This window comes from Sarcophilus harrisii, chromosome 3 (genome assembly GCF_902635505.1).
Source record: "Sarcophilus harrisii chromosome 3, mSarHar1.11, whole genome shotgun sequence".
NCBI classification, from domain to species: Eukaryota; Metazoa; Chordata; class Mammalia; order Dasyuromorphia; family Dasyuridae; genus Sarcophilus; species Sarcophilus harrisii.
In genome coordinates this window covers 203,661,544-203,783,439 of record NC_045428.1, presented here as the reverse complement: position 1 = coordinate 203,783,439, position 121,896 = coordinate 203,661,544, and the positions used below count along the sequence as shown (strand labels likewise).

At 34.1% G+C, this 121,896-nt stretch overlaps 1 protein-coding gene across 2 annotated transcripts; it reads left to right on the top strand.

The window, feature by feature from the left end:
• Positions 1–313: 313 nt before the first annotated feature.
• Positions 314–106,120, top strand: CLCN4 (chloride voltage-gated channel 4). 2 transcript variants are annotated; one of them, XM_003765589.3, is made up of 13 exons: positions 314–598; positions 4,099–4,410; positions 32,318–32,472; positions 34,119–34,218; positions 38,785–38,972; positions 42,058–42,180; positions 54,623–54,829; positions 54,925–55,005; positions 56,621–57,166; positions 62,009–62,195; positions 66,483–66,881; positions 85,840–86,056; positions 105,017–106,120. In XM_003765589.3, the coding sequence occupies exons 3-13, from the start codon at positions 32,329–32,331 to the stop codon at positions 105,105–105,107; spliced, it is 2,283 nt and encodes a 760-aa protein (XP_003765637.1). In that variant the 5' UTR covers positions 314–598; positions 4,099–4,410; positions 32,318–32,328; the 3' UTR covers positions 105,108–106,120. The 2 variants fall into 2 exon arrangements, with proteins under 2 accessions (XP_003765637.1, XP_031814867.1); XM_031959007.1 differs by lacking the exons at positions 314–598; positions 4,099–4,410 and adding an exon at positions 4,429–4,663.
• Positions 106,121–121,896: the final 15,776 nt, after the last annotated feature.

The following is a 121,896-nucleotide window of genomic DNA, read 5'->3' as shown; positions in this document are numbered from 1 at the left end:
CCTGTCTGACTCTGTGACCCCATTTGGGGTTTTTTTGGCAAAGATACGGGAGTGGTTTGCCACTTCCTTCTCTGGAATAAAAAAAAATATAGCTTGATTAATTTTTTCCAGTTACATATGCATATATATTTACAGTCATCATCAACATTTTCTTTTGTGAATAGCAGCTGCAGCATTTTGTGCACAACCAAGCCTTGCCTGGGCACCTCAGATTAATTACTGAAAATCATTCCTGATTGGATGCAGTTTTTGTGTCCTCTGTCTTAGAATCTGGTAGCAACAGCCACAATTCAAGAAACAGCTGATAAAAAGAAAGGGAGCTAGCTGCTTTCTCCTAGGACTGCTTGTGGGTGTAGGAAGCTGTGACTGAGCTGGGTTTGGAAAGAGGGATTACCAGCCAGTCCAAGACATGTGATGACTTGACTGTTTACCCTCCGGGGCATTCTGGGTACATTAAAGATATAGTCTATATTTAACTCAGCCTCTGAAATCGCACTGGGGGACTTTTCAGTCCTTCTCAGTCATGCTCTTAGTTCAAAATTGAAGTGGATTTCCTTCACATTTTCTACATTATGTCCTGGGAGTCATAAACAAGAAGGTAAGCTATTTAAATAATATGCAATAAAATTCAGGAAAACAAATTTTAGATGGGTGTAATGCAAAATAAAATAGCTTATTTTCAGTTTGGCTTTGCAAACAGCTGCAATAGCTGTGTAAACTACAAGGATCATAGGTGTTTCTGAGATCAGACTACTGTAGGCCAAAAAAGAAAATAGATTGGTTTGGAGAAAAAGTTGAAAAGAGTAAATAAGGAAGAAAAACAAATGCCAACTTGCTTTAGGAAAACATCATGTTATTTCCCAAAACTGCAACTATTTTGTAATTCTTTAGGAGGGGGGTAAGAATTTCTTACCTTCTCTATTGGTGGAGGAGGTGAGAGTGACAGAATTTAGGAGTGAAAAAAATTGGATTGAAAAATCAATCAATTTTTAAAAAAGAATAGGGAAGAGAAGAATACTAACATAGTTTAAACTAGAGTGAAATGAAGCTCTTAAAAGGCTACTGCTGCATTTGAACTTGTGTATTTTGAAAGCATTTATTTCTAACAACTGTATTTGAGATAAAAATTCCACCTATTTACATCATAAAGTCTGCCCCTCGTTTTTTTTTAAGCTGCTCTAAATAAAACTGTGATCACAAATAGATAATTTTTTTCCTAGTCAGTCTGAATTAAAGTGGTGAATGGGATCTGTTGACATTGTACATATTTTTTGACTCACTTCTTAGTAAAACTATGACAAAGTGCGTTATCTCAGTAATTACCAGAAGTTTGTTCTTAGAAAATCACCATATTAAAATTCCTTGCTTTAAAAGTAAACATATATATGCACATAATTATAAATCAGTTGTCAGTATAAGTATTTATTTATTCAAGATCTCTAATTACTTAATTTGAATCCCTCTCGTTTGTGTTCGAATACTATATTATGTCAGAATTGGTTTTTTTTTTTTATCAATAAGCATTTCTATTTAAGCATATAATAAGCACATATACACATATTTGTATAAACAGTATTTTAAGTTACAAATCAATAGCTACTATAAATCTTTGACATTTTTTATACGAGAGATGTGGTAGCTGTGAGAGATACCTATATTTATATATCTTCTATCACAGATAGCATAGTTACCTGTCCTCTATCTGTCAGATAGGAGATAACATATCTGTGATATCTCTTATTTATACAGCATCTATCTTTATAGAGGAGATCTATATCATATCCTAGATATAGGCGATATTACAAATAAGATAATATATCCTAAATGTGAGATAGCATCTCTGTGCTATACCCTATAATATATTCAGCAGTTCCTGTCCAATATTTGGAAGATATTATATATATCATATATCTCCTGTATATAGGTCATATCACAGCCTGTCCTGTGTATAGGAGATAGAATATATGATATATTCATAGGAAATTTCATAGATCGGTTAGTACTTGTCCTACCTAAAGGAGCTCATATAAATGTGCTAACTCATATATATGTGCACATATATACATATACCCCTATCCTACATATAGGAGATTGTATTTATATGTGTGTATGTATATACCTGTCCTCCCTAAAGGAGCTCATATAAATGTGCTAACTCATATATATGTGCACATATATACATATACTCCTATCCTACATATAGGAGATTGTATTTATATGTGTGTATGTATATACCTGTCCTACCTAAAGGAGCTCATATAAATGTGCTAACTCATATATATGTGCACATATATACATATACCCCTATCCTACCTATAGGAGATTGTATTTATATGTGTGTATGTATATACCTGTCCTACCTAAAGGAGCTCATATAAATGTGCTAACTCATATATATGTGCACATATATACATATACCCCTATCCTACCTATAGGAGATTGTATTTATATGTGTGTATGTATATACCTGTCCTACCTAAAGGAGCTCATATAAATGTGCTAACTCATATAGATGTGCACATATATACATATACCCCTATCCTACCTATAGGAGATTGTATTTATATGTGTGTATGTATATACCTGTCCTACCTAAAGGAGCTCATATAAATGTGCTAACTCATATATATGTGCACATATATACATATACCCCTATCCTACATATAGGAGATTGTATTTATATGTGTGTATGTATATACCTGTCCTACCTAAAGGAGCTCATATAAATGTGCTAACTCATATATATGTGCACATATATACATATACCCCTATCCTACCTATAGGAGATTGTATTTATATGTGTGTATGTATATACCTGTCCTACCTAAAGGAGCTCATATAAATGTGCTAACTCATATATATGTGCACATATATACATATACCCCTATCCTACCTATAGGAGATTGTATTTATATGTGTGTATGTATATACCTGTCCTACCTAAAGGAGCTCATATAAATGTGCTAACTCATATATATGTGCACATATATACATATACCCCTATCCTACCTATAGGAGATTGTATTTATATGTGTGTATGTATATACCTGTCCTACCTAAAGGAGCTCATATAAATGTGCTAACTCATATAGATGTGCACATATATACATATACCCCTATCCTACCTATAGGAGATTGTATTTATATGTGTGTATGTATATACCTGTCCTACCTAAAGGAGCTCATATAAATGTACTAACTCATATATATGTGCACATATATACATATACCCCTATCCTACCTATAGGAGATTGTATTTATATGTGTGTATGTATATACCTGTCCTACCTAAAGGAGTTCATATAAATGTGCTAACTCATATATATGTGCACATATATACATATACCCCTATCCTACCTATAGGAGATTGTATTTATATGTGTGTATGTATATATATATATATATATATATATATATATATATCATATCCTATATACAGAAAATATTATACCTGTTCTATTTAGAAATGTAATATGTATCATGTCCTATATATAGAAGGTATTATAATACTTGTCATATTTATGGAATATATAGGATATATTACAGTACCTGTTTTATAAAGAGAGAGTATATCAATAGAATATACATTATTACAGACAGGACAGCATCTGTGCTATACATAGGTTATCACACCCACATATCATAGATTTACATCATACATACTGATTTGTAACTTAAAATTAAGATAAAACTGTATTATATGTATGTGTATTTTTATCATGCGCTTACAAACTTATTTACTGTTGAAAGAATTATTCTATTATAATTAATGCAGTATTGCAACAGGAATGGGCTTCAGATGAAGATATCAGGGATCTAAAAAGTTGAATGAATGCACGCTCACCATATCTTTGGTTTCATATGAAACCACATTTAATAGGAATATGAAAACTGATTAACATACCCTTTTTTCTCCAAAATAAGGCATTTCATTTTGTTTGTCTTTACCTTTCTTTTTGCAGTCCTCCATAAATGCATGTTGACTTGAGAAGTAACGCTTTCACCTGCTTCACTTAAAAAGCATATTTTGACCTGAGAATTTAAATTTTCAGGCTCAACAATAATTGCTTTTTTTCCCCTTCTTTTTGCAAATTATAGCAAACAGTGGATTGCAAAAAGAGTGATCCAGATCAGCCTAACAGCCCGAGGAAGGCTTAGTGAGAGGAAAAAAAGAAACAAGCACATCAAAAACCAAAATCAAAACAAGGAGCCCCTTTTATGGCTACTTCTGATTGACCTGGGAAGCGTGTCAGTCTCGGCGCATCTCCTAGAGACCCTGGAAGGAAGACTGGGTCACGTGACGCTCCCCGCCCCCTCCCCATGACGTCACTCCCGCGTTGGCAGCCGTAGCCCGGGAGAAAGGATGCTCTCTCTGTCGGTGGGGCTGGGCTAAGCGATGTTGCATTGCAGGTAAGAGGCCTCGTTTCCAAAACCTCGGTGCGTTTTGGCTTTTGCTGGGTTCCCACGTCCGCCGCCTCTCTTTCCGAGGTGTTGTGCACGCTTGGGGAAGAACTGGGTCTTGCCACCTTGTGCAGGGTTTAGGAACAGAGGGCATGCAGGTGTCCCTGGAGGTCTGCTGGCTGGGCAGGAATCTCCCGCCTGGCGCCCCCAGCAGAGCTTTGGCCACATGGAGCCGGGGGCCTGATGAAGACCCATTGTTCAGGTATCTTGGGGTGGGGGTAGCAGTGGGGGGCGGGGATAGCTTATGCATTCATTCCCTTCCTGGAAAAAAAACTCCTTTCCTTGGCAGTGCAAAAGATAGGCAGGCAAGGAGAGCTGGGTTATATAGCTTTTGATGTCTTGGCTCACTTCCTAAAAAAAAAAAAAAAAAAAAAAAAAAATAGAAGAAGGAAAGGCCTTCTTCATTGAGAAATGAAAAGATTGCAATTACAAGGACAAAAATGGGGAACAGACCCGGTCTGTTCTGCTAGCATGTAAGATATTTCCAGGCTGGTTTAGAGTGCTTAAAAATGAGCAACTGAACAAAATGCTATTGCTATTTTTTTTTTTTTTCTCCTTAAATCAGCTTTTAGCTCCCCAAATTTCATCTAGGCCAAGATTTGCAGAAGCATGGAAACTTCCTGTTGGTTAACCCTTTATAGCCCTTTTTTCATTCTGTAGTTTTTTTTGAAACCTGATTTTTCTTGCACGATTTTTTAGTTTAGCGGGAGCTACTTTAGAATAAAAATGTTCCTCCTGGATCAGGGTTGGTTTGTTTGATTGATAAAATAGCTGAGTTTTAGAAATGTAGTTTCTCAGAATAAATCCCCCAAATTGTAGGAACTTTGGGCTTCTGATTATGGGAGGGAGAACAGTGGCAGCATTTCTAAGATTAAACTGGTTTTTATTGGGAGGAAAACCACAGAATTGATTAATAAAATACTCTAGCTCTCTCTTCTTTTTTTTTTTTTTAAGGACTGAATGGAAGCTAGGGTGAGAGTGGGGGGATTGCCAGAGAAAGAAGGGGCTATGACTCAGCTGCCAATGTAAGGGTGGGGGTGGGGTCAGGTGACTTCACTTAGCATGACAGGAGGTGATGTTAAAAATATACTTTCAGAGCTTTAGCTTTTGTTTAAAATTCTGTGTCTGTTTCTTCATCAAGGCAGCTGAAAAATAACTATTTGCCTGTGAAAAGTCTAATTAGGGAAATTCAATACAGTGTTTTACATTGCTATATGGAATGTGTCTACTGGGTTTAATAAAGCAGCCCTTCAGAAATGCCCACAGTCTTAAACATTTATAAAGAGATGAGTATGTCTGTACAACTCAAAATGATTTTTGCTCCCATTGCTTTCATTTCAAATCTACTGAAGTGGAAAGATGCTTTCTTTTTAGAAGGAGTAAATTGAATTAGGATTTGCGACATTTTTACTTATTTCCTAATTTGGGACTATCCTGAAAGATTGAAATTGTTGCCAGGCTGACCACCACCTGAAGAAACAGGTGTAAACTATGTATGAAAATCTATAATTGCATAAAGATTAAATTCCACTTTGCAGAAGGATTCATCTTTAAATAGACCGATCCCAGATTTTCTTGTGTTTTGAACATGTGCTTGAAATGGCTTGGACAAATTTGATTTACACAAACATACGTTTTGAGAAATTAATCTATTCTATCAAGGGAGGTAAACATTTTAAGAATTACAAAGCACTTCCTAAGAACTCAGTGAAATAAATAGGACAAGTATTATTATCTCTTTTTACTGTGCAGGAACCTGAGATAAAGTGAGTGAGATCACAGAGCTAAAAAGAGTCAGGGCCAGAATATGATCCTAAAAATATTATCCTTTTAAACAATATAATATTGCACAGTATTGAAAAAAAGTTTTATTCATGCCTTTATTATGGGTCCTATACACTTAAATATTATGCCATATGGTTCAGTAGTTTTTGAAGACATTATTGGGGAAAAGCAGAATATATTAGTACTCTTAATAGACCATTGTAATAAATTGCACATATTTGAGGGGCAGTAGCTAAGGTGTGAAATGGCTAGAGACAGGAAACCCATAGTTCAAATTCAGTCTCAGACACTCATTAGCTCTGTGACTCTGGCCAAGTTTTTTAACTCTGTTTTTAGAGTTACAAAACTTGTCCAGTCACCCATCCATTAAATGAGCTGGACAAAGAAATAGCAAACCACTCTGTATCTTTGCCAAGAAAACTCCAAAAGGGGTCATGAAAAGTTGGACACACAATTGAAATGACTCAACAACAAAAGCAACAAGAAATGTGGTAGGTACCATCCTAGATCATAGAGATAACAGACAGTTTCTGCCCTCTAGGAACTATTAGGGCATGTGTGTGAATGTTCATTTATATGTAAAAGAGGCAGGTACCCATGTATTTTAGCAGCTCAGTGGATAGAGCTGGGGTCCTGAAGTGGAGAAGATCTGAATTCAAATTCAGCCTCAGTCATTTAGCTATGTGACCCTGGGAAAGACAGCCTCTATTTGGTTTAACCCCCTTGAGAAGGAAACAGCAAGCCACCCTAGTATTTTTGCCAAGAAAACCTGATGGACAGATAGTGTATTTCATGGGTCATGATGGATTGAAGACAAATGAACTGCAATATATATAGTAAATGAAAAAATACACACAAATACATTTTGTGTAGGGCCAACTGAGGGAAATTAGAAAAGGGTCTTCATCTAGAAGATGATACTTGTCATGCTGGGGGTGTCATTAGGGATTCTAAGAGGGGGACATGAAGGGAAAAGGTGTATCTCTGTATGGGAACCAACCTATGAAAAGTATGAAGATAGGAGATTGCAAAAATAAAGGGCTACTCATGAGGAATTCAGCAAGAAGATAATTTGCTGGGATTGTAGTGTGCAGGAAGGGGAAGTAATGTGAGTTGTCAGGAGAGAGTTAAATTATGTTCTGACTGAGCTCTAAGAGGGAACATTCCCAACAAAAAAAAAGGTAAAAGTAGTGTGCAAAATTATCTGGAAGATTATTAGGAATTATCTGGAAGAATCTCTTATCTAGAATTTCCAATTCCCTTATAGTGCTAAGAGTTAGGAACTGGGCCTCTGGTTTCATTGTTAGAAAGAACGAGGAAACTTCCCTCCAGTGATTCTCTGATAAATGAGGCTTGTGAGAAAAGGCTAGAGTAGTATGATCTTGGGCAATTCTGCTGGGCCTGCTTTACAAATTCTCACAATTAAACTTTTAAGTATATACTAACAAATTAGAAACTGAAAAAGATTACTTTTACAAAATAAAACAAAACAGAATAAAAATAAAAAATCCCGTTTCTTTTTGAACTTAAACACCAAAAAAAGATCATTTAATATACACACAGAACACACACACACACCCACAAACTTTATGAGACCATGAATCATAATTGTATACCATTTGCTTCCCCCCATATTTATTGTTAGAAAGAATGAGGAAACTTCCCTCCAGTGATTCCCTGATAAATGAGGCTTGTGAGAAAAAGGCTAGCAGTGTGATCTTGGGCAATTCTGCTGGGCCTGCTTTACAAATTATCACAATTAAAACTTTTAAGTATATGCTAACAAATTAGAAGCTGAAAAAGATTATTTTTACTAAACAAAACAAAACAGAATAAAAATTAAAAACCCTAAGTTTCTTTTGGAACTTAAACACCAAAAAAAGATCATTTCATATACACACAGAACACACACACACAAACTTTATGAAAGCATGAATCATAATTGTATGCCATTTGCTTCCCCCCGTATTTAAATTTTTTATACCATTTGTTTTTTAAAGAAAAGTATACAGTGGATTCTAACATTATTGAAAAGAGTATATTTCAGAAGAACAATAAGTAATATTAACTTTAAATTCTTCTGGTTAAATCCCTATAAAAGAACACATATGCTTTAGAATACATTTTTCATCAAATACTAATTTTTCTAATCTCAGAAAAAATTAGTGTTTTTAATAAGTGTTTTCCTTACAGTCTTTTTTTCTCCATTGGTACATTAATACTATTGGGAAATTATCATTTTTCCATTGACTACTTTGAGGGTACCAGAGTACTTTTCAATTCTAAGCTGACAAACACAATTATCATTAATTGAATGATTTAAGTTGCATTGACTACTCAATTACTCCAGTTGATCTGCCTTCCTGAGCTTATCTGTGTGGATATTCTCCTCAAAGGATGCTAATCACAAACCATTTTTGCTTATGGATCCTTTATGAGTCTTTTTTATTTCATCCTAGGGAACTTCTTTTCAGATTTTCTATTCAATTGTCTATTATAATATGAACAGCAGACATTTTTCATCAACTTGACTCTATCTTGATTGAGTGAAACTTTTTTTTTTAATTGATTATGGAACTCTTCTAAGATATTTAAGTGTTCAGGGGCAGTTAGGAGGCCGGATAGAGTACTGGAACTGGAGTAACACGAATTCAAATTCAGCCTCAGGCACTTAACGTTTTGAGTCTGAGCAAGTAACTTAATCTGTTTATTTCAGTTTCCTCATGTGTAAAATAGGGGTAATAATAGCATCTGTCTCCCAGGGTTGTTGCCAACCTCAGATGAGATAATAATTGTAAAAGTGTTAAGCATAATTGCTTGACACATAGTAGGTACCTATATAAATGTTAATCATTTATTATTATTGTTATAGGCATTGATGCACAACATAATTTCATGCATAAACAGAAACATCTGGAGGATCTGACCTCTGCACAAAGAATCCTTTTATTTTTTATTAACTTGGAATTTGCTTCAAGCCATTTATATGCCTAAGTAATATGATTAAATTTACTTTAAATAACAATATTTCAAAGATTTATGGTTTTTGTCAGTGAGACTAGTCCTTCCACTGACATGGTTCATACCCTTACTTGATGTACTTTAGTGAAACGTTTTTGAGAATTGCTATAGTTGAAAGATGCTCCACTCTGGAGCAAACCATTGATTAGTGACCAGCCTCTCTGAATTTATTTAGGCTGGTTCTCTGACAACACATGTGTGGTCCATTGCCAGGCTTATGGGCAAAGTCTTTGCAGTTATAGGTAACATTGGCTTTGTCTTTGGGAAGCCAGGTTCTCCAAGCCATATTAAGGTGGGTAAGGAGAACTTAAAGGAGGAGGGCTTAGGACTTAGTAATTTCTTTCTTTTCTTTTTTCTTTCTTTTTTCAGAGGTTGAACTTGAATCTAGAGTTTCCTGATGCCTATCATTGATACTGATTTATGAAATAAATACATCAGTATTGTTTGTTTTGTAAACAAGACTTAAATGTCATTCATTCATTCAGTAAACAGTTATTAAGCACTTGTTAAGTGCCAGGTAACATGCTAAGCACTGGAGATACAAATAGAGTTTTAAAAAAATAAAACAAAAAAAAAATCAGCATTCTTGCCTTCAAGAAACTTACTATCTATCTGGGGAGATCACATACAAACAAATAAAAACAAAGCAAACCTTTGTCCATCCAGAATTTCTGAAGAGGACCAATGATATCATAATATTGTGACCATTTGTGATTAATTTGACCAATATGAACTCAAAAGGCTCGACTACCTAGAACCGGCACAAATAGTCAAATAAAAAATTGGAGTGGCGATGCCTCTAAATTTGTGATTCAATCTATTGCAATTCTGCTTTGCTGATACTGCATAACACATGTCTCTGAAGTCTCACAGTTGATACCAAAATTCTTTTTTTTTTACATTTTTTTTTATTATAGCTTTTTATATACAAAACATATGCAGGGATAATTTTTCAACATTGACCTTAGCAAAAACTTATGTTTCAATTTTTCCCCTCCTTCCCTCTACCCTCTGCCCTAGATGATAGGTGGTCCCATACATGTTAAATATGTTAAAGTATATGTTAAGTACAAAATATGTATACATATACAGTTATTTTGCTGCACAAGAAAGATCAGATTTAGAAAGAAGGTAAAAATAACCTGAGAAGAAAAAACAAAAATGCAAGCAAACAATAATAGAAAGAGTGGAAATGCTATGTTGTGGTCCACACTCATTTCCTAGCGTTCTTTCTCTGGATACCAAAATTCTTTAGAGAACCTTTGAGAGTGTCCTTGGATCCCTTTTTCTGACAACCAGGTGGGAATGCTGGTTTGTGTGGGTTTTCCATAAAACAGGCTTTTAGGCAAATATGTTTGATATTTAAACAGCATGGCAGCCAGCCCATTGGAGTTGTGCTCTTTACTGTAGAGTTTAAATTCTTGACAGATTAGCTTAGAAAGGACCTCAGTGTTTGGTACCTAATTTTTTTCACATGATCTGAATCTTCCTAACAGAATTCAAACAGAAGTAGTTTACTTTCCTGGCAGGAAGCTGATATGTGCTGGTTTAAATAGGAATTTATTAAAAGAGGGCAAGCACATTTACATATGTCCAGCCCTTAGCACAACACCTGACACATAATGCACGTTTAATAAATAGGGATTGACATACCCAAGAGTTAACTCCATTTTTCTTGGAAATTGACTTCTATGGCTTATGTTTCCCCTTTTACTTTTTAATTTTCTTCCATTTGTTTGACACAGTAGGAAAAATCTGTATTTCCTTTATTAACTTATAGAAGAATTGGTTGGTTAGTCTTTAGAAACAAGAGTGTGTGTATAGAAGTATGTTTCTTCTGAGAGCAGTTATGTTTTTTTGAAGTAGCTTTTGAAACTAATAACTTAACTGATGAGATACAGAATTTACCATTTTTTACCTTGTTTGAATGGGCAGTTGAGCCAAACTCTATCTGAGTGACTATGAGTCCAGGAAGTTCTAAAATATTCTACCACCTAGACACATTATAAGATATGTTTCCAGTCCTGCTGATTTCAGTCTGATTCTTGTTCTTTTTCTTTTTTTTTTCTCAGTATTTTATTTTCCCAAATATATGTAAAGATAGTTTTCAACATTCATTCTTATAAGACTTTGTGTTTCAAACTTTTCTCCCTTTTTACCTTATTTCCCCCCTCTCAATACAAGTATTATCTCATTAGGATAATCTCATTTATCCCTAGCTAATTATTTGTTTGAGTGTGGAAATGAGTGGCAGTTCAGGAGAAGCAATACAAGGACACTCTCAAGGTCTCTCTGAAGAACTTTAGAATTGATTGCATGATGTGGTATGACCCTCATTAGAAAAGGTGCTGTGCTCTATGACCAAAGCAGAATTGAATTAGCTCAAAGAAACTCAAGATGCACAAAGTTAAAGAATCCACCCCAAATGTTCCTTGGGACTCTTTGTGCCTGATCTGTGGTAGAACATTCTGAACTTGTTGTATATACTGTAACTTAACTCTAAAATAATGATATCATTTTGATCCTCTTTCTGAATTAAGGTCAACAACCAACAAACAGCTGATAATAACAACATGTGTGTACATATATTATAGCCATGCATAGGAACACACTTGTACACATAGAGAATCATACATACACATGCACATTCACATATATACACATATATGCCATAGCTTTAATAATAGCTCTTATATAATGTATTGGTACAAAGAGTCAATTATCATAGCATTGTGGATGTGATATGCACAGAAACAGTCATACATGCACACATTTGTGCACACACACATATATATGTAGGTACATCTATATGTATGTATAAGTACACAATTTGCATATAGATGCATGCGTGCTGTCACTATTACATATATGTGTTTGCACACATATGCTATCACTTCAAGGTTTGCAAATCTCCAAAGGAACTTGCAAGCATATATAAATAGGCATTATCTCATTTGATACTCTTAACAGCCCTGTGAGCAAGATGCAGTTATTCCCATTTGATAAATGAAGAAAATGGATTTCAGAGAAAATCGAACAACTTGCCCATGGTTATAAAGCTATCAAATTTTGGAGGCAGGATTTGAATCTAGGCTCCGTTTTCTCTCTCAATACAAATAGTCTCTCCCTTTCCCCCCCATCCCTAAATATCGTCTTTCCTCCCATCCATCCATCAATCTTCCCTGAAAAGTGTGTTTGTAAAGAATTCATTTTCCTATCAAAACCCAACCAAGAAGGAGGATTCTGGGAAGATGGCCGAGTAGGTCGGTAAATTTCCCTCACAAGCAGAACAAATTTGTGCCTCAGGGTAAACTAGATTGAAAAATGAAAGAAGACTTGGGGCAGAACAGGGGTACTTCTTCTACAACCCAACAAAATCAGAAGAAAGGCTAGCTCCACAGAAACGCCAAGTTGGGACTCCTGGGGCTAGCTGAGTTTGGCTGCCTCTTGCCGGGCCTGGGTGCACAGTTGGGGGTCTCCATCTGGGAAGACTGAAGGAACCAAGGCTAGGCTCAACTGTGCAACAGAGACACAGCTCTGGGCAAGAAGGAACCAGCCCCTGGTGAGTGCAGAGGCAGTGGGTCAGGGATGCTGAGGGCACCTGCAGGAGGGGGGAGTTTGGGGTTCCTGGTCAAAGGGGACAGCTGAAGGGAAGCCAGAGGCACTATCCTCCACCCCATGATTAGAGATGATTATACTAATACTTCTAATTAAAAAAAAAAAAAAAAAAAAAGAAACAAATCCAACCAGCAAAGAAGAAAGAACTGAACTATAGAAATTTACCATGGGAATAGGGAATACTGGAATTCATCTTCAGAGGAGGACAGTGAAGTAAAAAAAAAAACCTTCTACCTCAAAGAGTAATGTTAAATGGCTCCCTGTCCAGAGAGAATTTATAGAACTAAAAAAATAAAATAAAATAAAAATCAAATAAGAGATATTGAGGAAAAACAAAACACACACACACACAATCCAAAAAAAAAAAAAACAAAACAAGATTATGAAAAAAAATTAAAACCAACTAGAAAAGTCTCAAAGATGAAAATTAGTATTGGATAGGGGGAAGCCAGTGAAGCTATAAGAGACCAAGAAATAACAAAACAGAATGTAAAGAATGAAAAAAATAGAACAGGATGTGAAACTTCTTGTTAAAAAACAACAGATCTAGAGAACAGATCAAGAAAAGAATATAAAAGAATAATTGTACTGCTTGAAAGTTGTGAACAAAAAAAGAACTTTGACACAATAATATAAAAAATAATCCAAGAAAATTGTTTTGGAGTGATAGAACATGAGGAGAAAATACAAATAGAAAATAATTCACCAGTTACCCTCTCAAAGAAATCTTTTGTGGAAAACACATTGGAATATTATTGCTAAAATTTGAAACTCCCGCAGATTAAAGAGAAAATTTTGCAAGAAACAAGGGAAAAAAAATTAAGCTATATTGGAGCTACAATTAGAATTATTCAGGGTTTATCAGCAGCTATAATAAAAGACTGCAGGTCCTGGAATCATATATACCAGCAATCAAAAATACCAGGTCTGTGGCCAAGAAGATCATATCCACCAAAATTATTCATATTATAGGATGAGAAAAAATGGATATTCAACAAACTTGTAGATTTTCAGGACTTTCTAGCAACACACTCAAAGATCAATTTTATGAAACTTAAACACTGACAAGTTCTTTTTTTTTACATGAAAATGCATACCATATATTTAAAATTGACATCAGCAATTGGGTAGCTCAAAAGAAAGATTGGGGCAGAATAAAGGTAAAAATAGTAATTATGTTATACAAATGACGTGCAGAGGAAGAATAGACATAGGGGCTAATGAGTGGGTAGGGGGACTCATAGTTCTAAAAACTTACATTGGGAATGGGTTAAATAGGCAACAGTACATATATACCATGAAGGATATATCACCTTCCAAAATCTATAAAAAAAAAAGGGGTGGGGGAAGGGATGGGCAGAAGGGGAAGCAAAATGTGGAGGTAGAAGACAAGAGAGGGCTCCGTGGGTGGGGAGAGATTAAGTAATGGCAAGGCAAGTTAAAGAGCAGAATTAAAACAATGACTTAGCAGAGATAGGAAAGATATGTGTGTGGAGGTGGATTTGTGTGTGTCTGTATATATATATGTATACATAAATATATTCTTGCCTGCTTGGGGAAAAGTAGGGGGTTGAAAGGGAAAAAATAGAGTAAAGTAAAAAAAAAGTATGCAACAGAAAACAAAAGAGCAGTCTACAAGGAAGTAAAGAAAAGATAGACACTCATGAATATAATTTCTTCTACTATTATATATCCTTTCTTCAGCTGATAATTTTTTGTTGTATATTTTGAATACTCTGCAATGTTCTGTTAGGCACATGACAATGTTCTGTTTTGTTTTTGTATTCCTTTTCTGTTTTTCTTATTCTGTTTTTTTTTTTTTGAACAAAATAAATTAAAATAAAAAAACCATAACCAAACAGCTGTTGAGTAATCAACAAAGTTATTTAATTCCTAGGGTAGCTGAATTGATGTGATAATGGAGCTTGAGTTTGGGATACTTATACTGAATCAAAGATTTAGGGCTAGAAGGGAACTTAGAGGTCATCTCCTCCTTCATTATCTGGGTGAAGAAACTGGGGTCCAGTAAGCATAAATGCTTTGCCAAGTATCATATAGGTATGATATATAAGAGGTGGGATTTGAATCCTGTTCTTCTGACTCCAGAGTGGTACAGTAGATAGAGCAGTGGGTCTAGGGCCAGGAATATTTATCTTCCCGAGTTCAAATTCTGAGCTGGATGATCTTGATTGGGCAAGTCACATAACATAACTCCATTTGCCCCAGTGTCCTTATCCCTAAAATTATCTAGAGAAGGAAATGATAAATCACACCAATATCTTTGCTAAGAAAACCCCAAATGGGAGTCACCAAGAGTTAGACACGACTGAAAGTGATTCCAAATATGTAATTTTTTTTTCACTGTGCCACTTGACCTATGTCAGGATCCAGATTTGAACATAGATCTCCTTCTAGGTCCCAGAGAATCCCTGTAAAACACAGGAGAAAGAAGAAAGAAAAGAGGAGAAGCCAGTTCCTTCTTTTTCATTGATTAAGTGGGGTTTATAAATAGGGGACTTTCGTGCATCATTTATTTATTTATTTTTGCTGAGGCAATTAGGGTTAAGTGAATTGCCCAAGATCACACAGCTAGGAAGGGTTAAGTGTCTGAGGCAATAGTTGAACTCAGGTCCTCCTGAATTCAGGGCTGGTGCTCTATCCACTGCACCACCTAGCTGCCTTGCATGTATCATTTTATCATGTATTATTTTAAATTTCATTTGGGTGAATCAGAATCACTTGGGCACTCATAGGCTGTCTAATCCAAAACATTAATTAGGAAACATTTATTCAATACTTGTTCTGTGCCAGGTATTGTATTAAGCCTCTAAAGACTGTAATGAAACAGAAAGGTGCTTAGATCCAATCAGGAAAGACAAATATAAGGCAATTTCATGGGGACCCATTATCAGCTGGGAGAGGGGATAAGGAAAGACCTTAAGTAGAAAGTATTGTTTGAATTGAGCTTTGAAAGAAACTAGGAATTCTAAGAAGCAAAGGTCAAGAAGATATGCGTTCTTTTTCATGAGTAATCAAAATGGGAGGTAAGGTGCAAAAATATAAAGAACAATAAGGATTCCAATTTGACTAGATCAAAGAGTACATGAAGAATAGTAATATATAGTAGCCTGGTTGTAAAGGCCTGTAACCTCAAAACAGGTGAGTTTGTATTTGATCCTTGGGAGTCGAAGGAAACCTCAGAAGTTTATTGAAAGTGGAGTGATCTGGTCAGACCTGTTTGTTGGACTTTGACTTTGGAACTAATCCAGGAATTTTGAAAACAATCTTGAATTATGCCCAAAGAATTTTTAAACTGCCTATACCCTTTGGCCCAGCAATACCACTATTGGTCTATTTGCAGAGATAATTAGGAAGAAGGAAGAGAACTTCTGTTCTAAAATATGTATAGCAACTCTCTTTGTGATGGGATGCCTGTCAGTTGGGGAATGCCTGAATAAGTTGTGGTATATAATGGAGTACTACTGTGCTATAATGATGAGCTTGATCATCTTAGAAAAACATGGATAAACTTGCACTAAATAATGAAAAAAAATGAACAGAACCGAGAGAATGTTATATACATACAGTATTACAATATTTTTTTAGCAAGTAATTTTGACTGTTATAAATATTCAAATTACTTATAAAGGATCTATGAAGGTAGATGCTTTCTGCATCCAGAGAATGAACAGATAAAGAGAAGTATGTATAGAGTGAAGTATATATAGAGAATAAATTCTATGTAATAACTTTATAGTTTCATGTATAACCATATATATATATATATATATATATATATACACACCATATATTTTTAATTTGACAACTGTGTGAAAGATGGATTGGAGAAAGGGAGGGGGAATTAGAAGGGATGGGCTTAATCAAAGGGTCTGTTGGAAAAGTCCAAGAGAGAGGCAATGGAAGCCTTAATTAGTGTGGTGGCTGTATGAAAGAAGGGGACAGATGTGAGAGATGTGGAGATAGAATGGATAAAACTTGGCCATGATGAGAAAGAAGGTAGGAAGATGATTTCAAGGTTGTTAACCTAGAAAATTGGAAAAGGTTAGTGATTAATGTGGACTTAACTCTCTTCCCCATCAGAGAAGAAGCTCATCTGGCTTTATCAGGTATAACCAATTCCCAGATTATCTCCTTGAGGATGGAATTCTTTATCAACCTCCATTGTCTATCCCTCAAGCCTCTGAGCATCTTTAAACAGCCTTTGAGATATTGGTTAATGTTATCTTTTAGACAGGTCTGAGACCTGATATCCTGGTATTCCATTTAATTATCCCCTCTGATGTACCATATTCTTCCCTGGTCTTGAGAAACCCCCAAAGCTGTATTTTCCCTACAAAAGATCTAAGCCCATTATGAGGTTCTGTCTCTTGCCTGTCTGTCTGTCTGTCTCTTTCTTTCCTTCGCCTCCCGTCATAGTGCTTTTCCTTTAATGGCGTCTTACTATATCTAACAGAGGATTTAACCTGCCAATCAATGGTGTATTTTCACCTCATGACATATTCCTCCAGTGGATTTTTCCAAACTCCTTTTCTTGGTCCACTTTTTGGTAACCTTAATCCTCTTCCAATTCTATTTCATATTTGCCACTCCTGATGTCTAATTTTACCTCTTATTTTGTCTGTAACCTCTTCTCCTAAATAAACCTATTTTTTGCCAAAGAGAATGGCCATCGTGAATTTGTAAAATATTTATTGCGAACTAGGAATTACTACCCTGACTTCATCAGTGACCTTGACAAATAAGGAAATTCAGAATAGGGGTAAGGTGAAGGAGACAGATAATGAACTCAGTTTTAGATATGTGGAGTTTTGAGATGTCCATGGAACTCAACAAATAGTTTTAATATTAGAGCAATTAGGTGGCACAGTGGATAAGAGTGCTGAGCCTGAAAGTCATAAAGACTTCTTGAGTTCAAATACAGCATCAGATACTTTCTAGTGTCCGGGCAAGTCATTTAATTATTCTTCAGTTTCCTCATCTCTAAAATGAACTGAAGAAGGAAATAACAAACCATTCCAATATTTTTGCCAGGAAAACCCCAAATGGGGTCAACCAAGACTGAAAAATGATTAAACAAGAAATTTATAATGCAGGTTTGGATTTCAGGAGAGAGAATAGAATTGAATATATAGAATTAGAATTTTTTGGCTAGAGATGGTTATTGAATCCATGAAATTTGTTGAATCCATGAGAGCTAATGAGATTAACAGATTAAAGAGCCTAGGAATAATACCTGGGACAGCACCCCTAGTTAGTGGACTTGATAATGATGATCCAACAAAGACAACAGAGGAGGATTGGCTAGAGAGGCAGAGAATCCAGAGTGTTTGTGTCACAATAACTTAAAGAGAAGAGAAGATTGTATTGAGAAGTAAGTAGGTATCAAATACTGTGAGAATGAAGATGGAGGAAAGGCCATCAGATAAGACAATTAAGAGATCACTGGTAACCTAAAGAATAGTTTTCCTTGAGATGAGATTTAAAACCAATTTACAAGAGCTTAGAAATGAGTAAAATGAAAGTAGAGATGATGAGTATAGATGTGTTTATTTATATAGACAAATAAAGTATGAGTTTAGTGTAGAAAGGAAAGATTGAGTTTGAAGGGATAAGTGAAGGGATGGAGGAGACACTCAAAGGAAGCTGGTTGTTTTTGACAGCAACATTGACCCGTTTTAAGGTTTTAAATCTCCTCCCCTCAGATTTGAGGCTCTTCTTTCACATTATCACCTCCCTTCTTGCCTCAATCCTATGACTTGCCAGCTTTTAGTTTTTTATTAACATACTATTAACATTCATTTTTATTTTGAGAACAGTGCCATCCTTAAAGGTAGTAATGGAATTTAGAATTCCATTAGAATGTCATTTAATATGCTATTCTATTATTTTTAACATAATTAGAATGACAGTTCTAATATTTTAATATAATTACACTAATATTCTATATCATGTTTGTATTGACCATTCACAAATTTCCATAGATTTTAATAAATATTTTAAGTGTCATTTAAAATACTAAATCCTATCTTTTTCTTGATTTCTAAAAACTTGAATTGGGAATATTGTAGCAGGGAGAGAATGAAAACTGGGGTGGGAGTGGATATAATCCAAATGGTTGGAGGATTTGGAAGGGCTTAGTATCAGTTATACAAGTGGAAACTTTAAGTTTGATGAAGAGAAGGGTTACCTTTTCATCAGAAACTGGTAGATGTTAGATGATTGATGGGCAGCTAAATCAGTCCCTAAACAGCTTCCTCTTTTTATCAAGCTCAGAATTATTTGCGTTTGAGGGCATTATAAGCTGGCTTCCCCTAAAGAGTCTTTTCCTTCCTGTTCTTTTTCAAATTTTTTTTTTGAAATTCACTATTTCTAAAGTCTCTTGTACATATCAGACTGAGCCTGGAATTCCCCTTTTTTTATTTATCATGAAATGTGAGATATTATGATCATTTTCTTTTAAGGTTTCCATGATTGGTAAAGAGATTCTCTTTCTTGATCAGAATCAGATTTCAAATAGTAATTAGTTGTCTTTACTGTTTTTTCAATGTTCCTGAAATTTGAAATGAATAGTAAGGCAGGTTCCAAATATATCAGTTATAATTCTTTTAAGGACAAAAATTAATCTCTAGTAAATATCTCCTTAAATTTTTTTGCTCTATCTACACCTCTCTTTTGCCCATAAAATATTTTTTATCTTTGTTCATATTTACTTGTGTATGGGCCATATCTTATCTGTTAGATTTAACTTCCTGGCGGGTAGGAACAGTGTCATTTTTCATTTTTATATCAACATTAGGGTAGTTAGGTAGGTAAGTAGGTAGAGTGCTGGACGTGCAGTCTGGAAGTCTCATCTTTTCTAATTCAAATCTGGTCGTAGACACTTACTAGCTGTATGACTGGATAAATCACTTAACTCTTCCTCATTTGTAAAATGAGCTGGAATAGGAAATGACAAACCACTCTTATATCTTTGCCAAGAAAATTCCCAAAAGTCATTCTGATCACCTGTAGAGGTGAAATAGAAGGACAACAAATAGACTCCAAATGGTTCTCATTTGCTATCATTTTTAATATCAGTCTTTTATAATTATCAGTGATACTATTTTTGGATACTATACCTCAGTAGGAAAGATACTTAGGAAGGTGAAGTTATTGTATGGCATAATATAATAAATGAATAATATAATAAGTAAATAAAGAATTAGATTCTTTGGAATCAGGAAGATCTGTTTACTTCTTGTCTCTACTTTCTTGTCTCCACAAAAATCTTTATAAGTATGTAAACAATGCCCCAAAAGTGTTAATCTAGTTTTAAGTTAGTAAACTTATTGTGCAAACTTTAAAAATACATTTGATGAAAAACATGAAGGAAAGCTTTTTTCATGTTATTTTCTAAGGAAGACTATGTCCTCAGAGTAACACATTGACCAAAAGATAGAGACGTAAACTAGCTAGCTTACTTTGGGCAAAACTCTTAACTTCTCAGTGGTCCAAGCAGTGTCTAAATTGCAAAACAGTTTTCAATCTGGATTGATAAAGGAATTTCCTTTCAGGAAATCCTTTCACCAATAAAATCATAAGTCTTGTCTAAAAAAAGGAAAAAAAAAGGTTAAAAAAAGGAGTAAGTTGGGAGGAGTGGCTGCTTCCACCAAATATATACATAAATTTTTCCTGGAAGTACTAAAATAGACATTTATTTTTTAAAAAAATGAAAATTTTATTTTCAAAATTATACTTTTCCTGTCCTCCTTCCTCCAAGTTGAAAAAGGAAAAAAAATAAAACCCCTGTTAGAAATATGTATAGTCAAACAAGACAAATTTAGTGATTTATTTTAACAATATCTAATAATATCTAATTTGACAATATCTAATAGAATAAAATTTCAAAAGAAAGGGAAGACTCATACATATCATTATCACATATGCAAAAAGCAGTTCAGGAGATTGTCTCTTCTTTCTCATTTCCACAAAATCTTTATAAGTATGTAAACAATGTCCCCAAAGTCTTAATCTTACTTAAGTTAGGAAAGCTTATTATGCAAACTTTAAAAATACATTTGATGAAAAACATGAAGGAAAGATTTTTTCATGTTATTTTCTAAGGAAGACCATGTCCTCAGAGTAACACATTGACCGAAAGATATAGAGAATATGAGATCTTATTTTTTGTTTGTTTGTTAATAATAAATAAGATACTTGAATCAACTTTTCTCTATTATTGTTACCTCAACATTCATTGGAAGGAATCTTGGAGTTTACATAGTATAAGTTTTTTTTTTTTTGGGGGGGGGGGGATGTTGTGGATCCCTTTGGCAATCTGGGAAAAGTTTTCTGTGAAAGTAAAGGTGAAATTTTTTTCTTATCTAATTTCATGAGCTCCCTGAAATCTGTCCACAGATCTTATGAATAGATATGTCTCAGGGTAAGAAATTACTAATCTAGTTCATCTTATGCCTATGCAGGCATTCCCTTTGTAACATGTCTGACAAGTTATCAGTCTAGCCTTTTCCTGAAGCCTTCTAGGGAAGGCAAATAATCTATTACTTCCTATAGAAGACTATTCTGTTTTTGGACAGTACTGATTTCTTTTCTTCAAACTGAAATCTACTTTTCTGCAAATGCTACCCATTATTCTTCATTCCATTCTCTGGGACCACTGGCTGTCAGTTTTCCACATTAAACTGTCGTGTCAATTATTAATGACACATCTTTGTAATCTTCTCTTCTGGGGAGACTAAAGCTGGTAGATTGCTTGAGCTAGGGAATTCTAATCTATTATAGGTGGAAAAATGGTTTGGAGATCTTTGAGGGTCTTCAGAGAATCCTTTCAGGGGTTGATTAAAGTCAAAACTTTTTATAGTAATGCTGTTTTAATTTCTAATATTGTAAATATCAATAGGTATAACTCACATAGACAGAAGTTCTTTGGAGATGTCCTTAAATCATTTTTAACATTAAGGGGGTGAGACCAAAAAGGTTGAGAACCACTGTTCTAAATCTTCTCCAATGTGACCATCTCCAGTTCTTTCAAACAATTCTCATATTATAGCATGGTCTCAAGTTCTCAAGTATTCCAGGTAGGATCTTAGAGGATAGATAATGCCAGGAACTCTGAAAGGCCTAAGTTCAAATTCAGTCTTAGACACTTTGTTTGCTTCAGTTTCCTCATCCAGTAAATGAGTCTAAGAAGGAAATGACCACTCCAGTGTCTTTGCCAAGATTGTGACAGAATTGACTAGGACAGCCTATGGCCTCCCTCATTCTGAATGCTACAACTCTCACTGAATATTCTATCTCTTTAAATCTAATTATTGATCTTGCATTCCGTTAAAATGTTATATTTTATATTTTTTTCACACAAACTGTTTTCTACCTAAATTATTTTTGAAATAGTTTTGTAGAATTTATATTTCACTAGATTCATTATGCTAGCTTGTCATTATCTTTTTTGAATCCTGAACCTTCTTTTTAAAGTATTAATTATCCTATCTTAGAGGACCCTAGGTGATTTAGTAGGTAGAGCAATGGGCTTGGAGCCAGGAAGATCTGCCCTGACACTTAACTAGCTGTTTGATCCTGGGAAAGTCATTTTTATCTCTACCGTAGTTTTTAAAATTGTAAAATGGGAATAGTAAATACTAGCATCTCCCAGAGTTGTTGTGAAGATCAAATGGGAAATGCACTATACCTGGCATATAGTAGGTACTTAATACATGTTTCCTCCCTCTCCCCTTTTTCTTTCCTTCTTTCCCTGAATCTTCCCTCTCTACTTTTCTTCCTCTGCACCTTGCTAGCTTCGTGCAATCTGAAAATCTAAGAATGTCATTTATGCCTTTATCCAAGTTTTTGATAAGAATGTCTACCTATTTTTAAGAAAACAAAATTTTACCCAGCAAAGGGCCTCTTGGTATTTGCTCTGCTAATGTCCCCCAGAAAGAGTGACCTTTGGGACCTCTTTTCCAGATAATTTCTAGAAATTATCTGTGACACTTTGCCCTGGAACTTGACTCTCCTGATTATGGGGCAAATCAGTAAAAATTCCTAAAACCTACTATATATATCTTTATATATATAGAGAGATATATCTATATCTATATCTATATCTATCTATCTATCTATCTATCTATCTATAGCCAGCTCGAGGCCATGTTTCTTATCTCATTAAATAATCTACCAAGAACTATGGACTTAATAAGCATCTTACTCTTTGTCTTGTTGCCGTTCTTGTATTTTTTCCACTCCACTGACCCTTCCTTTTTCTTCTTGTTTTATGATCATGGCAGGTAAGGACCTAGGGCACCATTTTGTACTTCTTGTGATTTTCCAGAGTAAAACTCCTTTCTCTAGCTTCTGCTTCCCTAAATGTGTTGTTTCCCTCTATTAGAATGTAAGCTCCTTGTAGTGAGGGACTTTTATATTTGTTTCTCCAATAATAGCATAGTTATTATTCACTCATCCGTTGAATAACCTAAGATCAAAGGGGATTTATCCCCTGTAGAACTTTCCTTCCAAATCGACTTTAGCCTCTTAAGGATTTCTTTTTGGGTCCAGTCATTCAACCTAACCGTATTATTGTTTAGCCCCCATCTGTCTATTTTTCATAATGATAGTACTAAAAACATTATCAGGTGTTTTGCTGAAATCCAGGTATACTAGACCTATGACATTCCATTTATCAGTTAACCTGTTGACCCTGCCAGGAATGGTAATCTGGATAGTCTGACTGGACTTGTTTTTGATAGAGCCCAGTGGCTCTTAAGGAGCATTGATTTCCTTTCTAAATACTCACAAATCAACTTTCTAGACTTTTTTTTCCAGGAGTCAAGCTTATTAGCTTGATTTCCATTTTTTAAAAATTGGCATTATATTTGCTGATCTAAAGACCTGCAGGATCTCTTTAATTGTTATAACTTATAAAATAGTATTGGTAATAGCTCAGGAATCATATTTGCCAGTTCTTTCAGCACTTTGGCTCTCTCTTTTCTTTCCTCTCTTCCCTCTCCTATTTCCGTCCCTCTTCTCCCTCTCCCTCCCCACCTCTTATTTAACTACAATGAATTACAAAGTGAGATGGTTTCTTCCTTCCTAGGTTCCCGTATTTTCTACTTTAGCTACCAACTTCTCCTTTTTTGTGAAAATGAGATTGAGAATTGAAAATTTTCCCTTGTTAGTTCCTCTACTTTGAAAGAATGAAATTATCTTTAAAGCAGAATAAGAATATCAGCTTCTCTGCTTTAAAGAGTCAGAACTCCAGCATAGTTGAAGTGCCCTATCACCACTCCATTATGTTTCTGTATCAGGTTTGTGATAGTCATGCTGAATTTCTTCTCTTTCCAAGTCATCTTTCTCCTAAAGTATTGCTGCGTCTCCTTCCACTGAATTTCACCCAAATGTTCTGTGCCTTGCTTTTCTACTCAGATTTGTGGATTTCCTTATAGAAATTATTATTCTTATAAGGATATATTCTTACATAATGTATTATATATAATATAACATTTTTATATTATTGTTATTTGCTAATAATAGCAAATTATCCAATTGCTTTTGGATTGCTCCTTTATCTAGTCTTTCCATATATTCAGAAACACTTCTTTAAAGTGTTCCTACTAAGTCTCAATTTTTGAGATCAAATTTGCCTCCCTTTAGAAAATATTTAATTTACCTTGTCTTTTTACTCATATTTTATGTTTGTATGTGGATCGTTGAGGCCATATATATATTTATTGCCAATTCTTTTTTTCTCAATATTTTTTTTATTTTCTCAAATATGTGTAAAGATAGTTTAATAGTATTTTATATTTCCAAAGAAATGCAAAGATAGTTTTCAACATTTACCTTTGCAAAACCTGTTTCAAATTTTTCTTCCTCTCTCATCTCCCCTTTCTCCAAGTTAGCAAGCAATCTGATATAGGTTAAACATGAAAATAATTTTTAACATTCATTTTTGTAAGTCTTTGTGTTCCAAATTTTTTTCCTTTCTTCCCTTACTTCTTCCTTCTCTAAGGCTACAAGAGATCTGATATATGTTAAACATGTTCTTTTATTGGATATTGTTTCCCATCAATTATTGCTCTTTCTTTATTACACTTGGTGCTTTTTGTAGTTCATCCTTCATTCTTGAAGAGGACCAGTGAGATCCCAAGGGTGATGTCTTGACTTGCATGTGAATTGGATTTAGGAGAGATCCAGTCAAAACTGGTGATGCCCTAGGATACAGTAGGTGACTTTGGCCTTTTCTAATTAAGATCTTTCCTAGATTTCAGTTTGTTTTAGGCCACATCCATTTATGACTGAGGGCTGGGGAAGAATTGAGGCAAAATATCGTTCAATTTATTATCACATTTTGTATCATCTGGTTTTACTGATATATATGGGTGTTTTCTCCTTTTTCCTTCATGAAGCCCTCATGATCAGAATTGCAAGACTCTAGGAAAAAATATTTTTTTTCCCCTTATTAAGTGCACTTTTGGGGTGTTTTCTGTGCCTGTATAAGATTCCCCAGTAGATTCTACAGCAAAGATGACTTTTCAAACTGTTTTCTGAGAAAGATTTTCAAATGTAACATGATGGATGATATCGGAAGTAAAGTTTAAGTAGGACAGGATTACCTTTCATATGATGAAATTCTCCAGATGTTCCTTTTTATGGGTGACATTATATTGATGACACTGAGCCCCAGAATACTACAGAGCCTTTTAAAACCTTCAGTGTCACTGGAAAGAAAATGGCCTCATTGGAAAGTTAGGAGTTAGAAAATTACAATTGTGGTTTTACATTCCACTGTCATGTTTCTGTATAACATTTTATCTTATAAAATATTCAGAGTCCATTGATTTATTAGTATAATAAAACTCTGCTTTTAAAAGAGCTTCTAAGTCTTTTATATCATTTTACCAGATGAGAAAAATAAGTAAGGAATTATTATTTTAGAGAAGCAGGAAATTAACCATAAGGTAGATAGGTCTCTTGTCTTTATCTAGTGCCTTCCCCAACATACCACATTCTACATTTATTTTATTCTCTGCCAAGTATACCCATCACTGGGGTCCAAATGGACATATGAGTGTATTAAATGATAGAAGATACTGAAGATAGAAGATACTGAAGCTGGAAGATCTCTTAAACTTGGAAATTTTTTGTTTTTGTGTTTTTACTTAAAAGAGTACCATGTACGAAGTAGAGATTTACTGTTGAATTGAATTAGTCACTGACCACATCTGTGCAAAAATCAGCTGTGCAAAATGTAATGAAATTTAACATTTTATTTTTTCTCCAATTAAATGCTGTCCTGTATTAAGATATTGAGCTCATGCAAGTTCCCTAAGATAGAACCAACCAGGCAAAATTGGAAACTGAGCACGTTAAAGCTCTGCCTGATTGATGATCAGTAGTGTGATTGGACACTTCCATCTTGGACTGAAATAGGAAGACCTATTCTTTTAAAAAAAAATCTAGCCTAGTGGAATGGAAGCTCCTTGAGGGCAGGACAATTTTGTTTTTGTTTTTGTACTTAGAAGAGTAACTTGTGCAAAGTAAAGATTTACTGTTGAATTGAATTAAATAGTCACTGACCACATTTGTGCAAAATGTAATGTATGCTTTGTAGTTGGTGAAAAAAATGTTTTAATCTTTAATCATATTGGAGTAGACAGAGACAGAGGGAGAGAGAGGAGAGAAACACAGAGACACAGAGACAAACAGGCAGAGAGACAGAGAGAGAGGGAGAAAAAGAGAGAGGGGAGAAGGAAATACTGAAAAAAAAGGATGAAGATAAAGAATTGAATTTTAGCAAGGAAATTAATTAAAGAATAATCCATTATAGTGCAGGGGATAAGGTGGGATTCCCAGAATTTCCAAAGAGGTTGATTAAGTTCTTACCCATTGTTCTTTTCTTCATTTATAACCAGGGAAATTATTATTATTTTTTTTAATATGGAAAAATAATTGCAACTGCATGTATCCTTATAACCCAATCTCTCAATGTCTTGGAAAGAAAGCAGACATTCAGCAGCCTGGACATTGCCCGCCACCCTCTTGTGGCCTTTTGATGCCATAGCAGTCTTTTCTGTGATACTTTCAGTAAAGCACAAGGAGAGCCTGTGTTACAGTATTTTATATAACTGGAATGGATGATTATCTTATCTGGTATTTCCCAGACTGTTCTGTAAAACCCTGGTTCTTTGTGTGATATGAATAAGTCTTGCATGGGAGGGGAATGCTGACACTTAGTTATATATTATATTATTTGCATTTTAATTTATATTTTTCCTTACAAAATATATGCATGAAATTGATTATTAAATGTACTTATCACATTTGGCAATTTTTTTTTATTTTGAAAATAAAGTCTTTTAAAGTGTTCCTAATTGCCCCTCATACTAAATAGCTTTCTCTTTATTTCCCCTTGTACCAGATATCAGGAGTTTCTCCAATTCCCTCATTTATCAGTTATCTTTTCTCCACATTTTTGAACTTCCATAATTGTGGGAAAATTCTGAGCTAATCTATATCTTCACTCTACAGATGAGGATATCAGATAAATAACATGTAAAAATAAAACATTATATAAGTGCTCTTATATAATGAGGCTCAGAGAAACAAAAGAGATTTGCTTCTTAATAGTACCAGGCAGGCCTGGTATTTGAACACAACTTTCTTAAGCTCTGTCTAGTGTCTTTCTTTTACATCTTGCTGATTTTTAAAAAGATTAAAATTTAAGAATGGGGGGATGCTGGCGGTGCAGTGGATAGAGTAGGAACTCTGGAGTTAGGAGGATCTATGTTCAGATCCAGCTTTAGATACTTACTAGCTGTTCGACCCTTTAATTGTCACTTTAATTATATGTAATAATTATAGTTATATAAATTATATGTAATAATTAAATATATTTAGTTAATATGGCATTTTAATTACCACTTCACCCTCCCTTTCCATTGACCTCCCGAAAAAGAATGGTTCAAAGGATCAAACTATGTCAATTATACAGTGCATTTTTTTTTTAACTCCATAAGGTAAAGAAAGAAGAGATAGTAGGATGAATATTTTTTCAAAATAAAATTATATCTGCTTGTAGTTATTTGTACTTGAAGTATACTTACTTAAATGGGAGTAATTATAGTAAATTATAGTAAACTAAAAAAAATAGTATGTCAATTGATGCATCTGGTTTTTCCAGTGTTTAGTAATCAGTCTCTGATTATGTAGATAATAAAATGTTAAACAAATCTACACCCAATTCATGGTAAGTTAAGAAAAAAAGAGATTTCTGGAAAATAATTATATTTAACCCTTGTGGGTTAGGAATCTTTTCTTCATTGCCTGGAAACAAGAAATAGTCTTGTTTTTGATTTTTTTTTTTAAAGCTATTATGTAATACATTTCATTATGCTTGCGATAATTTGCCTTTTAACTTTGGTTCAGAATAATCATTATTGTAACCACTTGACCACTTTTAGGAGTAGCTAATATTTCAAGTGATCATATTTTATTGATTAAGAATATCTGAAATTTTAGACTATTAACATAGTACAGTAAATTCTTTTCTTCATAATTAACATTTTAATGAATGAGAAATTACAGGACCACAACCTTTCTGTGACAGAAGCTACTTTTATTTACCTAAATTCTTCAGATTATAGTGAGATGTGGAATTGGAAGTGGGAAAAATAATGGCAATAAGTCTTGAGCTGATTGTTTGTCTTGTGTGCTTAGAAATTCCAGAGAGCCACAAAGAGACTGGACCTCTGTGATGGTTTCTAGCCACACTCCCCTGAAATGCTCACATATCGGGTAGAGACACAACAATAATTATGACTCCATGATGAAAGACATTGAACTCCTTTTTAAATACCTTTTTTTTTTTTTCTGGGGGAAAATTTTTCCTAGTTCAGCCAGTAGGGATTTCCTGAAACAGGATTTCCATTTCCTTACTCCTTCCTCATCAATGTGAGAGGATTGCCAATGAAATACTAGAGATTAACCTATGATTATGAAGTGAGACTATTTTATCCAGATGGCAGGATGGGAAAATTCCCTTGGTTATGAGATAGAGCTTTGAAGGTTGTAGGTCACTTTTCCTTTATTTTTTTTTCTTCTTATAGTTTGGAGATATTCAAGACATGATGGAGATAAATACCTTATTGTTCTTTAATTAATTAAAACCTTACTCTAGACTTCCCTGGAATCCTATGCAGGACTGGAGAGGAATTGATCACTACCTCCTTTTGGCTCATATTATGTGGTGATTCTCCTTTTCCCTCCCCTTACATTTTTTTTTTTTTTAATCCAAATCCATGGCTTTATTTGGATAGCTAAATGGTACAGTGGACAAGGTACCAGACCTGGAGTCGAGAAGACCTGAGTTCGGATGTGACTAGAAATACTTAGTAACAGTGTGACTCTGGGAAAGTTACTTAACCCTGTTTGCCTCAGTTTCCTGAACTGCAAAAATGAGCTGCTGAAGGAAATAGAAAATGATTCTAGTACCTCTGCTAAGAAAACCCGAAAGGAGGTCATGACAACAATATGGCTTCATAAACCACAAGATGGAAACTCCCCTCTATGGATAAAAATCAACAATTCATCTGTCACTTTTAGTCTTGGCTAGCATGCTGAGACAATAAGCAGCATGCATATAATCATACTGCTAATGTGTGTGTGTCAGATTTAGGACTTGAAAACAGGTCATTCTTATCCACTATAACATAAACCAAGATACTTTACTTTTCTGGTATGCTTCCTAACTTTTTTAGTGTCTTTAAGAGCATATTTTAAAACATTTTATTGGTATCTTTTTTATATCACTGCCATTTTTGAATATATCCCATCTGAAAATATCTCTCCCTGAAGAGTTCTATCCTTGCAACAAAACTTTAATAAAAAAAGGGGGGGGAAAGAAATTCAGCAAATTCAACCAGCACATTCACTATCTGTGAGTGATACCCAAATTGTGATAGCCTCCTTTTTTATTTTGCTGAGGCAATTGGGGTTAAGTGACTTGCCCAGGTTATTGCCTGAGGTCAGATTTGAACTCAGGTCCTCCTGACTTCAGGGTTGGTGCTCTATCTACTGTGCTATCCAGCTGTCCCTTATGGTCCCCTGGTCTCCTACTTTTGCCAAGAAGGCAAGATGTGTACTTTCTTAGGGCTTTTCTGGGGTCAAGCTTTGCCTATTATTATTATACAGCATTTCATTTAATTTCTTTTGTCTTTTTCTTTACATTATGGTAGTCAATTTGTGTTTTATTGTCATTGTTCTGTTTATTTCTGGAGTTCATTCAAGTCTGATGTTGCTTCTCTGAATTTATCAAAACAGAATATTTTTACTTTTGCATTTATATCCCTAGTACCACTAAAGTGCTTGGTACATAGTAAGCATTTAATAAATATTTTTTCATTTATTTACCACAATCTATTTATCTATTCCTTATTCAGTTGTGGGTGTATTAGTATTTTGGTGTGCATGAGATTTTTCTTTGTCATTTTAGCTTCTTGTCTCTCTCACTCCATCATTAACTCAAATATGGTATGCATCATACCATAAAGGCTTCTTAAATTGTGGGACCACAGGGAGTCATGTAACTGAATGTGGGAGTTCTGAAAAATTTGGCAGCAGTAAAAGGTATCATATTCCACCAAGATTCAATTCTTTATGTAAAAATAAACAAGCATATCCATCTCATTAGCATGCAAATTTGCTTTTGTCTTTAATAAATGGTAAAATTATATGTATACCAAAGAATTGTTTTAAAATAAATTTCTTTTTATTATTTATTTATTATCAGTAAATGTTTGATTTACATATCTGTGTCTTTTATATGCTTTATATATATATGTACATATATATATATATATAAATATAAAATAAAATAAATGTTATATATTTTATGTACCTGTGTATTCAGGGATAACTCTGGTAAAAATTTCTTGCGTAAAAAGGTATCCTGAGTGGAAAAAATTTAAGAAGTCCTTGTATAGATGGAGTCATCTATTTTGTTTTCTGCTTTCCATTGGCTTTTGTTCGAATACTGATTCTAATGCATATCCTGCTTTTTTCTGCCAAAGCTTTCCCTTTCTCTCAATCCTCAAGTCTAGAGGTTCTTAGCCTGTGTGTGTGTATGTGTAATTAGCCATAAAGCCCCCCTCACAGCCTTCTTGGAATAATGTAGAAAATAAAATGCATAGGATTACAAAGGTAACCAATTATATCACTTACAGAGTTATCAAAATATTTGAAAAATTTATAATAATAGCTATGATAAAGCTAGTATTTATATAGTGCCTACTGTGTTCCAGGCATGGTGCTAAGTATTTTTACAATTATTATTTCGTTTGGTTTTTATAACAACCCTGGGAAGTAGGTCATTCTCCCCATTTTACAGATGAGGAAACAGAGGCAGCCAGCCAGAGATTGAGGCTTATATAATATACCGTAGCAACAAAATAAAACACAGTTAAAACAACAACCTCAGAATAGAGATTAAAGTCATGGCCTATATTTCAAAGAAAGCCTTTTCTTTTAGTCTTGATTATAAAGGAATAGCCAACTGGCTACACACCTGTTAAATCTTAGTAACATGAAAAATTTATTTTTTGCTCTGAATATCAATTCTTTTCCATTCTTTATGCTTTTTTCCTTATGCTGATATACTTTTCTAATAAATGCAATCCTTTTTTGGTTAACTGACTTGTCTGGATTTAAAGCTCTGCTTATTCAGTTCATCAGAGATTTCCCTTAACACTATATAATGATAGGAGATTGCACATTATATTTGTAGAAATGAAAACAAAATTTTCTTATTTTATTCCTTTGTTTCTCTAATATCACTGGTTGCTACCGTCTTGGACTATATGATACTTCCCCAAGGGCCCACAAATGGGTACGATTTTTGGCTTGGCACTTGGTTCAGACTTCAAACTGTAAAAGGCCTCTTAAAGTTTTAAAGTGGCTGCATTACACTGTAGGTCAATAAATCAATCAGTGTAACCTCTTTATGACTTGTAAGGTGACTAGCCCCATGTTGACCATAGTTACTTTTCAATTTGATTAAAATGTAGTTTAATCTGCCAGTGGTTGTTCTTTCTGTTGCAGAAATACTTAAAGGCACCGAGAAAATCCACACTCAATATTTCTGCAACCACATTTCAGTTCTTTAATTGTCTACTTCTGTGGTTCATCCTCTGTAATTTTAATTTACTTGACTCTTTGCCATGTTCTTTATAAAAACCCATTGACTTGGTGCTAGGTTATTAGTTTTCCTTCTAACTGTAGATGTGATGATGGGGAAGTTGGAAACCGTTCCATGATTATTCTATCTTTGAAGGAAAAAATAGTGGGTCTGTATTATTCTTCTGGGAAGTCAAGCTGACTGGAAATAAAGCTTAGATTTGAAACTATCCTTGTTCTCTTCCAGGTGTTATTAATATGGTTAATGCAGGAGAGATGAATGGGTCTGGTAACCTGATGGATTTCCTTGATGAACCTTTTCCTGATGTTGGAACCTATGAGGACTTTCACACTATTGACTGGTTAAGGGAAAAATCACGTGACACAGATAGACATAGGAAGGTATGTAAGTGAATCATTGAATTAATGAAGGAATGGAAAACATTTATTATGTCCCAATTATTTGCAAACCATCTAATTACTGGGGATACAAATACAAGAGTAATATAGTCCCCATCCTCACGCAAGAAGGAGACAAGTTCTAAAAAGTTTTAATGAATTTTAAGGTATTAAAACTTTGCATCTGTTGCTTTTTTTTTCTAATAAATACCTTCCCTTGAGATTTAACTCTTGTTTGGATTTAAAATTCCACATATTTAGTCCATAAGATATTTCCCTTACCACTTACAATAATAGGAGATTGTATACTATATTTGTAGAAATGAAAACAAAATACTTGGCTTTTTGATTTTTATTCCTGTGTTTGCCTAGTATCTTTGGTTACTACTTTATTAGATTTATTAAAGCTTAAAACTGCACTAAGACTTTTGGAACATTTTAAATAAGAGTGTGATGGCCTTGGAAGGATGTTTTAGTTTAGGTATCTATGGGGATACTGAGTGAGGCTGTAGGAGAGTTAATTGACATAGTCTTTGTAAAAGTAATGGGAGTATTGATTTGATTACTATTTCCAGACAAAGACATAGAAAAGGAGAGGACAGGACTATGGAGCAGAGTGGTAAAGCGATGTATAGTTGGACTGATTATCAAGCATTGTCTATAATGGGCCATGTGGTGTTACATTGATTACCTTACCATGCAGGACAGCCTAATCCTATGGAAGTAGTTCTAAAAATAAGTGGATTGTCATCCTGATATACATTCAAAACATTCAGTGGCCTGATAGGAGCAGCTGCAGGGTAATTGGTGGATGATTATATGGAATGGGAATCACAAGCACAAACATACATTTATTAGTTTTATTAACCCCAAGTCCAGAGTTCTTTCCTCTGTTCAATGATGTTGCCAATAAGTCTACTAACTAAAATATTTAATTAAAAAGAAAATTCCATTCCCTAAACATGGTGGATAACAGTTTACTCTAATTGGGTCTTTGGAAGTAGGGTACAAAGCATAGTGGATAGAGGGCCAACTTTTAAGCTAGAAAGACCAGGATTTAAGTCCTGCCTGTGATATATATTGATGGTGTGACCCTGTGCTCTAGGAAAATGATATTAAACTAAAATAGAAGTGGAGGTATGGGTTAGGCACTAAACCATATATAAAGATCCATATGGATCATATCGATTTAGAAAACCACATACTTTTATAAATGTATTTTTTCTTTAAAAATAAATTTTTATTAACTTATTTTATTAGTATTTATTATAATTATGTATTATATTATTGGCATATTGTTATTTATTATTTTTATCACTATATCAGTACATTAAAATCAAAGAGGAACTACATTTTAATCTGGCTCAGGACACACTCAGGGGTGCTATGGATTCCATGTGGCCATGAGTTGCAGGTTTGAAACCTCTGAAAGTATAAATTGAAAAGAAGATGCCAACTTGCTCTGGCAAAGGAAATTTTCTCATGAAAGAGTTCTGTAAATCAGTGAAATCACAAGTCTAGTCCTATACCTGATACACTTCACTCACTTATTTTATGAAATTAAAAAAATGAATAAAGTAAAATACTATTCTGAGGTATGCCCACAGCAACTGTTAACAAAATATCATACACTTTCTCCTTGTTTTCAGATAACTAGCAAAAGCAGAGAATCCATATGGGAGTTCATCAAAAGCTTGTTGGATGCTTGGTCAGGATGGGTCGTGATGCTTCTCATTGGTCTTTTGGCAGGTATGTTAATGATGATTAATCATTAAAGAATTAAACATATAACATAAAATGAAATTTATCATTGGAAAGAGAGAATGTCTTTGATTACATCCAAGAGAGTTTAATTAAATAACAAAATGAAGGAATTAAATGGCTCACTTATAATTCATATTCATAGTATAAACCCCAAAAGTAGTGTTTCAAAGAGGGTCTTGTGTAATTGTAATATTGGTAAGACTTTTTTTTTTTTTTTTTTTTTTGGCTAATGCATAGCTTTCCCCAATGTTGTAATTATTTTGTTGTACACTTTTCTACCTCCCATCCTGTTTGTGTATACTACAAGCTATATGATTTGTGGAAATATCATGGACAAAATAATACCTTTTAGGATGGGCTTTTTGACCCTATGAAAGAAACATAAAACATCCTGAGTCTCTGAACATTCACAAGGTTGCTTAGTCAAACTTCTGAGTGGAACTATGAGGAAGTCACCAAACCAGTCTGAGTTCCAGTTTTATGGATCTATGTATTATTACTCTATGATCCAAGTTTTTTTCTTTTTGAGTAAAATTATGCCTTTTAATGAGAAACTTGAAAGAAAAATTAATAGCTCAAAACAAGCTGGAATGTTTTAACAAGACAGTGAACAAAACTTTGATAAAATGTGATCCAAGATTTTGTAATTGCAACGTCCTGTGAATCAATTATTTGATACTATGATTCAGTATCTGCTTTCTTATCAAAATCTTGATAGTGTATTGGCTATGTGTGTGTATATATCTATATCTATATCTATAGATATATATTTTTTTTATTTTTGAGGATTGAGAGGTTTTTTTCATCAGGTTAGGGAGATTCCATTAAGGAAACAACCTGATATGGTTCTGCCAATTATATTATTTTGACTCTCCCCAACCAGTGGTTCTCAACCCTTAGCTGTCATTGTATAAATGACAAATTCCTGTTTCTTATTGCTATTTTCTTATTCTCCTATTCCACCTTTATCTTATCCCTACATTTCACTCCATTATGTTCTCTGACTTCCTTCTCTATAATTAACAAATTTGCTTTCATTTCACTCTTTATATTTTCTGACATTCACTGAGATCTACTTCCTTCCTGATGACATTGCCTCCCCAGACACCTTTTATAGTACCAGTTGTACTTTCATTTAAACCTCTTCCTGATTTATTGGTTGTCATGAGGGAATTAAAATATTTCTTGAACTCCATTGCTCAAGATTCTACTTTTGCCACAATCACTTAGTAACTTTTCTCCCTTTGAGGTTCATTCAGTCTTTATTTACTGTTCAAACCAGATTCTTAGAGCTATAATCTGTTGACCCCCAAGAAACTTTTATTTTCTAAATGAGTTAAGTAACTAGTTCATGGTCTTTCTCTCCTTCCCATCTTCTGTCTTTAATACTAGGGCCCAGATTCTTGAACTGTGGTTTCCAATACCATATGGGGCCTCATAATTGAATGTGGGAGTTATGAAGTTATAATTTATTATCAATAAATTTTTGATTTATATATTTATTTTATATACCTGTTATATACATGTAAAACTTTCTCAGGCAAAAAGAGGTTGTGAGTAGAAATGTTTAAGAAGTCTGGTACTGGAGAACTTTAATATACATAATGATAATCTTTCAAACATCATAATGTTCCAGTGCCTCAATGTATTCATTTCTCATGATCTGTTCCCTCATTCTAATTCTCCCCATTAAAATCCATCTTCCATTTAACTGTGAAAATGACCTTAAAGCACAGGTCTGACCATATCATACCTTCTTACCATTTAATAAACTCCAGTTTATTGAATTCTTTACCTCTAGGATACAATGGAAAATCCTCTATTTGGCTTTTCAAATTTTTTATAACCTTCTCTCTTCCTATCCTTCCAGCATTCTTACAATCTATTCCCCTCCATGGATCTCACAGTCCTGTAACATTGACCTTCTTGTTCTTTCTTGTACATAAAACTCCCATCTTCTACCTTTTCACTATCTGTTTTTCATACTTAGAATTTTCCCTCCTCTTTTCTAACTCTTGACTTCCTTGTTTTTCTCTAATTCTCAATTTAAATCCCTCCTTCTGCAGGGTCTTTCCTGGTCCTTCTCAATATTAATTCCCTTTTTTGGAGATTATCTCCAAAATTATGATGTACATATTTTGTTATATAGGTATATATGTATAACTCGTTCATTAGATTATATACTCTTTGAGGACAGGAACTATCTCTTGCCTCTTTTTGTATTCCTAGTGCTTAGTACAATGCTTGGCACATAGTAGGCACTTAATAAATATTTATTGACCTAAGTGTGCAGTAGTCTACTATACCTGTTGCCAAGATTTCAGAACTTCAATCATAAAATGAGAGTCAGTGGAAAAAAAAGGAGTTAAATATATGAATTTTAAGATCTTTTCAACCAGCCTTGTCAGCATGCAACCATCTAGAAACAAGAAAGAAGTTTGAGTTACAATTAATGGGGAGTTGTAGTATAGAACAAGAATCAATTTATTTGTATTTTATGTATCTATGAGTTTGCATATATGCACATATATATTCTTGTTTGTTTTATAGATTTATAGAATCTAGCAGAATATGTTTCTTGGCCTAGGAGAGAGAGATATAATTTTGGAAATTAAAAAAATTGACTCTGGATTCTCCTAAACTCCAACCTGACATGATTCTGGATCTCTAGTTTACTTTGCAACTACTAGGGTCTATGATTTCATTCAATAAGCATTTTATCAAATGGGTGCTAGATATCGGGAAACTTTATTATGTGCTTTTGTTAGATAATGTGTAATATGCTAGACAAAGAACTAGCTCAAGTGTTATCTCCTACAAAACATTTTTCTGACTCCCCCATTTGTTTCTGTCCATCCCCACCCCCCAATCACTCTATTTAACTCACTATTCATTTTAAATATGCTATTCCTTCCCCCAGTAGACTACAAAGTCCTTGAAAACAGAAGCTGTTTATATTTGTCTTTCTAGTCCCATTATCTAGCATAGTGTTTGATAAATGCTGCTCCCCTTCCTTCTCCCTCCCTACCTCCTCTTTCTTTTCTTCCTCTTTTTCCTCCTCCTTTTCTTCCTTTTCCTTCTCTTTCTTGTTCTCTGATTTTTTTTTTTGCTATCTCTCCTGCACAATTTTTCTCAATATGTTGCAATCTGCTCATACCATAACCTTAATTCCTCTGAAACTTGTATTTCAGGAGGTGCAACCATACAGCTCTGAGTCTGAAGACTATTTTTTCATTCCAGTAGTTTGTTACATGGCACATTCTACATACCAATTCTTTGATAAAAAGGAATTTTGTTCCTTCTTGTCAGAGTCTAACATTTCAACAAGATTTAAAGAGTAAATCTAGAAGATCTAGGTAATTAACTATGAATTGGAAAATAAATGTGATGGAAATGTTTTATGCAAAGTGAAAAACAGTGATTTTTTTCCCCTATCCTCCTGGATGGATGGGCAGGTTTGGAAACCCAGGCAGAAAGATAATCCATCAGCTTGGTCCTTTCCCCAGGTAGCATTCCTTGTGGGCGCTCAATGACATTCCATTTGGAGCTGAATAATGGAACGTAGTAAGCTCCTTGAGAGGTAGGGCTGTTTTGTCTTTGTATCTGTCTGGTACGGAGCTCTTAAAAGATGCTTGTTGATAATTTAACAGCATTTCTATTCAAGCCTACTTTTGAATGGGTTTCCTCATGATTCTCAGGCAAGATGTGAGGAAAACTACCCACTAGATGTCACCGTTGTGCTACAAAAGAGCTGATAATTGTACTTTTCTAACAGTAAGGAAGAAATTTCAGTGAAATTGTGGCTCAGGGTACCGAATGCTGAAAAGTTGAGCAGAAACATTCGGTGTAATAGAAATAGGAAAACTTCATTAGCGTGATGATGCTTGTGTAGATCTGAAGTAATACATTAGGGAAAGAGCATCTGAATAATTAAATCAAATTGACAAAATTAGCTTCTTTCAGGTTGCTGCTCACTTTCTAAAAAGGTTTTTTCCCCCAATTCCCCTGAATTCTAATGCTTCCTCTTTTGACTGTCTCCAAATTATCCCTGTATAAAGCTTTTTGGTACATAGTTGTTTGTGCATTATATTGCATTTTGTACATATTGTTTGCATATATATGTATGTAAGTATGCATGTGCATATATTTCTATACGTGCACACATGTATACACATATGTACAAAGAGGGGTACATACATATGTATATGTGTATGTGCACACACACACACAGAATCAGGTAGCTCCTGAGCTACCTTTTGCCTCTTTCTTCATTCCCAGCTTTTGTCTGGCACAGTAAGTGCTTTAATAAATTTTTTTTTAATTGACTGCTATATGACATTTCTTTATCAATTTAAGGTTTAGAAATCACTTTGTATACATATTTTACTTGAGAAGGGTACCAAAGGATCTTTCCTGATTCCCCACTAATGCTCAGCTTGTTGTAGTCCAAACTAATATCCTGGTTGTGTTTTCCTATTCAGTGATGTTAGAAACTAAGTTTTCTTGACCTCAGGCAACTCCTTTTGGAAAAAATGATTTTTGTTTCTTCAGGTACTTTGGCGGGAGTCATAGATTTAGCTGTGGACTGGATGACAGATCTAAAAGAGGGAGTTTGTCTATCTGCATTTTGGTACAGTCATGAACAGTGTTGCTGGACATCCAACGAGACCACTTTTGAGGACAGGGACAAGTGTCCATTATGGCAGAAATGGTCTGAGCTTCTGGTAAATCAATCAGAGGTATGTGCCTGAGTGAGATTTCTGGTTAAAAGCCAAAAGACCCATTTAGAGCTTCTTCTTTAGATTGAGATAAAGCACCTTCATGTGTTGGTTTCCAGCTTAGTCCAGGACCTTCCTTATTTAATATTCAGGCTACATGTTTTTGGTTTTTTTCTTTCCCTTATCTATGTGAATATCTTTGATGATATAAGCCAGATTTTAGTTGGAAATCCCTTCAGGAATACCTTATTTATGTGGGCATATGTGGGGATGTGTAATCATAACTATATATTTAATATATACATGTATATATGTATGTGGATCACTAATACCTAAAATGCATCTCTATCTCTTCTTATCTTTGTTATATCTATTTCTACCTTCATAAAAAGGATTCCTGATTTCATTTGTGAAAGTCTTCTTTCTATCCATTTAGCAACCCTTTTATCCTTTACTAAACTGACTTTGTGAGTTGCTTTGATTAAAACAAAACCATTAACTTTAGCTAGACTGGTTCTTGAATAATGGACAATCAGTCCCTCTCCATGCCCAGTTTGATAGGACTTGCTAGAATTTGCCTTCAAAAGCGTCCTATCCCTTCATCTTAGCATAATGTGCTAAGATGAAGCAATGGACTAGAACTTACTAGGACACTCATTTAGAAATCTGTATAATTAACATGTATAAACATTTGTTTATAAACATGGGAATACATATATATATATATATATATATAATTGAATACATACAAATATGTAGTATACCAATGTATATGCAATACTCTGTACAGATAATTCCTATAGATCACTCATGTATATATATGTAGTATGCTTTGTGTGCATATGCATGATTTATATGTTCTCATGCATTCTACATATGTGATATATCTATATCTATTTATCTATATAAGTATGTGTGTGTCTATGGACTTTTTTCATTGATTGTTTTATATACCATTGAAAGGTCCAAAAGGTCTGATCCAAAAAAACAAACCACTGTGTACATTTTTATCCTTGATTTTCTTATCATGTAACATTTATTTAGTTATGTTAAAAAGAACCATTTTTGCCTTATGCAATCATAATCTGGAACAAGACATAATGATAAATTCATGATTTTCTTATTTTTTATGCTTATAGTAGAGGAGTGATTTGTGAATATATGATGAAAGGAAAATTGATTGAATTCTGTGAAAATATGACTTAAAATTAGAGGACTTAAACTTTCATTGGGATGCTTTACATAGCCTGAACCAAAGACAAGCACAAAAGGATGTAGTCAGTGCAATATAAGAGTTGATTTCTTACTCAGCTCCCAATTTATAAATGGTCATACACACATATATAAATTATATATGTGAGTTTATTTTTAAATAAGATATATAATGTATATATTGATAAGTATAAAACATAATAGAAACATGCTTATATAAAATTATAGATAGAAAGTTTTATAGATTATATAAAAAGAAATATATATATATATATATGTGCATACACCTATGGCCACACATTTATCTACATACATATAAATCACTGTGGATATACACACATGTATATGTATATATTTGTTTATATGTGTGATATGTGTGCACACACATGTGCCCTTGAGAGAGCAGGAACCCAAAAAAAGACTAGAGTTGATTGTCTATATTCACATTAGAAGTAATTTGAAGAATGTTTAAAATGTAACTGTTCTTGGAGGGGATCTTAATTTATGCAGAAATTTTCTTTCTTATGCCTGATTGACTTGCCATATCTGAAGTCATTTGGAAAATAATTTGCTATTTTGCTAAACCTTTTTCCCTATGGTTTTATATTGATTTCTTCAAATCCATTAAGTAAACTCAGCTCATGAAATCTCACACATTTACCATGGCCTCTGTAAGTTCAAAAATAAATTCTTGATTTGGATTGATGAGAGAATCTTACATATTTTGAAAATGCATCTTTTTGACCCTCTTTGAAGATTATGTATGCTTCAATATAATGGATGAATCTTAATAATAGTGAGACAGTTTTTTTCCTGCTATTTTTAAATGAGTGAAAGATTATTTCCGATTATATATGTTTTTATTGATGGAACAGTCTAATACATAATTTTTGTATGTTAATATGTACAAGTGTAGCTGTGCCAGCTATTGAATTTTTGGGTGATCCCACTGCGTTTTCATCCCTCAGACCATCTAACCAGAGAATAAGGGGAATATCCCATAAAAGTAATCCTTGATCACGGACTCTTTTGTACTGTTTCCATGACAACAAAATGAATACTGTACTCATAAACTTTCCCCTCTATAGATTTGAGCATGTTGTTTGAAATAAATGGTTGAATGAATTGGTGAACCAATTCAGTTCTTGAAACACTGGAAGCCCAGCTTTTATTCGGTGGTGTCCCCTTTTTCAAAATGGTTGCCTGCTGTTGTGTAGACGTGGCTTCAGTGAATACTGAAAGAAACGATCTACTTTATAGTAGACAAAACAAATCTGCTGCGAACTGGAAGGCAGAATTTTTCTGGCTTATTCCTTCCACAAACATTTGTAAAAGTTATGATTAGAGCAAACAGTGTAATTCACTCTTTCCGTGACCAGATATCCTGCATAGCAGCAGGCTACTATAAACAGCACATGTAGAAACCTTGCAATATAATCACATATTCTGTACCAATAGCAAAAACAGATAAAACTAACACCAGTCAATTTTTTTCTTTAAAATTAAGAGTAAATAAATACAGAAAAATAAAATGTATTATTATTAAAAAATAGGAAAAATATGTCTAGATTAAGGAATCTTACCTATAGGCCACAGATTTTTAAGGAATCTGTCAACTTTGGGGGTAAAATCTTTATTTTTACTAGCTGCTGACTGAAATTTAGCATTTCTTTTAGTTATTTTAAAACTTTTTTTTGAGGAGAGATCCATGTCAGACATCATCAGATTGCCAAGGAAGTCCATTAGATGAAATAGGTTAAGAACACCTGCATGGAACATTAACAAAACCTGGCCAGGTTCTCCATGACTTTGATCTGAATAAATTATAGGGTATATTGCTTTAGATTTTATAATATCTGATGGCATGTTTCCTGTTTTGTTTTCATTTGTTTAGGGTGCAAGTGCATATATTTTGAACTACTTTCTGTACATACTATGGGCTCTCTCTTTTGCGTTTTTGGCTGTCTCCTTAGTCAGGGTGTTTGCGCCATATGCCTGTGGTTCTGGTATTCCAGAGGTGAGTTACTTTTTTGGCTTTATATACTTTTTATGTCTTTTGTTTTGTTTTGTTTTTAGCTTTTTTATTTTATTTTATTTTATTTTTTAGTACAGGTAAGTGAAAGCCTGTCTGACAGATATAAGTCACATGGCCTTTGGAAACTAGAACTCATAAACAACAAAAACACATATGGCAAAGGAATAACTCATAAATAAAACCATGATGTAATGTAGGCCAAAGAAATAAATTGCTGCTAAGAAATCTTAGCTAGTGACAAAGTATATTTTCCATATTCTGCTGTGTCAATGACAAGGTAATCACAGTATTTCTTTTTTTTTTTTTTTAAGTCAGTTTTCAGGCTCTACAGCATATAGATATGTATAAATATTTTGGATCCCTTTAAGTTTTCATCATTTTAATATGATTGTGTTCAGAGGAAGTCCTCTAGATCATAGTAAATTTTTGAAACCAGAACCCTAAACCAAGTGGGACAAAATCAGAAAAATAGCAAAGTAATAGTTCTAAATGTACAACTCTATACAAGTGAACGAGAAAGAAAATGCTTGAAGAGAAATGAAAAATCCCTCACAACAAGACTGTTGTTTTCTCCATAATCACCTAAGTCAATAAAACTGTTGGGGGGAGGGAGAGGGAAATTCTGAACAATTAGACTTGTTTTCCTTAGTCTCAGAGGGTAAAATAAGGGTGAGGAATAGATATTGAAAAGAAGGGTTACATTTATCGTTAACAGAAAAAATAATGTGGTGGTGAATTCGAAAAAAAATTGGTAATGGGAGAATTATCTGATCTTAGACAATTTATTAAAGTTGATCAGTCTGTTGAAAAATATCAGAAACCTGCTTGGTTCAGTTGCTAAAGAGTTGACATTAGCTCTAAGCTCTGCCTTAAAGGGACTGCAACAGTTCTAATATAAGAGACTATGATAAAGACAAGGGAGAATTCTGTATCTAACTTTTCACTGATTAGAAGAATAAAGTAATAGAATTATCCTAGGCATTATGTATCAAAAAAGCCAACAACTTTTTTTAAAAATAGTGTTTTATATTCTCCAGTTATATTTAAAGACAAATTTTAACATTCATTTAAAATAGATTTTGAGTTCCAAACCCTCCCTACTTTGCCTCCCCGTTTCCTAAGATGGTAAGCAGTTTTATATTGGTTATATATGTGCAATTAGATTAGAGTTCATTCAAATGGAAAAAAGAGACTTTTCAGTAATAGTAAATAGAAGTCTCAATCTTCAGAGTATTTTTTCTTTACTGGTTTTTCTTCTTTATTCTTTACTGGTTAGTCAGTGCTAATACTTAGCAAGTTATTGATAGTACTGTAATAGGCACATGTTGTAGCTGAGAGGTGTGGTTGAGAGGTTGGGATAGAAACAATAAGAGGTAAAGCACACTCCTTTTCTTTCACCTATAACTAGTAGGGAAAAGCTGCTCACATGTAGTTACCATTGTCTCTGGGTAAGCAAGGACTGAAGTAAAAATCACCTTGATTTGAGGGGGAAAAAAGAAAAATGAATAGACCCAGGCTATGAAATAATAATAATAATAACAAAAAAATTGAAACTGAAGAATATAGAATATGGATTCTGGAGTAAGGAGAATAATGAAATCTATTGATTGGGGAAGAGGTGGAAGGAGTGAAGAAAATGGTGAGAGGAAGAAAAGTATACTACTAGGACTAGGGAGTAGCTGTAATTGGGGTGGATTTGGAGGGAGGGATAATTTCAAGGCTTCCTCTTTTTATATTACCAATCCCATAATTAAGGAGCAATATGAGCTTGGGAGGGACATTCTACTTCTCATCCAAGTAGTCAAGAGGTATGAGAATTGAGAAAAGGCCATTAGATTTGGCAATCAAGAGAATATTATTAACTTTGGAGAGAGTAGTTTCTGTTGAGTGATGTAAACATCGAAACCACATTATATAGAATTAAGAAGAGAATAAGATGAAAGGAAGTGGATTTTAGCCATAAAAGATCAGAGAGATAGGAAAGAGTAGCTAGCAAGAATGGATGAATCAAGTGAAGATTTTTTTGAGCGTATAAGATAAAAATAGACATATTTGTAAGCAATAGGGAAAGAGCCAGTAGAGAGTGAAGGTGAGTGAAAGAGTGGTATTTATTCGTCTTACAGGGCATTTACTGAATTCAGTTTAAGCCAATCTGTTGCATTTTGGTTTAGTTTTATGGAGAGCCAACTGGTTTATTTGATCTTACTCCCCTTTTATGAAAATTCTTCTGGAAATATTGATGCCCTTCTTTAGAACATTTGCCTCTTTAAAAGTTCCGCTTTGTACTTTCTTCCCTTTTCCACAGACCTGGTTTCCAGGTGTTCTGGTGTTATTTTAGTGCCCATACCTTTCCTGGAATTAGTCTTTTTTTCTCTCCTTTTTAAGGTAGAATATTGATGTACTTTTCTATTCGATTGATATGAATAAAACCTATGAAATGGTCACATACTCAAATTAATATTATGTAAATATGGTAATCCAGTCTAATGGAAATATGCTATGAGAATTCAAATGATGCAACTAGTTAGGGGTATTTCTTATTCACACTAATCAGGACCTACTTTTTGATAAAAATATTCCCCTCTGGCTTCCCAGTAGTATCACTGGAGTCTACATATTTGTAGTTGTACATACACAATTGTAAGGAAATTATTTAATAATTTTTGTTGAAGGTCTTTCTATAACTAAGTCACAACAAAATTGAATTGTTAAATCTCCAGTTTGTTCCCTTATCAACCTTTTAATTTTGAAGACTCTTATGCTCTTTTCTCAGCTGACATAATCAAATTTTCCCAAACTAATGAAATTAAAGTATAAGCCAGTCTAAAGTGAATTCTAAGCCTGGTGAATAAAAAATATAATCCTTTATAGACGGGTTTGTAGCCCCAGCTGTCTGTGAGATTACAACATACATGTACATCCATAACTTGATCTGTGAGCTGCTAGTTTCTTAGCAGTTAAGAATGTAAAAGGCTTATCCATCTTTATATTCATTACTTCATTGAGGTCCTCTCTCTTTTTTTATCCCCAAATATGTGCATTTTTTTCAAAGATTTAATGTAGCTTTGTCTCTTATTGGGTACTAGAATCCTATATTCAGTTTAAGGTTGTCTATTTATCAACTTCATTGCCTTTCACAAAGACAATCAGTTAGAATCTCTTTTTCAAGCCCTTATCCATCAAATGGGAAATTTTTAGCAATAAGTATGATACTACATCTTGCTTATGGAGCCTCTGCTATAGATTTGATGCTTAAACCAAAGGATCCACTCAGGGTGATTCAGAAGTTTTCTGTGCATTTCTTGTGACATCTTTACTTCCATGATAATTTATTCCATGTATTCCTTTTTTTTTTTAAATTGAATTTCCTGTGCCATAGTTGGTGCCTGCAGTTTTTATCATATGTAATTATAAAAAACCTTTTCTAGTAAAATCATTTGTTAGCTCTCAGATATAGTCCTGTCTTGATAACCAAAATATTAGAAGCTGAACTTTTGTCTGAGAATGATAACTAAAAGTAATTTCTCCATCTCTCCTGCCCATAAACCACCTCTCCTGACATTTAAGTGTGGCAGGAAACTTTGGATATTTGACAAAGCTTTTATGGAAAGGTAAAAAAAAAATAACCCTCAAAGTGAGGAAAAAGTGCAATTTAAGGGATTAAGTTTCTTACTCAAGGTGCTTTCATAATGCCGATGAAAAGAGGTACAAAGAAATATTATATGAACCAAACTATAGATATGTACTGAATTTTTAAGTTGTAAGTGTTCAACTCACCTATATACTTATATATAAACTACTACCATATTGCCCAGAGAAATTCCCCTTTTATTTCTTAATTCTTGGAAATCCCTTCCCTTTTCCTTCTTTTTTGATCATCCTCTTCTCCATGATACATTTTTCTTTTTAGATTTTTGATATATTACTCTTTGCTGATTTTTCTCCCACGTACCTGATCACTCTTTCTCAATCTGTTTTGTTTAATGTTTTTCTAGGTCATTCTAGTAATTGGGGTCACCCATAGGTCTCTGTCCTGGGTCCTTTGCTTTTTCTTCTAGTTTTCTTGGTGATGTCATGAGCTCTGTGGATTTAATTATCATCTCTGCAGATGATTCCCACGTCTTCTTATTCAGCCCTAACCTCTCTGTTGACCTTTTCTTATATCTCCAAACTTATAAAGTCATTATGTTCCAAACGGAACTCTTTTCATTTTTTATTACTTTTATTTACTTTTAAAATGTACTTTTATTACTAGTAGTCTTCCCTATTCCAAATTATCTTATTACTGTTGAAGGCACCATCCAGGCTTATAACCTAAATGTTACTCTATCTCACCCCTCCATTTCCAATCTGTTACCCAGTCTTATTAATTTTATCTTCACAACATATCTCAATCCCCCTTGTCTTCAGTCACACAACCATCACCCTAGTATAGATCCTTATCATGTTGCACCTGGATTATTGCAATAACCTGCTGGTTGATCTTGCCACAAGTCTCTCCCCAGTCTAGTCCATCTTCAAAGTAAATTTCCTAAAATACAGATCTGACCATGTCACCCCCTTATGCAATAAACTTCAGTAGTTTTGTGTCACTTCCAAGATCAAATATAAAATATTATGTTTGGCATTCAAAGTCTTTTATAACCTACCCATCCCTCACCTTTTCAGTCTTTTTACACTTCACACCTTCCTGTCACCAAATAATCTATAATCAAGCACACTGGCTTTCTTGCTTGTTCTTTGATAAAGCATCCTATCAACTCTTGGGTGTTTTCACTGGCTATCCCTAATATCCTGAATGTTCTTCCTCCTTTTCTCTACCTTCTGACTTTGTTTCTTCCTTCAAATCCCAGCTTAAATCCTATTTTCTATAGGAAGCCCTTTCCAGTCCCTAATCCCAATCCCCAGTCATACTTTTCCTTTGTTGATTATTTCATATTTATCCTGCATATAAACATGGCTGTTTGTATGTTTTCTCCCCAATTAGTCTTTTGTGTGTTTTCTCCCTAATTAGTCTTTGATATGCTATCTCCCTAATTAGACTATATGTTCCTTAAGAATGGGGATCATATTTTCTCTTTCTTTGAATCCTCATTGCTCAGCAAAACAGCGCCTGGCACATAGTAGGTACTTAATAATTGTTTTACTGACTGAGCATGTGCAAAGCATTGAGGTATACAAATAGGAAAAATCAGACAATCCTTTCTTTCAAGGAGTTCACATTCTAATTAGAGAGAAAATACTTGTAGAATATTTTGACTGTAAATCAGAAAGTTCCACAGTCCTTTGGGTGTAGTAGCAAGACTGATGTTAATGCCTTTTCTTTAATGTCATTGTCGCTGATCTTGAACCAATTGATGGTGCCAAGGATTTTGGTGACAAAACTCTTTCCCCTGGGCCTTCAGTAGCTATAGTTCCAGCATCTGGAGGAGCAGTTACCAAGCCGCATCTTTACAGGTTTATGGGCAGGAGAGATGGGAAATTATTTTTGGTTCAGCTTCTCATATTTTCGTTCTTAAGACAGGACTGACTGAGGACTAACATAATTTTACTAGAAAAAGTTTTTTTATAATTACATAGGATAAAAACTTCTTTACAGGATGTTTCCTAGGATGATGACTGAGGGCAGTGGGTTGAAAGCAGCACCATTCCCATCACTCAAGATGTATTTATCACTAGAGTTTTCAAAATGCTCTATATTCCTGAGGCCATGTCATCTGAAATTCATAAATTCTTAGATTCTCACTTATCTGAAAAATTCTTGAACTAGTTTCTCCATGTATTTATCTTAGAAAAGGAATTAGTAAGTATGAAAGATCTATGAAGGAAGATGCTATCTACCTCCAGAGAAAGATGATGGTCTTCTCTAGTATGGAATGGGGAGAGAGGGAAAAGACAGGTCATAACTTTAAATGTAGCAAAAAAAAAAGGTAAATTAAAAAAAGAAAAGGAACTAGGGAGAGTCAGTGAAAAACATTATTAGCAATAATAATTGTTGGAAGAAATGGATTTACCACAAAATTTTATATAGACAATTCTGAAGAATATTTAGAAATTATTTTTCAGAAGTATTCAATGGTATTTCAGTGTTTTGGAAAATTCCCAAGTGATGGATAAAGATAAATATCCTAGTTTGTTTGTTTGCTTTTTTTCAGATGTAATAGAATCCCATCAAAACCTTAGTGTCTTAGAATCAAGAGCTGAGAGAGCACTTAACTATGTGCTAGTCAATTCCTGCCTTCAAAGATTGCATTCTGTTGAAGAATTTACATTCCATATCTCCTTTCTAGATTATTATTTAATCCAGGAATTCTTAATTTTTTCCCCTTAAAAAGCCTTTTGAAAACTAGAACTCTTCTCTGAATCACGTGTCTAAGTGCATAACATAAAATAATAGGATTGCAAAGGAAATCAAATTTATTGTAATGTAATTATCAAAATTAAAGCCCTTTGCAAACCTCAAAGTGCTATGCAAATGATAGCTCTTGTCATTATATTGTTATACTATTATGATACTGTTGAAGAATTTACATTTCATATATCCTTCCTAAATTATCTATCATCTAATTCAAGAGTTCTTAATCTTTTTTCTCTCAAAAGCCTTTTACCTATAGAACTTTTCTCTGAATCACATTTTTAAGTGCATAAAATAAAATACATAGGATTGCAAAGGAAATCAAATTTGTTGCAATGTAATTATCAAAATTAAAGCCCTTTGCAAACCTGAGTGCTATACAAATGATAGTTAGCATTATCTTGTTATACAATTATATTATATACTTAATAATTCAGTGCTAATAATAAAGTATTTAATTCTCTTTATAAACAGCCCAAGACATATTCAAAAGCAAATTATCTTAAGTCTTTAGACTTATTAATAAAATCAGCATTATGGAGTTGTCTAGTTTTTCTTTCCTATTGCGCTAATCCACTAGCAGTTGCCATGATAAATCAATTCAAATTAAACAGCAAATCATTTGAATAGTACTTTATGTGTTTATTATGGATTTGCAGATGATGTCCTCAAATCCTCTTAAAAGAAATAGAATTTTGACAAATATTATGAAGGGTTTGAAATTAATTACACAAAATCAGAATTTGAGTCCTTGCTAAAATTCACAGTCTAGCAGTTGACAAGATGTTGGTGACTTCTGGCAATACGTGTCATTTTCTCTAGTTTGATTAGACAATTATATTAAATTATTTTATAGAATTTTACAAGTACTGGTAAATTCTCTTACTGTTATGAGTCAGATAATTGATGGTGATATTGCCCCAAATTGTATTTCTCCTTCAAATTATGCCACAAGAACAGTCAGATCCTTAAAATACAATATAATCATTTAATAATAGATTTGGAAATTTCATTGAGGACATTTACTTGAATTATGTCTCCCAGGAAATAATCATTTCTACATTGTGCCTAGAAGATGCTTATCAGGTGTTTGCAGTGCCTGTCCTAGTTAGAAATGCTAAAGAACTGTTCATCCATCATAATTTGGGTAATAAATATTCCCTATCTATGTATTTTTTTCCTATGTATTTTTTTTTTTTTTTTTTGTATGTGTGTGAAGTAATTGGAGTTGAATGATTTGCCTACGGTCATATAGTGTCAAGTGTTCAAATTTGAATTTAGGTCCCCTTGACTCCAGGACTAATGCTCTGTCCACTGTGCAAACTAGCTGCCCCATGTGAATTTATAGTATTAACAAGATTATAACATATTTGGAAATTATGATCTTAACATATCTCATTTGATGCTCATACCATATATATTAGACAGATGCAGTTATTAGGTCCATATTACATACGAGGTAATTGAAGCTGAGAGTAATTTTTTTTTAAACACAGCTGGTATCTAAAGGACAATATGAATCCAAGCTTTCCCAACTCCAACTCAGTAGTTTGCTCCTTATTCCATGTTGCCCAATTTTTTTGAATGATTAGGAATCACATTTAAGAAGGCATTACATTATATGGGGCTTGATGCAATCAACACAATGTTATTTGCCAAGTGTATTATCTGGAAATATTACCTTTAGAGAATTTCCTCTTTCATTTGGACTCTGTTAAAATATATATATATATATATATATATATACAAAACCTTGTATTCCAAATTCCCTCTCTTCCTCCACTCCTTCCCCTATGTGGCAAGTAATCCAATATATGTTAAACATGGTAGAAATATATGTTAAATCCAATATATGTATACAGATTTACACAATTATCTTGCTGCACAAGATACACACACACACATATACAAAATGTAAGATAGGGGAGTTTGGGGTGCTAGAAGATTGGGAAGAATACATACTACTGTTTTATGCTTGAATTGATATGATCAAAAGATGATTCAACAAAGTTCTTCCCCTGGGTCCATTTTAGCTGAACATTTTATATGGCCTTAGTTTCACTAAACAATTGGAACTGGTCTGAATCATCTCATTGTTGAAGAGAGCATCAGAATTGATCATCGTATAATCTTGTTGGTGCCATGAACAATGATCTCCTAGTTCTACTCGTTAAAAAGTTGTTTTTGATGTTTTTGTGGCAACTAAATCAATGGCAATATCATCTGATTCATTTCAATTTATTTTATTTCTTACCTTCTTTCAGGTAGTTTGAGAAAAAATCTCTCTGTACCCTCAAAATTGACATATATCCAGCATTGACTTTCTTTTTATATACTTGGTCTGTTTCAACTGTGGAAGTAGAAAAATTTAAAAAAATAATCCTTGTATTTTTAAGGAGCTTACAGTTTAATAAGGATAGTCCACACATAGATAATGTGTGCAATGTAATGTAGCAAAAGACAGATCTAGAGTTTCCAATATAAATTGGAGGAGAAAGAGATTACTAGGGAAATTGGAGAAGGGCTTTATGGAAAAGATGGCAGCCAAGGTACATTATAAGGAGGGGAAGGATTTCAATAAATGGGCATGCATTTTATATGTGAGAGAATGACCTGTGCAATTGTGTGGAGGTAGGAGCTGGGATAGTTCGGTTTGGCTAGAACACAGAATATATGGGGAGGGGATTAATAGTATGGAATAAGACTGGAAAGGTTATTTGGAATCAGATTTTTTAGGGCTGTAAGTGGCAGGCTAAGAAGGTTTGATATATTTTTTTAAGCCTCAAAGCAATAGTAAGAGTTTAAAGGCTTTTGAGAAAAGGAAATAAAGAAAAGAAGAAGAATGAAGCAAGGAACAAAAAGAGGGAAGGGATAGAGGGAGAAAACAAGTATATATTAAGAACTTAGGATGTTCTAGGCACTGTGTTAACTTTACAAATCTCATTTGATGCTCATGACAGTGCTGAGAGTTGGATACAATTATTATCAGTGATTTGTCCAGTCTGAGGCTAGATTTGGATTCAGATCTTTCTGACTCCAAGCCTGGCAATATATCAACTTATATCACCAGTTAATTGCCTTTAGGTAAAGAATAGAAGTGATAGTCACATAAGGATGATTATTTTGTCCATTGTGCAAGAGGGTGACTTACTGAGGGGAGAACCTGTGAGTGAAACTCCTATTATAATAGTTCAGGCAAAGGATAATAAAGGCTTCAATTGGGGAGGTATCATTTTAAGTGGAAAGGAAGAGATTGTAAGAGATATTCTAGAGGCTTGTGGAAATAAGGAAAAGTGAAGAAATAAAGATTTGTGAAAGGATGACAAAGATGAATTGTGCATTGGACTCCTGTTTGAATGGTACTTTTAGATAGAATTATCTAGCCATCAATGATGTGGGACTGGAGTTCAAAATACAGATTAAGATTGCATATGTTAATTTGGGAGTCATCTATGTAGAAATTACACTTAAAAATATGGGAGTGGAAAAAATCACCAGGTGGAGATAAAGAGAGGAGATAAAAGAGCTTAGGATAGATCCCCATGGGATACTCATGGAGTCAGGAAAAATAATTCAAATCAATATTGGAGACAGAGCAGTAAGACAGATAAGAAGAGAACCAATAGATTGTAATGTCAAAAAAATACTTAGGAGGTGATAGTGTCACAAGGGAGAGTTGATCAGTGTTGTGAAAGGCTGTAGGAATGTACAGAATCATAGATTTAATGATGGAAAGAACCTTAGGGCCAATCAAGTTCAATCACTTCATTTTACAAGTGAGTAAACTGAGTCTCAATTAAATAACTTGCTTAAACCCATTTGTTATTCCAATTTGAATTCTCTTTTCATTAGATTTATTCTTTTTCCCAACAGTAGGATGAAATTTGAAAATAACTGGTCATGAGATTTGGAAATTAGGATGTTGATGACTTTGGAAAGTCTTCTGCTTCAATATAGTAAATGGGGATAGAAGGAGAACTACTGGGTAATAAGAAAATATTATGGATGAATTTTTTTAGGTGTTTAGCAGAGAAGGGAAGAGATATTTAAGATAGTAACTGAGTGAAGGGACATTTTTTGGTGGGGGAGGAGGAATTAAGGGAGACTTGAAAAATGTTTGTCCATGGGGAAAAGAGAGGAAGACCTTAGATGTAAGAGGGATATGCATTAAAGTTAGATTTTTATAGAAGATGGGGAAAGAAAGAGATTAAGGACTTAACTAGAAGATTTTGCCTTCACAAGAAGACGACACATCTCATCTTCTTACAGAACGGAAGGAGGAGAGGGATTTATGGGCATAGAAAAATCTTACAGTAAATAGATTACAGAATTCACAATGAATGTGTCCAGTCTTTTCAAGAAAATGGAGGGCGAGGTCAGATGTTGAGAAAGAAAGGGATGGGATGGAATTGGGGTCTTAAGAAATGGGAGAAAGGTTTGGGATGGCCACCTTGGGGACTGAGATTAGCAATCAATCAATGAATAAAAATTGTTAACTATATAGTCATGAGATTACATAGCATGAATTTATGGTGATCCTTTTTAATATTACTTTCTCCAATAGTCAAAAGAGACTTAAAAATACTACAGGAAAAAATTGATGGGCTGGGAGTGCAAAAGACATTTTGTTTACGTGATGTAAATAGTTCCAGACAGTGATGATGAAATTCTATGTTCATATTTTACAAAATTGCAGAGACATTGGTCACACCCTCATTGACCACATGTGGATTCACATTGGCTCACTGGTACACAGGCTAAATTTATCTTTTAATGTGAAAGTTAATCTTTAAATTATTAGTGAGAATATCTAATATTGAAAAAAATCTACTTCATATAAACTTCTTTATCTCAGCAAATAGCTGAGAAGGATATCAATGCAGAAACAGTTATGTGCTACAGTGAATAAGGTTATTGAATTTTGGACTCAATAATATTTAACACAAATAGCACTGGGCAAGTCATTTAATTACTTTCAGCTTCAGTTTTCTCAGTAGTAAAATGGGGGCGGGGTAATAATAGTACCTACTTCACAATGTCATTCTGAGGATCAAGTGAGAGAACCTGTTAAAGTATTTTGCACTAAGTAAATGTGGCTATTATGAAAGAAGTTCATTTTATCATTTTTAGTGACTATGCTCAAAGACAATTAAGTTTGGGGATAAGTACTTCAATATGTAAAACCCATTCTCCAGAGAAGTATTATTTTAGTTCCAGTTGAAATACTACTGAATGTGTAAAGGAAAGACATATGTTGAGTTTAAAGAAAATAGCTTATTAATTTGCCCTTAGTAACTGAGGTCAACATAGCAAAACAATGAAATAAAAAGAATCTACCCACTATCAAAGCCTTATTCAATAAGATTTTACTAGCATTAGGGTTATTAATGTAAACAATGAGAAATTTTTATACCCTACATATAGTTGCTAGGAGAACATTATTAGATAAATTATTTACATATTTTTGACAATAAAAAAATTACAGTGTTTAAAGCAGTCATGTTCTAGACATTACATTGAAGGTGATATGAGTGAAGTATTGATTTTGGTATTATTACATTTAGATTTTAATTTCATTATGTTAGGTAGCGTAAGTAAGTAACAGAGAGGTAACCTCAAAGATAGAAAGATTTCTGATTGATACTGACCTTGTCCAAATTATTTACTTTCTTGTGGTCCTACACAATTTCTGAGATTTTACATTTCAGTAAAGGTTCAGACCTACATGGATAAGGGGCATTCCCAGTGTCAAAGAAATCACTGGTAGATCCAATTCTTATCCCTGTATTTATGTTTTAACATTATACAACATAATACAATACAAAACACAAATAGGAGGCAGCATAGATTTCAATATTTATTATTTATTATGATACATAAAAACTGCCATGTGAAAAAAACCTATTTTTTTAAGGATGCAAGCAATTTCTACGTGCAATTATAATGCCATTTTTACTTTTTGATTCAGTAATTTCAAAAAGCAAACCTATTTCTCTAAGTTAATTTTTTTTTCTAATTTTAGAATTTTATTATCTTCTTATTCAACTTTTCCTCCTTTCTGTCTTTCAGATAAAGACTATCTTGAGTGGTTTTATTATAAGAGGCTACTTGGGAAAGTGGACGCTCTTAATCAAAACTGTTACTCTAGTCCTGGTGGTATCTTCTGGCCTAAGCCTTGGAAAAGAAGGCCCTTTAGTACATGTAGCTTGTTGCTGTGGTAACTTCTTCAGTAGCCTGTTTTCCAAGTATAGCAAGAATGAGGGAAAGAGAAGGGAGGTAAGTAGCTCAGCTTTCCTGGGTAGTTCATTCTCCCTCTTCACAGCTGTTTCACTGATGAACTTGGCACTTATATGTAAATATTTGCATTGTAGGTACTTTCAGCTGCAGCGGCTGCTGGGGTCTCTGTTGCCTTTGGTGCCCCAATTGGGGGTGTACTTTTCAGTCTTGAAGAGGTAAGAATAAACAATTTAGAGGATTAATAGTTTTGGAGGAGGGGGGACAGAAGGGTGGAGTGGTTTTATCAAATGTTTTTTATAATTGTTGGAACAATGGAATACACTTCTGACTTTTCTGGGCTTAAATTAAAGTAATACAGAGGCTGGTTGTAGGTCATCAACCAAATTATATCTTTTTTTTTTTCATTTTAAGAATTTTGCTGTTATACAAGGGTTCACTTGAAGAAAACAAAAAACAACTCTCCTTTATCCATAATGAAATATTTTTTTAGAATTTAAGTTTTTCTTTTTCTTACTCTTAGAATAAATCCTGGGGATTGCTTTCATACTTCATAACTAAACAGTGGTTGTTACTCTCCCTTTTAATTTTACTCTTTTCAAGATGGTAATGAATCAGATAAAAAACAAAACAGAACTTAGAAACTTAATAAAAATTTCCTGTTATATAGATTTGATTAAGTTCATTTAAATGTTTTTGTTGATGTATCTTACTTATGTCTAAAATTAAATTAGTCAATTGATTGTTGTGTTTGGGGCTTATAATATTTTTTTGAGTGATAAGCATTTGAATATAAATACTAGGATAAACCACAAAATATTAGAGTTTGGGAGACCTTAGCAATCACTTAGTCCATCTTGTTCATTTTACTTATGAGGAAACTGAGTTAAAGAGAGGTGAAGTTATTTGTTCAAAGTATTTGACTAAATGTGAATAGCACAGGTGGCACAGTAGAGAGGATGGAAACAGGAAGACCTGAGTTCAACTGGTCTCAGACACTAGTGTGACTCTGGGCAAGTCCCTTAACTGTATTTGCCTCAGTTTCTCATCTGTAAAATGGGTAGAGAAAGAAATTGTCAAACCACTCTAGTATTTTTGTCAAGAATGGGGTTGCAAAGAATCAAACATTATTGAAATGATTAAACAATTAAATTAAACAAAATAATATAAATTTATATTATTAAAATATATAAATAAGTAATATATATTATATATTAGCACTCTAGTATTTTTGCCAAGAATGGGGTCACAAAGAGTCAAACATTATTGAAATGATTGAATAATAACAACCAAATGATATAAATTTATATTTACATAATATATATAAATAATATATATTATATATTAGCACTCTAGTATTTTTGCCAAGAATGGAGTCAGAAAGAATCAGACATTATTGAAATTATTGAATGATAACAACCAAATAATATAAATTTATATTTACATAATATATATAAATAAATAATATATAATATATATTAGCACTCTAGTAATTTTTGCCAAGAATGGGGTCACAAGGAATCAAACATTTTTGAAATGATTGAACAATAACAACTGAATAATATAAATTCATATTTATAGAATATATAAAAATAAATAATATATACTATATATTATTAACTAAGATATTAAAAATAAAAATATATACGTAAATATGAAAATAAATTTGCCTATGGTAACATAGCCACTTTGTGAAAATTGCGGGCCTAGAACTTATTTGTCATGATTCTAATCTAGTTTCATTTCCATCTTATCATTATGCGTATTGTTCTGAGATGCAAATTTTACCTCTCTCCTGGCTAACCCCTAATTATGTCTGTTTATTTGTTTCAGGTCAGTTACTACTTTCCTTTAAAAACTCTCTGGAGGTCATTTTTTGCTGCCCTGGTGGCTGCTTTCACACTGAGGTCCATCAATCCCTTTGGGAACAGCCGTCTGGTTCTTTTTTATGTAGAATACCACACGCCCTGGTACATGGCTGAACTCTTCCCCTTCATCCTCCTTGGTGTCTTTGGAGGTCTCTGGGGGACCCTTTTTATTCGCTGTAACATTGCCTGGTGTCGAAGACGGAAGACCACACAGCTAGGAAAGTATCCCGTGCTGGAGGTCATTGTGGTGACAGCCATCACTGCCATAATTGCCTACCCTAACCCATACACTCGCCAGAGCACCAGTGAGCTCATCTCGGAGCTGTTCAACGACTGTGGAGCTTTGGAGTCCTCCCAGCTCTGTGATTACATCAATGACCCCAATATGACCAGACCTGTTGATGACATTCCTGATAGACCAGCTGGGCCCGGGGTTTATACTGCAATGTGGCAGCTGGCTTTAGCCCTCATCTTCAAAATCATCATTACAATATTTACTTTTGGCATGAAGGTAAGGGGGGAGGACGCAAAATAGTGACCAACCTGAAATGTCTGGGTTAGCTGTCTAATATACAAAGAGGGAAAAGAAACATAATTAGAACTGAGATAACTCCTGATTGACATGGTACCTGGTAGAAGAAACTAAACTGTATTTATCTTATCTCTTAGTGAATGTTTATTGTTAGTTGCTGAATTATACTTTTAAAAGCCACAGATATTTCTTGTGAGAGGAAAACTCAAATTGTACAAGATCTAGAATGATGATGTTAGTGGGTTATCTTTTAGTCATTACTGAACTATACTTTTAAAAGCCACATAGATGTTTCTTGTGAGAGGAAAGCTCAAATTGTTTAAGATTTAGAGTGATGATGTTAGTGGGTTATGATCACCATTAGAGAAAAAGAAGAATTCAAATCTGGTTGAAACATCTTGGTAAAAAGCAAAACAAAACAATCCCCCTAAAAAACAAAAAATACAGCTCTCCCACTCTTAAAAAAGTTTTCCTCAAACTTTCAGTAATAGAGGCAGAAATTAGAGGTACAGAATCATAGCCTCTTAGAGTTATGGGAAACCTTAGAAGGCATCTAGTACAATGTCTTTACCTGATATAAGAATCAAGTAATAATTTTTCTGTGTTTCAGATGAAGAAAATAATGGCTTCTGTTAAAAATTTTTCATAGATTTCCTTTGTTTCCTTAGTCAGGGTTATTTACCTTTTAGGCACACATCACAAGAAATATCTCCTAAAAAGATGAGGAGATTAAACTTGATGATCTTCCAGCTCTAAAATATTGCATGATTTAATAGTTTGTCAGGAAATCATAGTGAGGAGAGATACTGATAAGGAACATAAATGCTCACTTGAGGAACATAAATGAATCAGCATAAGTGCCCAAATGATCACAAGTAAGGCATTTTGTTGATCGTGTGTGTGTGTGTGTGTGTGTGTGTGTGTGTGTGTGTGTCCCTTCTGAAGGCCACAGTGATACAGTGGTTCAGGTGTATTTTGGGCCCAGATCACCTGGATTTCTGCACTTATATCTGATTGTTGTCATTGGACAGATTCACAGGTTCTCAATGGTATAAGGACCTTAGGATTAGTCAATCATTGGGTGGTCTGAACTGTGAATCCCCTAATCAGCCACAAGGACACAGTGATTTGTTAAGTTTACTGTCTTACACATCTGGATTAGAAGAAATTTGCTAATTTTTGCATTCCTAATTTTAAATGTAGCTGAACCACAGTTGTTGACTATCTAGGAATTTCCCAAAATATATGTAAATCAATCAGTTTTTGGACATGGAGTCACTTTTATCAGTTAAAGCCTAGTAAAAGGTCAATGCTAACATGATTATATTCTATCCAATTCAAAAAGCATTTATCAAGTGCTTACTGTTTGCTAGGCATTATGCAATGTTGTGGATTTAAAAATAAAGAAGAAATAGTTCCATGTTTATATAACATAATTATATTAAATATATATTATATACATTATGTTATATATTATAATTGCAATTATAATAAGTATATTATATGATTAATGATTAACATAATAATATAATTATAATATATAGTATAACATTATGTTATATAATAACTTGAAGCTACTAAAAGCCTTACATCCTTTAAGATATAAATTGATCTATTCCAGTCTTTCTAGCTCCTATTGCTACGTTCCACTACTCTTCCCCACCAGGAGGAGTGGGGAGGAAAGTTTTGGAGGAAGAGGGAGAAGAAAATGTAACACTTATAAAAAGAATACTTATAATCAAGTAAAACAAATTTCTGCATTGACCATGTCCAAGAAACAGATGTTATTTTTTATGGCTTGAGTTTATTGCACCTCTTTCAGGAGGTGGGTATCATCATGCTTTATTATAAATCCTCTGGAATAAAGAGTGCTTACTGTATTGATCAGAGTTCTTAAGTCTTTCAAAGTTTTTACTGTATTGTTGCTCTTGCAGTTCTGTTCATTGTTGAATCAGTTCAAACAAACCTGCTCTCAGGTTTCCTTAAAACTATCTCTTTGATTTTTTTGTATAACACAGTAGTATTTCATTACCCTCATATACCATAATTGTTCAGCCATTCTCCGAAGGGGCATCCCTTTAGTTTCCACTTTTTCTTTGTCACTATAAAAAGAGCTGCTATAAATATTTTTGTACATATGGTTCCTCTTCCTCTTTCTTTCATCTCCGGGATATATGTTGAGGCTGTATTTGCTTTTTTTAATCTCCTTATTATTCCACGCCTTACCACAGCCAAAAACTAATGTACTAAAACTCTTAATGTAGGCTAGGTCTGTATTAAGGGAGTTTGAGCTAAGTTACTTCCTGGCTGCTAGGAATCCCTAGAGAGCATTGGGTGTGAACAACTGTCCCCAGAGAATGCATTTTAATTGTTCCCTTGAGAAAACAGTTTTCTGTTTTTCAGAGCCCTTTTGTTAAAATCTGCCCAGAGTGAACTTCTAACAATTCCATAAAGAGACAGACTTAGTGAAAGAACTTTGTTTTTCTTTTGTCAGACAATGGAATTGAATTTTATCATTCTCTTTCAAGTCTATTTTTGTGCATTGTTTCCTATAGGCCAAAAAAAAAAAAAAATCAAGTTGATTTGAGTGTGTGAAAGTCAAACAAGAGCTTTTTCTTTTCTTTTTCTTTTTTTTTTGGGGGGGGGGAAGGCTGGTACATTTGATTAAGTGGCTGACTGAAGGCTTTAGAGGATTAATCTTCTTACATCCAAGGGACTCATTTCTTAGACTTCTATATAAGAATGAATGATAGCATGTTTTTTGAGCAGAGGCTTCCTGAGAGAAGATACTAACCTTTCTTTTGACTCGCCAGGGATGAAATAAACACAGAACAAGGTGAACAGCCATAAAGGGCATCATTTCCTCTAAAGTGCCCCTAGCTTTAGGGATCAGAGATAAGGAGTCAATGACAGCTGCTATTAACTGCTAGGCCTGTTTACTTTTTAGTGCATTGATTAAGATCAGCAAAGGAATAATGAAAAAGATGACTCATGAACAAAGGTCAAAAGCAGTCTCAAAATTTAAAGAAAAACAAATAAGCATAGAATCTAGTTTATTTTATAATACATCATTAATCAATAACATCAATAACAAACTATCTTGAATATATTTTAACTTTATAAAGAAACTAAAACATTTAATATTACAGTAATAATTAGCATCCTTCCTTCCCCCAATAAAAAAAAATTCCCACGATTTCTTTTACTTATATGGCATATTTGTTTCTTGTAACCCTATCTCTAAAATGTTCAGAATATTGTAGGAAAAACTGACAGGCTGGAGCAATTAGGACTTTTAACTAAGGTTAAGTGGCGGTGTATTAAAGAGAATTAATATTTTTAAAGCATTTTGGAAGATGGAAAACTGCTGAGAAAAAGGATGGGTTTTTTTATTTCACCTGTGAGCAGTTAGTGGGTTCTCCCCGCCCTTTTCTTTTACATGCTGTGCTTGACATTTAATTTTAAAATCCATTCTAAATGACACAGAAAGGAGAGAGATAAAATAGCAGAAAATCTCTTATGTCAGAGGCTCATTTCTACATGTTATTTGCAGTTGAGTTTATCACTTCTGTAATCCCTAACAAGCAAATCAGAGATATTGAAGAAGAGGAAATGAAAGTGAAAATCTCTTCTTTCAAGGTAATTGTGGGCTGTGTAGTGCATTTTGAAAATATTAGAAATCAGTTATAATGGAAAGGGCATTGGTCTTGAAGTCTGAAAAATTCACTTTGAGGCTTGGCCCTGCCACTCACTAGTTCAGTGACATTGTTGGAAATACTCTTTGAACTTCTATTTCTCATCTATGAAACACAGGAAAAATATCTATAAAAGCATAAATATCTCCAGTTTCACATGGTTATTTCTAGGAAAACTTATGTCAGAGCTTAAATAAGGTGCATTCTGTAAGCTGGAATACACTCTTTCCTTCCTCATCTCCTACTCTTAGAATCACTTGCTTCTTTCAAAGCCTAAATAAAGGGTCATTGTCTACAATGAGGCCATTCTTGATTTCCTCAGCCACTAGTGCTTTTCCTCTGAAATCACTTTATTTTTACTTTGTGTATGTTTAGGATGTAACTGTAAGCTCCTTAAAGGTAGGGACTTTATCAATTTTGTCTGTGTATTTCTTAACAGGTAGAATAGTACTTGGCAGATGGTAGGTATTTAATGAATATTTGTTGGTTGTATTGTTGTTATTATTATTATGTCTTAAGTCTAGAGCTAAAAAAGATTTCCAAAGGTCTTTTAGTTCCTAAATGGGAATTGTATTTAATATTATGCAACTGCTTTAACAAGCTGAAAATTGTTTACTTTTTATGTTGACTTAACAAAATATTCTTTTTCTGTTTCCTTTTCTCTTTCTCTTCCTCTCTGACTTATATTCTCCCTTTTCCTCTCTCCATCTCTCTGTTTCTGTCTCTTTTTCCCCCTTTTCCTCTCTTCTGTTCTGTTTTGTTCTCTCTCCCTCACCCTCTTCTCCCTCCCCATCTCCCTCTAAGATTAAAAAGAAGAAAGTTGTGATTATGCTTCCTCCTAATTATAACCATATAATAGTTTGATTGTTATGAGGGGCATGTTCCTAAATGTTAAACATCAAATTGAGGGTTAGGGGTAGGAAAGATGTGTAGGATACATTTTTAGGTTTAATCTGAATTATTAACATTTTTTCTATCATTTTCTTAAATTCAGATAATAATACTATGAGTCAAATTGTAATTTGTAGATTTTGCTGGTTGGAATAGATCGCCAAAGCTTCTGGGATATGTAGGCCATTCTAATCCCCATATCTTATGCCTTTGTTTTTTCTGTGTTTCATTGGAGATCCCTTCAGGCCTTTTCATTCCCAGCATGGCTGTGGGAGCCATGGCGGGCAGAATGGTGGGGATAGGAGTAGAACAGCTGGCTTACCACCACCATGACTGGATCATCTTCAGGAACTGGTGCAGACCTGGGGCAGACTGTGTCACTCCTGGACTTTATGCAATGGTGGGAGCTGCAGCCTGTTTAGGTATGTTCTTCACAGCGGGGAGAAGGGATATGACTCATGTTTATGCTCATGTTAATCTTAGGTACTTTGTTTTAAAAATGAAAGTTGGCTAGGAATTATAGGACTACAGACATTCAGACTTTGCTGTCCTAAATTATCATTCTCATTCTTTTTTTGTTTCACCAAACATAAAAATGGGCCCATCTTCCTAAGTTTTCAAGGCATGAATTTTCCACAGAGACTTCGCTAAAAGGCCCAATTGTGACATAAGATGTAAATAGATGAATTGGCTTTGTACCTCTGAGAGATAGAAAATATTAATGCCATTTTGGGACAGAATAACCTTCTTAAGCTTTTTTGTTAAGTGATCTGGGAATGAGGACAGTAGGGCTGTAAATTTGGCTCTGTATTTGATTTTGTAATCCCATTAGAAATGCTGAAATGAGGCTATGGCTGTCTTTCAAAGGAATAATGTTTTGTGTCTTTTTTTTTTTTTTTTTGGTCCAAAATGGATTGAAGTGAAGGGAGTCTTATCTAGATTTATCTTTTCTAGCTGTAGATAAAGGACAGCTGCTTCTTGTTTGGATGCCAAATTGTTAATATCTCATTTTCACTGATGGTGATGTTATTCATACTGTGCAATGTTATCTTTATTTTCTAATTTGGCAATCCACATAAAAGTTTGTGTGGTTAAAACAAATTATTCACTAGTGTCTCTTTTCTCTTTTTACTTGCTCCTGGGGTCAAGAAGACCAAATATGGCTCGGACACTTACTATCTGTGTGACTCTGGCAAGTCACTTAACCTTGTTTGCCTCAGTTTCCTCATTTGTTAAATGAGCTGGAGAAGGAAATGGTAAATCACTCCAGTGTCTTTCCCAAGAAAACCCCAAAATGGTTCATGAAGAGTCATGTGACTGAAAATGACTAAACAATGTAGATAACTTTCAAAATTCTATATTTGCCTTTCTCCTCTCCCCTGAAATCTGGTCTCAAACTTCTAATTGGCTATATGACATCTTCAGGTGGATATATCAGGTGTATTTAGTGATGATAATATGCCCATAATATAAGTCACCAAGATCACTGTCCCCATCAAATCTAATTTTTCTCCCCCCCCCCCTTTTTTTTTGTTTGATGTACCATCATTCTCCTAGTTATTCAGGCTTTTAATTTTAGTAGTCATCTTTTACTCTTCTTTCCTTCTCTTCTTCTTCTTCTTCTTCTTCAAATACTATCGGTTGCCATTTAAGTCCTGTTGATTGATAGAAAATACCCTGGTGATTGATGTACTCCTTTTTACTGACTGTAGCAGACTCCCTCATCACTTTTAACTCGCCCAATTAAAATATCTTGCTAGTTCGTCTCTTTGCCTCAATTATCTCTCCCTTTTCTAATCCATCTTGTACTACTTTCCCACTGCCTAAATGATAAATTTATAAATTTCTTATATGAATATTCAAAAATCTCCACAATTCCAACCTGCTTTTTTTCCCATTTTTAATAGCACTTTATTTTTTCTACAAATACATGCAAAGAGTTTTCCACATTCACCTTTGCAAAAACCTTGTGTTTCAAATTTTCCTCTCTCTTTTCCCCTTCCCCATGATGTAGATTAAACATGTACAGTTCTCCTAAACATATTTACATATTTATCATGTTTCATAAGAAAAATCAGATCAAAAGGGGGAAAAAACATGAGAAAGAGAAGGCAAAAAAAGTTGAAAGTAGGATGTAGAGTACTTTGATCCACATTCATTCTCCATAATCCTCTCTCTGGAAGTGATGGCTCTCTCCATCTTAAGTCTATTGGAATTGCCCTGAATCATCTCATTATTAAAAAGAACTAAGTACATCACAGTTGATCTTAACATAATCTTCTTGTTAGTATGTACAATGCTTTCTTGCCAACCTGGCTTTCTACAATTACTTCATGTTCCATTTCATGTAGCTAGTGTATACCAGCTAAAGTGATCTGTTTGCCACTTCATTATTTTGTCCTGGGGCAGCAAGGTGGAACAGTAGGAAGAGTGCTGGACCTGGACTCTGGAAGATTCATTTCCTGAATCCAGTCTGGACTTAGCCACTTGTTGGCTGTGTGATCCTGCACAAGTCACTTCACTTAACCCTGTTTGCTTTGGTTTCCTCATCTGTAAAATTGACTGGTGAAGGAAATGGCAAACCACCCCAGTAACTTTGCCAAGAAAACCCCAAATATGGTCATAAATAATTCAATACAACTGAAAAACAACATTTTGTCTTGACATTTTTTTTAACCTCTTTTTATTTTTAGGTATTGATTACATTTGCTAGAATGGCCTTCCCCTGTATCTCCTGTTGAAATCCCTTTCTTCCTTCAAGGCCCAGCTCAAGTTTAATCTACTTTATAAAGTGGTCCTTGCTTTCCTCCTCTCCTCCCTTTTGCTGGAAATGAACTCTTTCTTGAATTTCTCTTGCCATTCTGTCATCTCTTGTATACTTAATTATATTCTGAATTTTCTTAATACATAGTTGGTGAACATGTTTTATCCTTTCTCTTCCCAATTAGATTATAAGTGCTTTAAGCTGGACCTGTCAATTAATTTTTTAAATTCCTAAGTGCTGTGCAAATACCTTGCACAAAAGTAAATACTTAATAGAAAAGTATGATACAGGGCAAAATAAGCTAGATTTGGAGTCTGAGGAGCTTAGTCTTTTTTATTCATTTGTTAAAAGCTATATTAAAGTATTATATAAATATGGTTTATTACTACTATTGCTGCTGTTAGTACCATTACTCCTGGTTAATAATACAGCATGAAGTTAATGTTGGGTCACATTAGTTTTATTAATATACTATTGATCCTTAAGGGATGGTAGTGGAATCTATTAAGGAGTTATCAGTATCCTTACATTAAAAGACTAATAATTTCAATTTTTTAAAGAATGCCAAGGAACAAAATTCCCAGGGGATGGAGGGAGAGATTGAGTAGATGAATATACATTGGTCATTGACATTACTCAGCTTATTCCAGTTATGAGGGGATGAATTCCAGTTTGTTACATCAGAAACCTTTATAGTTCATACATCAACAACACTAATATGTATATGTATGTGTGTGTGTGTGTGTGTGTGTGTGTATCTTGGATTACTTGCCACCTAGGGGAGAGGATGGAGGAAGGGGAGGAAAATTGGAACATAAAGTTTTGCAAGGGTCATTGTTGAAAAATTATCCTTGCATATGTTTTGAAAATAAAAATAAAAATAAAAAGAAACACTAACCAGAAAGTCCTTTCGTCCTTGTGTACGATTTCTCAGATTTGGGACAATGACTTAGCTCCCTAGATAACCTGTATAGTTAAGTGGTGAAGAATGAGTTCAGTGACTCAATTTGAGAAAACTTATTTCTCTCCCAAACTGAAGGCCCTTAATCAGAGAACTGGGCAGGATTTCACTAGAATAAGTAGTCTTTTCTTTGTTATATATTGTAATAATGACTGATATGTATATTGCATTTTTAGGCTGCTAGGTGAGGCACTGGATAGAGTACCAGATCTAGTCAGGAAGACATCTTTCTGAGTTCAAATATGGTGGCTTTGTGACTTTGAACAAGTCACTTAAGCCTGATTGCCTCAGTTGCCCTATCTTTAAAATGAGCTGGAGAAGGAAATGGCAAAACCATTCCAGTATCTTTGCCAAGAAAACCTCAAATGGGGTCATGAAGAATTGGACATGACTGAAATGACTGAAAAACAACAATATTGCATTTTAGCTTTTATACATGATCTAATTTCAGTTTCATCATAATCCCATGAAATAAATGAAATCATTAAGAGTTGGACATAACTGAAATGACTGAAGAACAGCAATATTGCATTTTAGTTTTTATACATGATATAATTTCAATTTCACAATGATTCTATGAAGTAACAATCAAAGATGCTATTATTCCTATTGACAAATGAGGAAATCCAGTAAATGATGGACAAGATTTAAAACTAGGTCTTACTGAATTCAAGTTCAGAATTTTATCCTGTACACCAAGCAGTCGTCTAGTATATATAATTTTTGTAGATTGCTGCACAATTCCATACCGTTGTGTTAATATGGGAATTGACTCCTTGAGGTGGAGGTAACATAATATGGTGGAAAGAATATTGTATTTGGAGCCAGAAAATCTGAATTTGAATCCTGTGATACTGGGAACCATCACTATTTTTCAGGTTCTTATTTTCTCATATACAAAATGGAGAAGATTGGCTAGACCAGCCTAAATAAGTTAGTTCCTTTGAAACCTTGGAGCCTGACTAGATTTCCTTTTCTTTGCAGGTGGAGTTACCCGAATGACTGTTTCCTTGGTGGTGATCATGTTTGAGTTAACAGGAGGTCTGGAGTACATTGTACCGCTAATGGCAGCCGCCGTGACGAGCAAGTGGGTAGCAGATGCTTTTGGAAAAGAGGGAATCTATGAGGCACACATCCACTTAAATGGTTACCCATTTCTAGACGTGAAGGATGAATTCACTCACAGGACACTGGCAACTGATGTCATGAGGCCCCGGCGCGGGGAGCCGCCACTTTCCGTGCTCACTCAAGACAGCATGACAGTGGAGGACGTGGAGACACTGATTAAAGAAACAGATTATAATGGCTTCCCTGTGGTGGTTTCCAAAGACTCAGAACGCCTCATTGGCTTTGCCCAGAGAAGAGAACTCATTCTTGCCATAAGTGAGTAAAGAGAATAATATTTACTAAGATGCTAATAGTGATGTTAACATAAAATGAAATGTGAAAAATTAATAATTTGTAAGTAATGAACAATGATAAACCAAGACTTGGAAAAACTTGTTCAAGTTCAAGACTTAATTTACTTAATGGCTGATTTATCAATACCTCCCTTTAAAATGACCCATGTATTAAATTTCTGCTCCAAATCCCTCTCCTTGTCCGGCCCCATCATCCCATCAGATTAGTTCATAAGTAAAGGAAGGGAAGAATCTATTAAAATCAGGGACCACTTACTTCTAGATATGTGCTCTTTCCTATGTCCTTTACCCACTTTCCATGATTATTTTTATTTTATTTTGTTTCATAATCTTAGATTAAAAGAAATAGAAGTTTATATGTCTAAACAAAGGTGGTCTTCTGATAATACAATATAATATTAATTCATTTGCATGAATTAAGCTGTGTTTTTTCCCATTTAATACCTATTTTTACTGGAAGAATGTGAATTTTGATGAGCAGAGAAGTGTGCTGGGTGATTAAGGCACTATCAAAATATTTGGGTCCTTGAGGAGAGTGGCAGTAGGAGATGAGAGACAGTTAAAGAAATAGAGATGGAAAAATGTGTAGGGCAAACATTAAACTCAGGAAATAAGTCTTCCTCCTCTTTCCCCTCCCTTCCTGTATTCCCCACTGTCAACTTCAGGAGAGGATTTGTAGTTAATCTATATAATAAATTATCTAATATACTATCTATATTATTTTTTACACATATATTCATATATATTATAGCTGTTATAGATGTTCTGTATATATTTATATATAAAATATGGCATCTATATATTATTTATAGTAATCTAATAGTAATTAATCTATAGCAGTAGCCCCCAAACTTTAAAAATATAAATAAAATAATTTTATTTATCTATTTTATCAATTTATCAATAGATAAATGAATGGATAGAAATAAAGACAGAAAAATGTGTGAGACAAACATTAAATTTAGGAAATGAATCTTCCTCCTCCTTCCCCTCTATTCCTGTACTCCCCACTGTCAGTTTCTGGATAGGGATTTGTAGTTAATCTATACAATAAATTATCTAATATAAGTATCTCTATTATATATATATATATATATATATATATATATATATATATATATATACATATATTTACACATGTATTATATTCATATATATTATAATTACATACTTATATATCATATAAAATATATAATTATATTAGATGTAATACAATTATATATAAATATATAATATGGTATCTATATATTATCTATAGTAATCTAATAGTAGTTAATCTATAGCAGCAGTCCCAAAATTTTAGAATATAAATAAAATAATTTATATTTATCTATTTTATCAACTTATCAATAGATAAAGGAATGGATAGAAATAGAGATGGAAAACTGTGTAGGACAAACATTAAATTGAGGAAATGAGTCTTTTTCCTCTTTCCACTCCCTTTTTTGTACTCCCCACTGTCAATTTCAGGATAGGATTTGTAGTTAATCTATACAGTAAATTATCTAATATAGTATCTATATTACCTATATATTCATATATATTATATATATGTTATAATTATATATATAAATGTGGTATATATATATTATCTATAGTAATCTAACAGTGGTTAATCTATAGCTTATCTGTTTTATCAATTTGTCAAAAAATAGATAGAACATTTTTTTAAGCAGTTACTGTATGTCAGGTACTGTGCCAAGCATTCAGAATACAAATTTAAGACAATTCCTGCTCCATGGGAACATCCATTGGAAGCATTCTAACAGAGGAAAGAAAATACATAAAAAGGAAGCTGGAAAGGAGGACATATTGTCAAGGCATGATTTGGATGTCGTTATGAATCGGTAGCCTGGGCCTGCAAAAAATAAGATGAGAGCTTGCCTATTGGGAGGAAGAATGAGAGATAAAATCAAAAAAACTGAAAGGGGACTGGAGGAGAGGGTGACCAGCCGCATCAAAGGCTAATTTGGACTGGGCAAGAAGGATGAGGATTGAGAAAAGACTCTTAGATTTGGCAATTAAGAGATCACTAGTCATGTATGTAGCATTATTTCTTCAGATAATGTGCTCTCAGTCCTAAGTGATCCATTTACAATTGAGCTTTTAGGATACAGCCTGAATTTTAAACTAGGAATTGCTTGTACATAGACTAGATGTATTTTGTTAATTGTGTTTATCAAGTTTGAAATGAGCTTGATTATCTTATGTTCTGTTATATACTTTACTTTTTATCTGAGGAAATAGTCTATAAGAGGATTTTCTTTTAGCATAAGACCAGAAGCATTTAATAACGGTATTCTGATAAAAGTTTTCAAATCTGCTGACTTAATAAGGGATAATATCTTTTAGATTTCTACACAAAAGTCATAAAACTTTAAAATCACATGCTTTGAGTAAGAGAACTATCTTTTGAACAAAGTTCAATATAGAATAAAATCTTTTTTTTTTTTTTTAGGGGAATACAATTAATTTTCAAGGTTTTAAGAAGATTTTTTACAAGAATATTTTAAAAAGGACTGAACACTGTCAGGCTTCATATTTTACAATAATAAATATTTCTAGCAGACACTGTAATATTTCTTATGCAGATACAACTTAAATTCAAGATATAAAAAATCTTTTGAATAAAATATAATTTAAACGAATTGAGCAGCTAGGTAGCACAGTAGATAGAGCATCAACCCTGGAATCAGGAAGATTCCTTTTCTAGACTTCAAATTTCACCTTAGACACTTACTAGCTGTGTGACCCTGGGAAAATTACTTAATCCTATCTGCCTCAGTTTTCTCATCTGTAAAATGAGCTGGAGAAGGAAATGGCAAACCACTTGGGGGCCAAGAAAACCTCCAAAGGGGTCACAGACACAACTGAAATGACTGAACCAACAGCAACTATTTTAATACATGAAGGATGAATGATTTCTTCAAAGAAGAGTCAGATAATTCTTCTTGGGTTAACTGAGTTTCAGAAAGGTAAAATGAGGCTATGAATTTTTGGTTTCCTCTTAGTTTCTTTCTGGTTTATAAAGGCCTCGTTTTTTGTTATTCCACTCTCACATAAGAGCACCTATAGATTTTTGGCCAATTTAATTACTTTCCCTTGGTCTTTTCCAGATTTATTTTTTCATCGGGGGCTGTCAAGCAGAGCTTGTTTTATATATATATATATATATATATATATATATATATATATATATATATATATATATACAAGAGAAGAATGTCTTCTCTTTTGCTATTTCTAATTCTTTTCCTGATGATTACTGGCACTGGATTTATAGAACCATAGATTGAACCCTGGAAGGGACCTTAGAGAACATTTTGTTCAATGAATTTATTTTATAGATGAGAAAATTAAGTCTGAGAAGGGTGAAATAACAGCAAGGCAGATTTACTACAACAGTAAATAGATTTCTGGACCTGGAGTCAGAAAGAACCAGGATCAAATATAGTTTCAGACACTTAGCTCTGTGACTCTGGGCAACTCATTTAACTGCTCTCTGCCTCAGTTTCTTCATCTGTAAAAACTGGAATGATAATAGCACTTAGATCCTAGTGTTGTTGTGGTAAATGAGCTAATATTTGAAAAAATGCTTTGCAAATCTTAAGATTCAATATCTTAGCTGAGCCAGAATTTGAAGATCCTCCAGGTAGAAATAATGAATTTAATTCCATGGCATCATGAATCTATTGACTGATCATGACTATATTATGGTTGATAACCTGACCTTTTCTAGGAACTATTTATATTTCCATCCATAATGGGACAGATTGCTTTATGTTAGGAATATAAGACATGAGTATTATAACATACATAATATAATATGATATGATATAACATAACATAACAAAAGCCTGGACTGAAACTAAACTGCCATTTTCCTAGTACATTTGGCATTTTATAAGATCATTCTATTGTTTTATTCTTCTCAGCTTAGCACTTTACTATCTGTGAAAGCTTAGTGTCATCTGCACAACTTGGATAACTGCCTATATATTCTCCCTTTAGTATGATATATAAAAATGTTCCATAGACTAGTCCCAGACCATCCCTGGTGGATTTTACAATTCTATTTCTCTGACTGGAGAAATCCTTTTTTAAATTTACACTCTGTTTCTTATCTGTATGCTACTTTCTTATCCTTATTTAAAAACTGTTCTCTCAAATCCATGGTGATTCAACTAAAAAAGCTTTTTGAAAATCTTAATAAAAGCGTATCCACTAAGTTTCCCCTTACCTAACTCTCTTGGACCGTGATGTCAGACATAATTTCATCTGACAGAAACCATAGTGCTTTTCTCACCAAAGATTATATTTGCTTATATATTTGGGATATCTTTTTTTTATATGTTAGAGATAAGTATAGAATTGCATTGTAATTCTGTTCTCTTTAAATGGAGCCTAGGCTTGTTTGTTTTTAAATATTTTAATCACATGTCCCTTTTAAATATATAATCTCTCTAAGGACTTTTAAACCAAAGGTACAATTTGAAAAACCTCACTGAAATAATTATGTCAATGAATCAACTACCCATTGTCTAGCTGAACAGGCACCTGCATAGAAACTACTGGCTAATTACTGCTCAAACACATTTCTGTAATCAAATGGTAAATAGTAATTGTCATCAAATTATTAGAGAAGGAATTTAGGTTTATGAACTGATAGCTGTCTAGGTAGTAATGTTTGGAATGTCTGTAGACAAAAAAGTAAATGTAAACAATGTCTTTATGCTTTCAATCAGACAGGTAATAACCTAGGGGAAAGGGAGTAGTAGTATTTACCCTTGAGCAATTAGAGATGCTTGTCTTAGACAAGTAGAGAGAGACAGGAAAAGTCTGCCTCTCCACGTATAAAGGAGGAAATTAATCTTTTACGTTGGTGGAACTGTATGTCTTTTTAGATTGTAGGAATAGGATCAGAATGGTAGAATTTTAGAGTTTGAAGGGACCTCAGAAATCCAATAGTCAAACCCACTTCAGAAAAAAAGAATCCTTTACTTACAACAGGTATGCTAAGTGGTCTTTTAGCATTTGTTGGAAAATCTTCACTGATTGATTCACTGAGGTAACCCATTACCTCCCTTCCACTTTAGTTTTTCCTGGTGTTCCCAACAAACTAAATCTTATTCCTTTTCCACATCTTAAAGAAGGAAAGGAAAAGAATAAGCCTTTATAGCACCTACTATGGTGCTAAGTGCTTTACAAATATCCCATTGAATCCTTACACAATAACCCTTTGAGGAAGGTATTATTATTTTCATTTTACAGGTAAGGAAACAGAGGCAAATAGTTATTATTGAACTTGTCCAAGATCAAGCTGGATTTGAATTCAGATGTTCCTGACTCCAAGGTCAGGGCTTTATCCATTGTTTTTCCTAGCTACTTTAAAATATCTCTTCCAATTCTGCAAAACAGATTTTATGTTTTCCCCCACATTCTGAATCTTTTTTTCTTTAGATTAAATATTTCCAGTGCTTTCAACCGATCTTCGTAAGACATGTTTCAAATCCCTTCACTAAACTGGACAACTCTCCAGATTATCAATGTCCTGTTCAAACTATAGTACCTAAATCTGAACCTAATATCACATCTGTGATGATGATCACAGATCATCTGACCAGGGCAGAATAGAGGGGAATCTATCATTTCCTTGTTTTTGAAAGCTAGTTTTTGGTATAGACCAAAATACTAGCGTCCCCCAACTTGTTCAAAGTTGTTCTTACAATTAAAAAAAATTTCCCCCCAATTACATTTAAAAGCTTTTGAGCTTAGTAATTAAATAAATTGGTGTCTACACATATTTCATCTTTCCTGCCTAGAATGTTCTCCTTTATCACTCTGTTAGAGTATTTATCATCCTTCCTTCTGTTCAGGTGCCATACCTTCCATAAAACCATTTCTTTTCTTTTCTTTTTTTTTTTTTTTTATTAAATAAAGCTTTTTATTTTCAAAACACATGCATAGATAGTTTTCAACATTAACTCTTGCAAAACTTTGTATTCTAAATTTTTCTCCCTCCCTTCCACCATCCCCTTCCCTAAGTAATCCAATATGTGTTAAACATGTGCAGTTCTTCTATACCTATTTATACAGTTATCTTGCTGCACAAGAAAAATCAGATCAAAAAGGGAAAAAATGAGAAAGAAAGCAAAATGCAAGCAAACAACAACAAAAAGAATGAAAATGGTATATTCTGATCCACACACAGTACAGTCCTCTCTCTGGCTCTCTTCATCACAAGACCATTGAAACTGGCCTGAATCCTCTCATTGTTGAAGAGAGCCACAGTCCATCAGAATTGATCATCACACAATCTTGCTATTGACATGTACAATGATCTCCTGGTTCTGCTCATTTCACTAAGCATGATTTCATGCAAGTCTCTCCAGGCCTCTCTGAAATCATCCTGTTGGTCGTTTCTTACAGAACAATAATATTCCATAACATTCATATGCCATAATTAATTCAGCCATTCTCCAATTGATGGGCATCCACTCAGTTTCCAGTTTCTGGCCACTACAAAAAAGGCTGCCATAAACATTTTTGCACATACAGGTCCCTTTCCCTCCTTTAAGATCTCTTTGGGATATAATCCCAGTAGAAACACTGCTGGATCAAAGGGTATGTGCAGTTTGATTACTTTTTGAATGTAGTTCCAAATTGCTCTCCAGAATAGTTGGATCCGTTCACAATTCCACCAACAATGAATGTATCAGTGTCCCAGTTCATCCCCTCCAACATTCCACTTTATCTTTTCCTGTCATCTTAGCCAGTCTGAGAAGTGTGTATTGGTACTTAAGAGTTGCCTTATAATTTGCATTTCTCTGACCAAATTTAGAACATTTTTTCATATGACTAGAAATGGCATAAAACCATTTCTTATCTTCCAATTGCTAGCATTTTCTCTTTTCTTTTTATTATGCTTATCTGTACTTTTGTTGTCTTCTGCCAGTCAAGTGTAAGATACTTTGGGATGGGACTTTGTTTCATTAGCATCTAGCATAGTGCCTTGTGCACTAAAATCTTAATGTTTGTTAAATTGAATTTAAAATGGACAAGAAAAAAGTTCTTAAATTGTAGAATATAGAAATTATGCTAAGTATCCTGACTTGAAACACTAGGAAGTGGTATCTTTTTTTCAAGGGGGAGAAAAGAGGCTTCTGGAGATAAGGAAGGTTGCAGTTATCTTCTCAGGAGACTTAAAAAAAAAAGGAGAGAACCTTGTTAGGGGGGAGCAAGTCAAAGAGATTGTAGTTTTTGGTCCGACGGTATTTTGGATCTGTTATTTTACCATATAAGGAATTTCTAGGGAGAAATAACTTTTAAGGATGCAGGTCAGCAACTCACTGGTAACTTTTTTTTTTTTAGAAGGTTGTCTAGATCCCAAAGCTTCTTAAACTGTGGGTTGTGACTTGATGACCTGATGGTCTTGTAAATGAATGTGGAGGTCATGAAATTGTGATTGATTATTAATAAATGTTTGATTTGTATATCTATTTTATATACCTACTGGATATATATACCTATCTATATATCTATATTATATATGCTACCTAAGGTTGCATAAAAATTTCTCAGAGATAGTGAAAAAAAAGTTTAAAAAGCCCTTGGTCGAGGATGCTGAAAAATGATTCACTCATGATCACAGTGCTAGTATGGACTGCAGGAAAGACTTGAGCCTCAGTTTTCCCAAATCTTGGACCAGCCATGACAATAAATTGTTTCTCAGATATACAAATTTCTTTCTCCCATAGGTTTTTTCACATGTTATAATGAAGGTTTTAAATTGTCACTAATAAATGACATCAGAATTTCTCTAGCTTCAAATCCAACACAGTTATTTCAGTTGTGTCCATCACTTTGTGATTCCATTTGGTGTTTTCTTGGCAAAGAACCAGAGTAGTTTGCCATTTCCTTCTCCAGCCCATTTTACAGATGAGAAAACTGAGGCAAACAAGATTAAGTGACTTGCCCAGAGTCACAGCTAGTGAGTATCTGAGGCTAGTTTTGAATTCAGGAAGATGTATCTTCCTGATTGCAGGTTGGGTACACTATTCACTATGCCAGCTAGTTACCTCATAAAACTATAAATTATACATTACACTTGCAATAATTATGCACAATTTATAGAGAAAATTTTTTTGGTTATTTATACTGGTGAGTTGTGTTGCTGTGTTAGCTCATTATCAATATAATCATTATTCGTTCAATAAATATTTATTATGTTCAGAGCAGACCAAATCCGACAGCTTATTCAAGATCAGTTAGAATTTTTGTTTTCATTTGCTTCATTTCAAAGATTATGTAATTCACATTAACAAATGTCAATGAACACTGCTATGTGCCTAACACTGTTCATTTTGGGTTTGCTAGGCTTTTTACTACATACCAGTACATACATACATACTGGATCCATCGTTTCCAGTCCTGCCTATGACCCATATCGATGTGTGATCCCAGGCAACTGCTTAGTAAACCCAGGCAGCTTTCTAAAAATAAAAGTTATAGATGAGTAGTCAGTATGTCAGTATGCAACAGTGGAACCGTGCAGTCAATAAACTTTTAAGTGCCTGCTATGTGCCAAACACTATGCTAAGTACCAGGGAGACAAAGAATACCATATGGCAATTTCTACTCTTTATGAGCTCTCAGTCTAATGGGGGGAGATAATATGCAAACAACTTTGTCCATATAAGAGCTATACTGGATAAATTGAGAGTAATAGTAGAGGTAAGGCACTAGACATATGGAGGACTGGAAAGAGCTTCTTGTAGAAGTTGGAATTTTAGTTAAGGCTTGAGGAAAGCCAGGGAAACCATGAGTAGAGACGAAGAGGGAAAGAATTCCAGGCAGGGGAAACAACCCGTGAGAATGCTTGGAATTGAGATGTGGCTTTTCTTGTTCTAAGAATAGGAGGGAAACCAGCACCACTGGATTGCAGAGTACATTGTGGGGCATAAGATATGAGAAAATTAAAATAGTAGGATTGGGAGATGGGCAGGTTTAATAAATAAACAGATGACTTTATATTTGATCTTAAAGAAAATTTCCATACTAGGAATTCCTTTTATCAGTGAAATCATAGGACAGGACACATTCTTCTCCCTTTCTAAAACTTTAATGTTACCATCTGTAACCAGATGGAATATTAAATTGTATAACTCTTTCCTTTGTGTAAATTTCTTTCTTATTGCTTCTTCCCTTCCTCTCTTCCTCCCTCTTTTCCTCCCTTCCTCCCTCCTTCCTTCCTTTCTCCCTCCCTCCTTTTCTCCTTCTTTCCTTCCTTTTTCCTTTCCTCCCTTCCTCCTTCCTTTCCTCTCTCTCTTCCTTCCTCCCTCCCTTCTCCTCTTCCTTCTTCCCTCTCTTCTTTCCCCCTCCCTCCCTTCCTCCTTTCCTTCCTTCCTTTCCTTCCTTTCTCCCTTCCTCTATCCTTTTTTCTCCCTCTCCCTCCTTCCTTCCTTCACTGAGTCTTTCATCAAACAATATTGCTGTTACTGTGTACAATGCTCTCCTGGTTCTACTCTTTTCACTTTACATCAGTTCATCTAAGTCTTTCCAGGTTTTTCTGAAATCACTTTACTTGACATTACTTAAAGCACAACATTATTCCATCACAATTGTATAGCACAACTTGGTCAGCAGTTTCCAAATTGATAAACATTCTCTCAATTTTCAATTTTTGCCACCCACTATAAAAAAAGCTGCTATAGATATTTTTGTACATATAAATCCTTATTGTAAAGACTTTTTGAGGCAGAGCTCTTGCAAAATCTCTGACGCATTTTTATAGTTCTAATTCATGCTATTTTTTTGATTCTTTTTCCTTTGTAGATTCACATGACTGGGGATTTGTATGACTTTGGGTTATCATCTTATCAATTAATATTTATTAAATACTGTTTTTGGTTCAGACTTTCCTTTTCAAAATAACAGTCATAAAACTTAGAATGGGAAAGATCGAGTACTCCCATTTTACTGATGAGGAAATTTAGCCTTAGAGAAGGTAATTAAGTTTCAGGTAATTAAGTAATGAGTAGCAGAGTCAGGGTTTGATTCCAGGATTTCTGACTTCAATATGAATGTTCTTTCTTTATTATGTATGTACTCTGGCTATGCTCTCAGGGTGGGACAGCTATATTTCTCCATAAAGTTCTTGGGTTCCCTGAAGGTTTTGTGGGGTATTTCTCTTCTCTGACCATCAGCGTGGGCCCATACTAGCCCTTCTTTATTAAGGAGTGAGTGATGAGCAATTGTTTTTAACCATTTTTCAATATGTAGCTTTTCCAGAGGAATTTTTACCTTAAAGTCAGAAAGAACAAACTTACAAATATTTCCACTCAAATCTGCAGGGTGTGTCCTTCCCTATAGCAACTCACATTTTTTTTTTTTTTTTGGATGGAATAAGCCCAAAACTTAGCTTAGTAACCACATAGCATTGTTTCCAATGATTGCATCACTGTTGGAGAAATCATTTACCAGGAGGTCATTTTTTTTTTTTTTTACTTTTTTATTATAGCTTTTTATTTACAAGATATATGCATGGGTAATTTTTCAGCATTGACAATTGCAAAACCTTTTGTTCCAACTTTTCCCCTCCTTCCCTCCATCTCCTCCTCCAGATTGTAGGTAGACCAATACATGTTAAATATGTTAAAGTATAAGTTAAATACAATATATATATAATGTCCAAATAGTTATTTTGCTATTATGTACTTGTTTTAATACCTAAATCAGGGAGGAAAAAAAATTCAGCAAAGAGTGGTATAGAACAATATTCATGAGAGAAAGACACACACACACACACACACAGATAGAGAGCGAGAGTGAGAGAGAGAGAGAGAGAGGAAATGAGAATGACTTACTTCAAGGAGACTAAATCTATATAACATGAAACAAATTTAGCATGACCAAATTGAGTTCCCTCACAAAGACAGAACATTCAGCATTTTAAAAAATTAATATAATTAATCACAGAGAAAGTCTGTGATTTCTTTAGTGTAAGAACCTCCTAGACAAAGAAACTCTTGCCACCAATGTGGCTTGGTACCTATTCTAAAATTTAGAATCTTGAAACAAAGAATGTAAATAATTTACACAAGATCACAAGCCAGTATGAAACAGGCATGTAATGTGAAGGTAGATCTCTTGATTTTTTTTTTTTTTTTTTTTTTTTTATTTAATAGCCTTTAATTTACAGGATATATACATGGGTAACTTTACAGCATTAACAATTGCCAAACCTCTTGTTCCAATTTTTCACCTCTTACCCCCCCACCCCTCCCTAAATGGCAGGATGACCAGTAGATGTTAAATATATTAAAATATAACTTAGATACACAATAAGTATACATGACCAAAACATTATTTTGCTGTACAAAAAGAATCAGACTCTGAATTATTGTACAATTAGCTTGTGAAGGAAATCAAAGATGCAGGTGTGCATAAATATAGGGACTGGGAATTCAATGTAATGGTTTTAGTCATCTCCCAGAGTTCTTTTTCTGGGTATAGCTAGTTCAGTTCATTACTGCTCCATTAGAAATGATTTGGTTGATCTCGTTGCTGAGGATGGCCTGATCCATCAGGACTGGTCATCATCTAGTATTGTTGTTGAAGTATATAATGATCTCCTGGTCCTGCTCATTTCACTTAGCATCAGTTAGTTAAGTCTCTCCAGGCCTTTCTGAAATCATCCTGTTGGTCATTTCTTACAGAACAGTAATATTCCATAATTTTCATATACCACAATTTATTCAGCCATTCTCCAACTGATGGACATCCATTCAGTTTCAGTTTCTAGCCACTACAAAAGGGCTGCCACAAACATTCGTGCACATACAGGTCCCTTTCCCTTCTTTATAATCTCTTTGGGATATAATCCCAGTAGTAACACTGCTGGATCAAAGGGTATACACAGTTTGATAACTTTTTGAGCATAGTTCCAAACTACTCTCCAAAATGGTTGGATTAGTTCACAACTCCACCAACAATGAATCAGTGTCCCAGTTTTCCCACATCCCCTCCAACAATCATCATTATTTTTTCCTGTCATCTTAGCCAATCTGACAGGTGTGTAGTGGTATCTTAGAGTTGTCTTAATTTGCATTTCTCTGATTAATAATGACTTGGAGCATCTTTTCATATGACTAGAAATAGTTTCAATTTCTTCATCTGAGAATTGTCTGTTCATATCCTTTGACCATTTTTCAATTGGAGAATGGCTTGATTTTTTATAAATTAGAGTTAATTCTCTATATATTTTGGAAATGAGGCCTTTATCAGAACCTTTGACTGTAAAAATATTTTCCCAGTTTATTGCTTCCCTTCTAGGAGGTCATTTTTGAAGAACGTTTTTTGATCTCTGGCTAATAGATGCTGAATTTGCTACAAAATCTGTCCTAGATTCCATCTCTTGGATCTCTGTGGCTTTCTCTCTTATGGTTGAAGATTCTTATATATCCCTCGAATAGAAAAGAATGAGCAAAAAGATCAGGTTGAATCCTTTTCTTGGGGCTATATCATTTCAACCGCCAAAGGCCCTTTCCTGTGCCATGTAGTCATGTAGAAAGGGTCACCCAGTTCCCTCATCTAGTGCAACGAAAAGAGATTGTTGCCAGAATGAACTCAGACCTTTTTTGAAGATGCTGACAGCCAATCAAAAAAAATAAATAAATCTCCCAACCACGTGGTGAGCCAACCAAAACCAATTACAGGATTCTACACATCCCACAGTCTCCCTAAAGCACTTCCCTTAAATATCATAACAATTCTCCCCAAAGCATCTGTCTTGCATTTTCTGCAAGAAGACACACCATCTGAGCAAGCTGATAGGGTCTATGCATGTATCAGAGCCCTGTTATAATTATATCATACTTCCTCTATTTATTGAACTATACTTTGAATTCTCTGGGAAGTCCTACATAAATTTATAGGTGTATTGCAACAAGTGACTTTCTAGTTAAGGCCTCCTTGAGGAATAAGGGAAATACAATGACAAATGCATGAATTACTCTGTTTCTATTTCAAATATTCAAAACAATTATTTATATAATTAGTTGTATCAATTGATATTACAAGATACAATCAACAATTAATAAAATAAGTTATACTTGCATTTGTATTTGCTATATGGGCAATTTTACAAGTCCTACAGTTGATACACATCAACAAAGGACAGATTCAATCAATATGGAAGCATAAAATGTTCTTCAAACAAATTTTAAATCTTTGAAATTTAGGTTCTAAATAGGATGATGGTCAGTGAATATGCTAATTTTCATCTTTGTGGTATACATGAAGTTCACATTAGTACTAGCATTATTATTATTTATGATTGCATAAACTATAAAGAAAAATAATGACTTTTTTTAAACAATGGAGTTCACTTTCCAAATATTGTAGCAAACATATCATTTTAAAAGGTTCCCTGGTAGACTCAGGATTGTATTTCAGATCTTCTGGCTTCCAGGCCCCCTACTCTCTTGCTAGGCACATCTGTTTTTCAGATGAAGTAAACAAAATGAGAATAGAGAGGAGAGCTGACAAAGCCACAATGTCAACTCCTTCCTTCTTGGATCATGTTTAAGTCTGAATCCTTTTAAATAAACTGCTTGAGATCAATCCAACACTCTGGAAAAAATTAGAGTAACAAACAAGAATGACTAATAATACTACTTTATTCATTCTATATATCTTTAAATGCCATCCAATGATAATTTTTGAAGGGTTTTGTTTTTTAGGTTTTTTGGTGCTTTGGCTCTCTCAAAAACAACGTTCTGAGTATAAACTGTACATTGCATTCTCTACCTGTTTAGTATTTGTGGGCCAGATATTAATAGAGAGTCTTTTTGTTTATGCAAACTAATACATCTTCATCATCCATTTAAACAGATGACTTCAGTGTTTTTAAGAGACAAGATTGCTGTTTGTTTTTCCACATGAAAGATGTGCACATTGTATATTTATTAGTCAAAGCTTTGAGGAGGAAAATCCACAACATGTTTTCTTCTACAAATTCTGAGCCCTTAAAGTCTTAAGTTTCTTCTCATTTCCTCTTTCTTCATGGAAGGCCATGTTAAAAAATGAGACAGATAAGGATTTTAGACTTGTAGTATGTGATTTCCACTACTAAAGCAGGTCACAAACTCTTTATGAGCATGAAATGGTCTCCAAGAGTTCCCATGACTAGAAAAATTCATATTAACATTGACTTTGTATAGTCAGCCTAGAAACGAAGTTCCCTAAACTTAGCTAGACTGGTCCTTTGTGTAATAGAAATATAATTCTTTCTAATCCATCACTTGTCTTTCCAGTTTGCTCTTCTAGCATGGTTTCTAAGAACCTAATATCATCTTCACTTCATAATGAGAGCATAGTGTAAGACTTTGATGGAGAATTCTCTACATAAGTTAAAACAGAATTCAAAAGCAGAAACTGCCTCTTGTCTACATTGGTAGCTCTTAGTTCCATATTCTTCACTCACCAAAATGTATTTTTTCTAAGAAATTAGCTCTTTCCGGTGCATTTGAAATATAATTTATGGGTCATATGAGATGGGAAGCTCTAACTTTGGGGCTTTATCTGTTGCACCTGGGAACTGACTTTTTTTTTTTTTTAAAACCTACCATCCTTTCTTATTCTTTAGTTCACTCACCCTTGGACCCTTCAGCAGCTCTGGATATAATTTGCAATCTCTGGATAAGCCTTTATTTTCTACTTCAAGGATCCATATCAAAGTCTTTCTGGAAAGCAGTGAAGAATACTCACATGTGAAGAATAAAATGAACAAACTATGTGATCACCAGCACTGTCTCAATTCCATTTTGTGTATACTTTCCTTTTGGCAGTAAACAGTCAGACATCTTTTATTGAGTACCTTCAGGATGTTGTTCAACATGATAACTGAGAACTAGGTTATCCAAATCTTGGTAGATATTATTTACTCCATATTAGATTAGGTTTCAAATCCGCTTCAGAACAGGTTCAGTTTGGAGAATATTTTAAGGTTCTTATTCAGTAATTTAACGTATGTTGACTCAGTTCTAGTTCAAATATGTTTTTTGAAACTCGACAAACTGTTAAAAATTCATCCGTGTTTGCATTCAATATTTGATTCCACAAATTAATTCTGGATCGACATTTGTTGTACGTTTGAAGCTTCAGGTTAGACTGTATAGTAAAATTTTAAAGAGCCATTTTTGGAATAGCTAGAAACATGCAATGTGATGAAGAATCATCAGCCTGAAGATAGGAGCAAATAGAATTTCATTGAGCATTTTTTGTAAAATCACTAAAAAAGAGAAGAGTCTTGATTCAGCAAAGAAGCATTCAATGCAATACCTTTGAAAAGATGGATCCCTGTCAGTGTATTTCTGATTGAATCTCATCCTTTTTGATGTTAACCATAGTGGGCCCCATCATCTGAAGACGTTTGCTCTGCAAGCCAGCCTTATGTTTCTATTTTAACTAGGGCTTAGTCTCCACTCCTATCTCAGTGTGATCCCAAATGCTACCAGTTTTCCATTAGAGTAGTGTAATATAATGAAATCTGCAGAGGACACTATTTTAGTCTTAGTCTTTCAAACAGAAATATAGATGTATCTTAGTGTATGAGAAGAAAAGAGATTTATAACAGATCTGGAAACATTCTTAGGGCAAACTTTGCCATATATCTTATCTAACCTTTTTCTACTCACTAGTCCTAGACAGATCTATTGAGATCAGTAGATTTGTTTCATTTTTTTACCTAAAAAAAGTTTTCAACCTAGATATCCAGCACTGCATTAAGCTGTTTCTAATGAGCTCTAAGTTCTCAGCAGAAAAAAAATAGGGTAATTATAATAATAATATAATAAGTATAATAATAATAATAATAATGATAAAATAGGGTAATATAATAATAATATGATAATTATAACAATAATAAAATCTATTATTATTTTAAAATCCAAGAAATGACTCATTTAAAAACATGAAAATTTAAAGCAAAAAAGAAAAAAAAAAGATCTTTCCTGAGACATTTCTCTTTCCTCTTAGGGATAAGTGCATTTAGACTTAAAGTTCTGAATGTGAAGGCAAGTCTAGTCTCAGCCTTTTCATCCTACAAAGAGTTCACATTCCCATTGTGAAAACTATAAATTAATTTGCAATTAACAAATATTTTAAATATGAAGAGTAACTGGGTACTTTTGAACCTTTCTGCTGTCTTTATTGGGAACACCAGGATCATCCAGCCCCACACAAAGGAGTAATAGCTTGTATCAAATCCATCTTTAGAAACTTTGAAAGGATGACATATGTTCTGGATCTCAGTGGTGGCAGTTGTATCACAGAGTCTGCCTTGTTAAGAATGTTCAGTTTGTCCCTGTTGCACGTTCTCTAGGGAAAGAAATGTAAGGCCAGAGTGATGGACTTGATGTTAGGAAAAACCAGGTCCAAGCCCAGCTTCAGATACTAAATGCTTGGGCAAGGCAGCCTCTGTTTCCTCTTCTGTAAAATGAGGAAAATAATTGTACTACCTTCCAGTTTTGTCAAGTTAAAATGAGATAATGTGTGACAAGTACTTTGTAAACCTTAACTTATTCTTATTACAAATATCCAATTTTCCTTACTTTTTCAGTACAGTTCATATAGAAATGCTCTTGGAAAAATTTGCTAACTTGCTATTATTCTCTTCTTTTTAATGTTTGGTATATTATATATTGTGTAGGTATATAAAAAGAGTGCTTTTTTGCAATTGAATAAAATATTGGGAGAGGATCTCATTTTCTCTAAGTACACTGAAAGCATCTCTAGGATAATCCTAGCCTCATACAGGATGCTGGGGATTTCATTCCCATGTGGTTTTGATTTTTTTCTATTAGGGCTCCATACAATATTTTGAAAGTCTTTGAATCTATGTAATTTGGAGATTACAAGAAAATGCAGCAAAATAGCTGCATTTACTAAAATGTTGTTCTTAAATTTTTATAGATCATAGTCTTATCTGGGCCATTGTAGAAAGAGGGAAAGTAGAAAGGAAGGAAACAAGCATTTAATAAGCACTTCCTATGTGCAAAGCACTATACTAAATACCTTTAAAATATTATTTTAACCTTTACAACAACCCTATGAGGTAGATGATATTATTATGACCATTTAACAATTAGGAAAATGAGGCAAACAGATTAAGTGATTTACCCAGAATCACATAGCTAGTAAACATCAGAGGCTTGATTTGAAGTAAAGGTTTCTTGGCTCCATCCATTCTGCCATCTAGCTGACTCAATTGTCTAAGTAAAAGGTGATGAGAGACTAAATAGTAAGGGTGGCTTTGTGAGTAGAGAGAAGTGTATGGATATAAAAAATACCAAGGAAGTAATTAATAATACTGAGCAACTGATGGGATATGGGTGGAAAGGGAAAAGCTAAAGATACCTCTAAAATTATGGATCTGAGTGATTAATAAGATTGTGGCACCTTGAACAGAAATTTATAATAATATTCTGCTCTCAATACAATTTAGTTGTTGAGATTTCAAGGATAGTATGAAATTTTTGCAGTAAAGGGATTGGTATATGTTAATTTGTTGAAAGATAGTAAACTCTTGATACATAATTCTGTAATTACTAGACTGAGGCAGAGTAGCTGTGTACCACTTGAGACTGTTCTTTTTTTTTTTTTTTAACAATAGCTTTTTATTTTCAAAATACATACAAAGATAGTTTTCAACATTCACTTTTGCAAAACTTTGTTCCAAATTTTTCTCCCTTCTTTCCCTTTACATTCCTCCCCTAGACAGCAAATAATCCAATATATATTAAACATGTGCAATACTGCTATACATATTTCTACATTTATCATGCTGCACAAGAAAGCACAAGGAAAATCAGATTAAAAAATGAAAAGAAATAAGAAAAATAATGCAAGCAAACAACAACAAAAAGATAAAAATGATATGTTGTGATCCACATTCAGTTCCACAGTCCTCTCTCTAGATGCAAATGGCTGTCTCCATCAAATATCTATTGGAAATGGCCTGAATCAGCTCATTTTTGAAAACAGCCACATCCATCAGAATTGATCATTATAATCTTCTTGTTGTATATAATGTTCTCTTGGTTCTACTCACCTCCCTTAGTATCAGTTTATGTAAATCTCTGCAGGCTTCTCTGAAATCGGCCTGCTCATCATTTCTTACACAACAATAATATTCCATTACATTCATATACCACAACTTATTCAGCCATTCTCCAACCGACAGACATCCATTCAGTTTCTAGTTCCTTGCCACTACAAAAAGGGCTGCTACTACATTTTTGAGACTGTTCTTTTTTTAAAAAAACTTATTTTATTTTTATTTATTGAATCAAGCATTTCTATAACATAGTATAATAAAAAGGATGAAACTACATTTCTATTATGTACAACTTGTTATTTCTTTTAAATATATAATAGTTTTCACATAAATTTCTTCCCTTCCTTTTTTTTCCTTCTCTCCTATCCTAGAGATGTCTACCATTAGACACAAATAGGTGTGTGCTTATATGTAAAATTATTCTATACACAAATTCTATTTATCAGTTCTTTCTTTATAGTTATTGTATTTATAATACTTATTAAGTTATTCACTTAAAAGTTATTCTTAAAACAATATTATTGTTACTGTGTGCAAAGTTCTTAGTTGTGCTCATTTTACTCATTATATCTTGCAAGTCTATCCATGTTTTCCTAAAACACTGAGCTCATTATTTCTTATAGCACATTAGTATTGCTTTGGTCATATAACACAACTTGTTTAACCTTCCTCAGTTGATGGGCATCCCTGCAATTTCCAATTCTTTGCCATCACAAAGAGAGCTATTATAAATATTTTAGAATATAGAAGTTCTTTTCCTTTTGCTCTTTATTCTAACCATCCTTTTGCTTTCATTGATTAGAAAATGCCAGACAACGACAGGATGGGATCGTGAGCAATTCCATCATGTATTTCACTGAAGAGCCCCCTGAATTGCCTGCGAATAGCCCCCATCCCCTGAAGCTGCGGCGCATTCTGAACCTGAGCCCCTTCACAGTTACTGACCACACTCCCATGGAGACAGTGGTGGACATCTTTCGGAAGCTGGGTCTCCGACAATGTCTGGTGACTCGTAGTGGGTAAGTTGAACAGCAAACTTGAATTTAATTTCAGTCAGCATTTAAGAATCTACCTACGTATAAAGCACTGTGTTCAGCCTTGATATGCAATACAAAGATAAACAGGACTTACCCTGAAGAATCTAAACTTTCTATTGAGGAACATGCAAACAGTTAATTAGCAGCAAAAAAAAATTGAGGAAGCAGGGAATATTAATAACCAGGGAGATCAGAATATAGGAGGAGAAATGGAGATTTAAGGCTTGAGAACAGCTAAGGCAAAGACAGAGGCAGGATTTGTAATGCTGAGTTGGGAAACAAACAAACAAAAAAAGATCAATTTGACTGGGATGTAAAGGTTTGTAAAGGGAAGTAACAAAAAAAGTATGGAAAAGTGGGCAGAGTCCAAATTTTGGAGGAATTTACATGCCAAATTGAAGAGTTTGCATTTTTAGTGAAGACCACTAAAAGTACTTGAGCCGGAATATGATAACTTAGACTTTTCCTTTGGAAAGATGAATTTTACAACTGTGTGAAAGATGGGTTGAAGAATGATGCTGAAAGCTAGGAACTGAATTAGGGGTCTATTTGAGGCAGTCTGTTACTAGTACTCTGTCTAATCTTGTAGAGTGTAGACCTGGAATCAGGAAGCCTCACACAGTTACTAGCTATGTGACTGGACAAGTCACTTAACCTCATTCTGTCTCAGTTTCCTCCTGGAAAAATGAAGAGAATAGCAACTCCTTCACCAACAATATGGGGGTAATAATAGCATTTTGTTGTAAGAATCAAATGAGATATTTGTAAAAGTGCTTAGTATAATGTCAGGTCCTCAAAAAATGCTTATTTACATTCTATTTTAATAGTCCAGGTAAGAGGTAATGAGAAGGGGATGGATACAAAATAGATCATGGACATAGAATCACCATAAGACTGGGCAATTGATTAGATATAGGGAAAAAGGGAAGAGCTGAAAATATCCCTAAACAATGGGGGAGAGCAAAAAAGAGGGAGTGATGGTGGTGATGGGCACTGATCCAGTGTGATGTAAGAGACAGCTTCGAGGGCCTCTGTTCACATCACAGTCAGTGCTTCTTAAGAACTGAGAAATCTGAGACAGAGACTACGTGATTTGTACTATATTTTTTTGTAAGTGGGGGCAGAGGGACAATAATCCCTTGGCATCTTACTTTGAGCAGCGAGCGTGTTCTTCTCAAAAGTGTTATTTTTTTTTTTTTCTTTCTGTGGGAAGTTTGGATGTGAATGCAACACAAAACCAGACCCAGACTACTTGACAATTAATGAAAATATACTTAGCAATTGGACCCCTTTCAACCTATGAATAATGTCTGACTATGTATCGTAATCACTGAGATAAACCAGCTTTGAAAAGGAATTTTTTCTTTCATTCACCCCTGCCCTGAATTCTGAAAATGGAGATATCTGACTTTGTATCGTAGGGATTTGAAAATGAAGAATAAACTGTGATAAAAAAAAAACCAGAAAAACAACCAAAAAGTCACTTCTCTAGCTGTTATTGAAACATTATGGAAAAATTGCCATGATTTTAGGAACCACAATGTAAATTAGGGTAATTAAACAAGTTGCATTGTTCCAGTAGCTGATGGATTATTTCATGGTATATTATATGGCTACTTCATTGTCATTTTATAAGCATTTCTTTTTTTTTGTAGTGTAGACCAGTGATTTCATTGCAATTGAGAATTCTGGATCTGGAAACTCTGGGTGTAATATCATGATCCTATGAATTGCTCAATCATTGCAAATCAGTAACTGACTTGTAAGTTGGAGGATTTGCACACACGTTTAATATATTGGAAGGGAGGACTTGAATCCAGGTGTTCTTGATTCCCGGGCCAGTTTTCTTGCCACCATAATTCTCATAACTGCTTCTCATAATTCTATGTAGAATATATAAAATGAAATATGGGGGTGAGGGAGGAGGAGGGAGACTGTATGAGCCTTCCTAGCAAAACAATAGTGATAATTATGATAGTAACATATTACGTGGCACTTCATTGTTTAATGTGGAACACTTTGCAAACTTTAAAGTGTTATGCAAATGTCAGCTATTATTGTTGTTAACTTTTTGAAAGCACTTTTACACATAATTAGCTCATTTCATCCTCATGATAACACTATGAAACAGGCAAGAAAGCTATTATTATACTTATCTGACAGATGAAGAAAATGAAGGGACAGAGTCATTAAGTGACAGATACAAAATTAATGGCAGATATAAGACAAAGTGAAAGCTAAAAGAATAAGGGAATATTATAAGTTCTTGAAAAGCAAAGTAAATGTGTTAGAGTAAAATTCTTCTGGAAGTTTGTATGTAGGATGGAAAGATATTGAGTACTTTATTGTTAACTAGGAGAAAATTGTATTTCCCCAAGGATAAGGGAATGATCCTTTAGACTGGTTTTGGCAGACAAAATAGGGGAAAGTCATATCAAAGACAACTCAGTAGACCCTGATGTTAGATTGAATATGAAAAGAGTATTGGATCATAGCTGTCAAACTGGAAAGTACCTCTGAGATCACCTTGTCCAATTTATTCATTTTTCAAATGATGATACTGAAGTTCAGGGAGGTTACTAACGAATAAGGGTCTGACATGGGATTTGAATTCATTGAATGCATGGGATTTTGATTCCAAAGCTCATGCTTTTTGTCCTGACCCCTGATGAAAATAATGCTAATGTTTTAGATTTGGGGGAAATCAGGTAGATTCTTTGACAGTAGTGGGAAAATTATTTTCATTTGTGTGCATGCACACGTGTGTGTACACACACACACACATATACACCAGCTGGGATGATTTTAGCTGCTTAGAAACTAGCTTAATTTTCCAAATGCTGGGCCACTGGGCCCACCAAACAACCTGGTGGCTTTGATTGTAAAAAATGCCAGATGGTATTTATGCTTTAGAGTAAGGATTGAGGTAGATATTAAAGTAATGTGTTCCCTTGATTGTAAGCCTTTGATGATCCATTGTTTGACCCTGTATTATCCTGGGTCCTATTAAAAAGGCAGATAAAAATCTGGTTGAGGAGATGAAAAGGGTCCCAAAGTCCAGCATAGACTAGAGTGAATTGGCAGCTTCTATTATTAGACCAAGATAGGGATAAACTGATAAGCTTTTCAGGCCTTTCCTGGCATATATAGGCAATATTGCTTGAAATAAATAATTAGCTCTGCTAGATTATAAGTTGCTTGAGAGCAGGGACTGTTTGCCTTAGTACTATTCATACCCCATACAATGCCTTGCATATAGTAGATGTGCAATAAATGTTTAATGAATTCAAGTACTTGACCTTGATTCTGGAGACCATTTCCCTAGGTAGTATCTAAAGTAGACTTCCCCTACTTGAATTTCCAGTGCTCTGGAATATTATGCAGAATAAATACCAATGTGGTCACCCATAGTATTTCAAGTTTATAACACTTTAGACTCTTAAAAAAAAACACATAAAAAAGTAGATGTCAATTATCATTGGAATTTCCAATTTAGTCAGGAAATTCTGCCCTTAATACTCTCTCACAACTCATTGGCTCCCAAGAGTGTTTCATGTGAAGATCTAGGGACACAAATTGGCGCTGAATGTTCTGTGAGAAAACAAAATCACACTCTCTCTTGTTGTATTTTTTAAACAAACACAGATGCTGATATGTTAGTGCTGGCAAGATATCCTTATTTGCTAGTTCTTTCATCTCTTTGGGCTTCCAGCCAGGTTCGGCATGTCTCAAACATGCTCACTCTTCATATTCATTCCTTCTCTTTGTGCCTTCCCTGCTGAAAATTGCTAACGATCTTCAAATGTCAGGATCACCTGGTTTGTGGGGGAGTGCAGGCAGCTGGAAGATGGGGGCAAGGCTGAAAAGGGGGCTTCCAGCTGCTTCTTAAAATACCCCGAGTCCTGAGGGAAAGGCACAAATGGTATTAGCAGACCCACATAGTCACAAACTGGTACTGGTGGAGAAGACTATGGCCTTTTGCCCCCTGAACACCACAACCTGGGAGCCCATTGAGATGGTAAGAGAGGTAAATGGTGTTAGGTTTCCCTGAAGAAAACGGAGAAAGCTAAAGTGAGAGAAAGGTAATTCTCTTAGGATCTTGGCAGGGGGTGAAATGACTATGTGATTCCAGTTAACCTCAGAAAAATCCAAAACTTAAACTGTTCTTAGTGGGGTAGAGCCTGTTAACTATACTGGGCTCCATTTACTCAAATTGATAGCTGAGAAGGATCTCAATTTAAATGAACTAGGGCATTTTGTCTGCTGCCAGACAGGGCTTGTCTTCCCCTTTGCCCAAGAAACAGAGGATGAATGGTCTTTGTTCTTTGTAGCATATTTTCCTCTTCAATCTAGGATTCACACTGCTCTGTGTGAATAGATATAACATATATATATGTGTGTGTGTGTATATATATATATATATATATATATATATATATAACATAATAATATATATATTATATATATGAGAATAGAATATATATTTCCTATATATATATAAAACCTATATCTATACAGATATAAGCTATAGATAAACCACTGAAATGATTTTGCAGTCTTGAGTACCCCTTCTCTTTGTGGCACTGGGGTGATATTTTCAAAGAGATGTTCTAAAAAATAGTTTCAGACTTCAGACTGCTCTTTTGATGTTATGTTGAGGAAGAAGGGGATCTAAAACTGCTTCACATCTGCCTTATAGGAACTGGTTTGTGGGTCATAGGTATATTTTTGTCCACTGGCAAACAGTGGTGAGTAATATGGGTCTGTCAACACTTAATGATTGGAAGATACTTCAAAAAAAAGAGAAATTAGAGAAGCATTTGAGAGATAGACACAATTAAGTGCAATAATCAAGGAAGGCTGCTTTGAAAGGGGAAAGAAAGAACAGCACACAGGAGGAAGAAATTTGAAGTGGAGGGATCCTATTAGTTTGTAAGTTTCATCAACAAAGCCTCTGCCTGCCTTTTAAAAAATGAACCAGAAAGCAAAATGTTATAATGGTAGCCCTTGTATTTCTAGAGAATAGGAGTGGGAGGACTGAATGCAATTTTTCTTGAAATTAGGGCTTTTTTTGTTAGAGGGCTTGCTTTTTAATCTAGTATCAACTGCAAACTTGCTCATCATCCTTTGCTAATTTTAAAAAGAGGAATTCACTCTTCTTTAATACTTATAAGCACTTAAGATCTTTTTTCACATCAACTATTGACAGTTTTCCTAATTTTATAATTTCTCTACATAACTTAAGAAAGAAGTAGAATTATAATACAGTGGTGATCTTAAAGCTAAGAAGACTTATGTGAACCTGTGCAGATCACTTTATTAAGTTCTCCGTCCTTATTTCCAGTCTCAATGACTAAATTTCAGAAAATGTCTTGACCTAAATTGGTTGATGTTTCTTGCCTTTGAGATTTCTATGCCAGTTAAATCACAGGTATAATCACTTCATTTTGCATCTGCTGCTTTGCCTGGAACAAGAGGCCCCTTCCAGTTTAAGCTCATCATCTCTAATCTGTGTTGTCTTTTTTTTTCTTTTTTAAATTTGTGTCCAACTTATTGGGACTCTATCTATCTATTTATTTATTTTTTAATTTTTAATACCTTTTTTATTTACAAGTTATATGAATGGGTAATTTTATAGTATTGACAATCGCCAAACCTTTCATTCCAGTTTTTTCCCCTCCTTCCCCCCACCTTCTCCCCTAGATGGCAGGATGACCAATACATGTTAAATATGTTAAAGTATAAATTAAATACAAAATAAGTATACATGTCCAAACCGTTATTTTGCTGTACCAAAAGAATCGGACTTTGAAATATTGTACAATTAGCCTGTGAAGGACATAAAAAATGCAGACTGGGAATTATATGTAGTGGTTCTTAGTCATCTCCCAGAGTTCTTTCTCTGGGCGTAGCTGGTTCAAGTTCATTACTGGTCTATTGGAACTGATTTGGTTCATCTCATTGCTGAGGATGGCCAGGTCCATCAGAATTGATCATCATATAGTACTGTTGTTGAAGCATATAATTATTTCCTGGTCCTGCTCATTTCACTCAGCATCAGTTCATGCAAGTCTCTCCAGGCCTTTCTGAAATCATCCTGTTGGCCATTTCTTACCGAACAATAATATTCCATAATATTCATATACCACAATTTATTCAGCCATTCTCCAATTGATGGGCATCCACTCATTTTCCAGTTTCTGGCCACTACAAAAAGGGCTGCCACAAATATTCGTGCACATCCAGGTCCCTTTCCCTTCTTGAAGATCTCTTTGGGATATAAGCCCAGTAGTAACATTGCTGGGTTAAAGGGTATGCACAGTTTGATAACTTTTTGAGCATAGTTTCAAATTGTTCTTTGGGACCCTATTTAGACTTTCTTGGCAAAGATACTAGAGTGGTTTGCCATTTCCTTCTCTAGTTTATTTTACCCAAACTGAAGCAAATAGGGTTAAGTGATTAAATTTACATAATTAAATTTGTATCTTTCTGTGCTGTCTTATATATCTGTGATTCCTTTTGGTCTTCTTTTAAATTTTTTCTTGAAGTTGAAGAATTGATGCACTTCTTTGTTTTTTGTGTGGTAATCTAAGATTAGACCTTAAATCTATAATCATATTTTTATACTCAAATGAATCCATGTTTAGATCAATGAGGATTTACTTCTCCCTTCCACCTCTCCATCAGTACAAATTCCGATGTGTCCATACCTTCCCATTCTGTGTGATTTTCATACATATATTTCCATGTATCATTTATAGATGAATTATATAACATAATAGAGTTTTCTCTGGGTTTTTTAATATTTTGTGGATACCACTGCAAGATATTATTCTTTGTACTTGCTAAGACTGGTCCTTCTCCATTTCTAGTCATATATATCCTGTCCTTTTTATTCAGAAGTTAACAACATAAAAATTTTCATATACTTTATGGATTAGAAGGTTATACATGTAACTGTGATTCTTCATTATAAAATAATAATAAATAGCTCCCATTTATATAGTTATTTTACATGCAAGTCATGATTGTCAAGCTTCTGTAGTTATTTAAAGCTATCTTACTTTTTTATCATTGTCTTTTTGGTCCTCCCATGAAGATCATGGTATTACATGATTTGCAACTACATTATATTACTGAAAGAACACTGGTGAGGAAGAGATGAGCTTTTGTTTCAGGGTATAACTTGTGATCATTGAAAATGTTGAACAGTTTTCTAAATGCACTTTAGTCCACCTTTCTCCTATTCAATGATAGGGTACATTCAGTCTGTTTACAATGTACATCCAGGATACAGCTAATGCTTTACTAACACAATTGATTGTGCAGCTGGGGAAGTAAGGGAAGGGAAGAGGAGCAAGGCAATAAGGGTTAAGTGACTTGTCCAGGGTCACATAGGTAGTAAATGTCAAGTGATTGAGGCTGGATTTGAAGTCAGGTCCTCCTGACTCCAGACTCTACTGTGCCATCTAGCTGCCCCCAAATGTATTCCTGATATGCACCTAAATCATTCTCATGAAGATTTATAAAAGTGAGAAGGCGAGCATTTGGGGCCAGTAGTTATTGATATCTTCTCAAACAATTTTTTCTCCCTTTGGTATTTTTCATTCTTTAGAAATCTTTCATTCTTTGGCATACCTTGAAAATTAATTCCTTGGTTCTTTTAAAATCACATCACTGCACTTTTTTTCTGTGTACCTTTGATTAGTCCCAGATGCTCTTTTTGCCTTCATTTTTCTAAGTATATTTGTAGTTCTTTGCTTAGCACTTTGGGAACTGAAGTGTTAGTCTAACTGTGTGGGCTTCTCTGTGATTTGTGATGAGAAGAGATCATTGTAGAAATGCTGGCAAATCTGTTCCAATTTGTATGTATTTGTTATCCTTCTTTCAGTTCTATCCATATGTTTAGAGAGGAGCATGTGTCCAACTTAGGACTTATATCAAATTTTTTGCAATCTCTTATACTCACCCCAATGTTTCTTGGTTGCTTTTAAATGATTATGTTCCAAATTTTCATTCTTCCTCCTCTATAATGATTTTTAAATTGTTCCTTTTTTTTTTTTCCTGTGGCTTGACTTTCATGTGTCTCTTTCTTGGGGTTACTGCTTCTTGTTTGAAATGGGCTTTAGGCTCTTATTTTCTTCCTTATAGTGACTTTTATATTGGATAAACTTTAAAAAAAATTTTATTTAAATTTTTTTTTATTTTCAAAATACATGCAAAGATAGTTTTCAATGTTCACCTTTGCAAAACCTTGTGTTCCAAAATTTTTTCCCTCCCATCTCTCCAACCCCCTCCCTTAAACAGCAAACATGGATGAACTTTAGGAAAAACAATGTATTTTATTTTTTTCAAATACTGCAAAGGTAGTTTTTAACTTTTACCTTTACAAAACCTTGTACTCTAAATTTTTCTCCCTCTCTTCCCTCCTTCCCAAGATAGCAAGTAATCTGATATAAATTAAATATGTACAATTCTTCTAAACATATTTTGGATAAATTTAAGTTAGTTAAGATGGATAAACTTTGGATAAATTTAAGAATGGTTATGATCTGGGATGTCAATGTTTTACATTTATTGGAATTGTTTTAATTGCATTGGGGAGGAGTTCATCATCTTTGTATTTTCTTCTTTTTTTTTTTTTTTTTTGAAGCAATTGGGGTTAAGTGACTTGCCCAGGGTGACTAGGATGTGTTTTTGTGTCTGAGGTCAAATTTGAACTCAGGTTCTCCTGACTTCAAGGCTGATGCTCTATCCACTGCACCATTTAGCTGCCCCAGAAGTATTTTATAATTATGCTTCTATAATTCCCCAATTTGTCTTGTCAGGTATGCTTGAAACTCCTCCTCCCCATCCTTTTAAATTAATTTGTGTATGTCTGAGGCAATTGGGGTTAAGTGACTTTGCCTAGCATCACACAAATAGGAAGTATTAAGTTAAGAGGTCACATATCAGTTCAGGTCCTTCTGACTTCAGGGCCAATGCTCTATCCACTGTGCCTTATATGTATTTCCCCTTGTGTGCCCCTTGTATTTCCTTATAATTGATGTTGATTTTGGTCACTGGTCAAAGTATTAGTCACTGATTTGCACACAAACAGCTGACACTAAAATAATGCTCATATTAAAAATAAGCCTTTTCTGGTCAATATATCAATTCCTTAAAAAAAAATTGGTTTCCATGCAGTACCTTTTAATCCTATTTATAATATAATGAAAATATTCATTATATATAAGTGTGAGGCTTCTAAATGATTTACTAGCCTTTGGCCTTTTTTATTTATCATAGTAACAGATTAAGGAATGAGCCTAGGTTTCTGACTTCATTGGTTTTTAGAACTACAACTTAGAGAATTAGCTGTAGTATTGAAACATTAAATGATTGTCATGACTCTGTATGTATCACAGATAAGACTTGAATTCACATCTTCCTGGCTTTGAGACTAGCTTTTTATTTACTCTGTCATGCTGACTCTTATAATTGTAAACCATACTTTCTTCTTTTCTCAATTTTATTTTTATTTTTTATTTTTCCAAATACCTATAAAAATAATTTTAATAATCATTTTTGTAAAACTTTGTTTCAAAATTTTCCCCTGTCCCTTATCTCCTCTCTCCCCAAGATAGCAAGCAATCTGATATAGATTAAATATATGCTATTCTTTTAAACATATTTCCATATTTGTCATGTTGTACAAGAAAAGTCAGGCCAATAGGGGGAAAAAAAACCATGAGAAAGAAAAAACAAAGAAACAAACAAAAAGGTGAAAATACTATATGCTTTGATCCACATTCAAGTCTTCATAGTTGTGTCTTCAGATGTGACTTATTTTGTATCTCAAGTCTGTTGGAATTGCTTTGAATTCTCCACATTGTTGAGGAGAGCCATGTCTATCACAGTTGAACATCACATAATCTTATTGTTACTGTGTACAATATTCTCCAGATTCTGTTTACTTCATTTAACATTGGTTCATGTAGATCTATCTGGGCTTTTCTGCTCATCATTTCTTACACAACAATAAAATTCCATTACATTCATATGCCATAACATATTTAGCCATTCCCCAACTGATGGGCAGTACACTAATTTTCCAGTTAACTATACCTTCTAATGTATTTTTCACTATCTTCTCCTGTGTCTACCTTCCCTTTAAAATCACCAAGACATAATATAAATATTGACTTAGTTTGAAGAATGTTATCAAGTTTTTCCTAGAAATTCCTTGATTTTTCATTTTTAGAAAAGATTAAATCTATGGTAGTTTTTTCTCTCTGTTCATCATGAACATTGTAAGGGAAGATAACCATATGCACTACGAAATAGTATTTGTTTCCCCGGATGCCTGACAAAACATTTCATTCATATTTCTGAGGGTAGTTGTGAGCTCTCCTACAATTAACTGTAATTTCTTTGTCTTCTAATATCATATAAAATGTCAATGGTTCTAGTTTTCTAGTAGTGTGTCTACTTGTTGGTCTTTGAATACTGATTTCATACTTAGAGCAAAAAATTAAAATTTAGAGATGATCTGTAAATTATGCTTCATAGCACCCTTCTCCCCCTAACCATTTTGTAGGTGTTACAAGCAGAGTTGCCATGGACCATGTGGTATTGACAGCTACTAAGTTTTTCATTTTTTATTTTTGGGTTGGCATGAACAAAGAATTCTTCACATAATGTTCAACCTGCTGGTTATTAGTCTGTTTATATTTTGTTGGTCTGATTGTCAGATGGCAATCATAATCTGTCACTGAGTTCATACACAAGAAAAAAGAAAATAGATTTAAAAAATACTCTGAAGACAAGTGATGATATTTATAATAATATCTTGAATTAGAAGAAATTACAGAGGCAATCTGTTCTTTTTAAAAGTAATAATAGCTTTTTATTTTTCAAAATACATGCAAAGATAGTTTTCAGTATTCATCCTTGCAAAAACTTTTCTCCTTCCCTCTCCCCCTTTCCTATTCTTAGGCACTAATTAATCCAATTTAGGTTAAATGCGGTCAGTTCTTCTGAACATATTTCCACATTTATCATACTGCATAAGAAAAATCAGATCAAAAGAGAAAAAATGAGAAAGAAAAAAACAAGCAAACAAAAAAAAAAACAAAAAAAGATGAAAATACTATGCTGTGATCTACATTCAGTCTCCATAGTCTTTTCTCTGGACGTGGATAGCTCTTTCCATCACCAGTCTATTGGAATGGCCTTGAATCTCCTCATTGTTGAAAAGAACCAAGTCCATCACAGTTGATCATCACATAATCTTGTTGCTGTGTATAATGCTGTCTTGGTTCTGCTCACCTCACTTACTGTCAGTTCATATAAGTCTGTCCAGGCATTTCTGAAATCAGCCTGCTCATCATTTCTTACAGAATAATAATATTCCATTATATTCATATACCATACATAATTTAGTCATTCCCCAGCTGAAGAACATCCACTTAGTTTCCAGCTCCTTGCCACTACAAAGAGGGCTGCTGGAGATAATCTATTTTCCCTTTTTACAGATGAAGGGACTTCAGCTCAGAAAGGTTGTGAGTGACCCAGTATCACATTGTAAGTTAATAGTATAACCAGGATTTCCCATCTTCCTTTGGGTTCCAAGATCTTGTGTGGATCCAATTCCAATCAGTGCTTTCCCCATGATGGGAACTTGGACGTCCTTACTGTTGTATAAGTAGTCCCTTAGAAACTTGTTCAGGTGGCGGATTCTGGGAAGATGGCAGAGTAGATTGATAAATTTAAAGCTCTCTAGATTTTTCCCACAAATAGAACAAATTTGTGCCTCAGGGTGAACATAAACTGGCAAAAAAAACTAGAAGATTTGGGGCAGAACTAGAATCTTCTTGGTACAACCTAACCAGATCTGCAGAAAGACCCCAGGCCAGGATTAATGAGAATTTTGCCTCCAGGCCTGTTTGTGGAGTGGATTAGGAATGTCAGGGGTCCTGGGAAGAAGGAGCCAGCATATCTGGTTAGTCCTGGGGCAGGGGTAGGGACTCTGCTGGCTGTGGGCACTTGCTGGAGGATGGAACTCTTGGTTTGGAGTTCCTGGTCAAAAGGGAGAACTGAAGGAAAGTTTGAGGCATTATTCTCATATTTGCTTACATTAACACCTCTTATTAAAACAAAAAAATGAACTGACAAAGAAGAAAGAACTTTACATTAGAAATCTACCATGGGGATAAGGAAGACCGGGGTTCATCTTCAGAGGAGAATATTGAAGTAAAAAAAGCTTCTATGCCAAAGAATAATGTGAAATGGCTCCTTACTCAGAGAAAATTTATAGAACTCAAAAAAAAAATTTAAATCAAATAAGAGACGTTGAAGAAAAACTAAAAAAAAAAAATCCAAGAAAAACAAGAAGAAAAAAAGTTAACTAAATAGAAAAGGAGAGACAGTCTCAAAGACGAAAATAATTCTTTGAAAATTAGAATTGGGCAAAGGGAAGCCAGTGAAGCTATGAGAGACCAAGAAATAAAAAAAAAAAAAAAAAGATTATAAAGAATGAGAAAATAGAATAGAGTGTGAAACATCTTATAAGAAAAATGACAGATCTGGAGAACAGATCAAGAAGAGAAAGTATAAGAATAATGGGACTGCCTGAAAGTTGTCCAAAAAAAGAACCTTGACACAATAATGCATGAAATAACCCAAGAAAATTGTCCTGGAGTGATAGAACATGAGGGGAAAGTAGAAATGAAAAAAAATCCATAGATCATCAACTCAACGGATCCTTTGTGGAAAACACACAAGAATATTATTGTCAAATCTTGAAATCCCCAGATCAAAAAGAAAATTTTGTAAGAAACAAGAAAAAAACAACTTAAATATGCTGGAGTTACAATTAGAATTATCCAGGACTTAGCAGCTACAATAAAAGACCTTAGGTCCTGGAATCATATTTACTGACAATCAAAAGGATTAGGCCTGTGGATGAAAATATATCCAGGAAAATTATCCATAATATTTAATGAGAAAAAAAATGAAGCTTCAATAAGCTTGCAACTTTTCAGGACTTTGTATCAAACAAACCTGAATTTAATAGAAAATTTAACATATGGAAACCAATATCAAAGATCATTTCAATGGACTCAACCTGGACAAATGGCTTATTTTTTTTACATGGGAAATATATACATATGTTTAAGATTCTTATCAACAATAGGGTAGCTGAAAAGAAAGATTGGGAGAGTTAAGGTAAAAATAGTAATTATATTATACAAATAAGGTACAGAGGAAGAACAGACACAGAGGCTTTAGGGGGAGGGAGGCTTTGTAATTCTGAAAATTTATTCACATCAGGGAGGGGCTTAATAGGCAACATTACATATATAACATGAAGAGTATAGCATCCTCCAAAAATCTATAAAGAAATAAAAGGGGAAGGATGGGAAAGCAAAGAGTGTGGGGAAAAAGATAAGTGTGGAATCCATGGGTGGGGGAAAGTTAAGTAATAACTAGCAAGGCAAGTTAAGGAGCATAATTAAAGCCAAGTCAGCAGGGATGTGAGAGAGAGAGAGAGAGAGGAGAGAGAGAGAGAGAGAGAGAACGAGAACACACATATATATATATATATATATGTATACATACATACATAAATATATTTTTTCTTAACTATAATTTGATGGGAATGATTGGGAAATGAATGGGGGAAAAAGAATAAAATAGGATGTGAAGCAGAGAACAAAAGAACAATTTACAAGGAAGTAAAGAAAAAATGGACATTCATGAATATAATTTCTTCTATTAATATGTATGTATACTCTCTCTCTCTCACACACACACACACGCACTTTCTTGATCTGGTATTTGATGATATATATTTTGAATCCTCCTTGATATTTTGCTGGATACATGACAATGTTCTCTCTCTCTCTCTTTTTTTTTTTTTTGTATTCCTTTCCTGTTTTTCTTGTTTTTTTTTTTAATAAAAAAAAAAAAAAGAAACTTGGCCAGGTGAGAAATGTTATACACTCAGCAGATTCCCAAACTCTGGAAAATTATAGACATCTCACTATAATTTAGGTGGTAGGTAAAATTTAAAGCTATCTTGAGGGTTGTATATATGAATAGAGAATCTTCTGACCTAGGTCTCATTTTGTCTAATGGAAGAGTACCTCCAGCCAAATAAACAAGGAAACCTTTTTGATTTTTAAGACCCATGTAGGTTTTTGAGTTTACCCAAGGAAGATCCTTAGAGATTATTTGTGGACCATGGCTAAAGATGACACAGGCTCCTTCAGTCACAACCTGGAATATACCTGTTCTCTGGATTAATATGTCTTTCTGGATAGGGTAGGTATTCAACAGTTCAAATATGGCCACTAAGGAAGTATAAGAACTAAATATAGATATTTAGAGGTTTCTGCAAGCTTATGGTTGTTATTAAAAAGACTCTTATTTGGCTAGGCACTTTGGGGAATAATATTCACTTCTATCTGAAGGAATGAGATGATAGATGCTATTATTATGGAAATTGAACTCCTAAAGCAACTAAATCTAAGAAAAAGATAATGGGTAGCAGAAAACTTGAGAGATAAATCGAAGCAATAAACCTTTGGAGTTTAGAGCCTCATTGTGTCTAAGTATTAACAATAGTCATTGTTCATTCTTGACCTGGAATGGAGGTGAGGGATGGGAAAGTAAAGAGGGATGAGTTGTTTCTCAATAGCAATAGATCTTGGAGACTGAAAAAGATGAGTGAAAAGATGGAACACTTCTGACTTCCCTTAGGTATTTTGTTTCAATATTTTGACAAACATATCTGGAACTGGCTTTGTTTACTTGAATCAGACCTATGCTTTTTCATGCCAGTTTTTAAGTTCCCCAAGTTGAAAAGTATGAAACATTCATTCCAGATGTGAAAGTTTTCCCTAAATAGTTCATGCGTAAAGTCTAGGTGTAGCACTTAGGCAATGATGAGCATTCTGTAGGGAAATATTTGATCTGTTTTTTCATTATGTTCAATCTACTCCTACTTGATATATTTTTATAGTTCTGATTCTTCTAAGATTGTGAGTTTCTAGTTTTGCATTTTATCTTGATTATATCCCCTTTCAACAGTGAAGGGCTCCATTTATACTCATCCTTGTTCATTTGTGCCTGACTTTTTAAGAACCCATTTGTGTTATTCTTGGCAAGCCTAACTTTAAAATATTAAGTGTGGTTTCTTTTTGTTGTTTAGTTGTTTCAATCATGTCTGACTCTTTATGACCCTATTTGGGATTTTCTTGGTAAAGATAATTGAAATAGTTTGTTATTTCCTTTTCTAGATCATTTTACAGATGAGTAAACTGAGGTAAATAAGGTTAAACGACTTGCTCAGAGTCATATAGTTAGTAATAGGCCTGAATAGGTTGTTTTCAAGTTAAGAACTTTTTATCTTTTTCTATTATCTTTCCATCTACTTTTAGTTAATATCTCAGGCCCAATCCTAAAGAATGAAAGTTAGGAAGAAAGGTATACAAGGATCTCTGGAAAGGAGAATGAAATGGGAGGGGGTGCTCTCAGAGCTGCCAGAAACTTTTATTGGGTCCCAAATGACTATCAAGTTGCAGTCCAGAAATTCCTTGACTTAGCATAGTATACGTGTGTGTTGGTGTGTATTTTCTGCTAAGTTTAGAAATACTTTGATTTTTATATGCTTTAAGCATAAAATGAGAATTATAATACCTTCTTACCTCACATGGTTATTGTGAAGATCAAATGAGAAGTCTGTAAAAAAATAACAATGAAGTATCATATAACTGTCACTTTTTAATTCAAATGATGCTAGAGTTTTAAACAGTAATATGTATACATGGAGTAATAAATAAGAGTTGGCCTTTTGATTAGAAAAACCTGAGTGCAAATCTTAATCTCTGACACACTGGCTATGTGCAAATCATTAATTTCTCTGTGCTTATAGGTAACTGATGAAGAAGATTGTAAATTGGAGAAAAGACAGTGATCTGCACTGATAAAGACAGTTTACTTGGGAGTTCATTATATCTGTGTCCTTAATCCCCACATATAATCATTGATGCAATTTTTATCATGTAGATTTACCTCAAACCTATTATTTTTTCCTTAAAAGCTATATTTTCTGCAAGCAGATTGACATTTGATTCTACCATTTTTTTTTTCTTTTTATATTTAAAATTTTTATTGATATTTTTTACACTGCTTTTATTGATGACGGTATTCTTCTCTCTGCCTTCCTCGGTAAGATAGTTTTATTATGTAAGACCAGTTCAACAAAATTATTCAATACATCAAGGATAAATAACTAGGTGGTACAATGCTTAGGGCACTGGGGGCTTGGAATCAGGAAGACTCATTTGAATTCAAATCTGGCCTCAGACAGTAACTGTATGTTCCTGGACGTGTCACTTAACTGTGTTTTGAGTTAATCCTCTCATCTGTAAAATGAGCTGGAGAAAGAAATGGCAAACCACTTCAATATCTTTGCCAAGAACTTCCCAATTGGGGTCATGGAGAGTCACACACAACTGAACAACAAAAAAATTCAGCATGTCAGCCAAGTATGATAGTTTGTGTTCAGTGTTCCTCACTCATAGTCCCCTATTTCTGAGGGACATTTTCTCATTTCTTTTTCAGAGCCAAACTTGGTTGTTATAATGACACAGATTTAGGTGTTTGTTTGTTTCATTTCCATGGATTCCGAATTATATATGCCGTTTTTTTTTCCTTTGGCTTACTTTATTCTGCATTGGATTCATAGAAATTTTTCTACACTGATATGACATATCATTTTCCCCCCATAGTACTATTATTCTATTAAATCCCCATACTACAATTTGTTTAGCTGTTTTTCAGACAATAAAGATTTACTTTATTTCTAGTGTTTTGACCACATCAAAAAAAAATTGCAATAAATATTGTAGTACATATAGGGCTTTTTATTTTTGGTTATTTACTTCTCAGGGCATATATCTAGCTATGGACATTTTAGTCACTTTCTTTATACAATTCCATATTGCTTTCTAGAATAGTTGTACTAATTTACAGCTCTGCCAATAATATAATAGCATTCCCATCTTTCCACAGTTTTCAACTTTGACAATTCTCATTGTTTTTCATCTTTGCTAATCTGCTGAATGTATAAAGAGAAATATCTGGGTTATTTTAAATTGCTTTTCTTTTTGTTAATGATTTGGAACATTATTTTCATACAGTTGTTAATGTGTTACCATTCTATTGTAAACTATTTCATCATATCCTTTGACCATTTGGGCAATGGATTTTGTTCTTAAATATTTCTCTTAGTTCTATATATTTTAAATGTGATACCTATAGCAGAGATATTTGATACAAAGATTCTTTTCTGGATCAATCACTTCCCTTCTTAATCTAGTTTCTTTAATTTTGTTCATTCAAAAACTTTTCAATTTTTATAATCAAAATTAGCTCTTATATCTTCTGTAATCACCTCTTTCCCTTGTTTGATTAAAAATTTATCCTTTGCCCATAACTATGAAAAATATTTTTCTTTTATTTTTTGTGATCTTTAATATTCAGATCTATTGTTACATATATACAGACATAGACACACATGTCTGTCTAGCTAGCTAGGTATGTATGTATGTATGTATCTGCTAGTGGATGGAGTAGTAGGCCTGAAATCTGGAAGACTCATCTTTGTGAGTAAATCTGGCTTCAGACACTTACTAGCAGTGTGACTTTGAGCAAGACACTTAACCTTGTCTGCCTCAGTTTCCTCATCTGTGAAATGAATTAGAGAAGGAAATGGAAAATCATTCTAGTATTTTTGCCAAGAAAATCACAAATGGAGTCATGAGGAGTTAGACATGATTGAACAACAACCGTGTGTGTATGCATATTAATGTGTATGTGAATACATATTATATATAATATACATACACATACACACACATATATATACACACACATATATGTGTATATATATATATTTTGGGGGTGGTATATGGTATAACTATTGATCTAAAACTAATTTTTACAACTCTTCAATTTTCCTAGCAATTGTTATCTGATAGTGGGTTTTTCTCCCCTGGGTAATTAATACTTTTGGATTCATTTAACATTGGATTATTGAGTTTCACTGTTTGTGATTCTCCTTTGTCTATTTTGTTCTATTGATCTATTTTATCATTTTTAACTAGTATTCAATTGTTTTGATTACTGTTTGTATTTTGAAGTTTAGTTTACATTTTGTAAGAACTATTTACATACTTAGTTCTTTTTGCCTTACCTCTTTATTTCCCATGACATTCTAGATCATTTCTTCTTCCTAGTGAATTTTCATTTTATTTTGTCTAGCTCTGAAAAGGATTCCTTTGCTAGTTGTGATTAGCACAGCACTACATCTTTAAATTAATTTTGGTAATGTTATCACTAGCAGCCACTTAGTGCCAAGTAATCCTTCAATTATTTGAATTCCTCATTATTCCTCAAAGGAGTGTTTTGTAATTTTACATATACAAATCATTGACTGTGCTTCGGTAGATTGACTCTCAGGTATTTTATATATTTTATATTTATTTCAAATGATACTTCCCTTTCTGTTCCATTCCTGGATTTTGTTATTGCCATATAAAATGCTATTGATTTTGAAAGCTTATTATGTAGTCTGAAACGTTATTTAAGCTATGTGAATTGAATCAGTTTCCTTGATGATTCTCTGGGGTTTATTTGATGCTTTTTTTTTTTTTAGTGGAAAAGTCAAGAAGCAGCATTTTCAATTTTCCTCAGTTTGCTTAAGAACTTGAGCTCATTTAGTAATATGTTCTGATGTCAACACCAAACTTGGTATTTCCTATGATACAGAAAATAGAACCAAAGTACTTTTGATTTTTAGCTTCTATGTTCTGAACAAGTTTTATTTTTTTTTCCAGTGGATTTTAATAAACTGTCAATGACCTCTTCTTTCTTTCTTTTTTCCTGTTTCAGGAGACTGCTGGGCATCATAACAAAAAAGGATGTGCTAAGACATATGGCCCAGATGGCGAATCAGGACCCTGAATCCATCATGTTTAATTAGGGCACTCCTACTTCTAAGGCATGTGAATATTACTTTGGAGAAAAATGGAACAAAAAAAAGGTTGCATTGACATCTTTTTAAAAAAGAAACTAAAATGCCACCAAACCAAAATGAAAACCTTTACACAGGGAGCAGCATGGAACACAACTTTGAAAGGAGTTGAAGAAGAATGAGACATTTATTAAATGGGTATATAGGTTAGCACTTTAACCCTCTACAAATTTCAAACTGTGTTTCCTTAAAGTGTTTACTAACAATTCAACTGGTACCCAGGTAAGTATAAATAGTATGGTCTATACATGGCAAAGGAGGAAAAATAATACTAGAGAAACATATCAATCTAGAGGACCATGTGGGAGGCCTTTAACTTAGGAACAAATGTGAAGCTTCAAATTCAAAAGCAAAGAGGATAAGTATGTAAACCTCTTTATTTATTTGTAACTGAAATTTTGTTGCTTTGTTATTGAATCATAAAAAGACATTTGTCACTTACTTTGTTTTCAAAATTAAATTTGAAGAGATTTAAAGCTGTAAATATGGAAAGAAATCCACTCATGGAAAGTCTTTTTTTTTTTTTTTCCTGTCTTCTCACATATAATTATTTTGGTCACCCAGTTGTAGCCTAGCCCATTACCACAGCTGTGTTAAAATCAAAGATGTTTGGGAGAGTGAATTTTTTCTCTATGCAAGACTTAAGTCTTAAAACTGCACTATGAAAGTATTCTTGAGTTTGGCCCTGGATTTTATTGCTGTCTTTACAAAGAAACAAAACTGGTGATTTATTTGTATCTGAGTTGCATTAGCCTAATTTCTCCATTTCTCTTGATTAAATCTTCTTGAATACAATTCAGTTTAGCATGGGTCAATAGAAATACTTTTGGCCACTAGCATGCAATAAAAACTTGTCCCAAGTTCCAAGTGGGGCATATAACAGCCTTTGTTAATACCTTCTTGTCACCAGATCTTTTTAATTACTGTAGTCAAATAGAATAAAGGTTCATAATGGAAAGCCATTCTGACTGCTTAAAAAAATTCCCCACAAAATCAAAACCCTACTAAATAGATAACAAATCCTTTCCATTCTGTTCTCTCTGGGATATAACCTAGACCAGCAGTTTTAGCATGTTCTTTCTTTTTTTTTTTTTTTTTTTTTTTTTTTTTTTTAATTTAATAGCCTTTTATTTACAGGATATATACATGGGTAACTTTACAGCATTAACAATTGCCAAACCTCTTGTTCCAATTTTTCACCTCTTACCCCCACCCCTCCCTAAATGGCAGGATGACCAGTAGATGTTAAATATATTAAAATATAACTTAGATACATAATAAGTATACATGACCAAAACATTATTTTGCTGTACAAAAGAATCAGACTCTGAATTATTGTACAATTAGCTTGTGAAGGAAATCAAAATGCAGGTGTGCATAAATATAGGGATTAGGAATTCAATGTAATGGTTTTTAGTCATCCCCAGAGTTCTTTTTCTGGGTATAGCTGGTTCAGTTCATTACTGCTCCATTAGAAATGATTTGGTTGATCTTGTTGCTGAGGATGGCCTGATCCATCAGAACTGGTCATCATCTAGTATTGTTGTTGAAGTATATAATGATCTCCTGGTCCTGCTCATTTCACTCAGCATCAGTTATGTAAGTCTCTCCAGGCCTTTCTGAAATCATCCTGTTGGTCATTTCTTACAGAACAGTAATATTCCATAATTTTCATATACCACAATTTATTCAGCCATTCTCCAACTGATGGACATCCATTCAGTTTCCAGTTTCTAAGCCACTACAAAAGGGCTGCCACAAACATTCGTGCACATACAGGTCCCTTTCCCTTCTTTATAATCTCTTTGGGATATAATCCCAGTAGTAACACTGCTGGATCAAAGGGTATGCACAGTTTGATAACTTTTTGAGCATAGTTCAAACTACTCTCAAAATGGTTGGATTAGTTCACAACTCCACCAACAATGAATCAATGTCCCAGTTTTCCCACATCCCTCCAACAATCATCATTATTTTTCCTGTCATTTTAGCCAATCTGACAGGTGTGTAGTGGTATCTTAGAGTTGTCTTAATTTGCATTTCTCTGATTAATAATGACTTGGAGCATCTTTTCATATGACTAGAAATAGTTTCAATTTCTTCATCTGAGAATTGTCTGTTCATATCCTTTGACCATTTTTCAATTGGAGAATGGCTTGATTTTTATAAATTAGAGTTAATTCTCTATATATTTTGGAAATGAGGGCCTTTATCAGAACCTTTGACTGTAAAAATATTTTCCCAGTTTATTGCTTCCTTCTAATCTTGTCTGCATTAGATTTGTTTGTACAAAAACTTTTCAGTTTGGTATAATCAAAATTTTCTATTTTGTGGTCAGTAATGATCTCTAGTTCTGCTTTGGTCATAAAGACCTTCCACAGGTCTGAGATGTAAACTATCCTATGTTCCTCTAATTTATTAATGATTTCATTCTTTATGCCTAGGTCATGAACCCATTTTGACCTTATCTTGGTGTATCGGGCGTTAAGTATGGATCAATGCCTAGTTTCTGCCATATTAGTTTCCAATTTTCCCAGCAATTTTTATCAAACAGTAAGTTCTTATCCCAAAAGCTGGGATCTTTGGGTTTGTCAAAGACTAGGTTGCTATATTTGTTGACTGTTTTATCCTTGAACCTACTTCTATTCCACTGATCAACTAATCTATTCCTTAGCCAATACCAAATAGTTTTGGTAACTGCTGCTCTATAATATAATTTTAGATCTGGTACAGCTAAGCCACCATCATTTGATTTTTTTTTCATTAATTCCTTGAAATTCTTGACCTTTTGTTTTTCCATATGAACTTTGTTGTTATTTTTCTAGGTCATTAAAATAGTTTTTGGGAGTCTGATTGGTATAGCGCTAAATAAATAGATTAGTTTAGGTAATATTGTCATCTTTATTATATTTGCTTCGCCTATCCAAGAGCATTTAATATTTTCCAATTGGTTAGATCAGACTTAATTTGTGTGAAAAGTGGTCTGTAATTTTGCTCATAAAGTTTCTGATTTTCCCTTGGCAGATAGATTCCTAAATATTTTATATTATCAGTAGTTACTTTAAATGGAATTTCTCTTTGTAACTCTGACTGTTGGATTTTGTTAGTGATATATAAGAATGCTGATGACTTATGTGGGTTTATTTTATAACCAGCAACTTTGCTAAAGTTGTGGATTATTTCTAATAACTTTTAGCAGAATCTCTGGGGTTCTCTAAGTATACCATCATGTCATCGGCAAAGAGTGATAATTTGGCTTCCTCATTGCCTATTCTTATTCCTTTAATCTCTTTCTCAGCTCTTATTGCTATAGCTAGCGTTTCTAATACAATATTAAATAGTACCATTGATAGTGGCAACCTTGTTTCACTCAGATCTTATTGGGAATGGTTGCAGTTTGTCTCCATTACATATGATGCTTACTGATGGTTTTAAATAGATGCTGCTGATTATTTTAAGGAAAAGTCCATTTATTCCTATACTCTCAAGTGTTTTTAATAGGAATGGATGTTGGATTTTATCAAATGCTTTTTCTGCATCTATTGAGATGATCATATGGTTTTTGTTAATTTGGTTATTAACATGGCCAATTATATTGATAGTTTTCCTAATATTGAACCAGCCCTGCATTCCTGGTATAAATTCTACTTGATCATAGTGTATTATCTTGGAGATGATTTTCTGTAGTCTTTTGCTAATATCTTATTTAAGATTTTAGCATCAATATTCATTAGGAGATTGGTCTATAATTTTCTTTCTCTGTTTTCAGCCTACCTGGTTTAGGTATCAGTACCATGTCTGTGTCATAGAAGGAATTTGGTAGGACTCCTTCATTCCCTATTTTATCAAATAATTTATATAGCATTGGGGCCAATTGTTCTTTAAATGTTTGGTAAAATTCACATGTAAATCCATCTGGTCCTGGGATTTTTTCTTAGGGAGTTGTTTAATTGCCTGTTCTATTTCTTTTCTGAAATGGGACTATTCAAACAATTTACTTCCTCCTCTGTTAGTCTGGGAAGTCTATATTTTTTGGAGGTAGTCATCCATTTCATTTAGGTTATCAAATTTATTGGCATAAAGTTGAGCAAAATAACTCCTTATTATTTCTCTAATTTCCTCTTCCTTGGTGGAAAGTTCTCCCTTTTCATTTTAAGACTACTAATTTCATTTTCCTCCCTCCTTTTTCTAATCAGATTTACAAAGGCTTATCTATTTTATTGGCTTTTCATAGAACCAACTCTTAGTTTTATTAATTAGTTCAATAGATTTTTACTTTCAATATTTTTAATTTCTCCTTTTAATTTTAGAATTTCCAATTTAGTATTTGATTGGGGTTTTAATTTGGTCTTTTTAGTTTTTTAGTTGCAAGCCCAATTCATTAATCTTTTCTTTCTCTGTTTTATTCAAGTAAGCCTCTAAGGATATAAAATTCCTCTTATTACCGCTTTGGCTGCATCCCACAAATTTTGGTATGATGTCTCATCATTGTCATTATCTTGAGTGAAATTATTAATTGTATCTATAATTTGCTGCTTCACCCAATCATTCTTTAAGATGAGATTGTTTAGTTTCCAATTACTTTTGGTCTATTTCCCCTAATTTTTTGTTGAATGTAGTTTTTATTGCATCATGATCTGAAAAGAAAGCATTTACTATTTCTGCTTTCTTGCATTTAATTTTGAGGTCTTTATGTCCTAATATATGGTCAATTTTGAATAGGTTCCATGAACTGCTGAGAAGAAAGTATATTCCCTTCTATCTCCATTCAATTTTCTCCAAAGATCCAACATACCTAATTTTTCTAATATTCTGTTTACTTCTTTAATTTCTTTCTTATTTGTTTTGTGGTTTGATTTGTCTAATTCTGAGATGCAAGGTTGAGATCTCCTACTATTAGAGTTTTGTTGTCTATTTCTTCTTGCAACTCTCTTAACTTCTCCTTTAGGAAGCTGAGTGCCATACCACTTGGTGCATATATGTTTAATATTGATATTGCTTCGTTGTTTATGCTACCCTTTAGCAGGATGTAGTTTCCTTCCTTATCTCTTTTAATTAGATCAATTTTTACTTTTGCTTGATCTGAGATAAGGATGGCTACCCTCTTTTTGACTTCACCTGAAGCATAATAGATTTTGCTCCAGCCTTTTACCTTTACTCTATATGTATCCCCTGCTTTAAATGTGTTTCTTGTAAACAACATATTGTAGGGTTCTGACTTTGATCCAGTCTGCTATCTGCATCCTCTTTATGGGGAGTTCATCCCATTCACATTTACGGTTAGAATTACTAAATCTGTATTTCCTGCCATCCTAATAACCCCAGATTGTGCTTTACTTATTCTTGCCTCCCCAACCCTCTTTCCCCTTTTAAACTTATGTACCCTCTTGTATCACGATACTTATCCTCTTTATAATCCCTCCCTCCCCTTTGAGTCTTTCCCCTTCCTTCCCTTATTACTCTTTTCTTTTCCCTTTTCCTCTCCCCGTTTTAATGAGTGGAGAGAATTTTCTCTAAAACAAATGTCAATTATTTTTCCTTTGAGCCAACTCTGATGAGAGTAAGATTCACACAATGTTCCTCCCCTCTCTAAATTCCCTCAGATATGATAAGTTTCCTTAGCCTCTTTGTGGGATGTGGTTTCCCTCTTTTATCCCTCCTTCCCACCTTATTCTGCCATCATCCCTTTTCCATATCTACTTCCCTTTTTTATGTTATATCAGTACTATCAAATTTTACATGTATTTTTTGTATATCCACAACAGAAATACAATTCTCAAGAGTTATTTTTACCTTTTTCTACATCTCTTGAGTTCTATTCTTGGAGATCAAATTTTTGTTTAATTCTGGTTTTTCTTCAGAAACAAATGGAATTCATTTGTTTCATTAAATGTCCATCTTCTTCCCTGGAAGAAAATGCTCAGCTTAGCTGGGTAGTTTATTCTTGGCTGCATCCCAAGTTCTTGTGCCTTTCGAGATATCATATTCCAGGCCCTTCTTTCCTTTAATGTAGAGGCAGCCAGATCCTGGGTGATCCTTATTGTGGCACCTCGGTATTTAAATGGTTTTTTTGGCTGCTTGTAAAATTTTTCCTTTATCTGATAGTTCTGAAATTTTGCCACAATATTCCTTGGTGTTTTTTATTTTAGGGTTTCTTTCAGAAGGTGTTCGATGAATTCTTTCAATGCCTATTTTACCTTCGATTCTATTACATCTGGCAGTTCTCTTTGATGATTTCTTGTAAAATAGTATCTAGGCTCTTATTTTCATCATAGTTTTGGAAAGTCCAATAATCCTCAGATTATCTCTCCTAGATCTATTTTCCAAGTCTGTCATTTTAAAGTAGATAATTCATGGTTTTTCCAGTTTGTCATTTTTTGGTTTTGCTTGACTGATTCTTGCTGTCTCAATGCATCATTATTTTCAATTTGTTCAGTTCTAATTTTTAAAGAATTATTTTCTTCATTAGCTTTTTTACTTCTTTCTGTATATGTCCAATTGAGTTTTTGAATGTATTGTTTTGGTCTGTGGAATTTTTTCCATTTCACTAATTTTTTTTTAGTGAATTATTTTCTTTTTCAATTCACCGATCCTACTTTCTTGCGTGTTCTTTGTCTTTTCCAATTCACGGATCCTACTTTCTAGTGAATTCTTTATTTTTTCCAATTCACAATTCTTACTTTCCTGTGATTTTTTTATTTTTTCCAATTCACCAATTTGCACTTCCTGGAATTTTTAACTTTTCAATTCGTATTTCAGGAAGTTGTTGCTCTCTTGTAAGGCTTCTCTTTCCTTTCCCCATTTATCTTCTAACTCTCTTTTGAGACTTTTAATGGTCTCTTCTATGAGAGCATTATGTAAAGGAGGACAGTCTGATGCATTTTGCTGTTTGAGGGTCTCTTCAGGTTTGCTGACCTGCTCTTTTTCTGCATAGAAGCTGTCGATTGTTCTTTTCATCTTTTATTCATGTTTTAAAGCCTTTAGGGTAGGTCTCCCTAGGCAAGGGGTTACCAGCTTCCTCTGCAGAGCAGGGAAAGATTTCAAAGCGATTTCCGGCTCCGAGGTATGGGAGTGCTCTGGGTGAGTTTTCCCTTCCCCAACAGGAAGTGGATTCAGCACTGGCCGAGCTATCAAAGCGGCTTAGTAGGGCTGAGTGGATTATCGATTGCCCTAGGCTAGAGACTAAGGGGTGAAAGTGTCACTGCCCCAGGCCGGAGCCTCTTGTGGGACTGTGAGTATTAGCAGCTGACCGCAGACCGCAGACCGCCCTGAACTCTGCCCCAGTGTCTCTGCCTGATGCAAATCGGCCCTGGAAAAGCTCTATGGCCCCAAGCCGAGCTCCCCACTGCGCAGATTGGAGGCTAACCGGGCTGCGTCCTCCTGCCGTGCAGGATCACAACTGCCCCAAGGAAAAGCCCTTACTGCGGGTTGGGGCTGCGCGCTTGTGCTGAGATCTGTGCTTTCACCCTCGGTTTGAGACTCTCCTCGGAACCTAATTTCTCTCCCGTCTGCTGATCTCCCCTGGCCCCGGAACCAACCTTTTTGGCGAGACTGCAGATTTTCTTTGGCAGGTGAGTTGTTCTACTTCTTATCTTTCCGAATTGTAGCAGTCAAGACTATTTTTGAGGCTCGATATAATATTGGTAACGAGGGTAAGAGAAGAGCTTAGAAAGTCGCGTGTGTCTTCTCCGCCATCTTGGCTCCGCCCCCCTTTAGCATGTTCTTTCAAACTGGCTACCAAAATCTCAGAAACATTAGTCTCATTTGTCTTTACCTTGGAATGTAAATGTACTTTTTCTTTCCCATTTAGGTCTACAATTTGGGAGGAGTTAAGGTGTCTTAGGGATTAAACAATGGTGCATTCATTTTAGGTGGAGCTTGTCATGTCACCCCTTTTGTTTTTTCTGTGGCTTTTTCTTTTCCGGATCCAGTCCTACTCTTTTATGACTTAATCTTTTTGAAGAACGAACATTTCAATTGTCCCTAATACCTGCCTCTTCCCTCACTTTGTCTTACGTTCCAAGAACAGAATCTACAATCTTGGCATTTCAGATTGGTTTTAGACATCTTTTTTCACTTTGGATAAAAACATGTCATGAGGAGCAGCTAGTAGCAGAGTGGATAGAGCACCAGCCCTAAAGTCAAGAGGACCTGAGTTCAAATGTGGTCTCAGACATTTAACACTTCCAAGCTGTGTGTGTGTGACCCTAGACAAGACACTTAACCCCAATTGCCTCAACAACAACAACTACAAAAAAAACAAAACCCACATGTCAAGAGTGTATTTTTGTGAGGCTTCCAGGTAACAGAGGAACATTGAAAGTTTCGGTTCATTTTGTCAGTTCAAGTCATATTACACTGACACAAATCAGTCAGTCCTGATTTTTTTCCTATCCTACCCCTCACAAAGTAACATAGAAAACTACTTCATTAAAGAAAACCCAGGAGTTAGATAATAAACATTTTAAAACATATTTTTGTGTGTGTGTGAAAAAGACGGTCCATTTTTTGCTCCCTCGGTAATCTTCAGTCACACCAATAACTGCCTTTGTAAAAGTTGTTATGTATTAAACTTGTTTGCGAGGAAGGTAAATGGAATGGAGTCCCTGGTTTGAAGTCAGTTCAAATCTAGCCTCAAACACTTACTAGTTGTATAACTCTGAGGAAGTCAATTAATACTAAAAACTTTGTGTTTGTTTTAATTTTCTCATATGTAAAATGAGTTTGAGAAAGAAATGGCAAATTGCTTCAGTGTCTTTACTAAGAAAATCTCAACTTGGATTATAAAGATTTGGACATGACTGAAACAACTGAACAACAAAAAGTGTCCATACTTAATATGTTAAAGTTTGATTTTTATCATGGGGGGTTTAAGTCCAGCAATGGACAAACCAAAGTATCTCAAAATATGGAAGAAGAAAAATAATGTTAGTAGCAGAAAATCCTTAACTGGGAGGAGCACAGTATGGATAGAGCACAGGTCCTAGCCAGGAATTCAAATGTGATCTCGAACACTTAACACTTACTAGCTTTGTGACCCTGGACAAGTAACCACTCCAGTTGACTTACAAAAAGAAAAGAAAAGTCCTTAGCTAGATTGATTTCTTTGTCTTGTACATGATATTATTCCCACTTTTCAGATCATATCCTTACTGCTCAATTAGAGTGAGTCAGAATTTTGATTTTCTGTGATCCAGAATCACTTTTAAAGACTTCTCAGTTTACTAAGGTGAAATTCAACAATGATAATATATGCAAATATTAAAACTATAAGATTTACTTTCACTCCAGTTTAAACCAGTAAGAATGAATTCCACTATTTACGATGTGGAAAGTTGGGTCTCTGCCCTATCATGGATCAAGTTAGAAGTACTGATAAATTCACCTTAATTTGCAAATGGAAATGAGGTTGAAAATTTAATTCTAATTCAGTAGGATAAGTACTGGCAATTGGACTCATGATTTTACTATTCTTTATACCACAAAGTTTCCTTTCAGCCATTATTTTTAATCACTCCCCAAAACAGTCCCAGGATCAGAATAATTGGGTTAAGGTAAATAATAAGAGAAAAGGAGCTTAATTGCCTTTCTGTACTATCTAAAAACAATTTGGCTACTCTCTTCTGTTTTCTTGAAAATGTATATTGATAATTCAATTAGTGTTGTGTTACCAGTTGGTGGGAGAATCCTAGGGCTACTTTCTGTAGACAAACGGGATATTTTAATCGTTAGCCTAGAAATAAAAGGAACAGTTATAGGATGTGGGTCAGTGGTATTAATAATTGTATATAGGGGAAATGTATATTTTTTCGACTGTTATATATTCATTTGCAGGACCAAAGGCTTTTAGATTTGTTTGCAAGAGTGATCTAATTGTTTTACCTGAGTTTTATGGAATAAATACACTAGCAGTAGGGCTCCCCAGCTTAGATTTTCTGCCTCTTTCCCTTTTCTGTGGTACAATAGAGAGTCAGAAGACTTGAATTCAAATTCTAACTCTGCTTCTTGCTACTTGTGTGATTTTAAGCAAATCATTTAACCTTACTGATTCTCATTTTCCTCAATCATAAAATGAGAGGTTTGGACTGTATAATCTCTAAGGTCACTTCCATGATCAATCCCATCTTTCTTTTTTTAAGCTAAAGAAATCCATTCACAGACAAACAAATGGTAAATCAAAGGCAGACAAGCAAATTGCTCTTTAAAAATGAATTCTCTGGAAACAAAGATTGTGTACTACTTGATAGTGAGATAAAATTTCTGAAAACAATTTAGATTATATTCAAAAACTGACTTGATGTTTGACTTTTCTTCTAGAACCAATCTTTCTAGAATCGCTCTCAAATTTTGCTCTAATTCCTTTTGCTGGTGTTAGGTTGACCATGAGGCATTGAAGACTATGCCAGTGAACCATGACTCTGGCAGGTTCTAATATGCTGGTGATTAATAATTTGTTGGGCATGACCACACAGGAAACAAAGTAGTCCCCGCAGTCTTGACAGAAGAGAAGTTATCAATGTATTTCAGTCTTATAAAGGCTACAAATTTGAAAATTTAGCACAGTATCACCAACTTCCTGGAGTAATGATTACTTCAGTATGTAATTTTAACTTGCAAATTCAAATCAGGGAGCTGCATTGGAAAAAGTGAGAAACCAAATGGATGAGAAATCTTGAACAATGGCATAAGTTCAGTATTGTACTTTTGTTTTAATTTTGCATGAAAAGTATTTGTTAGTCTTAGTTTCCAACATTTATTCTAGAGACTAGCTAATGTTCGCTATAGTGGGTGACATTAATCAGATCCCAAATTAATTACCACTAGAATACAATTTATTTTATGTCCTGGATATGCTGGAAGTGAACCCATGTGAGAACTATACAAGATCTGTTTTAATTTGGTTTTGGAATGACAGCATAACAATGTCAACTTAAAAAAAATTGTAGCACATTGTGTAAATGTTGGCACATTACTGAAATTAATGTTTGGACTCTTTTTAAAATAAAACAAATATAGTAGACCAGAGTATGTTGTGAATTGGATAGATGCTTGTTTCATAACATGTATAGGCTATGAATTTAAATAAAATACAGCTTTAGAATATTTAATTCGGATAAAATTACTTAAAATTTAGGGATTCAACTTTCTTTCAACAAATACTAATTGAGTAATATACAGTAACATTTTGTTACACTCTGCAAAGATATAGAGGCAAGTGAAACAAAATCTTTGCTCTAAAAGCACTTATAATGTAGTATTTTTATAGCGAACATGTGAGCCTTCCCTAAATTTTCTTTACCTGAAGGATATCAATGCTTCTCCCTTCCCATATAAATAGTTCATTTTATTTTTCTTTGGATTCTTTTATATTCTGTATACACACACATACACACTCGCTCTTAGCCTGGCTTCTTTAGAACCAATTCATTATGTAATATAACATTTGAGTTTATGTTCAAAGGGATACCCATTACCCTCTCTAGATTGATTCAGTCACCCCAGCACGCTCTCACAATGGCAGATCTAAGTGACTTATTTTTTGCATGGATGTTAGCCATAGCTATGAGACCCGGTCATTGCACTCAAATTCTCTCAAGGTTTCAGTAGTATGAGAATAGAATGGTCATGGGAAACCCACTTTTGTCAGTGTAGTTCTCAGCCAAAGTCATGACCCTGTGTCTACAACTCACTCTTTTATTATCTTGGAGGTATGTGTGGGGGGATTCAATATTTGCTTGTTCCTAGTATGACTCCATTTACATAAATCAGTCAGAGTAATATCATTGACAATTAAACATGAAACATTTACCTAATGATGAGGCAAAAGCAACAATAACATTTATTCTGTGGAAGAAAACCGTAATAATGTAAATATTGCAGTCTATCTATGCACCTGGTTCATACCCTTCCACCAATGTACATGGAGCTCTTACAGATAGATGTATTTAGGGAATTTTGGTAATTGATATTGACATAATTGATGTCCTTGGTCCCCTTATAGGATATAGAATATTTACATAGGATACTCTGTCAAGCATGCCATATACCGAGCAAAAATGGCTTCTTTGCTCTATGTTCATCAATTTGTCCCTATGCTCTTCTGGGCAAAATCACTTTTCTGCTGATTTCAAGCTATTAAAATGGACATACTCTTTTATCACACAGCAACCCTTGGTAGAGTACTGAAAGAGTTCAGCTTCTTCAAGAACAAGTAGTTCCCTTTAGCTGAAAAACTGCTGCCAAGCTCTCAGATCTGCCCTGAGCCCTGAAGAATTTTTCTCATTCTTTAGTGATAAACTCAAATTTATTACTCCTCAAATAGCAGAGGACTTCTGCTTTGTCCAAGTCTCTCAGCACAGCTACATTTCTTTTCACAACAAAGCTGATGCATAGCCTCTTTCCTCTATTTCTCCTTCTGAAACCACAGGAGGCCAAATTGGCAAAGATTTATTTTTTAATTTATTTTAAATTCCCCCCCTCCCCAGGTGTAAGATGGAGCAGTGAGTTTATACAGCTTTCTTCTTTGCAGCAGGATTAGGCTTTTTTCAATGACCTTGGAAACCTATCTATTACAGTTTAGTCAGCTCTCTCTGCTCTGTCAGATTCTTCTGCACAACCTCTTCCCACTCTCAAAAAATTAGTTTTCAGTAAAGTCATGTCTCTGTTCTAATCATTGTATTACCCAGAAAAATAGCTGTTGAGTCTCCTTACCAGTTTAGCTCCTGAAAGTTTCTTCCCATAAGCAATTTTTCTTACAGCTTTCATTTCTTTGTCTCTCCTTCCTATGTCTTCTAGGACAGGTAAGTGGTACAGTGGATAGAACATAGGACTTGGACTTAAGGAAGACCTGATTATGAATCCTATCTTAGGCATCTTATTTGCTCTGAGATCTGGAATAAATCAGTTAATTTCAGCTTCAGTTTCCTTACCTGTAAAATGCCCTAAAAGTAACATTTGTAAAATGCTCAGAACAGTGCCATGATAATAATAATTATGTTATTGGTTATAATAGTATAATAATAATAATAATAATAATAATAATAATAATTGGTTCTTTTCTCTCCTTTCCCTTCCCTCCTATCTGAGAAGATCCTTAGAATAGTTTGTATCTCTCTCCAGCATTTCATTAGAGAAGATATTTCATCAAGTTATTTTTATCCATTTTTTTTACACAACCAATTTTTTTTTCTTCTTTTTTTGTATATTCCAGCAACCAAAATGTCCAAAAGAGACAATAACTTTACAGGTGTGTATTGACACATTTTTTTCAGATTTATACATATTAAAAAACTTATGTTTATGATTATTGAGATTAGGCATACTTTTATGCTTAATATAATATTTATTATAGTTATATGCTTATACATGCAAATTGGATTTTGTATGTAACAATGTAAGTGCCCTGAGATCAAGTAAAGGGAAAAATCACTTTCTGCTTAGAGTATCAGGAAAGCTTCATGGAAGAGGTAGCATTTGAACTTGGGTTTGAGGAGTGTGTCAGTAGATATAGATAGGGAGATTATTCCCGGCAGAGGGAATTCTTAAGAAAAAAAGGTAGAAAGATTGAAATATGTTTGGAGTTTGTTTAGTACAGTTATTCCTTCCACATTGCAACTTTTCCATCGTGGTTTTGATGTGTCATGGGAATTTTCTCACAGCAAAGCTGATGCATAACATGTCTTTCCTCTATTTTTCCTTCTGAAACCACAGGAGCCAAATGGGCAAAGGTTTTTTTGGCAGACATTGCAAGTGACCCAGAGCCTATGACCTAATGTTAAACCCAAATTTTACAATAAGGTAAAGAAATTGAGTCAGATAATTAATAATTATAATAAATTATTATATTAATAAATATAATAATAATAAATAAGGCAACTCTGCTTTATTTAAGTCCAGTTCATGCAAGTCAAGGCATCATCTCATAATGTCACTGGTTCTCTTTAAAAAGACAACATAAAAGAAAAAGGAAAAAGTTTGGACATCTCTAGTGTAGAGAGAGCCAAAATTTTTTATACAGATTTTCCAGATTTTAGGAGTGCCATTCAGGAATGTAGAGTATATAAAGTGTGCATAACATTTTAATGTAAAGCAAGGATAGAAACAAAGTGGGAATAGATTATATAAGACCCGAAAAACAAGGCTAAAGAATTTGATAGTTATTTAATGGGGCAGTTAGGTGATGCAGGGTACAGATTTAGGAAGACCTGAGTTAAAACCTGGCTTCAGACACTGGCTGTGTGACCCTGGTTAAGGTCATCTCAATTGTCTTTGCCAAGAAAAACCCCAAAGGGTCATGAAACATCAGACTGAACAACAAAAGTTATTGAATAAATAATTGCTCCTTTGTATGTTGTTTAATCACCAAACTCTGGAATTTGGGAAGACCAAGAAAACCACAAGTTGTAATGGGATATAATAAGAATATGATAATAGTAATATGAATAGGATGAATATGACTTTTTGCTCAAGAGAAGGATAATAGGTAAACCTATTGGAAGGTTGCTGCAATAATCCAGATGAGATTTAACTAGTAAAGTCAGAATGAGAGGACAAATGTGAGAGATATTTTATAGGTAAAATTGGTGAGGATTTGGATATAAAGAAAGGAGAAAAAAATCTTAAGAGATTCAGAGAATGGTAGTCCTAGTGATAGAAAAAATTTATGAAAGATGAGGATTTGGGAAGGTGGTGTGTTGGACAGGTAAAGCTTCGGGTCCTTGGGAGGATGTCTCTTGTGGTTGTCATTTCAATCATGAGTAATACTTATGATGCCATTTTGGGGTTTCTTGACAAAGATACTGGAGTGTTTGACCATTTTCTTCTCGTTTTACAGATAAGGAAACTGAGGCAAATAAGGTTAAGGGACAGCTAAGTGAAATACATGTTTAGTTAGATATATCTAGTTGACATTTGGAAGTTTTAATACAGAGCTTGGAAGAGAGAAGATAGAACTAGAGATATAAATCTTGTTCTTATTTTTGTTGTTTGCCCTTTGTCTTTTTGAAGAGGACCAGTGACATTATGGTATGAAGTCTTGGCTTGTGTATAAATTGGATTTAAAGAGGCAGAGTTGCACAAAATTATCAGCCTCACTCTTCCAGTCACTGAAGTCAAGATGACTGGTAAAAGCTTGTGATGCTGCACATGATCTTAATATCTTTGATATCTGACCAAGCTCTAAGCATTCCATTGATATCTGACCAAGCTCTAAGCACTCCACAGTATCTGCTTCAGGTGCCTTTGTAGCTATTGGAACAAATTCTTCTCATCAGCCCATTCCACTGGGGGAAGTCTTCACATGCTTAGAGTAAACATCTCCCTAATTCACCAATGATTTTGAGGTTTGTTGATTACTTTCAACCTGACTTAATCTATCTGCCTAAATGGATATAAATCTTAAAATCATATGTAAAGATGTGATGGAAGAAGACAAGATCACAAAGGGAGACCCCATGTAGAAAAAAGAGAAGGCAAATTGTATCATTTCTATATATAAAGAACAACAAAAGATGCTCACTTTTATGGCAATTTATCATTGTATTGTGGCTCATCTGATTCACCAGAGACTGTCTTAATGCTAAGTGATTTGATGCATTTAAGAAAATGATTACAATTCATAAGTTAATTAGGTTTATTGAATATTATGGTGTAAAATTGTCCCTCAGAAGCTCAAACTATATCTGAATCTTTCACAGTGATGAAATAGCTGAGGGAAGAGACATTTGTACGTGCTAGGAAAGCTTCTAAACTTGTGCACAAACTGACATTTGAAAACTGGGCGTCTTGATGTTTGTTACTCTCCACCAGAATATTTATGCCTTCACTGTATCACATATAATTTAATTTAACACAGAATATATCTATCTATCTATCTATCTATATAATATATATATATATATATATATATATATATATATATATCCATTCAATAGAGAAGAATTTTCTGACACTAAAAGATGATTGTTGTTATTCAGTCCTATTTCAATTATGTCAGACTCTTCACGACCCCCATTTAGGATTTTCTTGGCAAATATACTGGAGTGGTTTGCCATTTCCTTTTCTAGCTCGTTTTCACAGATGAGGAAACTGAGGCAAACAGGGCTAAGTAATTTGCCTAGGATCACACACCCAAAAGATTAGGTATTTATTAAAAAATAATTTTAATAAGTGTCCTTTGTTGAACTAATTTACTTCAAATAACACCTTGGGAGTATCTTTGTCTTGCCTACCCCCTAGGATGAGCTCTACAGAAAAGAATACCATTAAAAAATTTATTCAGTCTGTTTTTTCAGCATGCAATCTAAATGTTTGAGCCGGTTTTTAGTCAAGATAGTTTTAGTGAATGAAACCATGCACATTTTATACTTGGTTGATGATTCACTATCATCACATAAATGTAGCAAGGAAAAAAACCTTGAACTGGAAGTTGAGATTGGTGTATAAAGGGAACATTGTTAACCCACAAGCTACAGAGCCAGACTTTTGGCTCATTTCTGTTGGGAGACAAAAAATTTATATAATCACTACTAACAGAAATGAGCCAAAATTCTCCCTGCTCCTGTTCGACCAATGGCTTGCATTTATGAATTAGCTAGGGTTAAAGATACAGCCTGGGTCTGGGGAACAGAGATAACTAGCCAGCTTGGGGTTTGATTGGAATGATCTGGGTTTTGTCTGCTCTGTGTCCTAAGCATTGGAGATAACCTCTGTGGCTGTGAAGTCTCTTAACATCAAGGCA

Excerpts from the sequence above, each read along its gene's own strand:
- CLCN4 (XM_031959007.1), top strand. Across the intron at positions 54,830-54,924 it reads ATGAGGGAAAGAGAAGGGAG|GTACTTTCAGCTGCAGCGGC; the intron begins GTAAGTAGCTCA and ends TTTGCATTGTAG. Across the intron at positions 62,196-66,482 it reads GGGAGCTGCAGCCTGTTTAG|GTGGAGTTACCCGAATGACT; the intron begins GTATGTTCTTCA and ends TTTTCTTTGCAG.